Source organism: Oncorhynchus clarkii, chromosome 10 (genome assembly GCF_045791955.1).
Source record: "Oncorhynchus clarkii lewisi isolate Uvic-CL-2024 chromosome 10, UVic_Ocla_1.0, whole genome shotgun sequence".
Lineage (NCBI taxonomy): Eukaryota > Metazoa > Chordata > Actinopteri > Salmoniformes > Salmonidae > Oncorhynchus > Oncorhynchus clarkii.
In genome coordinates this window covers 46420377-46563367 of record NC_092156.1, presented here as the reverse complement: position 1 = coordinate 46563367, position 142991 = coordinate 46420377, and the positions used below count along the sequence as shown (strand labels likewise).

General features: G+C 44.4%; 3 protein-coding genes across 10 annotated transcripts; 1 reads left to right on the top strand and 2 right to left on the bottom strand.

Moving 5' to 3' along the window:
• Positions 1–49245: 49245 nt before the first annotated feature.
• On the bottom strand, positions 49246–68233 carry LOC139418636 (CXXC-type zinc finger protein 5-like). 6 transcript variants are annotated; one of them, XM_071168244.1, is made up of 4 exons: positions 68160–68226; positions 67976–68044; positions 58341–59368; positions 49246–50963 (listed from the first exon to the last, which is right to left on the bottom strand). In XM_071168244.1, exons 3-4 carry the CDS (start codon positions 59145–59147, stop codon positions 50919–50921), a joined length of 852 nt encoding a protein of 283 aa, XP_071024345.1. In that variant the 5' UTR covers positions 59148–59368; positions 67976–68044; positions 68160–68226; the 3' UTR covers positions 49246–50918. The 6 variants fall into 6 exon arrangements, with proteins under 6 accessions (XP_071024345.1, XP_071024350.1, XP_071024347.1 ...); XM_071168249.1 differs by having other exon boundaries at positions 49246–50960; XM_071168246.1 differs by having other exon boundaries at positions 67972–68044; positions 68160–68206.
• A 4307-nt stretch (positions 68234–72540) lies between these two features.
• On the bottom strand, positions 72541–76615 carry LOC139418635 (ubiquitin-conjugating enzyme E2 D2). The gene is made up of 7 exons (XM_071168243.1): positions 76337–76615; positions 75108–75171; positions 74782–74813; positions 74611–74688; positions 74311–74416; positions 74021–74114; positions 72541–73931 (listed from the first exon to the last, which is right to left on the bottom strand). Exons 1-7 carry the CDS (start codon positions 76358–76360, stop codon positions 73886–73888), a joined length of 444 nt encoding a protein of 147 aa, XP_071024344.1. The 5' UTR covers positions 76361–76615; the 3' UTR covers positions 72541–73885.
• A 2284-nt stretch (positions 76616–78899) lies between these two features.
• LOC139418633 (protein phosphatase 3 catalytic subunit alpha-like) lies at positions 78900–135702 on the top strand. 3 transcript variants are annotated; one of them, XM_071168242.1, is made up of 15 exons: positions 78900–79122; positions 108120–108320; positions 119336–119460; positions 120884–120995; positions 121904–122049; positions 122263–122402; positions 126305–126382; positions 126549–126643; positions 128438–128563; positions 128978–129061; positions 131188–131272; positions 131416–131513; positions 132108–132158; positions 132629–132659; positions 133778–133914. In XM_071168242.1, the coding sequence occupies exons 1-15, from the start codon at positions 79068–79070 to the stop codon at positions 133803–133805; spliced, it is 1455 nt and encodes a 484-aa protein (XP_071024343.1). In that variant the 5' UTR covers positions 78900–79067; the 3' UTR covers positions 133806–133914. The 3 variants fall into 3 exon arrangements, with proteins under 3 accessions (XP_071024343.1, XP_071024341.1, XP_071024342.1); XM_071168240.1 differs by lacking the exon at positions 132629–132659 and having other exon boundaries at positions 133778–135702; XM_071168241.1 differs by lacking the exons at positions 132108–132158; positions 132629–132659 and having other exon boundaries at positions 133778–135702.
• The last annotated feature ends 7289 nt before the right edge of the window (positions 135703–142991 follow it).

Here is a 142991-nt window from a genome sequence, read left to right as displayed (position 1 = left end):
AAAGTCATACAGACAGAGTGGAGGTAGTTCTATTGTTTGGGAGGACGAGGAGGAGTGGTGTTGATTTTGACGAGGTGGCAGCAGGAGGGCCCTGTGATGTCACGGAGGGTTTTATTGCAACGCAGTCGGGGGGGGTGAGACGCTTTGGAAGTCGACACATCAGCATTGTGGAGGATTTTCACATATCCCACCACACACGCACAGACACACGCTCGCACACCAAAACACACTCGTGCTTACACGGACACTCGCACTGAAACGCACACGAGCACTCGTACTGACACACAGCTGTGTGTGCAGACACACACACACACAGAGAGAAACACAGTGATACATGAGACTGTGAGACAGCGCCTCGCTAGAGCTCTCTCCCTGTGAGCCCAACAATGGCTACGACTGTTCTCTGACGCACAGAGACGTCGCTGAGCAGTTTCCAGGCGAGTGCTGGAGGCCCTTGGTAACCCCCGCCCCACACACACAAACTACTCCCCCTCCAAAGAGCCTGGCCACCGGCACCATTGGGGCCCTCTGATGAGAGATAAAAAGGGGCCGTTGTTGTTGCGGAGCAGGGGAGATGGACGCCTCTGTTTTTCTCCTTCTCTCTGCCTCTATCTCCCGACGCCCACGGAAGGGGAAGTAAGGAAATAAAGCCAAGCAGAGCTGAGGAAGAAAAGCACTGCGTTATGAGGCGTTCCACTGGCCCCCCACCACTTCTCTCTCCCTCCACCAGCCCCATCCCCAGCCCCCCAGCCTGGAGGAGTGGAGCAGAGAGAGAGAGAGGAGAGGGAGAGGGGGAGGAGGGGGGGGGGGGCCAAGGCCATGTGATACGGAGAGCATGCGGGCACGGCTTCACCCCCAGGCAGAGCGAGCGGGGGCCTGCTGTGTCTCTCCTGCATGATTAATCTGGCTGAGGGGCAGGAGGACTGCCACAGCCCTGCCTGTGTGGTTAACTCCCTGCTCACCACGTCCTCACCATGTCCTCACATGCTCACGCTAGCACACACTCCGAGATGTACACCTAAACACACAAACACACTGGCTTGCACACACCTCTGTGGAGGACTGTAAAATACGGTCGATGGGAGACAGTGGATTCACCTGCATAGAGAGCTCAGATTCAGCCGTCTCCGAGGTCCTAACATACTGTAGCTGTACTTTGCTTTAGCCAGCCTCCCAAAGTCACAAACAGAGCAATATACTGTACATCCACTGTTCTTTCTACCTACGGACGGTTCCAGGCATGGCTACAGACATGAATAAAGAAGCTTTGAATTATTTATTTTTTAAGCCAACCTGTGGGAATGTCCACTGGACATGCGATGGTTTCATGACATGATGAGGGACCATGTGATTAGCCCCCAGGTCTGTGACCGTCGTCTCATGTGACCACCCTTAGTCATGTGACCATCATCTCCTTTGTGTTTAAAAAAAATATATATATATATATTTATAAGCGTCTACTTCACCCGAGGCAGACGGATAGATTTGTCATACTCCTCCTTGTCTCAGACAAGGGGCACCAGTTATGTCGTGGTCAAATCACAAATCACCATGACGGATACTCAGCACCTTCGGCGTCGCCACGTTACTCAGATATTCGCACCAACTTGACGTGACACACAGACGCAATACAAAAATTAACGTATCCTTACAAACGGTGTTTTATATTTGGCCACTGGTCCGTTCTGGCGCTGTCCGGGCCTTGTGGTTAGGTGTTTTCAGGTTGGTGTAGAGGCCTAGCACAGCACGAGGCCAGTGACCAGGCAGCCATGCAGCCAGGCAGGCATAGGGTTAACCTCCTGCAGTACGCTCCGCATTGACTGGAAAGGAATGAAGTGTCAAGCGTGTTCTCACCGCAGCGAGACGGTCGAAACCCTGCTCCCCCCCCCCCCCTCCAGCCGTCCCTCCACCCTCCTCCTCCTCCTCACCCCCCGCCCGCCTGCCCCCAGCAACCTCCCACAGCCGTGACCAAATTATTTTCTAGCCTCCCGAGATTCGCCTCGCCAGACAAAAATCTGCAGCGCAGCCCTGATTCAGTGCACAAACACGCAACCTCCCCTCGTCTCTCAACGCCTCTCTGCCGCCACTTTGAAGAAAATAGGCCTCTTTTTTTTTTTTTTTACAGGGCCTCCACTAGGATGGCTCTGTCTGTTTACACTCGACAGATTTAAATGCTCCCAAAAACAGCACCCACAAAATAACTCTGTCTCCTCTCTCGCTAGGGTCCACTCTCTCTCCCCTCTTTCTCACTCCATGTTTTTGTGGCTGTTTTAGGGTACCATGATTTTAGAATGCCGTGTCCAAAAAGTTGTTAATGACACAGTTAGTGCCTCGATCTAAAAAGTGCCAGAGTGTAAAGGGCGAATGAGAGTACGAGAGCGAGAAAGGGAAACCAAGACAGAGTGAGGATGGACACCCGGTGATTGAGGGGAGAAGAGAGCAGGGGGGGGGGGGGGAGTATACAGAGAGAGGTGGAGAAAGAAAATAAGCCTCTCCAGTGAGTAGGACACACAGCCCTGCCAAACTGCTTTCAAAAAAAAAAAGCCCTCTGTTTTATTTATAGTGCGGTGTATCCATGGCAACCGGAGAGGTCAGGCAAGCTGGGTCTGCGCTTCACCCTGCTCTGGGGATTAGGATTTCACAGAGGTTCTCAGATGTGCGGAAGGTGGGCAAGAGCGGCTCGCTGCTCGCCGACGCAGGCAGCCCCGCTGCCTAGTGGGAAAGCTGGGCCCTCCGAGGGAAGAGAGGGGGAACAGCCAAGAGCCCAGGGAATTCTCTGGGAATAGCGATTTGGTGGTGTGTGTGTGGAGGGGGTAGACTCATTCGCATGGAGAGAGGTGTGGAGCCAGATTTAATGAGCTAGGCCCTGTTCCACAGGGCTCGCTGGGCTTTGTTTTTCACTCTCATTTTCACCCAAATACAAGGACAACAAAAGGTCACACAAGGTCAGAGAAAGCCTTGTATCCGTCAAACTCACCTTATGAATTATTTACACACACATTCATTTACCCCTGGAAAGGTATCAGTCTTGGCTCTCTACACAAAACATAGATACACATACAGCAGCAGTTAAAGGGGAGATGAAACAGTTCTGAAACAGGGTGGGAAAGTATTCGAACTCATTGTGACCCAATATAAGATTGAACAGTAAAAGACCAAAGTGATATAGTGAAATTGTGATTCTCAGCAGAGTCATCCTGGGAGGGTCATTATCCACCCTGAGAGACCAACTGTGTTGGAGAGATGGTGCACTGTCGTCACTGCACGTCCAACTGGAAGAAGGAGAGCTCTGTGAGGCAGGGAGGGACATTTTTGTGGCCTTGTTATTTTCATCCCGAGGACTGCGTGAGAGCGCCCTTCCAAATCCTGGCGTGGGAGCCAGTTGGAGGAGACCAGCGTGAGGGAGAGGGGGTAAGAGAGAGAGAGGGAACGAGAGAGACACGGAGAGAGGGGAGTGGGGCGGGGGTTGGTTTGCCCTCCAAGAACTGCACCATGTGAGTATTAGTGTACAGACCAACAGATTCCTCTCTGGGGCATGGGACGCAGTCAGCGTTGCTAGGAGACAGGCATTCGGGCTATTGATGCCGTGCGTGGAGGTTGATGGTCTAATATGGAACTGGGATGGGACTCACTCTACCACTAAACCCTGTCTAGGAGTCAATGTGACAGGAAAACAAGCAGCACAAGAGATGGGTGGCATCCCAATGCTGGAGTGTGTAATGTCTCGCCCTATCTCTAGGGGTCACCATCAACACCTGCGTCACATGGCTGGTTCAGCCAACATGGCCTCTGTGAGCTGTGACCACTCCAATAACTGTGGTTGCCAGGAAACCGTAGATGTTGCAATCACATGATGGCTGTTGTTGCCTGGGAGGGGGGTCGGTATGGCATTCTGGGAGAAGGCCACAGTTCACGGAGGAAGGAGGGGGGGGGGGGGGGGTTAGAGAAGGGGGGGTGTCCATGTTTCTAGGAAATGAGCTCTGCCGGTGATGGCTGCGTGTTAGGTTGTTAGAGTGAGTGAGAGCGAGTGAAGCTAGCCAATCAAGTTCATTGAGCATGCCGGTCCAGAGCATGGAGATCAGGTCAGGGTTGTGCTCATTTTAATCCTCACCGACACTAGCTCAGATGACAGTGAGATTGAGGGGAAGACAGAGGGAAGTGAAGTATGTGAGGAACTCGGTAAGACCAAGGTCTGTGCAGCTCTGGCCTTTTCCCAGACGAGGGAGGGAGCAGGTCGCGCCAGTGCAGACCATTCCAGCCTCTTTATGGAAGGGGACACAGCAGGAACACATTAAACTGTGCCCTTGGAACAAAGACCACACGTAGCCAGACCACTCACACACACACACACACACACACACACCACACACACACCACACACACAGTCCATTAGCCATTCAGAATTCACACTGAGTAACACTGATACATACACAAACTCAGAGATTCTCCTAAATTAGTCTTTCAGTTTACACATATGATAATGAGAAGTAACTGTCAAATTTCAGTTACCCAATTTAGAAAAGACGGGTTGTGATAATCCCAGGTAGAAAAATTGTAATACGGTTATTACCCAGCAGCTCTGAGTTGTTTCTGGTGTTTGCTGTAGGATGGAAAGTTAGGCAATTATCAACTGTCTTGTTATGATGACCAATCTGGCAATTTGGAAATGTTAGGTGTCTGAAGGTATTGAGTGTGTTTGATAATGCAGAGTTATCTGTCTGGGAGTGTTGGGGTGTCTGTCTGGGAGTGTTGGGGTGTCTGTGTGGTAGTGTTGGGGTGTCTGTCTGGGAGTGTTGGGGTGTCTGTCTGGTAGTGTTGGGATGTCTGTCTGGGAGTGTTGGGGCGTCTGTCTGGGAGTGTTGGGGTGTCTGTCTGGTAGTGTTGGGGTGTCTGTCTGGTAGTGTTGGGGTGTCTGTGTGGTAGTGTTGGGATGTCTGTGTGGTAGTGTTGGGGTGTCTGTCAGGTAGTGTTGGGGTGTCTGTCTGGGAGTGTTGGGGTGTCTGTGTGGTAGTGTTGGGGTGTCTGTCTGGGAGTGTTGGGGTGTCTGTCTTGTAGTGTTGGGGTGTCTGTGTGGTAGTGTTCGGGTGTCTGTGTGGTAGTGTTGGGGTGTCTGTGTGGTAGTGTTGGGATGTCTGTCTGGGAGTGTTGGGGTGTCTGTCTTGTAGTGTTGGGGTGTCTGTGTGGTAGTGTTGGGGTGTCTGTCTTGTAGTGTTGGGTTGTCTGTCTTGTAGTGTTGGGGTGTCTGTGTGGTAGTGTTGGGGTGTCTGTGTGGTAGTGTTGGTACGTCTGTCTGGGAGTAGTGGGGTGTCTGTCTGGTAGTGTTGGGGTGTCTGTGTGGGAGTGTTGGGGTGTCTGTCTGGGAGTGTTGGGGTGTCTGTCTGGGCATGTTGGCGTGTCTGTCTGGACGTGTTGGGGTGTCTCTCTGGGAGTGTTGGGGTGTCTGTGTGGTAGTGTTGGGACGTCTGTCTGGGAGTAGTGGGGTGTCTGTCTGGTAGTGTTGGGTGTCTGTGTGGGAGTGTTGGGGTGTCTGTCTGGGCGTGTTGGCGTGTCTGTCTGGGCGTGTTGGGGTGTCTCTCTGGGCGTGTTGGGGTGTCTGTCTGGGCGTGTTGGGGTGTCTGTCTGGGAGTGTTGGGGTGTCTGTCTGGGAGTGTTGGGGTGTCTGTCTGGGCGTGTTGGGATGTCTGTCTGGGAGTGTTGGGATGTCTGTCTGGGAGTGTTGGGGTGTCTGTCTTTGCAAGTTGGGGTGTCTGTCTGGGAGTGTTGGGGTGTCTGTCTGGGAGTGTTGGTGTCTGTCTGGGAGTGTTGGGGTGTCTGTCTGGGAGTGTTGGGGTGTCTGTCTGGGAGTGTTGGGGTGTCTGTCTGGGAGTGTTGGGGTGTCTGTCTGGGAGTGTTGGGGTGTCTGTCTGGGCGTGTTGGGGTGTCTGTCTGGGAGTGTTGGGGTGTCTGTCAGGTAGTGTTGGGGTGTCTGTCTGGTAGTGTTGGGGTGTCTGTCTGGGAGTGTTGGGTGTCTTCTGAGTGTTCAGTTATTTGTCTTTTGGGTTGTTGATCTAGTAATGTTGGGGTATATGTTGGGTTTGGGGTATATATCGGTTGGTGGGGTATCAGTCTGGTATAGTGTTGAGTTGTGTGTCTGGTATAGTATTGAGTTGTGGGTCTGGTATAGTGTTTAGTTGTGTGTCTGGTAAAGTATTGAGTTGTGTGTCTGGTATAGTATTTGGTTGTGTGTCTGGTATAGTATTGAGTCGTGTGTCTGGTATAGTATTGAGTTGTGTGTCTGGTATAGTGTTGAGTTGTGTGTCTAGTATAGTGTTGAGTTGTGTGTCTGGTATAGTATTGAGCTGTGTGTCTGGTATAGTGTTGAGTTGTGTGTCTGGTATAGTATTTGGTTGTGTGTCTGGTATAGTATGTGGTTGTGTGTCTGGTATAGTATTTGGTTCTGTGTCTTGTGTAGTATTGAGTTTTGTGCCTGGTATAGTGTTGAGTTGTGTGTCTGGTATGGTATTGAGCTGTGTGTCTGGTATAGTATTGAGCTGTGTGTCTGGTATAGTGTTGAGCAGTGTGTCTGGTATAGTGTTGAGCAGTGTGTCTGGTATAGTGTTGAGCTGTGTGTCTGGTATAGTGTTGAGCTGTGTGTCTGGTATAGTGCTGAGCTGTGTGTCTGGTATAGTATTGAGTTGTGTGTCTGGTATAGTATTGAGTTGTGTGTCTGGTATAGTGTGGAGCTGTGTGTCTGTCTGGTATAGTGTTGAGCTGTGGCGGGCGGTGCCGTTTAAGATTTGGGAGGACGATTTTTGTTTTTCATGAGCATGGCTTATTTATTTTTCAGCATGTTGGATGACGGTCATTCATATCCCATTCACCCAGTTCAATGTAACATCGATAGGTTTAGGCTACTACATGATACTCTAATTTTCGCTGTAACCATCATGAGGTTGCTAAAGTCTAGCCTATGAATGAAAGTTTACAACGTCGGTGCACACAGGTCGAGAGAATAATTTGAGGTGACAGACAGTAACACACATTCAATACCGCCTTGCACACTGTTTCCTTAATCTAGGTTTTCTGTGGTGTAATCATTTGTCCAAAAGTTGCAAAAGATAGTTTCTTTTAGACAAATTCAGGTATGTTTATCCCAGTTTAGTTCCGTTTGCTTCTATTTACGAAACGTTTTTCAACCGAATCGGCGGAATGAATACACCCCTGGTCACGCGTAAACAAAGTTCACTTTCATAGCAGCCACGTGGTATTCCTTCTCGCCTCTATAAGTTCTCCCCCTCTCACCTTTTCTTCTCGTTTGTGGAGTTCAGTGCACATCACATCAGCTGTATGTGACCAGGCGAAATAACCTTTCCAAGGTAACATAGCATCCCTCTGTTTGATCAGGGTGTTTGAGTAGGCTAAACTAGCTAACAGCATTCACTAATTAAGTGAAACTGAAAGTGATTTTTTTTCTTGAAAGCTCTCTCTCTCTCTCTCTCTCTCTCTCTCTCTATATATATATATATAAATATATATATATACATACATACATACATACATACATACATACAGTGGTTTTGGGAAGTATTCAGACCCCTTGACGTTTTCCAAATATTGTTAAGTTACAGCCTTATTCTAAAATGGATTCAGTTGTTTTTTTCTCCCCTCATCAATCTACACACAATACCCTATAATGACAAAACATAAACAGGTTTTCAGATATTTTTGAAAATGGATTAAACATAAAAAACTGATATCACATTTACATACCTATTAAGACCCTTTACTCAGTACTTTGTTAAACCACCTTTGGCAGCAATTGCAGTCTTGAGTCTTGGGTATGAAGGTGAACTTGAGCGCTCAGGAGCAGGTTTTCATCAAGGATCTCTCTGTACTTTGCTCCGTTTAGCTTTCCCTTGATCCTGACGAGTCTCCCAGTCCCTGCCGCTGAAAAACATTCCCACAGCATGATGATGCTGCCACCACCATGCTTCACCGTAGAGATGGTGCCAGGTTTCCTCCAGACTTGACGCTTGGCATTCAGGCCAAAGAGTTCATTCTTGGTTTCATCAGACCAGGGAATCTTGTTTCTCATTGTCTGATAGTCCTTTAGGTGCCTTTTGGCAAACTCCAAGCGGGCTGTCATGTGCCTTTTACTGAGGAGTGGCTTCAATCTGGCCACAACTACTCACCACATTTTATTATCTGCAGTGCTAGCTAGCTGTAGCTTCTGCTTTCAGTACTAGATTCATTTTCTGATCCTTTGATTAGGTGGGCAACATGTCAGTTCATGCTGCAAGAGCTCTGATAGGTTGGAAGACGTCCTCCGGAAGTTGTCATAATTACTGTGTAAGTCTATGGAAGGGAGTGAGAACCATGAGCCTCCTAGGTTTTGTATTGAATTCAATGTACTCAGAGGATGACAGAACTTAATTGTCCTCCTGCTACACCATGGTGCTACCCTACAGAGTGCTGTTGAAGCTACTGTAGACCTTCATTCAAAAACAGTCTGTTTAAATAAATTATTTGGTCACATTAATATATTTAGTATAGTTTTATCTTAAAATGAAAACTTTAAAATATATATATATATTTTAAATCAAATTCACTGAGGAGTATGAATTTCTTAAACATTTAAATTGTAAAAAATGTAACATTTTATTTTTATAAAATTTACTGAGGTGGATGGTCTACCCCTTCCTCCTCCGAGGAGCCTCCACTGGTATAGTGTTAAGCTGTGTCCAGTCTAAAAAGCCGGAGCAGATAGGAGGTTTGGGGCTCCGGTTATCAGGAGTGACAGACACAAACGCCTCAGTGTGTTCCTCGGTAATTGGATCTGCACCATCCTGGTGCCCCCAAGACCCTAACCCTCCTGCTCTTGCTCCTTCTCCTCCTCCTGCTCTTCCTCCCACTCCTGCTCCTCCTTCTCCTGCTCTTTTTCCTCCTGCTCCTTCTTCTGCTGCTCCTCCTTCTCCTGCTCTTTCTCCTCCTGCTCCTTCTCCTGCTCCTCCTCCTGCTCCTCCTCCTTCTCCTCCTGCTCCTTCTTCTGCTTCTGCTCCTTCTCCTCGTCCTCATTTTCCTCCTCCTCCCTACACACAGCCCCTTCACCCCGCCACACCACGCCAATCCCACACACATTAGATTTGATTGTTTTCGCATTAGACGTTCCATATTCCCACCCTCTAGCTAATGCAATGCACCAGAGTTGTCCTTAATTATTTTCATCCACATCATCACGACAAGTTGGACATTTATTTGTGTTGGCTTTACGAGTTCTTTATTAGGTTACACTTTACCAGAATCTCTTTAGTTCAGAAAGTATATTCATAGTTAGGTCCTCATTATTCTACTAACCCTAACCCAGATTACAACAAACTGGCTCAATTGCCAACCTAGTGACTCCCCAATGTTTTCTTTTGTAGTTTTCATTTTCTTGAAACAAAAACAAAACTTCTAGCCAGAATCGAGTGTTAAAGCACAACCCGGAGGTTATCAACCAAACAGTTGGGAAACGCTAACCAGTGGTGTAAATTAAAAATACTTTAAAGTACTACTTAATTAAGTAGTTTTTTGGTGTATCTGTACTTTACTATTAACATTTTTGACAGTTTTTACTTCCACTACATTCCTAAAGAAAATGATGTACTTTTTACTTTTTACCTTACATTTTCCCTGACACCCAGAAGTACTCGTTAGATTTTGAATGCTTAGCAGGACAGGGAAATGGTCTAATTCCCACATTTATCGAGAGAACATCCCAGGTCATCCCTACTGCCTCTGATCTAAACACATGCTTCGTTTGTAAATTATGTCCGAGAGTGGGAGCATGCTACTGGCTAATTTTTTTTTTTTTACTTGAAAATGTGGCCGTCTGCTTTGCCTAATATAAGGAATTTGAAAGGATTTGTGCTTTTACTTATGATACTTAAGTACATTTGAGCAATTACATTTACTTTTGATACTTAAGTATAAAACCAAATACTTTTAGACTTTTACTTCAGTAGTTTTTTAACTCGGTGACATTCACTTTCACTTGAGTCATTTCTATTAAGGTATCTTTACTTTTACTCAAGTATGTCAATTGGGTACCATTTCCACCACTGACACTAACCACAACTTTCAACCAAAATCCTTATCATCTCCCACAGTGGTGTGTTACAGTAAAACAGGGACTAATGCATACTGGACCAATGCTGCCTCCAGGATACAGTATGTCTGTCTAATGCACCCCAATGCAGCACCAGAGCAATTTGGGCATAATTTGGGTAAGTCACAGAAGAAAGGTGTCTTTTGTTAACTGTACTAAGATGGGACACCTTTATTTCGTAAACTCCTACTGTTACCCTGTTTTGATACATTCATTCCTTACCTGTTCCCTCTACCTGTATTCATAATACTGTTCAGCATGCACTCTATGGGGATCAGACATTTTGCTTGGATGTTTCTCTAATTTGGTTTAGACAAGTGTCGTAATTCCGATTTTGGAAGACATATCTTGTGTGCGGCTACAAATGATTACAAATGAAAGTCAAATGATTTTGTGTTTGGTCTTAATTTTACTGTGTGACACTGTATGGCCACACATCCAGCTGCTTCACTTGTAAACTCGAGGCAGAGAGATTAGTCCTCTCAAAATGGCTGACATTTTCCGCGAGAGCGTGGCTTGAGAACGCAGTGTCCCATTTCTCTGCCGCAGCTTGGGTCCTGCTCCTCTCAGTTTTCTCTCTCTACATCTCTCTCTTGTTCATATTGTCTAACGAATCTGTTTGACGTCGTTTCTCTTTTCCCCACCCAACACAATGAGCAGAGCTCACACCAGAGTCCAAAAGTCCAGAAGAAGCGCAGGGTGAGTGGGCGCCAGGCAGGCAGCTCTGCTCTGTGGGTCCAGAGAGACAGGCTCCAGCCAGCACTGTGAGAGAGAGGCTGAACTTGGTTCTGCTCCGGTTCTGGTGCTGGCTCACCGGCAGGCCCCCGCGGCTCGGGCCCCGCTCCAGGACGGGCGGCAGCAGAGCGGACAAAGGAGCTCAGTCTCTACAGGGGGTGTTGGGAGGGTGGGGGGGTGGGGAGGTGGTGGTGGGGGGGGGGGGGGTGGTCTTATCCTCTCGGCTCAAACACACGCCACCAGCTGCTGCCCCCTTCCTGTGCTTTCATTAAAACAGACTCCCTCCTGCTCCACTGCGTAATCCAGACGGTTTACAGAATGTGGATGAGGTAAATATCTCTCTTTCTCTCTGTGTCCCCCATCTATTTCCTCATTCTTCTCTCCCGCTATAAATCTCACTTTGTACCTGGGTCTATCACTGGCTCTCCTCCCTCACTCTGTTTCAATGTTTCTTTCCTCCTCCAGTCCACTCCCCCAAATTCCTCTCTTTCTCCTTCTCTCTCAGTGCAGGGGCCAGAGCAGAGAGAGGTGGGAGTAGCCAGCTGTACATGCTTCTTCCTCTGCATCATTACCGTACAATGAAATATCTGTGTGTGTGTGTTTTGCTGTGGCTGCACTGCGGTGGTGAGAACGGCAGTCCGTTCTGTTCCATTGTGTGTGTCCATGGATCCTGTCAGAGCCTCAGTGTTTCCAGTGCTCAGCCCAAAGCCAAGCTGAAGCCAGGCACTGGCAGAGGGAGCGCCTGCAATGTAGGGCGCCCGGCAAGCTGGACGCAGGCAGAATATCAACGCTGCCTGCATGGCAGCCACTCCTCCTCCCAGCAGCCCACCTGCCGACTTGCGCGCTCCAAGAGGAGGGGGAGGATAGGGTGGGGGACAGGCTGAAGGAAATTGGCAGGTAGTTTCCAGACCCACTTCCCCGCGTCGCGCCCAATTAATCAGAGCTGCATCCATGCTGGATGGACCCCTACCTCCAGGAGGGGGGTGGGGCGGGAGCCTGGGGTGTAAGAGAGTGCGGAGTGGAGAGTATGTTTGAGAGAGAGAGAGAGAGAGAGAGAGAGAGAGAGAGAGAGAGAGAGAGAGAGAGAGAGAGAGAGAGAGAGAGAGAGAGAGAGAGAGAGAGAGAGAGAGAGAGAGAGAGAGAGAGAGAGAGAGAGAGAGAGAGAGAGAGAGAGAGAGAGAGAGAGAGAGAGAGATATGTCAGTGCTGGGTTGATTCCAGACTCACAGTCAGAACTACAATCATGTGCGCCCTTCTCTGGCCCGCTGCTCTCGTCCTCTTCCAGAGTGCCCTCTGTGTTCCAGGATGGATCAGCCTGGCTCTCTTTCTCTCTCTGCTGGGCCTCTCTCTCCAGGCACAGGATCAGTTTTCAGCACCACCTGCGTAGCTGAGCGCCTCTATGTTTACTCCCCGTAGCTCCTAGCACACCTGGACTCAGGCTACCCCACCCCGTTTGATCTCTCCTCTCTGCTTTTACTTCCCTCCTGTTGTCCCCTGAGTGGCTGGATGTTGCTTCTCCTGTTTCACCAAGTTCTCGTTCTTCATTTTCATTTTCCTGACCAATAACGTGTCACCTGTGAGTGTATTTGAGTTGATGGTTGGGGTGGGGGGGCAATACATTCAAATGTGTGTGTTTGTGTGTTGCAGGTGTGTTACGGGTGTGTGTGGCATCCATGTGTGTGTGGATCTGGCATGCATGTGTGTATGAGCACAGTATGTATATGTGAGCAGTGTGTGTGGCACACAGTGCTGCGTGGAGGCCGGTTGAGTCACGGCGTGGTGCGGTGCAGAGCGAAGAGGGGAGACAGCTGCCCTGACAGATGCCGGGAGGCAGAACCCCACTGGGGAGCAGGGGGAGGGAGCTGGCACTCTCTCACCCCAACGGAAACACCACAGGCTGCAGAGGAAGTGGGCAGGGGGACAAACCAGGGGACCCAGAGAGAGAGAGAGAGAGCATGTATGTTGAGGAGATCTGCTTGTGTGCTTGTTCATTTGAAAGAGTAAATCCATATCACTGGTATATTAATTATGAACTCCATTATTAATGGTAAAGCTAGTATGTGACATAATTACTCATATCTTTTGCAGAAGTACAAAGCATAGTAGCAGTGGTACTAATACAGTATTCATAGCGGTAGAGGTAGTGGTAGTGGTAGAGGTTGTGGTATAGGTAATGGTAGAGGTACTGGTAGAAATATAAGTAGTCGTAGAGTTACAGTAGTGGTAGAGGTACTGGTAGAAATATAAGTAGTCGTAGAGTTACAGTAGTGGTAGAGGTCTTGGTAGAGGTGGTGGTAGTGATAAAGGTAGTGGTAGAGGTACTGGTAGAAATATAAGTAGTGGTAGAGGTTGTGGTAGAGGTAGTGGTAGAGGTACAGTAGTGGTAGAGGTACAGTAGTGGTAGAGGTACAGTAGTGGTAGTGGTAGAGGTGTAGGTACAGGTAGTGGTACAGGTAGAGGTAGAGGTAGTGATAGTGGTATAGGTGTCGGTAGAGGTAGAGGTGTAGGTAGAGGTACGGTAGAGGTGCAGTAGTGGTAGTGGTATAGGTGTAGGTAGAGGTACAGGTAGAGGTAGTGGTAGTGTTAGAAGTAGTGGTACAGGTAGAGGTAGTGGTGGAGGTAGTGATAGTATTAGAAGTAGAGGTAAAGGTAGTGGTAGAGGTAGTGGTAGAGGAAGGGATAGTGTTAGAAGTAGTGGTAGAGGTACAGTAGTGGTAGAGGTAGTGAAATAGGTAGTGACAATGATAGAGGTACTGGTAATGATAAAGGTAGAGGTAGTGATAGAGATAGTGGTAGAAATAGTGGTAGTGGTAGAGGTAGTGGTAGAGGTAGTGGTAGAAGTAGTGGTAGAGGTACAGTAGTGGTAGTGGTAGAGGTACAGGTAGTGAAATAGGTAGTGACAATGATAGAGGTAGTGGTAATGATAGAGGTAGAAGTAGTGGAAGAGGTAGTGATAGATATAGTGGTAGAAATAGTGGTATAGGTACAGTAGTGGTAGAGGTAGACATAGTGGTAGAGATAGTGGTAGTGGTAGAGATAGTGGTAGTGGTAGAGGTAGAGGTAGTGAAATAGGTAGTGACAATGATAGAGGTAGTGGTAATGATAGAGGTAGAAGTAGTGGAAGAGGTAGTGATAGATATAGTGGTAGAGGTACAGTAGTGGTAGAGGTAGACATAGTGGTAGAGGTAGTGACAATGATAGAGGTAGTGGTAATGATAGAGGTAGAAGTAGTGGAAGAGGTAGTGATAGATATAGTGGTAGAAATAGTGGTAGAGGTACAGTAGAGGTAGTGGTAGAGGTAGACATAGAGGTAGTGGTAGAGATAGTGGTAGAGGTACAGTAGTGGTAGAGGTACAGGTAGAAATAGAAGTAGTGGTAGAGGTAGACATAGTGGTAGAGGTAGACATAGTGGTAGAGGTAGACATAGTGGTAGAGGTAGACATAGAGGTAGTGGTAGAGGTAGTAGTAGAGGTAGTGGTAGAGGTAGTAGTAGAGGTAGTGGTAGAGGTACAGGTAGAAATAGAAGTAGTGGTAGAGGTACAGTAGAGGTAGAGGTGTAGGTATAGGTAGAGGTAGTGATAGTGTTAGAAGTAGTGGTAGAGGTAGTGATATAGGTAGTGGTAGAGGTATTGATAAATGTAGAGGTAGTGATAGTGTTAGAAGTAGTGGTAGAGGTAGAGGAAGGGATAGTGTTAGAAGTAGTGGTAGAGGTACAGTAGTGGTAAAAGTAGTGGTAGTGGTAAAGGTAGTGATCGAGGTAGAGGTAGAGGTAGTAATAGAGGTAGTGATAGATGCAGTGGTCGTGGTAACTGTTAGAGGTAGTGGTAGTGGTAGAGGTACAGTAGTGGTAGAGGTACAGTAATGGTAGAGGTACAGTAGAGGTACAGTAGTGATAGAGGTAGAGGTACAGTAGTGATAGAGGTAGAGGTACAGTAGTGATAGAGGTAGAGGTACAGTAGTGATAGAGGTAGAGGTACAGTAGTGATAGAGGTACAGTAGTGGTAGAGGTACAGTAGTGTTAGAGGTAGAGGTTGTGGTAGTGATCGAGGTAGAGGTTGTGGTAGTGATCGAGGTAGAGGTTGTGGTAGTGATCGGGGTAGAGGTTGTGGTAGTGATCGAGGTAGAGGTAGTGTTAGAGGTAGTGATAAAGGTAGAGGTAGTGGTAGTGATAGAGGTCGAGGTAGTGGTAGAGGTATTGATAGAGGTAGTGGTAGAGGTAGTGTGTGGTGATAGAGGTATAGGTGACGGTAGAGGTATAGTAGTGATGGAAGTAGTGGTAGAGGTAGTGATAGTGTTCGAAGTGGTGGTAGAGGTACAGCAGTGGTTGAGGTTGGGATAGTGGTGGAGGTAGAGGTAGTGGTACTGTAGTGGTAGAGGTAGTGGTACAGTAGAGGTAGTGATAGAGGTAGAGGTTTTGATAGTGATAGAGGTAGAAGTAGTGGTGGTGATAGAGGTAGTGGTAGAGGTAGTGAACATAGTCTTAAAAGAGTCGTCCACCCCCAAATCTAATTTTGTCAGCCGTCTGTACACTGAGTGCACGAAACATTAGGAATACCTTCGTAATCTTGATTTACACCCCCTTTAACCCTCAGAACAGCCTCAATTCGTTGGGGCATGGACTCTACAAGGTGTCCAAAGCATTCCAAAGGGATGCTGGCCCATGTTGACTCCAATGCTTTCCACACTTGTGTCAAGTTGACTGGATGTCCTTTGGGTGGTGGGTCATTCTTGATACATACAGGAAACTGTTGAGCGTGAAAACCCCAGCAATGTTGCAGTTCTTGATACACTCAAACTGGTGTGCCTGGCACCTACTACCATACCCTGTTCAAAGGCACTTAAATATTTTATCTTGCCCATTCACGCTCTGAATGGCACACATACACAATCCATGTCTCAAGGCTTAGAAATCTTTCTTCAACCTGTCTCCTCCCCTTCATCTACACTGATTGAAGTGGATTTAACAAGTGACATCAATAAGGGATCATAGCTTTCACCTGGATTCACCGGGTCAATCTATGTCGTGGAAATAGCAGTTGTTCCTAACATTTTGTACACTCAAAAAGTGGCGTAGTCATTTTCCACGCCATCTGTTGTGTCGATCCTGTTACATGCAATAGAATCACTCTTTGGGTTTCAATCGCAAACGATTGGGAAAGATTGGGCACCATGAAATTCCAGCCCCGAGTCTCCTAAGTCGACATCCATCTCAAAGTTACACATGACTGGTTCGTCCCTTTCATTGATGCGACTTCATAATTTGACCTCTGCATTAGAAGCCCGAAACTACTGATTAAGGTGAACAACACATCATCGTGCTCAGGGAAGTGCAAGTGATTTTTAACCCCCCCCCCCCCCCTTTCCTATTCAATTGGGATCGAGACCTGAAGAAAACCCGTATACAGCGGGATCAACGGGACAGCTGCTGGGGAACGTGGACTGAGTCGACTTCGCACTTTAAAGATATGGAGATGTCAACAGTATGTATTTTTTTATATATATATATATATATATATATATATATATATATATATATATATATATATATATATATATATATATATATATATACATGAATGGTTTAAGCGTGTGTACGTTACGATCCTTTGTTTACATTGTGTATACTAATATCTGTAGATGTAATATACACCCCAGGGGGAAAAAAAACACGACAAAACGTTATATTAGTAATGCAGATTTGATCTTTATTGAAGGAGCCAGGTTGAAATGTGATGATGGCGACCAGAAAGGTTTAAAAGAAAGGCTCGACTGATGGGCAAATGATTTAGAAAACAACATGCTAAGAATCTTTCTTTTGTCATTCTTTCCACAGAGCATGTTCACCAACGGACACGATGAGAGTACAACTCATCATGGTAACGTCAAGCTAACGTCTGTATGTACGAGTGTAGTGGGAGTTACAAGGTGTGTCCCTGTTGATTGCGTGTGAGCTCTGCCGCACAGACCAAAATGTGCAGTTAGTTCCTGGATTCTGTGAATTGAGTGTCTGTTTTTGGATGTAGGGTACAATATCGTTCCCTGGGGTACACAAATATTAAAATACACATAATAATACCTTCAGAGGTACACACAATGATCTCACGTGGTACTGTTCAGTAACTTTTAGGGTACATGGTTGGATAAAGTATAATGGTACATTTTTTTTTGTACACAATATTTTCAATGTAAAAAGGTACAACAATCACACTCTCAGAAAAATGGGTACAGTGTGAAGGTACATTTCTGTTTCCCAGGGTAAAAATGTAGCCTCAATACCTACATATAATGTATAATTTTTGCCACTTAAAAGGAACTACTGGCTTTGTCTCTTGGATGGTTCCCTATAAAGGTAAAATTGTACCATAATAATTATCATTATAATATTTCCCACCATGCTCTACTGCAGGTAGATAAAAATAAATGTTGTTTTGCATGTACAGTGATTGATTGATTAATGTTATGATGAAAGATGATTAACATGACTATTTTTTTACTAAATCAATCAGTGTTTTCTAACCCTGGCAATCATTATGAATGCAATATAACGGTGACAAACAGTGCCTCCAAAACTATTACGTAAAGCTGTCCCAACAGCAGAGCTTTCTTTCCAGCACAATGGAGTGAATCCTTACCTACACCTGGCTATCAGCAGAGCCTTGTCTGGCAGCCAAACAGTTCATTCAGCCTCATGTACTGCCTTTTTTTAAAACATAGCTGATATGGCTGACTTGCTTAAACAAATGTGGTTTCCACTGACTGCTTTTTTTGTGTAAGTCGATAAGAACCACAGTCTCCTTCAATAATACCCAACGCCGAAATGAGGTTTGAACCATACACAAACATTATTGCATTTATGTTCAGTAAATTCACAATGTTTATACTTATATCATTAACACTTAGCTCTATAAGTATAAGCAAGTGCAAGCAAACGAGCTGCGACCAGGTAGGCCTATTCAATATTGAGGCCTTAACTCTTCTTGAGAGAGAGCGAGAGAGAGAGAGATTTGTCTGGATGACAACTGGGAACGCTGAAATCATCAAGTTTGAATCATGACGTCAGTGATGTTCATGTCGGAGCTCTAGAAGGATGCCCAAGTTCTGTTCAAAACGTATTTTCCCAGTCGGAGCTCGTTTTATTCTGAGTTCCCAGTTGTCTTGAACTCACTGAAGTCTGAGATTTGCCAGTTCTGAGTTTCCAGTTGTTTTGAACGAGGCAGAAGTCATGCTGGATTGACAGCATGGTCATTGTATTCAACCTTTTCTGACCCATGGTGTTGTGTGTGAATGTTTGTCCTTTTAAGCTTGGAAAAGAGACCCTTTCAGACAGATTTTTTAAATCCTCAAACCCAGACTTGGACCAAACCCCCTCCCCACCAAATAGCAGGCAGGGGAACCAAAAAACTGCAACGCTTGCAGTTAGCCACTGACTCCTTCCAAACCACTCATTCTTGAATTTGTGATATCTGACTTGTTGTGTAATGTTTATGTCCAGTGGCCGATGACCACCGGTACGTTTTATCTATAATTTCTCTTCATATGACAAGGATTGAAAAGGATATGCCAGTAGATTGACGTGATTCATGATGATGACTGCTTGTCTAGCTTGTTAGCTGAGATTTTGAAAGTATGATGTTCACATGATCAGTCCAATCAAAGCTACAGTAGATATAACATGATTTGACTTCATTTTATCTGTGGCCAATGACCTTAAGCCTTCTTGGATGGGCACTTCTAATGTAAATGTATGGCAGCACCCAAGGGGGCTTGAACTGCCTAGCTCTCCCAGTAGATTCTGCAGTGACGTAGTGTCCCCATGAGTGACAGAACACTGGGCCAATCACAGCGCTACAGAGAAGATGACCAACTCCTGCGCTCTGTATTTTCTGCTGGCTTGCCCCTCCACCACAGAAAGCACTGAGCTAGGAGGAAACACCTGCATTTTGAAGCTACCTTACTTAAGAAAGCAAGAAAGAGACCATGTTTGTATGTGGCTTTATACACTCAATAAATTTGTTTTGAAATTGTTTGCGACGCAAATTAATGCCAAAATAACATGCAAAAAATGAAAATGTATTTAAAAAGAATAGAAATGTAAAAAGTATAGAAATGTATTTAAAGAGGATGGGTCACCACTGTATGTAATGTATTGTTATCATAACATATGCCTAGGAACTCACTTGGTGACGGCCACAGGACTGAAAATTAATGAATTCAACAGCCACGTCTCTCTGTCACTAACAAATACAGTCATAGGTGGCAACGCTACAATACAATTCACTAGGAGATTATAGTGGGGGTGTGGCTTCCAGTTAGTTATTTTTGACCACCCGTGAGTGGAAGTGTTGTACCAGTTTGTGGTCTATGGTAGAGGTACATTTTTTGTCACCTACATATGGCTTTGTCACTGTGATGGCTCCCTATAAAGGCAAATCCTACCTTTTCTAAAAGTACACTTTTGTACCTGTGGACTACAAACGATGACCTTACAGAGTACCACCCCTGTGACAAGCAGTTATATCCCTTTCCGAACAACTCTGTATTTCTTAGAGTGTGTGTGTGTGTAAGGCTACAGCCCTGGTTTACATGCAGTGCGCAGGCGGCTGATACAGCTGCAGGGCCTGCACAGTGGGAAGTGTTGCCATGGTGAGGCAGGCTGTCAGGGCCAGAGAGACTGTCCTCCCTGGTCCACTGTATGGTCACTGCAGCTGTCCCTGCAACGTGTGTCATCAATGTGTGATTGTCACTAAGTGCACCCGGCCTCTGTGTTTTTTGTAAACATAAATGCATTCAATAGTCTCTCTCTACCTGATGTCATGTGCATCCACTCTTCTGACTGGCTCTTAGATTACCAAATGATCTGTCCTTTAACACTTATAAAGGGTAAAGTGTTTACTGTTTGTTTCTGGACTGTTAGTCATTCCTTAACCTATCGTTATGAATCAGTAATAAATGATGACTGTCGCTGTGCTTGAAGAATGCAGCCATGGCAAATGAGGTTGTATCATGGTTAGGTTGCATCATGGTTATCCTTAACCCTAACCCTAGCTTCTTGTCCATACCCCAGAATGTCCACCCTTGATATGAAGATCAAACCATGTGATCCAATGAATGCTGAATAATCTAAAGATGACGAGATCTCTCTCACCTTGTTCACTGTGGTTTCCTCCCCATAGTAGACCATCAAATGTCATGCCCTCTATGCCCATCAGCCCTGTGGTTCTAGTCCAGCTGTCCTGAGGGGTCTGCCACTGGTCTTCAACCCTCCATACTACCAGTCGAGCTCCTGTGACCAGCGGCTTCAGGGGACTGTAGGTGGACCTTGACCCTGCTGCCCCAGGCTTCCTATCCCAGCGGCGGGAGGGGAGCTGGGCCTCTCTGCTCTCAGCAGGGATAGATGAGTGGGGGTGTTTCTGATGTCCTTTACTTTGCCTGTCACAAAAGGCCCCTGGCCGTCCAATCACAGAGGGAGGATATCTGGCAGAGAGCAAGCAGCGTGTGTTTGGGGAAGCTCCTGCCTCATCCCACTGAAAAAGAAGCATTGACGTCCACGGACAACATGTCCACGGAGACAGTGTCCATGGAGACAACACCCATAGCGGCTGTGTCCAAGTACAAAGTCTCTATTATGGTTATCTATGTGTGACAGGTTGTGGATGGAAGGAGCTTATGGGATATGTGTGTGTTTACTGGAGGAAGGGGGGGGGGGGGGGGGGGGGGCACACCATTGTCACAACTTCCGCCGAAGTTGGCTCCCCTGCCTGTCGGGCGGTGCTCGGCGGTCGTCGTCGCCGTCCTACTAGCCGCTACCGATCCCTTTTTCGTTTGTCTGTTGGTTTTGTCTTATTAGTTTCACCTGTGTGTATTTTGGTTTAATTAGCTTCCCTATATGTAGTAGTTTGACCCGCCCTTGTTTTGTGCGGGATTGTCTTAATGTTACGTGTGTGCATGTTAGGTAGTGGGGGATTGTCTTAATGTTACGTGTGTGCATGTTAGGTAGTGGTGGATTGCCTTAATGTTACGTGTGTGCATGTTAGGTAGTGGTGGATTGTCTTAATGTTACGTGTGTGCATGTTAGGTAGTGGTGGATTATCTTTTCTTTACTTGACACCCTGTGGTTTTTGGGTGGTCTTGTGTCCTGCGCCCTGTATTGTGTTGGGCTTATTATTTTGGTGTGCAAGAGTAAAGCACTTTACTCAGTTACTCTCTCTCTCTGCATCTGATTCCTGCACCCACCTAGTCCCACGTGACAACCATAGACTACGTTGGCTATGACATCATCAGGAAGCATGTCATATTTGTCATTACATAGATTATGACATCATCACGGAGCACATCATATTTGTCATTACATAGACTATGACATCTTCATGGAGCACATCATATTTGTCATTACATAGATTATGACATCACGGAGCACATCATATTTGTCATTACATAGACTATGACATCTTCATGGAGCACATCATATTTGTCATTACATACACTATGACATCATCAGGGAGCACATCATATTTGTCATTACATAGACTATGACATCATCAGGGAGCACATCATATTTCTAAGTGAGGACAACCCTACATTCCAGTGACAACAATCTTCACCTATTCAGTCCTCTGCTACCTAACATCAATTGCAACACAACCTCCATTCAGAAAGCCATGGCTTTGATGAATTCATTGTTTCACACTTATTTGCTGCAGACACCCTCAAGATATGGAGTATACTTTCTTTGTTTATATTGTGTTGGTGTGTTGAAACTCTTGGATTGTGCGTTGAGCTGCAGAGAGGCCCGTTTCCTGCACTAATGAACTGATCCACACCTGAGAAACAGCACCTGAAACTCACTCTGACTGGCGCTGCCTCCCTTCTCTCTCTCACCCTCTCTTTTTCTCTCCCTCTCTGTTCGCTCATTGCCTTTGGACTCTCAGCCTACCTCCATCCTGTATTTTTCTCTTCCTACTTCCTCTCACTCCCCCCTCGCTCGATCTCACTTTCCCCCAGTCCCCACTCTCTCCACCTCTACCTCTCTCTCTGTCCCTCACTGTGTCCTCCCTCGCTCTCCCTCCAGTCCCCCTCTATGGGCCTTATGCCTGACACTTTTGTCCCCCCCCCCCCCGACATGCTCCACTTCATTTTACGAGCAGCACACGGCACCTCACCGTGAAAAAAATAAGAAAAACTCCACAAAATAGAGGCAGGCTAGGAGGGGGTGCGTGTGTGTGTGTGTGTGTGTGTGTGTGTGTGTGTGTGTGTGTGTGTGTGTGTGTGTGTGTGTGTGTGTGTGTGTGTGCTTGCGTGTAGGGGAGAGAAGGAAAAAAGTGAGGGTTTTCCAGGGAGAGGGAGAAGAGGTAAATTAGAGGGAGAGAGTGAGGAAGAGAGGGAAGAGGAGAGAGAATGAACAAGAGGGAGAGACTTTACGCATTTAGTCTGAGTTTGTTAATAATTCATATGTCACAGGTTTGCAAGATTGCCTGCCGCTTTCTCCCTCCCTCTCTCCCTCCCTCCCTCCCACTGTCTTTATCTCCCCTCCCTCTCTCCCTCCCTCCCTCCCTCTCTCCCTTCCTCCCTCCCACTGTCTTTATCTCCCCTCCCTCTCTCCCTCCCTCCCTCCCTCTCTCCCTTCCTCCCTCCCACTGTCTATCTCCCCTCCCTCCTTCTCTCCATCTTTCTCTCCTTCCCTCTACAGAATATATAGCCAGCCTAACTCCCAGGTGTATAGGAGAGGCGAGCAGAAGCATGGAGGTAAAACACACTGGGGAGAGACCAGAGGGACAACAAGCTCTACCTTTTCTCACATCCAAGATGGCCGCCCTGACTCTACAGCCCATACTAGACGAAGACGAACAGAGAGTGGGCAGTGTTATAGACAGCCTCAATAGTACATGGCCCATAGTGAAACACACGCAGATTTCATTACACAGGACAAAGGAAAAGGGACTATCCATACACACTGGATTGACTGTTTTGTCCAACAAACTAAAAAACAAACATGCCTCACATGATTAGAGTGAGAAATTAAATGAACAGTTGGTTGAATGTTATGGTCATGTGTCCCACACTTGACCAACTCCAACCCTGCTCTCGTCTGTGACCTGTCATCTCTCTGTTGCATATTAACATCACTGAAATACAAATGTTTATGTACACACACACACACACGCACGCACAGACGGTAGTCTCAGAATATTTAATCACATTTTGCAACTAAGTTTCCCTATATGTGTGATAACTGACACGTTTGCAGTATAATTGTGTTATACCTTTCTCTATCTCTCTCTCTCCCTCTCCATCTCTCTCTTTCTCTCTCTCTCTCCATCTCTCTCTTTCTGTCTCTCTCTCTCTCCATCTGTCTCTCTCTCTCTCCATCTGTCTCTCTCTCTCTCCATCTCTCTCTCTCTCCATCTCTCTCTCTCTCTCTCTCTCTCTCTCTCTCTCCATCTCTCTTGTCTCTCTCTCTCCATCTCTCTCTTTCTGTCTCTCGCCGCAGTGCCCGTCACTATGCCAGCAGACTGGCGCTTCAGGGCGCTGGACTGCACGGGCGGCAGGTGACACGGATTTCAATAAAAGGGATTATAGATGTGGGGACTGTGGAGAGGAACACACACACACACACACACACACACACACAGGCTTCCTCGGTAATGTACACACACGGATACATGTGTATACTGTAGATACATGCTCATATGAATGATCACACCATTTGTCATTTATGCATACTGTGCATTCACATACCGCACAAACGATGGCGTTCTAGGGAGAGAAACTCTGAAGAATCCTTGGAGACAATTAGATATTGTGCCCATAATGACGCTTCACCAAAACACAGGAGGTTGGTGGCACCTTAATTGGGGAGGACGGGCTCGTGGTAATGGCTGGGGCGGCAAATGTGGAATGGTATCAAATACGTCAAAGACACGTGTTTGATGCTATTCCATTTCACTCCGTTCCAGCCATTATTATGAGCCGTCCTCCCCTCACCAGCCTCCGCTGCATCAAAAATATCAGCAACTGCATCCCATTGCCAATAAATCAAACTTCAACTAAGAATCCTTCTCACCATGTTCCGCTCTTGGACCTCGGATCATGAGGCCGGTAGTCTACCTTGACGAAAAAGCCTCACCTGATCGAGTATGTTGGCAAAGTTCACAATAGAATCTGCCGTCAATGGGAGTATTAACAGTGTGCAGGTAACGTCTGTTCATTTATGTAATGGTACAGACAGTCATTCCCCTTCACTCTGTCCTAAGGGCAGTGTGTCTGGGCAGAGTGGTCAGGGTAGCAGGGTCTCAGTGGGTGGACGGCGGGAGAGAGCCGGACGGAGGGGCATGGCGTGACCTGCCACAGCCTCCGAGGACAGCCAGCCCTTCGCTGACATAATGAGGCCGGTAAACAAGCATCTGTCATCCCCACCTACAAGGAGAGGAGAGGAGGAGAACACTCACCCAGACACAGCTCCCTATACCGCTCTTTATTACCCGCTGTTGTCTTCTTCCTCTCCTTCTCCCTCTCTCTCTCTCTCTGTCTAAATTCCCTTTCTCCATCTCTCCAACCCTTTCTGTCAACTGAGCCATTGCCATGGTCCACCGCCCACTGATATCAAATCAACACGTCGGCAACTGGTCAAACTGGGAGATATTATTGGAGACGCGTCCTCTGGAAACAATGACAGCATCTGACACAGGACTGAGTTGAGTGAGTGGCATGTCACATAGAGCTCTTTTGATCGTTTTCAAACGGAATCTATGAAGCAAAAAGCTCCAAACGTATTCTTTGTCCTTTACCTCTCTGTCCAGAATGACTGTGGAGGAATAGAAAAACAGAGAGGGGTTAGAGGAGGGGACCGAGTGGGAGAGGGAGAGAGTGAAAGCTGGGGGAGAAAAGCTTGGGGCAATCTCAAGGGACTCGTGTCTTCTGCAGAAGGAAGGCGTGTTGACGAAACACAGCAGCGCCCAGCTTGAGGTCACCTCCCTGTGGCATCTCTGTCAGAGCCAATCCCCCCCCAGCCCCCCACTGCCTTTACACATGCACACACACTGGGCAATACACACACCGCACACACACACCACGCAATACACACACCACACACACACACACACACAGGGCAATACACACACCACACACACACACAGGGCAAAGACAGACAGGGGCTACCTCATTCCAGAATCCCCATTCCACTGCCATTCCACTTGCCTTGGTGTAGTGGGCCTGGATACAGAGAGAGTATAAGGGAGACCCAGGGACTAAAAACCTCATTTGCAAAGAGGCTGATTGATTCTCACATATCAGTACAGTCATTTCCATGTCATTTGGGGGAGAAAAAAAGGCTGAACCTCAGATCTAAAAAAAATAATAAAACCTGCCAGAATATTTTTTTTGTACCGCTACTGAGCAGGTAAGGAAAATAACACAAGGCAGAGACTGATCACGTCTTCTAAACACTGAGGACGAATTCCCAGCACAGCATACACTGCACGCTGCAGAGGACAGCTAGAAGTCAAGCCCATTCCTGTTTATGTCCCTCCTGATGCTAGAACACTGTCCCCAAAGTGACTAAAGGCCATCCTAGCAAGGGGACAAGTGAGGCAGAGAGAGGAGAGAGGGTCAGTGAGGGGGAGAACAGAGAGAGAGCGAGAGAGAGAGAGAAAGAGGGAGACATGCTGCAGAGAGAGGGGGGAGGGAGACATGCTGTAGAGAGGGAGAGTGGGGAGGCACATTGGCAGCCAGCCAGAACAGCCATGGGGCACCAGCGTTAGGCCGCAGTTGCAGCCACCACCGCAAAGATCAGCCCACGTAAGGGGCTTTTTTCCCCTTCTCCACCACGGCTGTGTGAGTCGCACAGAAACCAGGGGATTGGCAGAGATGAGATCAGGTTTTCCCGTTGGACAGTAGCCCGGGAGAGTGAGGCAGGCCGAGTGAGAGAAGGACAGAAAAAAAGAGAGAGAGGCAGAGAAAGCAGGGGAGGGATTGAAACTGTGAGAGAGAGAGAGAGAGAGAGAGAGAGAGAGAGAGAGAGAGAGAGAGAAAGAGAAAGAGAAAGAGAGCAAGCGAGGGGGAGAATTGCGTCTCGGCAGGGCATAATTGGCAGTCTTTGTCGAAAGGGGCCCTTGATTTAATAGGCCCGGCTGGTGACTGAACCACTGGAGTGCGGAAATGTGCTGGTGCCTGGAGCCCTCCGGCCGGCCACCCCTCCCCCTCGGTCTCCGAGGACAACTGACTCACAGCCTGACTGCCTGACTGCCTGCCCCGAGCCACACCGCATACCTCACACCGTACAGCCCAGCACACTATACTGCACACTCTCACACAGAGAGCACACTAAACTGCACACACACGTATATCCACACACACTCTCACATAGCGAACTGTGCTACACATCACACACACTGCACATCACCCTGCAGAGTGTGAATTATACCTCTATTGAGTGAAAGGTTTTTATGGGCCTACAAATGAATACGTCACTTAAAGGTAAAAATGTATTACATTTTAATGTGGCATGAACACAGTCAGTCACAATGTTTTCATCTGATTGTCAAACGAATCACTTCCAAGTGTGGCTACCTGCGCACATTTGTCCACTCCAAAAAGAACTCCAGCATCCAAACAGCCATTGGATGAATCTGTATCAAACACCTTCAGGGTGTTAGGCCTAGACAGTGGTGTGTGTTTACAGATGCCAAAGGAAGCCATGCTTCCCCAAACATTTTAGTCATAAAAACAGAAGCAAAACAATGACATCCTTTTTCTTTCTTTTGTCTCTCCATGTTTCATCATTTTCCTTCAATCCTCAAGTAGCTGAATCTATCTTACCGGAGAAAGCATTTGAGGGAGCTACACATTGTCTACACACACTGAGATTTGCACTGTTTCGCTCGCTCGGATGCTTTCGGCAGTGACATTGATGCGTCTTGCGCGTGCATCTAGGTCAAATTATCGATATTTAGAGACCCCCCCCCCCCTCCAAAAGTTGTATTTTTGTTGCCTTTAGGAGAGCTTATGTCTCTTATGTCCCCCCCCCCCCCCACGGCCCTCCAGTAATTCATGCTCTACCGCCTGGGACACACAACACAGCACATTATACTACACTTAACACAGAGAGCACACTTACACACGCTCACACACAGTCACACCACATACCTCACACTGCCTCACAAAGTACACCACTGTGTTACACACACAAACCTCCAAGACATCTTAACACACAGACATACAACACTCTTGTATCCCAATCAACACTGTAATACAAACAGCACTACAGCACTATATGTCTGGGCATAGCATGTCCAGTGTGTCTCACACACTGCTATATCTGGTGTGTTTCCGTATAGAGCTTTAGTAATGAGGGCTGTGGTGGTCCTCAGACCTGGGTAAAACAAAATATATGCAGCCGTTTAAAAATAAATCTTAATATCAAATAATTTCTGGAATACAATTAAGTACCTTACTGTGATTGTTTTCAATTTAAATGGTCAAAATGGAAGAAAAAAAAGCTTATTAGAAAATAGCAATTTCACAAGCAAGAATTTTGCTAGGACTGTCTAGGACTGGTCTGAGCGGGAGGGGATAACTAGCTGTTATAGGCAGAGAGGTTTGGAACTCTCTCTTATTGGTCTAATAAATTATTTACCAGGCAGGCAAAACTACATCCCACCAAAACAGGCAACAATTTCAGGGGGTCTTTTCAAACAACTCTAACACTTAAAGGGCATTATCATTTTCACAATTTCAAAGTATTATTCCAACCTCATAGTGTGGAAATATATTTCAAATACAAGAAATCATGTTTTTGAGTGCCCTGGGCCTTTACCACACTGCCCAGACAAAACTCTGAGCCAGGAGTAAAATCAACTCATTCAAGTTTATCTCAGCTGGTAATCACGATGTTTGAGGTACCACAGAGCAAAGACAGTGATGACGCTCATTGACATTGTTGCAAACGATGGGGAATACCCCATCGCAATTAGGCATCGCCAGCTGTGAGCTCTATAGCACGCTTCAGACAAACACGTGAATGTAACTGTACATCAAATGTTGCAGTGGTAAAACGTTTGATATAACTTTCGCCTGACACGGTCACTTTGCCTATTCTTAATTATTGCCTAATATGTTGGCATGCACAACCTTTTTTTTTTCAAATAAATTCTGAAGGTTGTTAAAAACGGAACTTTGACAATATTACCTATATCAACACACTTGGTAACTCGTTTAACAACTAAATCGCTTTGGCACAGTAGGCATCAAGTCACTTGCTGATAATGTTGCATACATGGTTCGAAAGATCTATAATTTTCATTGAACACAATCAAAGTTAGCATAATTCAATCCTTCAATTGTCGAATTTATAGGTAAACCCAATATAGGCATCGTTTTAAATAATCTGATGTTGCGCTCCAACGGGTAACTTGAAATAAATGTATTAGCCTAGACGTTCTAAGTATTTCAGCATGTAACGTGAAATAGGCCTCGTGACAATAATTATCAAAAGCGCATGAGATAGCCGACTGGGCACAGATGTTAGTTCAACGTCTAGTTTTGATTTACATTTGGTTGAATTGTCAACTGACATGAATTCAACGTGAAATCAACCATAAAAATCACCACGCCATTGGATTTAGGTTAAAAGCTGGTTGAAAAAAACATGAAATTCCCTTACATTGATTTCGTTTTGCAAATCCAATCAGTTTTCTAAATTAATTCAATTTCATCACATTGATTTATTTTGTTGAAATTGACGTGGAAACAAGCCTACTGTTACACGTAGGACTATGTTATTTATGGATTGATTAAATCAAAACAGAAATATTAAGACATTCTTTTAACCACTCCAAAACAATTGCATGTGGCCCAGGAGCAACCACTGACACACTGCATTGTTCTATTATCAAGACACCTGCTGGTAACTCTTAACTGGTTAGGAGAGCTCACTAGGTCTCCTAAATATCTGTCAACTAGGTGGGAGTCTTATGACTAAAGAGGCTTCATGTATAGCTTTTTATTTTTACCCATAAGAGTAGGAGTAAAATGTCTACCCTAAGCTACGACCAATTTCCCACTCTGAGACTCTTTGTGGATATGGGCCCAGGTCTGTTTGGTATTTGAGGAAATGTATTTTGAAATAAGGATTGGCTATAGGAGTAGTTCATCCGGGACATATTATTTGAAAATACACAGAAAATAAGTAATTAAATAACAAATAATCAAATACACATGTATTTGAAACCCAGGTCTGGTGGGCTTACTCAGGTACAGGGGGGGGATGGTGAGTCAGAGGAGTTGTGTGTGTGAGGGAGAGAGAGGGAATGGTGAGTCAGAGGAGTTGTGTGTGTGAGGGAGAGAGAGGGAATGGTGAGTCAGAGGAGTTGTGTGTGTGAGGGAGAGAGAGGGAATGGTGAGTCAGAGGAGTTGTGTGTGTGAGGGAGAGAGAGGGAATGGTGAGTCAGAGGAGTTGTGTGTGTGAGGGAGAGAGAGAGAGGGAATGGTGAGTCAGAGGAGTTGTGTGTGTGAGGGAGAGAGAGAGAGGGAATGGTGAGTCAGAGGAGTTGTGTGTGTGAGGGTGAGAGAGGGAATGGTGAGTCAGAGGAGTTGTGTGTGTGAGGGAGAGAGAGAGAGGGAATGGTGAGTCAGAGGAGTTGTGTGTGTGAGGGAGAGAGAGGGAATGGTGAGTCAGAGGAGTTGTGTGTGTGAGGGAGAGAGAGGGAATGGTGAGTCAGAGGAGTTGTGTGTGTGAGGGAGAGAGAGGGAATGGTGAGTCAGAGGAGTTGTGTGTGTGAGGGAGAGAGAGAGAGAATGGTGAGTCAGAGGAGTTGTGTGTGTGAGGGAGAGAGAGGGAATGCGGTGCCGGGTACTGATGGGAGGGTAGTGGTGTAGAGTGGGGGTGGTGGGGGGCGGGGGGCGGGGTGATGGGTTGGTGGCGGCCGTGATTAGTGCGGGCTGAGCTGCGCTCTTATTGATTGGCATAGCGGAGACACTGGGCTGCCTTCCACCACACTCTAATGAGAAGCCCTGACCTCCTCCAGTCAGCAAGGTCGCCAAAGCCTACTGTAATTGCGCTCGCTCTAATGGCGTCAGTCACGCACGCACTCCAGCCCCGGTAATGACAATTACCATAATGTCACTGGGCTGCACGGGGGCCTTTCAATCACACGACACTTTGGGAGAGGGGACGTTTGTCAGATGCCGCGCGGGAGATGAGGAATGACGTTGCGTCATTTTGGTCTGTTTATGTCTCTGGGACTGGGACTCGAGCTGTCACTGGCTAGCCGGCGGTACAGGACAGGACAGGACAGGTATGGTTATATACAGTGCATTCGGAAAGTATTCAGACCCCTTGACTTTTTCCACATTTTGTTATGTTACAGCCTTATTCTAAAATTTAATAAATACATGTATTTCCTCATCAATCTAAACACAATATCCCATAATGACAAAGCAAAAACAGGTCTTTAGAAACTGTTGCTAAATTATAATTAAAAAACAAAACAGAACTACCTTATTTACATAACTATTCTGACCCTTTGCTTGAGACTCAAAATTGAGCTCAGGTGCATCCTGTTTCCATCAATGTTTCTACAACTTGATTGGAGTCCACCTGTGGTGAATTCAATTGATTGGACATGATTTGGAAAGGCACACACCTGTCTATATAAGGCTCCACAGTTGACAGGGCTTGTCAGAGCAAAAATCAACTCATGAGGTCGAAGGAATTGTCCGTAGACCTCCGAGACTAGGATTGTGGCGAAGCACAGATTTGGGGAAGGGTACCAAAACATTTCTGTAGCACTGAAGGTCCCCAAGAACACAGTGGCCTCCATCATTCTTAAAAATGGTAGAAGTTTGGAATCACCAAGACTCTACCTAGAGCTGGCCGCCCTGCCAAACTGAGCAATCGCGGGAGAAGGGCCTTGGTCAGGGAGTTTACCAAGAACCTGATGGTCTCTCTGACAGAGCTCCAGAGTTCCTCTGTGGAGATGGGAGAACCTTCCAGAAGAACAACCATCTCTGCAGCACCCCACCAATCAGGCCTTAATGGTAGAGTGGCCAGACGGAAGCCACTCCTCATTAAAAGGCACATGACAGCCTGCACCTATAAACTCTCAGACCATGAGAAACAAGATTCACTGGTCTGATGAATCCAAGATTGAACTCTTTGGCCTGAATGCCAAGCGTCACGTCTGGAGGACACCTGGCACCATCCCTGCGGTGAAGCATGGTGATGTCAGTGTCATGCTGTTGGGATGTATTACAGTGGCAGGGGCTGGGACACTAGTCAGGATTGAGGGAAAGATGAACGGAGCAAACTACAGAGAGATCCTTAATGAAAACCTGCTCCAGAGCTCTCAGGTTTACCTTCCAACCTAGACAATGACTCTAAACACACAGGAGTGGCTTTGAGACTAGTCTCTGAATGTCCTTGAGTGGCCCAGCCAGAGCCCAGACTTGAACCCGATCGAACATCTCTGGAGAGACCTGGAAATAGCTGTGCAGCGACACTCCCCATCCAATCTGAAAGAGTTTGAGAGGATCTGGAGAGAAGAATGGGAGAAACTCCCTAAATACAGGTGTGCCAAGCTTGTAGCGTCATACCGAAGAAGACTCAAGGCTGTAATCCCTGCCAAAGGTGCTTCAACAAGGTATTCAGTAAAGGGTCTGAATACTTATGTAAATGTGATATTTAAGTTTTTCATTTTTAAGACATTTGCAAAGCTTTCTTAAACTCAGTTTTTGCTTTGTCATTATGGGATATTGTATGTAGATTGATGAGGCTGATGAGGCTGATGAGGCTGTAACATAACAAAATGTGGAAAAAGGGAAGGGGTTTGAATACTTTCCGAATGCACTGTAAAATTAACCCATGCCTGCTCAACTCACCAAGTGGCTCTCCGTAATTGCAGCCCATCCCTCTGCAATCAAAAGCTTTTGAACCCGGGGGAGGGGCACACTTGCGAACATTATCCATTCGAAATGCCGATCAGCCAATTAAAATCGTTGATTTACTTGCAAATGATATGAACACTACATTGTAGATGGTCCCATCAGATAACCTGGCACAGGTTAGTCCTATGTTAACCTCGCCAGATGACAGTCATTATTTCCTGTAACAAAATTCCGTAACAGCCTATTAAATACTTTATATCCACCAACCAATGGGGTTTCTTCAAATGAGTCAACTTGGCCACCAGAGGGTGTATTTTAAAACCTCCAAATTCCAGCTTGACTTTTGTTCCACACGCGGACTGGAACATCCGTTTCACACATCCATGTGCCTTTACGAAGAAATATAAAGGAGGTCCTTAAATGACGTCCTTAAATGGTATATGGCCAATATACCACGGCTAAGGGCCTGTCCTTACGCACGACGCGTTCATGAAAAAGTGTTCGGTCATGTCCACCAATAGAAACCTTTGGAATGATCTGATGCAGAACTTGATAACAGATATAATCACTGCCACTTGGTAAGGTCTTGGTAGGACTAATGTGTCCCAGCCTATCTGAAGGGACCAGCCATATTGTAACTATCAACAGGCAAATTCTTGGACCGACTCTCTTCTCTGTATACATCAATGAGGTCGCTCTTGCTGCTGGTGAGTCTCTGATCCACCTCTACGCAGACGACACCATTCTGTATACTTCTGGCCCTTCTTTGGCCACTGTGTTAACAACCCTCCAGGCAAGCTTCAATGCCATACAACTCTCCTTCCGTGGCCTCCAATTGCTCTTAAATACAAATAAAACTAAATGCATGCTCTTCAACCAATCGCTACCTGCACCTGCCCGCCTGTCCAACATCACTACTCTGGACGGCTCTGACTTAGAATACGTGGACAACTACAAATACTTAGGTGTCTGGTTAGACTGTAAACTCTCCTTCCAGACCCATATCAAACATCTCCAATCCAAAGTTAAATCTAGAATTGGCTTCCTATTTCGCAACAAAGCATCCTTCACTCATGCTGCCAAACATACCCATGTAAAACTGACCATCCTACCAATCCTCGACTTTGGCGATGTCATTTACAAAATAGCCTCCAATACCCTACTCAACAAATTGGATGCAGTCTATCACAGTGCAATCCGTTTTGTCACCAAAGCCCCATATTCTACCCACCATTGCGACCTGTACGCTCTCGTTGGCTGGCCCTCGCTTCATACTCGTCGCCAAACCCACTGGCTCCATGTCATCTACAAGACCCTGCTAGGTAAAGTCCCCCCTTATCTCAGCTCGCTGGTCACCATAGCATCTCCCACCTGTAGCACACGCTCCAGCAGGTATATCTCTCTAGTCACCCCCAAAACCAATTCTTTCTTTGGCCGCCTCTCCTTCCAGTTCTCTTCTGCCAATGACTGGAACGAACTACAAAAATCTCTGAAACTGGAAACACTAATCTCCCTCACTAGCTTTAAGCACCAACTGTCAGAGCAGCTCACAGATTACTACACCTGTACATAGCCCACCTGTAATTTAGCCCAAACAACTACCTCTTTCCCTACTGTATTTAATTTATTTATTTATTTTGCTCCTTTGCACCCCATTATTTTTATTTCTACTTTGCACATTCTTCCACTGCAAATCTACCATTCCAGTGTTTTACTTGCTATATTGTATTTACTTTGCCACCATGGCCTTTTTTTGCCTTTACCTCCCTTATCTCACCTCATTTGCTCACATCGTATATAGACTTGTTTATACTGTATTATTGACTGTATGTTTGTTTTACTCCATGTGTAACTCTGTGTTGTTGTATGTGTCGAACTGCTTTGCTTTATCTTGGCCAGGTCGCAATTGTAAATGAGATCTTGTTCTCAACTTGCCTACCTGGTTAAATAAAGGTGAAATAAATAAATAAAAAGTAAATCAACGATTTGAATTGGCCGATGCGCAATTTTGAAACGGTTGAAAGTGAAGCGTTTTTCTAGCGTTTGCAAGTGTGGCCGTGCCACCCTGACAAGTCCTGACAACCCCGCCGCTCCCTAACGCTTCGTTACCTAACCTGCCAGCACGCTACCATGCCCTCAGTCATCGAACCCAGAACTTCTAATCTGGCATTTCCAAACATCTCTAGAAATCAGGAACAATCCAAACACCCTATGTGAAGCCTCTGGCCACTTTATCTTCCAAAAATATCATATAAATGAACCTAAAACGGGGGGGGGGGGGGGGGGGGGGGGGGGGGGGGGGGGGGGGTTGGCAAACCCTAATCTAGCCCCACCTACAGGTGAAGGTGGTGAGTGCCAAAACATCCAGATCTCTATCATTATAGCAGGCAATGACCAGCAAATGAGTAGATCTATACCTGTCATGTTGTAGAAGTGTGATTAATGGTTCCTTCCTGCTTGAGTATTTCTGTTTTTTGTTGTTGTTGCTAAGAGTGACGTGTGAGGAAGTATCAAGGGATGACAATAAACCCTCACCGTCATTCGCAACACGATCATGTCAACACGGCGACCTTTGTGTTGTTGCTGCGTTCACGTTTTATTCGCCGCAGGTGCGGGATACGCACGGCTCAACGCGGTGCTTACTGGCAGGTTTCTTCCCGACAACGCAGCAACAATAAGAAATCACACGAGATGAGCAAGCGAACACAAAGTAAATGGCTCGGTGGAATAGAATAAACATCTTAATACGAGTATAATGCAGGAAGGCACAATTTATGGTCCAATATTTACACTTGTTTTCGGGGAAGAGGGGGATAAACTGAGCAGTATAGTAAGAGTCTGGTCGCAGCAGTGTGTGATGTGTGTGTGTAGCATGAATGTATAAGTGTGCGTCTGTGTGTGTGTGTGTGTGTGTGTGTGTGTGTGTGTGTGTGTGGGTGTATTTGCATGAGTGAGTGCATGTGTTGCTAATGTGTGGAGAATCCGAGCAGGTGTTCAGTCCAGTTCAAGTGTTCAGCAGTCTGATGGCTTGTAGATAGAAACGGTCTCTGAGCCTGTTGGTATTAGACCTCATGTTTCAATACCATCTGCCCGACGGTAAGGGAGAGAACAGCTCGTGGCTTGAGTGTGTGGGATCCTTAATGATGCTGCAGGCCTTCCTCAGGCACTGTTTCGAGTAGATGTCCTGGATGGGTAGGAGCACGGTCCCAGTAATGACCTGGGCAGTCTGCACCATCCGCTGGAGGGCCTTGTGGTCATGGACGGAGCAATTCCCGTACCAGGCTGTGATGCAACCGACCAGGATGGTTTCGATGGTGCAGCGGTAATATTTGGCGAGGAACCCGGGGCGGCATTCCAAATTTCTTCAGCCGACTTAAAGAAGTAGAGACGCTGCTGTGCCCTCTTGACAACAGTGGTGGTGTTGTTGGTCCTCTGTGACATAGAGTACCAGTCAAAAGTTTGGACACACCTACTCATTGAAGGGTTTTTCTTTATTTTCCCTATGTTCTACATTGTAGAATAATAGTGAAGACATCAAAACTATGAAATAACACATATGGAATCATGTAGTAACCAAAAAAGTGTTAAACAAATCCAAAAATATTTTATATTTGAGATTCTTCAAAATCGCCACCCTTTGCCTTGATGAGAGCTTTGCACAGTCTTGGTATCCTCTCAACCAGCTTCACAAGTCCCTCTTTTCTTTCTTTGTCGCCAGCGTAGCCTTCGGTCATCTCGGCCAGGAGCAACAGGTAAGCCCGCTGTGGAACGGAACAAAAGAGCGAAGGTAGTATTCCTGACCCGGGAGGCTGAGAGACAAGTGTGTAGCTTCCAATTCATGATCCGGAAGTAGGAAATTATTACACGAACATTCTGAACAAACGAAGAAATAATTAACGCAAAAATAGCCATTAAAATAAGCAAAGTCGAGCAGGAACCGGCAAGGCTCGTGCCCTCTTCAGTGCCGCCATCTTATCGTCTGTGTGCGTGCGTTTGCCTGCTTGTTGGGGTGTATTGCAGCAGAGACAGCTGTGTGCTTTCCTGATGAGGGGCTAGGTTTATGGTGTTTGGCGGAAAGAGTGGGCGCTCAGCGTCCCAGATTTACTACTGCGTCTCTAATTTCAGCAGGGCGACGTATTTAAGAGCCCGGGTCGTTAAGAGAAAAGAGAGGAGGGGGAAAAAAAGAGTAAAAAAAGAGGGCCGGGGGTTGGAGGTAGCTAAATCAGTGAGAACACAAAGAGGCAGGCGCCTGAGAGGTATTGACCCCCAAATTGATCTTCACAAGCTGCGTGCTCATATTGACCAGATAGGGGAGAGACCTGGGGAGGCAGGCAGCACACTGCGTCCAACCACCCCCCGAGATACAGAGAGAGAGAAACACTGAGAGAAAAACAACCGTATACGCTGTTGCCTAGTCTGACCTTGCGGACCGTCGCTGTCCTACAAGCGTTCTCTCAGTATGTGTGTGTCCTACAAATAGCTGGCAGGAGGGCTCGGCTCATTCGCCGGTGTCCGAGGGCATATCCCATCATGCACTAGTGAGAGGCTCCCTGCCCTGTCGGCCCTTGCTATCCGGGGACCGTGGGACGTCCAACTCTGACGTCACCCCGTTGATGTTGACATTTAAAATGGTTACGGTAAGGGTTAAGGTTAGGATGAGATAAAGGTTATGGTTATGGTTAGGGTAAGGGTAATGGTAAGGGTTAAGGTTAGGATGAGATAAAGGTTATGGTATTGGTTAGGGTAAGGGTAATGGTAAGGGTTAAGGTTAGGATGAGATAAAGGTTATGGTATTGATTAGGGTAAGGGTAAGGGTAATTAATGGTAAGGGTTAAGGTTAGGATGAGATAAAGGTTATGGTTATGGTTAGGGTAAGGGTAATTAATGGTAAGGGTTAAGGTTAGGATGAGATAAAGGTTATGGTTATGGTTAGGCTAATGGTAGGGGTTAAGGTTAGGATGAGATAAAGGTTATGGTATTGGTTAGGGTAATCGTAGGGGTTAAGGTTAGGATGAGATAAAGGTTATGGTATTGGTTAGGGTAATGGTAAGGGTTAAGGTTAGGATGAGATAAAGGTTATGGTTATGGTAAGGGTAAGGGTAATGGTAAGGGTTAAGGTTAGGATGAGATAAAGGTTATGGTATTGGTTAGGGTAAGGGTAAGGGTTAAGGTTAGGATGAGATAAAGGTTATGGTTATGGTTAGGGTAAGGGTAAGGGTAATGGTAGGGGTTAAGGTTAGGATGAGATAAAGGTTATGGTATTGGTTAGGGTAATGGTAAGGGTTAAGGTTAGGATGAGATAAAGGTTATGGTATTGGTAAGGGTAAGAGTAATGGTAAGGGTTAAGGTTAGGATGAGATAAAGGTTATGGTTAGGGTAAGGGTAAGGGTAATGGTAAGGGTTAAGGTTAGGATGAGATAAAGGTTATGGTTATGGTTAGGGTAAGGGTAAGGGTTAAGCTTAGGGTTAGCGTTTAGGGTAAAGACATCCCAAGGGTTAGTGCTGGATAGCACTAACCCTGCCCTGTCTTCTCTACGAGACTACATACAGTTTTGCTGCTGACAACTAACACTGCAGCAATGCTCTCAACACAGGACTGTGTGCCGCCTCAACCGTTTGTCGAAACAAAACAAATTACTGGCGTCTTATGGCTGGCCATACAAGGTCTGAGACTGAATTTGCCAAAGGCAATCATATCAACAACAACAAAAACTCCTCCTTCCCCCTCTCTGCTTGGCATGGAAGTTAGGGAGCGTGGCGAGGGGAACACTACACTTCCTGTCTGTCCACTCAGCCTGAACCCAGGTCCACTGGTGCAAGTGACGGGAGACCTGGCAAACACGCAAAGGCCAGATGGTCCCAGACCCCTCACACTGTCAAGGTGGGCCAGCTCAAGTCCAGGGTAGGGGACCTCTCTCTCTCTCTCTCTCTCTCTCTCTCTCTCTCTCTCTCTCTCTCTCTCTCTCTCTCATTAAACCCCCTGGATAATATGAGTCCCTTATCGGTCTCTTCCACGGAGTAACTAACAAAGACATATAAAAAGTTACAATCCAAAGACTTCATGATCCATCTCGGTGCACAAATATCACTGTGTGTATGGCCCTGTAACAGGTTTTTAGTTCAGAGATCCTTCAGCAAACCTTGACAACAGGTGCAGCAGCAGCCATGCTCCCCGGGGGCTGTGCAGGATCTACTGCTGATAATTGGCGAGCAGGGCGTTACGTGGAACTGCAGCAGAGAGTCATAGCGGTGGTGGTGGTGGTGTGTGTGTCGGGGGAGGGGTGTTCTCTGAAGACAATGGAGACGTAAGAACGAGGAAACAGCTCTGAGCTCCAAGCACAGGAAAGTCGGGAGAGGAGGGGGGTCATTAAACTGGAAACCAGGAACCACATGGGAGGTAGAATTTTAAATGATTCCCCCCCGTAGCAAGACCAGCCCAGCAGTACGTACAACTAAACCTCTATTTTTCTCACTGCCTCTCTCTTGCTCTCTCACTCTTTCTACCCCTCTATCTCTCTTTCCCTCTCCCTCACTCCCTCTCTCCCTCTCGGAGATGCAATTAATTTGGATAGAGCCTGCCAAGAGTGCAGAGATAGAGGGATGCGGGGTGCACCCTCACACACGCAGGAGGGAGTATGGTCTCACAGTCACAGACACAGAACCAGACTCTTCGTCTCCTCCGAGTCCGCGACATCACAAACGCCTCTCTTCCTCCCCCTCTCTCTCTTCCTCCCCCCTCTCTCACCCCCTCTCTCTTCCTCCCCCTCTCTCTCATTCCAGGCCTTGCAACTCCCCTAGTCTCCCAGTGTCTGAGAAGCAGAGCAGAGCAGGCTCAATACAACAGATCTACACACAGTCCTGGGAGAGACGGCTCTCTGCACAGTAAACACGCGCACGCACACACACACACACACACACACAAACACAGAAACGTACATCAACACCGTTACATCAATACCACTAAGCTATATCAGGGGACAAAACAGTTCTACCAAAAAATATCAAAGTATAATAGGAAACATATATAGGTTAGTGTAGAGCATCTGAGCAAGGCTCGTCAAACTCTCACTGTGTGTATATTAGCAGACACTGTCAACTGGGGGACCTGATATAGACAGGTGTGTGCCTTTCTAAATCTTGTCCAATCAATTGAATTTACCACAGGTGGACTCAAGTTGTAGAAACATCTCAAGGATGATCAATGGAAACAGGATGCACCTGAGCTCCATTTTGAATCTCATAGCAAAGGGTCTGAATACTTATGTAAATAAGGTATTTCTGTTTTTGATTTTTTTTTTAATACATTTGCAATAATTTTGCAATAAGTTTTCGCCCTGTCAAAAAGAGAAGGGGTCTGAATACTTTCCAAATGCACTGTACAGTATCTTGGCAGAGCACCCTGTTGGTGAGTCATCCATGTTCCTCCATGTTGTTCTCCCCTAGGCCATAATGTGCATGGGACTGAACTGGATTGCAGGTGGGGAAAGCTGAGGGCTGCCTGGCGGCTGGTGAGGGATTGGTTGTGGTGGATGGTGAGGGACAGTGGTTCCCAACCTTTGTCAGTCACTGTACCACCAACTGAATTTTGCTCTGCCCGGAGTACCCCCGAAGTCCCCCCTTTTGCCGGTAAGCCTATGGTCTCATGAGTCCTCTCAAGTACCCCCTTGTGGATTGGCCAAGTACCCCGAAGGATTCCAGTACCCATGGTTGGGAACCACTGGTGTGGAAGATGTGTCATGGTACACAAAGCACGTGCCATGCAAAATGCAGGAGGCAATGTAGCTCAGGGCCAGGGAAGCCATCGATACCAGGGAAATTGATCGTAATCAAGCGAGCTGCAGAGAGTGAGCAGAGCACGGTCATCAACTCTCCTTCCTCTCCATCCCCAACCAGTCTCCCCATATGTACGTTTCTCTTGATTTTAAAGGAAATGTAAACCAGGGAGAAACCTTGTGATGTGGAAAGGGGTGCATCGGTGTGTTTACATGTATATTAGCTTGTATTTGTGTGTGTCTGTTTTAATTTCTTATTCAGACAAATGAACATCATTATGCTTGAATGACTGTTGCCGATGTATGCTGTTGTCAATATTAAAATACAGATATTTGTGCCGGGTATCTTTCTGTGTCATATTTTGAAGAGAGTAGACTTTACCTTTCAACATTTTGTATTTTTACATTTCTGAAATTCCCCAACAGAATCCTCCATCTATACTGTACCTGTCGGTTGTTACTGGACGTAACAAATTACACAGGAACAGAAAGGGAGGTGAAGGTCCATGTTTTTTTTACATTTCTAATTTGAAGATGCTGGCCCAATTACAGCATAACGCCTAGCCTTGCGGTTACCATGGCTGCACGATGCATGCATCTGTCCCACGGGATGCACCATGGAGGAACGAGCATCTTATCAGCCATCACCCTGGTAATAACACTCCCCCGTGTCTCAGCCGCCTGCATCAGGCCTTAACGAGAACCCTGGGCGAAATCTCTCTCCCTTTCGAGCTACAGCCATTGATTTGGGCTTAATCTGTTTCTGTGTGTGCGTGTGCGTGTGCGTGTGCGTGTGTGTGTGTTTGGCTCGTGCGCCAGACGAGCTTAGATTTGCACGTGTTTTAGTGGGTGGGTAAATCTTAAATCATCTCTCTCTCTCTCTTTCTCTCTACACTCTCTCTCTCTCTCTACTCTCTCTCTCGCTCTCTCTCTCTCTCTCTCTCTCTCTCTGTTTTAACAGGTGTGCATGTACCTGATACTTAATTCCTTTCCTGCAAACCTACACTGTTATTTATGTTGAAGAAGTAAACCATCCACATGATGCCCTATTTAGAATGCAGCATTGTTTGTCTGCTTAGGGTGTTGCTGCTTACCAATTTTGACTATATCTATTTCAAAAAAAGACATTTGACATCAATACTGAAAAGTCTCCTGCCATCATGAGGTATTAACGGTGAACTATTATGTTATCATTGTGTATGCAAGTGATCCTCAAATAACAACCACAAGATAAATTGGTCTGGATGTAAATAAACACCAACCTATTGAAGAACTAAGAAGTCCCAAGTGGCCAGCTTGAGCATTAAATCAATGTTTCCAATGTGGTCTGTGGCCGTATCTACAAAGCGTCCAGGAAAGGTTCTAGGAATCCTGTTAAAACCGGTTTTAAGACTAAAATAACTCCCAGCTCAGAGTAGGTTTTAGGATATTAGCACACTGCTCAGACAAACTGAGCCAGGAGAAAAATCAACTCCGAAAAGTTGATCTCGGTTGGTAATCACGACAGCTTGAGGTACTGCAAACGGAAGATAGTGGCGATAGACGTTCATTGACATTGTTGCAAGTGATGGGGAATAACCAGTCACGATGAGGCATCGCCATCTGTGGACACTATACCACCCAATCACGGTGAATGTAACTGTACATCAAATGTGGCAATGGTAAAACGTTTGATCTAACTTTCGCCTGACACGGTCACTTTGCCAATTCTTAATTATTGCCTAACATGTTGGCATGCACAACCTTTTTGATATAACCAGTGTGTGCCCAGTGGGATGGTTGATGTTAAAAGCAGATTTGTAATAATATTACTGTTATATTAACACACTTGTCACTCCTGTTCAACAACTCTGAATTGCTTTGGCACAGTGGGCATCAAGTCACTTTGCATAAAACGTTTGAAGGGTCTATCACAATCGAAGTCAACACAGGCCCTGGATACAGTACCTTCAATTGCCCAATTTATAGACCCAATTCAGACATATATTTTTTGAACAACATGATATTGCACTCCAAAAGGGATAACTTGAAATAACATGTAGGCCTATAATGAAATATATATATATTTTTTTTAAAGTGATTTATTTATTAGCAAAGTGGTTTCAGTATTTAGGCATATCATGTGAATAAAGGCCTTGTGAAATAATTGTAAAAAGTGCAATAGATACTGTTGCATCCCACTGAGCCCCAAAAAAACGGATTGTTTCCACGTCATTTCAACCCCCCCCCCCCCCCCCCCCCCATGTGATGACATTGAATCAACGTGGAAAATTGGTTGGATTTGCAAAAAGTCATCAACGTGAGGGCAATTCGTCTTTTTTTCCCCACCCTACTTCTAACCCACATACAATGACGTATGGGACATTTATTGTTGTTGATTTCAAGTTAAATTCACATTTGTTGACATCTCAACCCGAATGAATGTAAATCAAAACTAGACGTTTAACTGATGTCTGTACCCAGTGGGATGTAGGTGTAGATTATTTATGGGTTGATCATTTTGAAATATAAAAACTTTATTTCAACAACTCCAGAAGCGATTGCCGGTCTACGGCGCAGGAGGCACTGAATCGCTGCATTTTCCCCATTATCTGCTGCGATTGCTGTTACCTGCTGGTAACTCGTAACAGGTTAGGACAGCTCACGAGGTCCCCTAAATACCTGTCGACTGAGTGGGACTCTTATGACTAAAGAGGCTTCATGTATAGCTTTTTTATTTTTACCCATAAGAGTAGGAGTAAAATGTCTATTATATTCTCAGCACCAACGTTCTACTCTAAGATGTTTGGTAACATATGTCCGAAACGGGTTCCTTCCTTGTAAACGACAAATCACCGCTGACATGACATAACAGACTTAAGTAACGTAGTGATTGGCTTTTGGATGATTCATATATTCATCAGGTAGGCTGCCTTTTGTCTCATCTATATTTCCATCTATGGTGGATGTCTATCGACGCCCAGGTTTGGTCCCTCCCCATTACGTTGGTCCTTGTTCCATATCAAAGTTCTACAACCGGAACAAGTAGTTAAGATATTGTTGTGTATGTCCTTGTAAACAGTGAATTATTAATCTCTGTGACTGATATGGCAGAGTGGTGTTTTTGTTTTAAATCCCTGGCCTGTCAATGTCCTCTTGTTACATAAGTCAGGCTTGTCAATATGATCTTTGCTAACTAACAGGATACAGGAATAGCCTGAGTGTGTCACTGAGGCATTATGCCTTAGTGCCATTCTATCTCACTGCAGCAGCTCCCTCACAGCTCACACACAAACACAGGACAGGAGGTCCCCTGGGTAGTGGGGAGGGAGGTGTGTATGACGTCACCACCAGAGATGAGGCATAACCCCCCCCCCAAGCTTTCAGACATACACACAGTGTGTATAATTGGGTACGTTCAGCCGCTGGAAGCTCGTCATCACAACAGATACATTCTGAGGCTGGAGTTTGACGCCTCTTGTCCTCATAGCAGACACCGTTATGCACACGAAGAATAAGGGAGAGCGGTGTTGCTGGCCAATAGCACGGACCGCAAAGCCACTGCAGAAACAAAGGTACAAGAGAGATGAGGAAACCTTCATCACTGTTAAATTGATGTGCGTCAATCATCAAGACGTAGCTGAGTTCCCACCGCCTGCATCACCTAACCGAAGCCAGACGGAGGTCCGTTCAAAGTCGGTCCCGGTAAAGCATAATATCTCACATACTGAGCAGTCACAGCGAAATTAGGCTTTCCCTTCGCCACTGTCGACCATTGGCGGAGTATTAGCCAAGTTTGACGTTCATGCACAGTAGCTCTCAAACCAGCCAGGTATATTCACGGAGGTAAGTCATTTCATCACACCGAATAGTCATTTTCAATTCCTAAATATCTGTTTATTCTGGAAGCCTACATCTTCCTCTTTCTTTTAAGACATTTCCTTTACTCACAAAAATGGAATTGCGTCATCTCCGACTATCTTCCCCTTGCGAGGCAGGAGGCGAGCGGAGCGGAGAGAGAAGGGAAGGGGTCTGCCTGTGCAGGGGCATTTGGATGGGGGAAGGGCACGTCTGCCGGTCAAGAGGGGGAGCAGATCAGTGCAGCTCAGTGTCTGCGAGGCGGTGATAAGATTCCAGGGTTCTTACACTGTGACAGGCCCTGCTCACCCACCCTAGTACCACCCCTCTGTAGAGAAACACCTGCACCACCACCACTACCACCACCTAACCCTCAACTACAACTATACTGTACCACCTCACCAACCTCAATCAAGGGGGGGGGGGGTCCGATTAATATCTGACCATTAGTGGTTTGTGTTTGTACCAGGGTTGGGGTCAATTCCATTTTGGAATTCCAGTCAATTCGGAAAGTAAACCAAATTCCAATTCCACATTTTTTTTCATTGGAGAATTGGATTTAGAATTTCAGTGTACTTCCTGAATGGACCAGAATTCAAATGGGATTTAACCCAACCCTGGGTCATACCACGATTTAAACCCATAAAGTAGTGTTTTTCTCAGCAGCAGGCATCACATAGGAGTATAAGAATTAAACAGTGAGTCCACTCCACCTCAGATCCTCCTACACACAGGCACGCAATCATTTTTTGCTCTCTCGTTCTGCTGCCTTTCTTTATCTCCCCCCCCCCCCCTTCCCCTCCACCCCCCTCAATGATGACAGGTTGGGCAGTGAGCAGTGCTGTGCGGAGCGGTGCGGGCGGCGAGGAGCAGAGGAGGCGAGGAGGACGCCGCGACGCACATTAATAATGCAGGGCCTCAGCCACCCCCCCCCCCCCCCCCCCCCCCCCTCCCCCCAGAGCCCCAGAGCCACGGCGATGGCACCAGCCCAGCGCTGGCACCAGGGGGGGGGGGGGGAGCTGGGAATACACACTCTCCAACCCTCGCAACGCCAATCTGCTCACCAGCTCACGCACACACACGTGCACGAACGCTCACACGCGCACTAGCTAGCCCACCACTCTGGGCCGCCGCCGTGGATACTCACTCATTAGAAAAACTGACCATTATAACCACCGTAGAAACCTGTATCTACGTCCTTAATGCTAACTCTAGCCAGGGTTTGCAGTGATCTGATATTTTTAATTAATTCTCAGGAATTGGAAATTCACCTTCATGCCCTCTGCCCCCATGCAGCCTACTAAGATATGCTCTGCAAAGCTCCGTGATCAGCATCGCAATCAAAGCCTCATTTTACCTGTCATATTCATTACCTCCAATCCAATGTAATAACATCAGCTGTGGCCTTGCAGCCTAGGTTGGGGTTCATGAAGAGCTTGCGACTGGATAAATGAACCGACTTTCGCAAAAGAGTCAAAACCCACTGTTTTACAACATGGCAATCCCTAGTTTTCCGGACGTTCTCCCTGTCGGATGCAAAGCGAGGCTCAACGTGCTCCTTTAAGTCAAACGTAAGTAAGAGTATTGTTGGTATGCCCAGAGATGTACTGAATGGATCTGTTGACTCGCTTTAAATACAGCTGCTTCATGAAGAACAAAGTCATGTTTTAGTATGTTCCTGTTTCCCCTTGCTGCTTCCCCGTCTATAGGTGACGCCACACCTGTGTCACAGCAGCATGCGTGAAGTCACTAGAGTGAAGCTGACTCCTGCCATCCAAAAAAAAGCCTCCCTTTTGCACTTCAACAGCCTTCTCCTTCGTGGCTTTGAGAACAAAGCTCTCCATCAGCGTTATTGAGTAAATATTAATTATTCATAGCTTTCTAATTGTGTTTTTTTTTTACCTGTAAATGTCATGCGGCAGCAGGGGAGCAGGAGAGAAGGACAGCTGAGAGGCGTGGAGGAGCTGGTGGCTCCATAGATTTGGAGGGACATTCCAGACAGAATCTTCTCCTCTATTCTTCATTTAGATTTTGGTTCTACTTTAACATTACAATACTGTATGGATCCACCCGTTGCATGGGCCACACAGTCTACGTACAGTGCCTTCAGAGGGTATTCACACCCCTTGACATTTCCCACATTTTGTTGTGTTACAAAGTGGGATTCAAATGTATTTAATTGTCAATTTGTGTCAACAATTTACACAAAATACTCTGTAATATGAAAGTGGAAGAAAAATTCTAACATTTGTAAAAAAAAAAAAAAAAAAAACATCTGAAAAATAAAATGGTAATATACAGTGGGGCAAAAAAGTATTTAGTCAGCCACCAATTGTGCAAGTTCTCCCACTTAAAAAGATGAGAGGTCTGTAATTTTCATCATAGGTACACTTCAACTATGACAGACAAAATGAGAAAAAAAAATCCAGAAAATTACATTGTAGGATTTTTAATGAATTTATTTGCAAATTATGGTGGAAAATAAGACCTGTAACTTCTTCTTTAAGAGGATCCTCTGTCCTCCTCTATCCTCCTCTGTCCTCCTCTGTCCTCCTCTATCCTCCTCTGTCCTCCTCTATCCTCCTCTGTCCTCCTCTGTCCTCCTCTGTCCTCCTCTATCCTCCTCTGTCCTCCTCTGTCCTCCTCTGTCCTCCTCTGTCCTCCTCTATCCTCCTCTGTCCTCCTCTGTCCTCCTCTGTCCTCCTCTATCCTCCTCTGTCCTCCTCTGTCCTCCTCTGCCCTCCTCTGTCCTCCTCTATCCTCCTCTGTCCTCCTCTATCCTCCTCTGTCCTCCTCTGTCCTCCTCTATCCTCCTCTGTCCTCCACCTCTGTCATTGCCAACAAAGGGTATATAACAAAGTATTGAGATAAACTTTTGTTATTGACCAAATACTTATTTTCCACCATAATTTGCAAATAAATTCATAAAAAATCCTACAATGTAATTTTCTGGATTTGTTTCCTTCTCATTTTGTCTGTCATAGTTGAAGTGTAACTATGATGAAAATTACAGGCCTCTCTCATCTTTTTAAGTGGGAGAAATTGCACAATTGGTGGCTGACTAAATACTTTTTTGCCCCACTGTATCTTGATTACATAAGTATTCAACCCACTGAGTCAATACGTTAGAATCACCTTTGGCAGCGATTATAGCTGTGAGTATTTCTGGTTAAGTTTCTAAGAGTTTTGCACACCTGGATAGTACAATATTTGCACATTATTCTTCAAAGAATTCTTCAACCTCTGTCAAGTTCTGTTGATCATTGCTTGACAGCCATTTTCAAATCTTGTCATAGATTTTCAAGCTGATAACCAGGCCACTCAGAAACATTCAATATCGTCTTGATAAGAAACTCCAGTGTATATTTGGCCTTGTGTTTTAGGTTATTGTCCTGCTGAAAGGTGAATTTGTCTCCCAGTGTCTGTCGAAAGGCAGACTGAACCAGCCTTTCCGCTAGGATTCTGCCTGTGTTTAGCTGTTTCCATTTTATTTATTTTTGCTGATGAGAAGCATACCCATAACATGATGCAGCCACCACCATGCTTGAAAATATGAAGAGTGGTACTCATTGATGTGTTGTGTTGGATTTGCTGCAAACATAATGATTTGTATTCAGGACACATTTTTTGCAGTTTGACTTTAGTGCCTTGTTGCAAACAGGACACATTCTTTTGAATATTTTTAGTCTGTCGAGGCTTCCTTCTTTTCATTCTATCATTTAGGTTAGTATTGTGGAGTAACTACAATGTTGTTGATCCATCCTCAGTTTTCCCCTACAGTATATATACAAAAGTATGTGGACACCCTTTCAAATGAGTGGATTCTACTATTTCAGCCACACCAGTTGCAGACAAGTACACTGCTCAAAAAAATACAGGGAACACTTAAACAACACAATGTATCTCCAAGTCAATCACACTTCTGTGAAATCAAACTGTCCACTTAGGAAGCAACACTGATTGACAATAAATTTCACATGCTGTTGTGCAAATGGAATAGACAACAGGTGGAAATTATAGGCAATTAGCAAGACACCCCCAATACCAGGAGACAGGCCAGTACATCAGGAGACGTGGAGGAGGCCGAAGGAGGGCAACAACCCAGCAACAGGACCGCTACCTCCGCCTTTGTGCAAGGAGGAGCACTGCCAGAGCCCTGCAACATGACGTCCAGCAGGCCACAAATGTGCATGTGTCTGCTCAAACGGTCAGAAACAGACTCCATGAGGGTGGTATGAGGGCCCAACGTCCACAGGTGGGGGTTGTGCTTACAGCCCAACACTGTGCAGGACGTTTGGCATTTGCCAGAGAACACCAAGATTGGCAAATTCGCCACTGGCGCCCTGTGCTCTTCACAGATGAAAGCAGGTTCACACTGAGCACATGTGACAGAGTCTGGAGACGCCGTGCAGAACGTTCTGCTGCCTGCAACATCCTCCAGCATGACCGGTTTGGCGGTGGGTCAGTCATGGTGTGGGGTGGCATTTCTTTGGGGGTCCGCACAGCCCTCCATGTGCACGCCAGAGGTAGCCTGACTGCCATTAGGTACCGAGATGAGATCCTCAGACCCCTTGTGAGACTATATGCTGGTGCGGTTGGCCCTGGGTTCCTCCTAATGCAAGACAATGCTAGACCTCATGTGGCTGGAGTGTGTCAGCAGTTCCTGCAAGAGGAAAGCATTGATGCTATGGACTGGCCCGTCCGTTCCCCAGACCTGAATCCAATTGAGCACATCTGGGACATCATGTCTCGCTCCATCCACCAACGTCACGTTGCACCACAGACTGTCCAGGAGTTGGCGGATGCTTTAGTCCAGGTCTGGGAGGAGATCCCTCAGGAGACCATCCGCCACCTCATCAGGAGCATGCCCAGGCGTTGTAGGGAGGTCATACAGGCACGTGGAGACAACACACACTACTGAGCCTCATTTTGACTTGTTTTAAGGACATTACATCAAAGCTGGATCAGCCTGTAGTGTGGTTTTCCACTTTAATTTTGAGTGTGACTCCAAATCCAGACCTCCATGGGTTGATAAATTTGATTTCCATTGATAATTTGTGTGATTTTGTTGTCAGCACATTCAACTATGTAAAGAAAAAAGTATTTAATAAGAATATTTAATTAATTCAGATCTAGGATGTGTTATTTTAGTGTTCCCTTTATTTCTTTGAACAGTGTATATAAATTGAAAACACAGCCATGTAATCTCCATAGGAAAACATTGGCAGTAGAATGGCCTTACTGAAGAGCTCAGTGACTTTCAACGTAGCACTGTCATAGGATGCCACCTTTTCAACAAGTCCATTTGTCAAATTTCTGCCCTGCTAGAGGTGCCCCGGTCAACTGTAAGTGCTGTTATTGTGATGTTGAAATGTCTAGGAGCAACAACAGCTCAGCCGTGAAGTGGTAGGTCATATACTGTATCATAGCCATTGAACTCTGTAACTGTTTTAAAGTCAGCATTGGCCTCATGGTTAAATCCCTGAGAGGTTTCCTTTCTCTCCGGCAACTGAGTTAGGAAGGACACCTGTATCTTTGTAGTTACTGGGTGCATTGATAGACCATCCAAAATGTAATTAATAACTTCACCATGTTCAAAGGCATATTCAATGTCTGCTCTTACTCATCTACCAACAGGTGCCCTTCTTTGCGAGGCATTAGAAAACCTCCCTGGTCTTTGTGGTTGAATCTGTGTTTGAAATTCACTGCTTGACTGAGGGACCTTACAGATAATTGTATGTGTGGGGTACAGAGATGAGGTAGTCATTCCAAAATCATGTTAAACACTATTATTGTAGTTCATGCAGCTTATTATGTGACTTGTTAAGCACATTTTTTATCCTGAATTTATTTAGGCTTGACATAACAAAGGGGTTGAATACTTATTGACTCAAGATACTTCAGCTTTTCATTTTTAATTAATTGGTAACATTTCAAAAACACAATTCCACTTTGACATTATGGGTGACACAAAAATCTAAATTTAATCCATTTTAATTGCAACAAAATGTGGAAAAAGTCAAGGGGTGTGAATACCTTCTGAAGGCACTATAGATCATTTAGGTACAAAGCTTGCCTGAGGAGGACTAATGTGTGTTTTTATATTTTTTTGAGCTGTTCAACCCTTTTTAGGGCATCCTGGGAAACACTGACCAAAAACATGGTTCCTACCCTGTCACACTATCGTTGTTGTCTGTATTGACTATCTTTGAATGAATGAAACCAAGGACTCATGGTGAAACTCACCATTTCCTGATTCTGCTTTAATGAGTTGTATTTCCCACCCCATCCATTTTTTATTATGATATCCAATGATATGAAAAGGGAACAAATGTTTAATATTACTGGACATTTTCATACTTCAGAATTTTCTAAATTCCGTCATTGTTTTAGAAAAAAAACATGCAAAGACAAGTAAACAAACATCAGAACTGTAAATTTTGACACAAATACATGCATTCGTTTTTATTCACAAAACCAGTCCAATTTTCTAAATGAATACAAACATCGCTGTTGTTTTAAAAGATGTAGCTACCAGCAACATAATCCAAAAAAAAAAACAAAGAAAAAAAAACAAAGAAATCTTTTTTCAGTGCGTTCAAATGGGTAGACCCAGAGCTAAGCTATTCCAAATGGAAGTGCTGTCTCCTAGTGCTGTCACCCTCTGTGCTATTCCAAATGGAAGTGCTGTCTCCTAGTGCTGTCGCCCTCTGCGTTGGGATCCTCATGACACACACTAGTTTGGGCCACAGGAACGTAAAGGCTGCCAGTTTCACAAAATAAAAAGCTTGGAAATACAGGCGTGGAAAACACGGTTGGTTGGATGGTTGGTTTGTTGGTTGGTTGGTTTGTTGGTTGGTTGGTTTGTTGGTTGGGGAGATTCCAGTTCTCTGGACTTCTGCCCGATGGGATAACAGTTGCTATTTCATTTCGATAAGTATTTTTACATTTTGAAATATCTCCTTGTTCTTTTACAAGACAACCAGCGATCCGTTTTCAAAAACAATATTCGTAAAACAAAAAACAAATCATCAAATAGACAAGGCTTTAAGTTTAAGAACAATGGAGCTAAAATTACAATAGTGCCTGCCGTTAGCCACTAGTTTGAAAATATAGCCGTAAATGTACATTCTCTACACAAGTACTGTATCTTTCCACACGTGAACAACATTAACACCAAACACACAAATGAGTTGATTGTCCACACTCAGTCCGTCATTTCTGTTTGGCAACGAACAGTTCCATGTCTGAGAGACAGAAAAAACCTGCTGGAAAAAGGACAAAAGGTACCAAAATGGAAACATAGAAAAGGGAATGAAAGTTGCCATAGATATTTTTCTTTATGTTCAATTTTTGGTTCAAGGAATAAGCAGGTGCATCCATTACTCAATTGATTATTTTTTTGTATCATTTCTGTTGAGTTCTTTTGTATATTTTTGTTGTTTGTTTGCTTGTCAGCCAGTGTCCCTGCCGAGACAATCCAAGCGAGAGTTGGCATTGCACTTGATCGCAGAGCTTTGGGTTTGGGTAGGTAAGGGGGTAAGGGGGTAAGGGTGGAGGAGGGTCAGAGTCTTACTGGAACCATCGGAATGCTGCTCCTGTAGGAAGCATCACCTTCTTAGAGAAACGAAAAAACAGAGAGAGCAGAGGGAAGGAGAGGGTTAGTAGATACAGGCTGAAGAAAACACATCCCGAGACCCATTGTAAACTGCAACATCTGCAGTTTTTTGTTCTCTCTCTCTCTTTCGCTCTCTCTTTCTCTCTGTGGACGTTTTTCTCCCCCAGACTAATGATTGAATAGATTCAGACAACAACATGCTCATCAAATCTCCACATCAAACACATTTACAGACACCATAACCCTCCATATCTGCCGACTCCTGTCTTCTGCTCTCTCTCTCTCTCTCTCTCTCTCTGTCTCTCTCTCTCTCTCTCTCTGTCTGTCTGTCTGTCTCTCTCTCTCTCTCTCCCTCTCTCTCTCTCTCTGTCTCTCTGTCTCTCTCTCTCTCTGCGTGTCTCTCTCTGTCTCTGTCTATCTCTGTGTCTCTCTCTGTCTCTCTGTCTCTCTCTGTGTCTGTCCCCCTCCCCTCCCCCCAAGGCTCTATCAGTGAAATCACTGCGTCCCACACAGACATATCCCCAGCCCTCCCCTCCTCCTTCACCTCTCTCTGGCCTTCTGGCCCACACCCCACCCTCCTCCCTCATCAGCCATGGGCAATGGCCTTGGCTCCACGCGAAACTCGATATGGCACATTCATTATTTAGTCACCACGCAGTCACAGACCTCTCCCACCACACCACACCACACCACTCTCACGGGTGACACTGCTCTCTCTGTTCCTCCCTCACTCCTCTCTGTGTGGGATCTCCAGCTCTGACTGCATTGCACTAGTCAGGGCAGGCACCAATGCAATGCAGCTGCAGGGGTTCAGTGGTCGCCTGCCAGTCAGAAGACAGAGGACCACTGGGGCTCAGGCTCAGTCCCCAGAGCTGCAGCACGGCTAGCGTTCTGAAAAGCACAACTCTACTGCGGCACAGAATCTCACGTTAGCTAGGACTGCCCGGGGCCAGTCAGGAGTAGCGCCACAAACACTTACGCACCCACGCACACTCATTCCCTCACCAGGGCTTGACTTGGACTGAAATAGGTGCCGGTTCTCCATTTGGGTACTGTTGTTCATATTTAGGTGTAGGAGCTCCACAGTACTGTTGAGCGAATGTTCTATAAGAGGAACAGGAGCTGAAGCAGTAGAACATTGAGGCTCCAGCAAGCTCCTGCCCGAGTCAAGCACAGTCCCTCACACACACTCACGCCTACCTCCACTCACGCATATGAACATGCAGACACACACCTCCACACACACAGGCACAAATCACAACCGCACAAAAAGCACACGATTCAGACACAATCTAAACGACGTACACACCATTAAGATAGTAAGAAGGTTGCAATTTGCTCGCCTGTCAATCATACACACAGACAGCACGCAAATGATTTGCACGTCAACACACGCACAGAGAAATACTGAAAATGTAATATATTTACAGCCAGGGCAAATGTTGGACACTAGAAAAGCAAGGAGGTCAAGGTGGTGCAAGGTCCATAAGCACCTCACTAATGACCTTTCACCTATGACACTCAGGCACATAGATGCTAACCTCAAGCCCTTTTTCACTGGGAACCAACACATTTAAAAAGGAAAAAAGGAAAAAAAACTCTGAGCCAACACCTGTGACCTCCACTCTGCATAAACACGGTTGTTTGTCATGTCTGGCCTAGGGGGAGGGGACTCCCAAGGTCACAATCCATTCCAGGGGTCCATTTCAATGTCCAGCATCTTAATCTCTGTTTATTGATTTAACTATGAATATGCTACTGCTACTTTCCTCAATGGACGCTGCATATAGCCTATGCTTTCCCCTACCCAGGGGCCTTCTAGCCTTCCTTTAGCACACATACTGAGAGAATTGGTTAGCAGAACAGGTCATACTCTGAAATGGCTCCAGTATCTAATTTGTTATCTTATTTGTCCTGGCACAGTTTGACTGTGGTGGGGACAGCTGATCCAGGACCTGCCCATAGGGGAGCGTTCTTTTTAGAGCAGAGCATTAGGCTAAAGACTCCCATCAATCACTTCCCACTGGACAGCCCCAGGTCCACTTGTCACAAGAGCCCTTTCACCCTGAGCCTTGATGCTGAGAGACCTCGGACAGTTTTAGACCGTGATGTCATCTCTCCCCTCTCGTAGGTAGGCTATGGGAGTCAATAACCCCACTGCTGTATGTGGGTTGAGCTGTCTGCAAGTACATCTGTCTGTCTGTACCTGTCTATCCTACTCCTAGCAGTTTCTGTGTCTGGCTGGCAACTTGCCTACTGATCTGTGCATCTCAATGTCAGGCTGCATGCCTGTGTGTCTCTGTGTCAGTCTGCATGCCTGTGTGTCTCTGCGTCAGTCTGCATGCCTGTGTGTCTCTTTGTCAGTCTGCATGCCTGTGTGCCTCTGCGTCAGTCTGCATGCCTGTGTGTCTCTGCATCAGTCTGCATGCCTGTGTGTCTCTGCATCAGTCTGCATGCCTGTGTGTCTCTGCGTCAGTCTGCATGCCTGTGTGTCTCTGCGTCAGTCTGCTCTCCCAGTCTGCCGTTCGGTTTCTGAGAGGGTCACAACACTAAGTGAAAACTCTCTGGCTCCAGTGTCCGCATGCCTCAAACTGGCCATATCGCCAGACATCTAATGCCTGTAGTGGGTCGGCTTGATCTGTCATCAGGGATACGATACTTGAAACGCACCAACACAGACACACAGTTATTGGTAAACACACAGCCATGGCAGAATGTTCATCAAACAGTGATGTATAAACTTCAAACAAACAAACATTCACAAAAAACAAAACAATCCTCCCAGGCCCCAAGTGACCCTGACAAACAAATCCAAACAACAGACCATAGTACAGAAACACACTAGCATTACAAAATAAATACACAATATAAACACAGATTGTGACCTAAAATTCTATACCTTTCTCACCTAGACAGCAAATAGCAACAGTGAGACTGAGCCAGTCAACAGTGAGACTGAGCCAGTCAACAGTGAGACTGAGCCAGTTAACAGTGAGACTGAGCCAGTCAACAGTGAGACTGAGCCAGTTAACAGTGAGACTGGTCCAGTCAACAGTGAGACTGAGCCAGTCAACAGTGAGACTGAGCCAGTCAACAGTGAGACTGAGCCAGTCAACAGTGAGACTGCAGCCAGTCAACAGTGAGACTGCAGCCAGTCAACAGTGAGACTGAGCCAGTCAACAGTGAGACTGCAGCCAGTCAACAGTGAGACTGCAGCCAGTCAACAGTGAGACTGCAGCCAGTCAACAGTGAAACTGTAGCCAGTCAACAGTGAGACTGCAGCCAGTCAACAGTGAGACTGCAGCATGCTGCAGAAAGGGACTAGTTCTCCTGGGCTCTGTTTATTTCTGTTCAAATGTAGCGTTCCCCAAATAAATCCAGACATCTCCAGCCAGCGAGGTGTGAGGTGGCAAGGGCCTCGTCACGCTACCTCCCCCTAACTCTGTTTTTACAGCCATCTTTAGTCTGCCATGAGGTTTCGACGGGAAACCTTCAACACCCCCAAAACATGGAGCCGTCGACCTCTCTTTCTATTCTCACATACACAGACCACATCAGACTGTATAAACTTCAACTAATGTCCACTCACGTGCATCAAAAACAAACAACTAACACACACAGACCAACAATTAAAACCTTTCATAAAAATCTGTTGCAAATTTGTAATAAAGGAATTATAAATATGCTATCAAAAGCAGTGATAGTCGCTGAGGTCTCTGAGAAAATGTATACAAAACACAAAAACAACCTGTTTTTCCCCAGATTTCGGGCGTCTGAAGAGGTCAAAACAAACCAAGCATTAAAATACTTATTAAACCATGACACATCCTTACGACCAAATACACACACACACACACACACACACACACACACACACACACACACACACACACACACACACACACACACACACACACACCACACACACACACACACACACACACACACACACAGAGAGAGAGAGAGGGAAACACACACACACACACACAGAGCGAGAGAGAGAGAAACACACACACACTACAAGCACTATGGCTAACAGTCTATGCCACCTCGCTAAGTGATCCCCATCCATTAGCCTCCCTGTTAGACAGCCGGCTGTGTGTATGTGAGATGTGACACTCTGGGGCTGTTTCCACTACACTCCAGCTGAAGCAAACAGCAGACGACTGTCTGTGGCGTGCTGCTTCCGAGCCGGACCAGATGACCATGGCCCTCCATTTTGTCCCGGGTGCTGCTGCCCTGGTGTCACTGAACATGTCCTATCCTCAGTGACCAAGAGTAATGAGTGGGTTGGGCAATATTTTTCGAACCGTTCCATAATTCCCCAGTTAACAGAACATAAAACAGAGTAAACTAGATAATATTATCTGTACTGTCCACAGTGTGGTGATACTTAACAGGGGAACATAGGTTGATAGTACAAGCAGTGTAATCTACTGTAAAGACTGAACGAACCCCCTCCATTGACAACATGAACGGCAGTCCTCTCAGGCAAGCCCTAATAAATTATAAACTCGCCCATCTGGAAGATAAAAGTAGGATACTGGGGGACAAATATCAGATGTGTTATTGTACAAAATATGTTTTGTGCCATCGTTCTCACCTTTGACCTTCCACACTACGATGGCACAACTCGGTCTGACCTACTGACTGAGCGAGTCGACTCTCTGGCCTACTGGCCTGTGGACCAACGCAGGCACTAACACAGAACAAGTTCTAGCCAGCATTGGCCTGCTAAGGGCCCGTTCAGATTAGGCACACCATTTTTTTTTTTTTAAGATAGAAGAACTAACCCAATCTGAAGGAGAGGTCAACAGTTCATTCGATGCTAAGCTATTCCAAATGGAAATGCTAAACAGGTGTACATAGCTGCCCCGTTAACATCACATCAAGTGCCCTGCTAAGGATGTCCTGCTGATGCGCTGCATGTGGAAAGCACGACAACAAGCAATCTGATTTTATTAGCAGCATAAAATCCTACAACTATCGGACATAAATCCATGGGAAACAGAGATTTGTTTGCTGCGATTCTCTCTTGTGGTTCCGGGGCGAAACAAACGCAGACGTCGACCTCATAGTGAAGGCTGCAGTCATGCATATTCAATCACCTGCTGTTGATCTGATGCCGTGAACAACTGGTGGACTTTTCTGCCATGTGACCACTGATGGCATACTACCAATCAATAACACACAGGAAATTTTATTACTATCACACATCCACAAGCATCTGATTACTTAAGAGAACCGTTTCAGAGTAAGGTTAGGGCTGTGCACAGTGCAACCATTTGACGTGACATCTGAAGTGGAATCCTGTCTTGATTACAAAAGCGATGATGGGGGGGACACATGCGGGTCAAGCCCTGATTAATCTGAGTTGTTGCATGTGTGCTCGGGGGCACAATGACCAGATTACACCAGATGATACCCCACTGTCTCGTGAACGTGAGTATTGTAGTGTATCTGTAGCAACAGGGAGATACTGTATTCAGGATCACAGCACTCTGCAACAGACATGGGTAGAGAGCCCACTTGTTATGGTCAGGACAGGATTGTGTACTAGCATAGCACATGTACAGAGTCCGCGTAAGATATTGCCGGCGTCGCTATTGGCGGAACAGAGGCCGACAGAGAAGAAAATGTTGATACCCAGGCAGCAGAACCTAAAGACACCACCATTGTCTTTCCATCTAAGAAAGGAACCATACACTTTTGAATGTGATGCTCACCTCTTTTGTACAATTAACAGGGGTCAATTGCTTTACCCCTCTTAACGGCGATTCAATATTGCGTAATGTCATCGTGACAATTGAGGTAATACACCAAAATATTGTCAGGGACGTTATGTCATTTGTCATCGCATGTTTATCAGAGCTTTTGGAGCAGTACTGACATCATGAATGTAATTGTCAAAGGTGCCCTAAAAACACGATCGGATATCCCACAGGAACTTCTCTGAGGTCACAAAAGGGCGACACTGATTCGAGTTTGGGCCCAGTGCCACTGAGGTGACCCAGATGAGAAGTTTGCAGGCAATTTAGCCAAAACAGGCGTGCCACAGGAGAGAGAGAGATCGGTCGAGTGGGGGGCGCCTGTGCCACGCTGACACCTGGTGCTCCAGATGACAACCCCATGGCCAGATGGACCATGTCACACACACATATGCTCTGCCACACATACTACCCATCCAAAACATGTACACACAAACACATCCACAATGTCACGCACTGCAACACACACGGTCTCGTGTCAAACATCTACAGAAACTCTTACAATCCTAAAAAAGCCCAGCTCTCTCTCGTTCTATCTCCTCATTCCTCCTTACACACAAACCCGCGGGGCCACACTGATTTAGTAACATATCACACAAAACATCACGCGCACACACACACACACACACACACACGCACACGCACACACACACACACATTTGTGTTAACAGAACATGCATTGACCCCCCCCCCCCCCCCAGTCGAGAAATGCACAATCTACCTGTTTTGTGAGGGCATAAAATAAGAGCTGTGTATGGTGGGTGTGGAGAGGGGTTTGCTCAGTGCGTGTGGAGGACAGATTAAAGAGACCCCATGGGGCATGTCTACCCCCCCACACACACACACACTCCCCCTCATCACCACCTGTTATTCTCCTGCTCTGCTCAAAGCCTCACCCCATCAAAAAGACGCTCCACACCCTTCAGAGCAGTGTCACGCTCTATACATACACACATAAAGTTGAGTTGTAAGTGTGTATGGTTAAGGTAAACTCCCAACACTCTTTCCACACCTACACTCTTTTGGCTCCCGGTAGAACCCTTTTTGGTTCCACGTAGAACCCTTTTGGGTTCCATATAGAACCCTCTGTGGAAAGGGTCCTACATGGAACCTAAAAAGGGTTCCACCTGGAACCAAAAGAGTTCTACCTGGAACTAAAAAATGGTTCTTCAAAGGGCTGCTATGGGGACAGCCAAAGAACCCTTTTAGGTTCTTGATTGCATCTTTTTTGTAAACTGTATTTTATTTAACTAGGCAAGTCAGTTAAGAACAAATTCTTATTTACAATGACGGCCTACACCGACCAAACCCAGACAACGCTGGGCCAATTGTGCGCCGCCCTATGAGACTCCCAATCACAGCCGGATGTGATATAGTATGGATTTGTGTCTGTAGGGGCACCTCTAGCACTGAAATGCAGTGCCTTAGACTGCTGTGACACTCGGGAGCCCATCCTGCCTGACCCTTCCTTCTATGACACTCTATGACCCTCTATGACCCTTCTATGACCCTCTATGACCCTTCTATGACCCTCTATGACCCTTCTATGACACTCTATGACCCTCTATGACACTCTATGTCATCTCTATCCCCCCACTGAGCTCTTACCTCCAGAGCGGCAGACGGTTTCTTTTTCAGCTCCTCACATTTGCGGAACTTGCAGATCTGGTGGCCCGTTTTGCGGTTCCGGCAGCTGCTGCACGTCTCGCAGTTAATCCGCCGGCGGCAGGGCGGGCACATGCCGCAGCGTTTCCGCTTCTTTTTGCCGGAGTTGATGGCCGAGGCCAGCTCGCTCTGCGCCGGGTACTCGGCCAGGCCGGCCATGTGCAGCGCGCTGTCGGCCAAGAACACTCCTGCCGGTGTCATGATGAACAGCCCCGGGTTGAACGGGAAGCCGCCTCCAACACCGTACGGGAAGTCCGCAACACCGCCAACAGAGTCCACAGCAGACGCACCCTCCAAGTCGCTTGCCCCTGAGCCTGAATCGCTACCCCCCATCCCCATCCCCATCCCCCCCGGCAGCAGCATGTGCTCCATCCCAGCCCTCTTTAGCAGCTCCGCCGCCTGGGCAAAGTGCAGCAGGCCGTTCTGTCCCTCCAAGACCTGCTCCAGGGTCCGGTCCAGCTTGGCTGCCGCCAGCGCTGAGACGGTGGGCTGGGGCTGTGGGGGCGGCTGGGGCTTGGCCGGGTGGCTCTTGGCCTCTCCGTTGTGGTGTGCGTGTCCATTAGTGTTGGTGGGGCAGGCGGCTGTGTACTGGGAGAGGGTGCGGGACCTCTTAAGGCTCTTACTCAGGGGCTCACTGATGATGCCACTGCGGTTCCTGCGCTCGACGACAGGGACATCCTCCGTGCAGCTGTTCCGCTCCAGGGCCTCGGCTGTCCGGTCTCGGCTTCCCTCCGACCGTCCGCTAGACATGGTCCAGTGCGTGGAGGGCTGGGGGGGGGCGGGAGGGGGGACAGGGGGCGAGCAGAGGAGGGGGAGCCGATAGGTTCTCACAGTCTGCTCTGAGCCCAGGTGAGGTGGCACCTCCCCGCTGTGGACGAATCGGCCAGCCAATCACAGGCAGGCCCTAGAGCCCTGGCTCTCGCTCTAAACCTCAGCCCTCATCCGCATCCTTTCACTGGCAACCTACAAAACTGACACAGGGAGAGAGGAGAGCGAGAAGGGTCCTTCAATAACAGGCTCAGTGTTGGACCTAGACAGCATCTTAGTAAACAACCGACTCCATTGATATAAATGGGACAGCAACTCTGCCATGCCTTAATGTTACCTGTTTATTAGATTGAACACGGCTGATGGAGAGAGAAAAGAAAACTGCAAAAACGAGACAGCTCACTCAGAGAGTATGTATCTAAACAGCTCACTCAGAGAGTATGTATCTAAACAGCTCACTCAGAGAGTATGTATCTAAACAGCTCATGAACACAGTGTAATAGCCCGGGAAGATGTGTCCACTTACACAACTAAACGTTCATCACCCCCCCCCCCCCCCACAATAGAACATTCAGAACACAGCAAACATGAATTATACTAAACGACAGCGACAGAAGAGAGCAGACAGCGCTATGTTTTCTCCTCCAATTTCACCAATTTATGAGCTAATTCCCACCCTTTAGGTTTAGGTTGAATGCAGCCATAGTATTTCCCAGGAGAAAACCATGAAGAGCTGGCCTGTGGAGACTCACTCTTTCCATCAAAGGGATTTGTAACAATAATTCCCACACACTACATGCAGACACAATTGAAATCCATTTTCACATGAATTAAGACTTCAGACCATGAACAATCCCCACGTTGCCATCCCGCTCTCCTACTCCCAGAAACGTTGACTTAGTGTTAGTGGTGGTACCGCTGCTGGTGAGGGTCAAACTTCATGTTTTTGAAGGATCTCCTGGCATGTGACAATGTTAAACATTTGTTTATGTGTTTAATTGGAGAGTTTAATTCCAAAATGCAATATATCCAGTATTAGAAATACGGGGATATAAACTGTTATTGTTTAAAGAACTTCTGAAAGAGGTTGGTGTGTTTTGATCTAATGACGGCACGGGGGTGGTTCAAATGTGCTTGTTTGTAATCCATCACCTGATGGATTCATTTCAGAGAGGCAAATAATCATGTTCTGTTGCCAAATGCTATATATCCGCCACACTCTCAGAGAAATATTGCCAGGTTTTACACAGTAGAATGTACCAAATAACTACATGTTTAATAAAGAACTGTACAAATTATACATTTGTGACAAACTCCCCCCCCCCCCCCCCCCCCCCCCCCCAGTTTTACAAAAAAGTATCAATAAAGTAATATGACATCTGTATGTAAAATATATACATTTTGTTATTTAGCAGACTTAGGTCTTGTTCAGAGTGAGATGCAGTTTGTCCATTCATCTTAAGATCGCTAGGTGAGACAACCACATACCACAGTCAAATATACAGGATACGGACGATCCATTCCAACTCAACAATGGATGTATAGCGTTTTGCATCAAACTCCATTTTAATACTAAAATCCATGAATTAAAAATATGAGAACAGTAATATTTTACAAACACATAAAGGTACCCATAAAAAAAAATCATTTCTGATTGAAAAAAACGTGTGTGCATATTGTTTTGGAACAAAACTCTTCAATTGACTAGAGCAAGGATGTTGACATAGTTTGCATATCTTGTGTATATAGGCATTCATCAAATCTTTGTATATGAATAGTCACTTTAATAAATCTACCTACATGTACGTACATACAGTTGAAGTCGGAAGTTTACATACACTTAGGTTGGAGTCATTAAAACTCGTTATTCAACCACTCCACACATTTGTTGTTAACAAACTATAGTTTTGGCAAGCCGGTTAGGACATCTACTTTGTGCATGACACAAGTAATTTTTCCAACAATTGTTTACAGACAGATTATTTCATTTATAATTCACTGTATCACAATTCCAGTGGGTCAGAAATGTACATATACTAAGTTGACTGTGCCTTTAAACAGCTTGGAAAATTCCAGAAAATTATGTAATGGCTTTAGAAGCTTCTGATAGGCTAATTGACATAATCTGAATCAATTGGAGATGTACCTGTGGATGTATTTCAAAGCCTACCTTCAAACTCAGTGCCTCTTTGCTTGACATCATGGGAAAATCAAAAGAAATAAGCCAAGACCTCAGAAAACAAAATTGCTGACCTCCACAAGTCTGGTTCATCCTTGGGAGCAATTTCCAAACGCCTGAAGGTACCACGTTCATCTGTACAAACAATAGTACGCAAGAATAAACACCATGGGACCACGCAGCCGTCATACCGCTCAGGAAGGACACGCGTTCTGTCTCCTCAAATCAAATCAAATTGTATTTGTCACATACACATGGTTAGCAGATGTTAATGCGAGTGTAGCAAAATGCTTGTGCTTCTAGTTCCGACAATGCAGTAATAACCAACGAGTAATCGAACCTAATAATTCCACAACTACTACCTTATACACACAAGTGTAAAGGGATGAAGAATATGTACATAAAGATATATGAATGAGTGATGGTACAGAACGGTATAGGCAAGATGCAGTAGATGGTATAGAGTACAGTATATACATATGAGATGAGTAATGTAGGGTATGTAAACATAAAGTGGCATAGTTTAAAGTGGCTAGTGACACATGTATTACATAAAGATGGCAAGATGCAGTAGATGATAAAGAGTACAGTATATACATATACATATACATATGAGATTAGTAATGGAGGGTATGTAAACATTATATTAAGTGGCATTGTTTAAAGTAGCTAGTGATACATTTTTACATCAATTTCCATCAATTTCCATGATTAAAGTGGCTGGAGTTGAGTCAGTATGTTGGCAGCAGCCACTCAATGTTAGTGGTGGCTGTTTAACAATCTGATGGCCTTGAGATAGAAGCTGTTTTTCAGTCTCTCGGTCCCTGCTTTGATGCACCTGTACTGACCTCGCCTTCTGGATGATAGCTGGGTGAACAGGCAGTGGCCCGGGTGCTTTGCTGCAGGTGGGACTGGTGCACTTCACAAAATAGATGGCATCATGAGGGAGGAAGATTATGTGGATATATTGAAGCAACATCTCAAGACATCAGTCAGGAAGTTAAAGCTTGGTCACAAATGGGTCTTCCATATGGACAATGACCCCAAGCATACTTCCAAAGTTGTGGCAAAATGGCTTAAGGACAACAAAGTAAAGGTATTGGAGTGGCCATCACAAAGCACTGACCTAAATCCCATAGAGAATTTGTGGGCAGAACTGAAAAAGCGTGTGCAAGAAAGGAGGCCTACAAACCTGACTCAGTTATACCAGCTCTGTCAGGAGGAATGGGCCATAATTCATACAACTTATTGTGGGAAGCTTGTGGAAGGCTACCTGAAACGTTTGACCCAAGTTAAACAATTTAAAGGCAATGCTTCCAAATACTAATTGAGCGTATGTACACTTCTGACCCACTGAGAATGTGATGAAAGAAATAAAAGCTGAAATAAATAATTATCTCTACTATTATGCTGACATTTCACATTCTTAAAATAAAGTGGTGATCCTAACTGACCTAAGACAGGGAATTTTTACTCAGATTAAATGTCAGGAATTATGAAAAACTGAGTTTAAATGTATTTGGCTAAGGTGTATGTAAACTTCTGACTTCAACTGTATTACCTCAATTACCTTGACTAACCAGTGCCCCCACACATTGACTCTGTACAGTTACCCATTGTATATAGCCTCGCTATTGTTATTTTACTGCTGCTCTTTAATTATTTATTACTTTCATTTCTTACTTTTAAAATGTAATTTAGTTAAAACTGCATTGTTAGTTAAGGGCTTGTCAGTAAGCATTTCACTGTAAGGTTACACCTGTTGCAGTCAAATAAAATTTTATTTTGAATTAACACACAAAAAGCTATTTAGAAAAATAAACAAACACAGGTTGTGTTACAAACACTGTAAGTTTGTTGGTTGTCATACTTCATGACATCATCAACCCTCAAATAACATATACAAAAGATAAAGTGCTAACGTTGTAATCTGAACTCATCATTATGCCTTGTGGATGCCCTACTTTCGGTCCAATTAGCTGTGTTCACATATAAGGGTGGTATCGCCTACGATAAACAATAATGTTGTGTTCAAAAAAGAATGGAGGATGTGCACAGATAGTGGAGGACAGTGTCATGGCATGGGTCAAGTTGGTTGTCTCTTTTAACCCTCCTGCTGTGTTCAAGGTCGAATTGGACCCATTTACAAGTTATCTCTGAAAAATGTAGTTCATTTAAACTGATTGTCATCAGGTTCCATGACTTTGTCCACTCAGGGCATCTGAACACACAAGATACATTTGGATGATTTTCATTACATTTTGGGTGTTTTATTTAACTTTTGTACACCTGTGGTGTTCCCGGTCAAAAATGACCCGTCATTAGGAATGAATGGGTGAGACTACAATTAGTGTATAAAATTGAGTTCAGGCACATGCCCATTCATCAGATGGACACACTTCCTCTCCCAGACCCCCACATACATGTGTGTTTGAGCGAGCAAACACACACACACACACACACCTCACTCCCCTTCTTGGCTTCCATGGCAACCCCCCACGAGAACCTTTCCCCAATATAATTTTTCCCCCATGGGAACCACACCTGTTGGCATTCTCACAAACAATCGCAACATTGTTTCAATAATATATAGAACTTTTCTCGCAGTTCTGGTATACAAAGCTTTTTTTGAGGCCTTGCTCACAATTAATTCTGTGGCAGCACAATGACCAAACGATATACTGTATGTGAGGCTCTTGATAATATCTTTGATCATGACACTGGTGAGGAGGAGAGAGTCCTTGTTAAACTTTGACACAAAGTAGTCTGTGATAAATAGCACAATTTGTTTCATCTGAGTATTTGTTGAAGTCATAATAATCCATACATTATGCTTTATTTACTCAAAAACGAGTTGTATGAGCTCAGGTCAATGAGGCCTACCGGCCATCAATAGCAAATAGAAGTTCAAAACGAGTAATGTTCACAAGTTGATAAAAAGATCTAAAAGATTAGGCGATAATATATGTATTATTATGGATTTATAATCAGCTATAATGGGGGCGGTCATTTTGAACCGGGAACACAGAATTAATTAACATGAAACGAACACAACAGGAGGGTTAAAATGCTGCTTGACAGTCTCTCTTGGGGAACATCTTATTATTCTCTATGAGACCATTTAATTTGCACAATCTAAGAATTGAAAAACAACCAATTTGCTGGTTGGGTATTTTTTCCCAATTCATTCATAAAGTAAAATGGACTAAAATGGATTTGACTCCCAACACTTTATCCAGAGTGTGTACAGCTGAAAGATCCTAATGGCCAACCTCCTATGAAGAGACACACTACCCCACTGACCTGTCCCCACTCACAAACAAGCACCTCCCTGAGAAAAACGGAGGAAATGGCCGGGCCAGTCCTTATAAGGGAAACAAAGGGAAGGGGAGGGAGAGAGGATGGGGTCTGCGCAGTGTGTGGAAATTGGAAGGCCAAAATTAGTGGGAGGTAAAGCTTCAAAGGCAGGAGCGCAGCCCCCGCATTCTCACCAGCTCAGGGGTCCGTGGCGCCAGCGGACTGGAGCCAGCAACTCAGCTCCTCTCCCTGCTCTCCTGCTCTGAGTCTGACCAGGGCTCTGCTCTCTCTCGCTGCTGCTACAGGGCCGCCCGCCTGCTCCACTAACGTCTATGCCTGTGTGTGTGTGTGTGTGTGTGTGTGTGTGTGTGTGTGTGTGTGTGTGTGTGTGTGTGTGTGTGTGTGTGTGTGTGTGTGTGTGTGTGTGTGTGTGTGTGTGTGTGTGTGTGTGTGTGTGTGTGTGTGTGTCTCTCTCTCTCTTTCTCCTGTCCTTGCCTCACTCCGTCTATGCTGAGAGTGTCTCTCTGTCTGACCCACATCCTTCGCACTCTTTCCATCTCCATCAAACGTGAACACGTCATTCACAGTCCATCTTTCCCAAGCATCTCAGTGCCTCTTCTCACTCTACCATCCGTCTTCCAATGTCAAGGCCATGCCTTTCTAATAGTCTCTGTCCCACCTCCATATCATTCACAGTGACTCCTTGCCCCTTGACCACATTCCTTCTTGTTTTCACCCGTTCTCCTAATATCACTCTCACTTTGCTCCTCCGCCATGTCATTCACACACTCCCCCTGTGCAGGGGCGGCAAGTAGCCTAGTGGTTAGAGCGTTGGGCCAGTAAGCGGAAGGTTGCTGGATCGAATCCCTGAGCTGAGAGGCAGTTAACCCACTGTTCCCCGGGCACAGAATACGTGGATGTCGATTAAGAAATGTGGGTTAAATGTGGGAAAACACATTTCAGTTGGACAAATGATATCTCTTCCAGACCCTAGACTGATCATCTCTTCTCCGTCACTCAACAGTCCCCCAGTTTCTGTGACCAAAGTATTCTCTCTGAATAGAATTATCCCAAATGCTGATACTGTTGAGATGATGGTGATTAGAAAAGCAAGGGTGAATGCACAATGAGGAACAGGTTGGTGAAAAAAAAATGAAAAAAAAACGTATATTACTGGGGGAAAATGTATCTTCCTCAATGACGTCATTACCCATCATGCCAAAGGTAGCCTTAGGTTATAACTTCTACCACAGCTTCTTCCTCCTGCTCAACTTCTCCTAACAGCATCACAAATAGGACTGCCATAATAAAACATAAAAATACTTTCCAACTATACTTTGACTGAAGCACCCACTCTCCCTGCTCATATAGGTCTACACTGATTACGTCGGGGGGGGGGGGGGGGGGGGGGGCTGCTAGAGACATAGCTCGTGCTTCATCCCTGGAGGTCAGCGCGCAGCGGTAATTGGGCCCTCTCTGCTGAATAAACCATCCCAAGGAGTCTTTCCATACAGGCTCCCCAAGGCCAACGAGAAAGGGAGCTGTCTGGAATATACAAACAAAATGGACTAACCCACGAACGGAACTGAACAATCTTAGAAATCTGCAAGTGGAAAAAGTCATACTTAAGTTTGTATGATATAGGCCTAATGAATCATTTCGATTTTTAGAACATATAATGAATATTCCTCAAAGTATTTTGCTGTATTCATAAAATCCTCATTAGGCCGATGAAAAAATAACCACAGCCTATAAAAAGAACGGGTCTAGTAGGCAAACAAATAAACAGATAGGCCTAAACTATTTTGGGTATTCAAATTGGGATAGATAATACTGTCAATATGGCAAAATAGGGCATTTATTGCAATAGTTTTCGGTCCATATTTGCTGCCAGTCTAAAAAATAACATGTAGGCCTATTAAGAAATAAATATGAATTTTTGGCATCAATCATAACACCAAAACATCTAACAACAAGCCATGCCAACTCTATGTAGTGGGACGCTGCAAGGTAGCTCAGCTAGAGGCTACTTCTTGGTTCAGGTAATGCAGAACCAAAGACAACACTTCCCTTCCCTTCAAACGCACGATCACGCAGACACGCACATCTATCTTTCTAGTCCTCTCCCTCAGTCTCAACCCCCCCCCCCCCCTGGTGTGTGTGCTCTCTGGCGCACACACTAGCACGCACACACACACTGTCAGGCACATTTGTGCACGAGACCCAAGGAAGTTTATAAAGAACAGAATTAAATATCCAACCTGCTGCGTCTCTGTTTTTATTTTCCTTCCCATTCCTGAGTTAAAATAAACAAAAGTATATCCGTGCGATGGTGTGTTAAATCGTTACTAACTATTTGTGTAAAATCGTGACTAATTATTTGCATAAACATGCAGCATAAGAGCGCCACTACCGGTGGCGGATTGCGGCAGTACCAGGGGGGTCGTGGTAAATCCAGGCTTGCAGCCGCGATACAGCACAGAGACATCGAGCGCAAGAGACTGGCTGATCGGTCGCATGCGGAACAATGAAGAACAAACACGTTCGCTCTACAATAAAATCACTCAGAGAACACCTGGCATACTGTTCTTCGGATGACTCGGCTATAGGCTAAATCGAAAACAAATCCCCCAAAATCTTGCTCGTTTTTCAGCCATTAGCCTATGCATTTTCACAAAAGCATTTGTTGATGATTCAAGGGAACACTGCAGAAAATAAAAGTTCCGTTTAAATGTATCTCTAGGTAAAGAGATGCCTCATCACCACCTGACATTAAAAAGATTACAACCAGAAACGTCATCAAGACCCAACGCAAACTGCCATAATTTCAATGGAAAATATTTCTGGAGAGCGTAGAGTTTCTTGGAGCGCATGTCATTATCAGATGATTCACACTTTCATTATTCACCCCAAAAATCTTTGAATGAAAGAACAGCTCTCCACAATTCTACAAACCTCTAGAGCATTGCCAAATGATTGATGAAAAATGTACAAATGAGGATAGAATGTGACAGCAGAATGACGATTATGGCCATTCAAAAATACCAAACCAATAACCGAGACCCGCGGATCCTAATTGTATCTAACATTAAAGCAGCACAAAAAAAATACCTTTTGTCTGGACTCAATGATCTGAAACCCCGGTCTCTGCGGTGCCAGCGTATGGTCTGCACCAGCACGTTTGAGAAGAACCATTCTCCCATTCTCCCAGTTAACTTGATCGTTAGGAAGATGACATCCCCAACTTTCAGCAGACTTCAACAAAGTATGATCCCCCCTCCCTCCTATGTATCTGCATATTTGCAAACACTCTCTCTTTTTTGTTCGCACCTACCAAAGCGGTTCCGAGTGTAGGGGAGGGCTCCCACTGTCCAAGCCGTCCGTCTCCAAGCTTACCGTAGAGCTTGATGTAAAAAAAATAAAGGGAAAAAACCTTACACTAAACCAATTAAATTAACATAGTCCTCGCCTGTATAGAACAAGCGGGAAATATAATAAGAAATGATTGTAAAACGTACTTTCTCGGAAGCTGAGCGTGTGGGATCTCCAACCTTTTCGATTCTCGCAATCCCACCTACATCCCCGCTCGCCGAGAAGAACATGCAAACACATTTCATCGATTTTTGGAGCTTCTCGGAAAAACCGAACTGGACTTTCGGCAGCATGGCGACAGAAAATAATATACCTTTTATACTTTTTAAAATATAGCGATGTATTACTCTTCTCGAGGCTTTCAGGTGCTCGACTTTGAATATTCAAGGGGCGTGTAATGAAGAACATGTTTGTTATTAAAGCTTGACGTGTTTATGACTTTGAGATGCATTTTACTGGTTGTTGTGGCTCCCATCAGTGCTGGCTGTAGGCACATTATGATTTGTTTCTCTCTGTATGAGCGCAAGTGGATATTTCGTCATACCTCTTTAAGACTTAACTTTCCTTTAACACATTCATGTTTACAGATAACTTTCACAGTGCAATCCGTCAATATGGAAACATATCCGATGGTTAATATTGCACGGACAAAATCTAATATTTTTCTATTTTTGGATTTTCAGTGATGGACATCCACATGTGTGTGAACCTAGCCTGTTAATGCGAAGTGTCAAGGTCTAGGCTATTACCTTATTTTTAAAATCGCCTAATCCTACCAAAGTATGGTAAGATGTGCTATTGCAATTCCCCTTTCCAGTAGCAATGAGTCTGATTTGCAAAACAACATCATTGTCTTGATGGTAGAACTTCATTATTATAAATTGACATCATGTTGTCCTTCATTGACATTTTAATGTTCTAATTTAGGATGATAACACGTTCGTGTGGCATGTCACTGGTGGTTTCTGATGGTAACCATGTTTATTTTACGCAGCGGCTGACGGTGCGTAATTAGGTAATTAGACGATGGGTTGTTTTTCACACTCGAAGCGGTGTGTGCGCGCAGGAGTGGCCACACGGCGCTCAGTCGCTACTCGCTATGTTATCGCCCATGACCGGTGCGCTCGGCTCCTCTTCTCGCTCAAACCAAGAGTCCACTCCACCTCTTTCGAATGTCCTGTCTACTGGCAGGCGGCCAACCGAAGTGTGTGGAAATGACACCGCCAGGGCGGCAGAGATTTTCCTTCATTTCTCTCCTTCCCAATTGCAGACGGGCTGACATTGGCTAGAAAGTGGAGCAGCTCGTCAGGGACAATCAATGCGAATCGATCGAGCCGTGCGGTTGAGGTTGCGAGCTGGAAAATAACGCGGCAGCTTGAGAGAGGGAGAGAGAGGGAGGGGTGTTCAACACTGGCAGTAGTCAGCCAACCTCCCGCACACAAAAACACCCTCTCACTTGGACACACACATATACACACACAGTGTAAACCTTAATCTGTCACCAAACGCAGCCTTGCGGTCACTATTACGCAGAGCAATTTCATGCGTAATGAGTAATGCATTAATGTGTAATTGTGTTCACATCCTCAAAAATAAAAAAAATTATGTATGTAGTAAACACTAATTGTAATTGACATGTCCATGACACGACCTATTAAAATTACCAACTTTATCATCAATGTTTAAGCCTCGCATAATCTGAAAAAAAAAGGGCACATTTGGGCACTTAAGAGCTATCCATTGAAGCACCAAACATGCACTTAATTACTGGGTTTGAAACCAAAGTTGAATTGTTATTATGCTCAATTCACACCTCACGTTCTGTGGAGGAATCACTAATGTGACAGGTAAGCATGGATGGCCACCTGTGAATCGCTTGGTTTGGGTCTCTTGTGATTACTTATCTCCTTGTTTGTTTAACTCATCATGCCATTTGTTGTAATTTAGCCAAGCCAAACGTTTATATTCTCTCCATGTCAGTAGAATATAGGCTATAGTTTGGTGTTGCTAGACTACCTGTAGGGCCAAAATGTACCATTAATCTATTAAATTAATAGTGTTGTTCCGCCATTTGGTTTATTATCATTCGAGAATTATTATTCGCATGTTTACCTGTAGGCTTCTGTGTTTACTGAGAGTGGCCGTGGGATATCAAGGTAAGTGCACAATGGTCGCATCTATTCCCCCAAAACGCATTGCCGTGCATAAATTGGACACGCATTTCTCCGTAAGTGTCTAGCATGGCTCTGGCAATATGCCGGGTCTCACCCTATCTCATATTAAGAAGACGACAATCCCCTCGTCATCCCTTGCGCCTTTGGAAATCACTTTCATGCCGACCATCAGCCATACCAACTCTAAGCTCCGAGGCATGTGCATAGTGGAGTAGGGTGTGCACGAAATTTGAGGAACGGCGCGTATGCACTGCAAGGGGTCAATATTTACCACGTTACCAAAATATGGGTTATAACACTTATAACTGAACTCTTGTAATTGGTCACATGGGACTATTCATTTCAAATTGATTAAAAGCACGCAGACATGAGTCCCTCACTTAGATTTGACATAGTGCAGAGGAGCGCCTGTGCATCCTTGTTATTTTATAACTGACCACATTTTTCCTGTCCGCTCTAGGCTTGTCTACATTCCTGATCTGGACCCTCAGAAGTCAATCTCTCTCACACACTCACGCACGTGCACACACACACACACATAGGTTAGGCATCATAGTTTCCGAAATTGTATTTTTTTTCCACTGGTATGGGGTGTGTCAGAGAGAGTGTTACATCGAGAGCGCAATGGGTGAGAGAGTGGCCATGGGTAGGAGGCAGCAGCAAGCTGTGACACAGGAGACGTTCTTGTGGGCGCGCTGAGCCCTGGGGCTGCAGCCACACTCAGCTCTTTGTTGTTTTCTCTCTGTGCTAAGCGAGGCAGAGTACTTTCCTGAGCTGGCCGGGGGATTAGTGTTACACGGCCTCTTTCTCCAGCTGCACACATGACCAGCGCCACAGGAGAGACTCTAAAGGAAGCCTAGAAGAGGAGTGAGGGGTGAGAGGAAGGGAGAGAGAGAGAGATGAACATCCGGTTTCTCAGACACTGAGTACTGTTGCAAGACACGCACATTCTCCAAACATCACAGTGCAGCTCCCCTTTCTCACTCCCACACACCCTTATGAGAAGACAGTACCTCACCTCCCTGTGCAGCTGTCTTCCCCACCTTACACTTCCTGTTTTAGTCCAGAGGCTCATCCCATTCATCTGGCTGGCCTCCCTCCACTCATCAGTCCCCTCAGTATTGCCAAATTCAAGGACACACAAAATGTGGAAGGGTATTGGGCCCTGGCTCAAGCCCCTGTAGTGAATGAAAGAACCATAGTTTTGTTGGTGATATGGGTTCTCTGTGTGGGTAAATGTCCTCACCACAAGGTATATGACTCAAATATGCAGTAGAGTAGACTATAGTAGACTTTACCTGCGCCTCATCGCTCCAAGCTGCAGTGGGCTGCTGGCAGTCAACACTGGCGCGATTTCAAGGATTTGTTGTTCAGACCGCAAGCAATCACATGTTCATTCTCTGCACTCAGAATGTGATAGTCCGCAAACTACCCTTGGGATCCACGGAAAATGGACAGTCATTATATAGATTTAACATATGTTTGCGGTATCTAATGGCATTTAACTAAGACATCTCATCCACCTCTTAATTGCCTACAGCCACTGTAAATGCCACAGTGGCTAGCTGATTGTGGCCCTCAAATGAATGGCACAAGCCGTTAAGCCTACATTATGAAAAATCGAACTAACATTAGAGCCAAACCCAATGATAGACCGCCATCTAGTGGGAGAATAAAAAATCTAATTTGTGGCCTGGAAATAAAGACACCTTTATTTGTATATAAGGTCTAACCCCTCCTAAAAACATACAATAATTGAGGATCATGGTAAGACAGCTGAATTGGTGTAAGTATATTATGCAACTCTTGGCCCACCTTTGTCCTTAAAATTCAGGACAGTGTTGTACAGTAGTCTCACAAATCAGACAGTTGTGTGTGAAATATTCCATACAACTTTTGGAGCAGCGTAGCACAAATACATAAGACTGGAATTTGGGTCTAGTGTAGTTGCAGGTTCTGTAACTTTGCTTAAATAATTCATTGAATGGGCTGGCAGTAATAAGAACAGCCAGGTCCTAAGTCTTAATGTAAAGTTTGCTGTAAAAGGGACCTGAGCGAGACAACATGGTGGTATGAATCAGTTGGAATAATAGGAAGGCTACATGTTTCACAGTTGTATAAAAAAAGGTTCATTACGTAGGTTTCATTGTTGCTATCAAAACATCTGCAAAAGTCTCCCACATCAATAGGACACATGCAAGACTCGCCTAGCTAAATAAAAAGGTTAAAAAATATATATATTAAAACAAACCGTACAAGACATTCCTCTTTTCAAATTGACAAAGCCTTCAGATAAAATTGTAAAAGCACATATTTGAGCAAGGATATTAAATAAAACAGTGAAACCCACAACTTTAATAATCATGTTTATTACACAGTTTAATTAAGACAAGCTCCATGAGCTCCTGGGTAATTAAATATACAGAAGTTTGTCGGTCTGGAACTCAAGTCCTTGAGTCCAGGGTTCTGAGATCCAGCCAATGAGTCATTGGAGCTAAGTCAACAATGGCTGCTCAAATATACAAAGTGAGAAGACAGAATAATGAGTTCATGTATTTTTTTTTTAATGAAAATAACTGAAAATACACCCCAATCAGATTGTTTCCTTCAACTTAGCCCACTTGAGGGTACAGTTCAACTCTCATCATATTCATCTAATCTAGTGCTACTGTTGCTTAAAACATTTTAGAGCTTGTCTTGTGAAGTTGCCTTCAAACATGATTTAATACTCATGTCAAATCTTTGTCCTTTCAGGCTAGATCAAATGGACGATCAAGCTGCATTAATACCATTTCAGTCACAAACTACTTGTACCACCCAACTTATGTGCCTAACATTGGCCGTTTCCAAATCAGACTTACACCAAAAAAGACAGATTTTCCACCATTGAGAGAAAAATTGTATAATGAAGGCTCTCAAAGGTCGATCTAAAAGGGCACACATTTTTTTTTTTTTTAGCAAAAACAACAAGGAGTATATCATTTGACTAAGTTGAGGGAAAACAGTCATTTGGAAGTTATATTCAGATACTTCCATCAATAGATCGCCGTCTCATTATTCTATTGTCCCACTTCATACAGTGCGGATGGGTCCACGGGTACTTAACTATCATCTTAATGACAGTGATTAATATTGTGGTGGGGCTGAGGCGGGATCCTGGGCATACCGTAGCCAAACAGAAAAAGTCCCCTAGTGGTTTCCAGAACCATAGTGACAGATTGAAAGTAATTTCTTATCATAGCCAAAAACACTCTCCAAGTCCCATCTCTCCCCACCCTTACCATCATCTCACAGGATAGCTGGAAGCACAGAGGGAAAAAAAAGAAGAAAAAAGTTTTTAAAAAAAATAAAAATCCCTCAATCTTGGGAAAGCAAACCTTGGGTTCATAAAAAAATGATAAGGAACGCTTCTTGGAATCAAATAAGAGTGGTCCTACATGGGTGCCGGTGGACATAGTGACAGAAACAGACAGTGGGGTATACAATATGCAATCTGAAATATGTACAACACCGCAGCTGGACAGGTTTTGAAGGGGGTGAGGCAGGAGAATGGAGGTCAAGTGCGTAGGGAGAGGGAGGGTGTGGCTCAAAGAAATCACTCCAATGGAAACCAACAAGACTTTTTCCCTCTTTTTCGTTCAAAGCTCCCCAAGCCTTCGAATATAAAAAGGCAGATTATCTGCTGTTATGCCTTGCGACTACATTGCATATTTCTGTGTCCATTCCCGGGCTATTCTGTTGTATCTGGAATGACAGCAGGATACAAATCACTTTCCTTGTAGCACACAGGCTATACAAAAATGTGTTGAATGTTGAAAATGTGTAAGGCCTACTTTTCCCTGTCGGTCTTGTAGATGCGGGCGATCTCAGGAACTAGTGGGTCGTCTGGGTTTGGGTCACAGAGAAGTGAGCAGATGGACAGGAGGACTGTAGGACAACCAACAACAAGAGTCACCACAGTTCTGACAATCAACGTAAATCTCGGACCTCTTCCTGAGCATAATTCGGGACATACTTACCAGAATCTGTTGTGAAAACTCCAACCATACTGGTTCAAGCCAACTGGAACAAATGATCTAGACCCACATACAAACATAAACCAAGAGCACCATTTTGGACTTACCTTTGGAGATGGTGAGTGCTGGCGACCACTGCGATCTCAGGATGTCCAAGCAGATGCTGCCATTGCTGTTGATGTTTGGGTGGTAGATTCTTGTGGTGAATGCAACCTATAGAGAGGACATGCTTTTTTTCCCTGTATCTTGCAAATGTATTACATTTACACCATCTCCTTTACCGCAATGACGAGATGTCGCATGCACTGAAAACAAACAGTCATGCATGACGGAATTTTACGATCAATGTAGATCTAGCTCATAGCTACATTAAAAGTCTGCCCACAAGTTCCAGGATAGGTCCTTACCTTTGGTGGTTTGAAGGGATAGTCAGTGGGGAAGTGAATGGTCAAAAAGAACACGCCGCCCTGATACGGACTGTCATTCTGCAGAAAGGAAAAGTTATGGTTACTATATGTCCCAGAATAAAGGCTGTGAACCCCTAAACTTTAAAGAGCAGAACAGGGGGGTATACTTACAGGTCCCATTATTGTAGCTTGCCAGTGAAACACTAGGTAAGAGAGGAGAAAACTGTTTAAATACACTATGAGCACCATTACAAGTAAATAGTGTTTCAATTAGATTTCCGTGCCAATATACAAATGACAACTGGTGTCATTGATGAATACCAGCATCAATCTTTATTGGCTCCCATCTATAGGCTACATTTCATCAACGGTATTCTTGGGAGTCAAATACTGTTTTCTGTGATTAAGATATGAACCATCATGAATATTGATTGAAATAGGTGGTGAAAGTCGTTTGCGGGTGGTGGTGTTGTGTGATAGAGGTTGAGGTGACTTACTGTCATCTCCCACTGGTCCTGCGGAGCACTGTGCTGGAGGGTCACGAGCCAAATCATTTAACTCCTAGGAGAAAAAAAATACAAAATAAACAGAGTTCTGATTTCTTCAAAAAAGTATAATACTTCCATGAACAATGCCTGTATTGTATGAGTACTTCAGTCAAACTGCATACAATGTCTCCAATGCTGAATGTGGGCTGGTATGTAGTAGGCTAGGCTCAGATTTGTTGCCAGAAGATAAAGACCTATCAAAATGTAACTCATTTCAAGGACTACAAATAACATTGTGGTCAGACCTGTCTTGTACGGGTTAGCGGGATTCATGTTTACTACTGAGCATCGTTTCCGCCACAACTGAAAGTAAGTCAGTTAAATGTCCTCAATGAAACAGAAATAGTACTGGATTTAGAATAGCATGGACGGATAAATATTTTCCTTTCAAAGTCTAACATTCTGTCAACTTCAATCGTTTTCATTAATCATTGATCAGCCAGTGTCAGATGAAAGCAACAGACCAACTTCATTTTGATACTGAAGACAATGCTGGTAAAACAATTTTATAGCTAGTTACAGTAGCTAACTGGTTTGTTCAAGTCAAGTTTCTGAAGTAACTACTGGCATTAGACAGGTCAGGACCATGGTAGTTATGCCAAACGTGAATTTTGTTGGGGTGTAAACGATACCAGCAGCTGATGTTCATTTGTTTACTACAAGGAAGTAACGTTAGTAGGTAGTACTAGCTAGTAAGGAATTTCCCGAAAAACGTTAGCTAGCTAGTTACACTTGGCAAGCTATGATTAAAGCTAGTTAGCTATTTAGCCAAACTAACTAGTTACCACCGCCAGTATGCTAACTACCTAATTAACTAACTATAGTAAGCTAATGGTAGCTTGCTAATCAATTTAGCTAACTAGCTAGTAGCCAATAACTCGTAGTTAACGTTAGTTACCTTGTTAGCTAGCATAGCGCACTGTTATCGATGTCATCTGCCGCTAAACTGTGCTAGCTAACTGCCTAGTAGCCAGCTAGCTAACGCTAGTTTCCAAAAGCAAATTAATCTGATCACAAGTTAGCCACCTGACCAGGCGGCAGGTGAGGAAAGCGGTCTAAATGTGGGCTAGCAAGCCGTTTTGCTTTAGTAGCCTAGCTCGTAATTGTGCCAAAAATCGAAGGCCAAAAGGGGGCTAGCTATTAGCTAGCACGGAAGCAAGATAACGTTACTTCCTTACCTTATGAATTCTTTTCAGGGCCATTGTTGTGTTCGTGCCGCTGTCAATGTACTGGTCGGTTTACTTCTGCGAAACAACGATTATTGCCTCTCCACCCAGATTTTACCCCCCGGAGTTTAAAATGAGTTTTTAAATGGTTGTCTTTACAGTACAATGCGGCGACTGACTATCGGAGTAGCCTAGCGAAACTGAAATACAGTGCGCTTCACCCGGCTCCTCCTAGCAGCTGTGGGAAGTGGGCACCGCATCACTTCTCGGTAGACTGTGACGCAATCGTCTGCTTGCGACACGCTACATCCGCTGGAAACAGTGGGACAGGTTAGAGCTATGCAACTGACATCATTTCTGAGTCTTTAGGCTACACAAATCCACTGGTTCCTCCCATATGACTCCATGATTGTATTAATTTGTGCTATATTTTCTAATGATTAGCTAGATGTATAAATAGGATAGCCCACTTGTATCCGTAATTAGGCCTACCCGTGTCATGGTCAACTTTATATGCATATGTAATAACTGTGGAACCATATGTGCAAGGGATGGACCTGCAACCTTATAGCTGTCAAAAAGAAAAAGCACTACAGAGATTGTTTCACTGTTTTCAGAGTTTTATTTTGTTCGTGTACTATGCAACTGGTTAGAGTTAGAGTTACATCATAGAACATTTAGCCAAGCACATACATTTCTACAGTCATCACAAAGTCCTCGCCCGTCATGCCTACAAAATTCAGATGAAGAGAAGACCCACCAATCCGCGACTTCTATTGTAGCCATAGGCCTACATGGGAATGAGCCGTGGTGGGAAAAGTACCCAATAGTCATACTTGAGTAATAGTAAAGATACCTTAATAGGAAATTACTCAAGTAAAAGTTAGTCACCCAGTAAAATACTACCTTTGTAAAAGTATTTGGTTTGAAATATACTCAACTATCAAAAGTTAAAGTATAAATAATTTCAAATTCCTTATCTTTAACAAACCACAGCACAATTTTCCTGTTTTTTTTTAAACAAATGTACTGATAGGCACGGGCACACTCGAAACCTAAGACCTCATTTACAAACGAAGCATTTGTGTATAGTGAGTCCACCAGATCAGAAGCATTAGGGGAGATGACCAGGTTCGTTCTATTGATAAGTGCATGAATTTGGGAATTTTCCTGCCCTGCTAAGCATTCAAAATGTAACGGCTACATTTGGGTGTCAGGGAAAATGTATGCAGTAAAAAGAGAATTATTCTCTTTAGGAATGTAGCGAAGTAAAAGTAAAAGTTGTGGAAAAATATATAAATAGTTAAGTACAGACCCCCCCCCCCCCCCCCAAACAAAAAAAAACGACTTAAGTAGTACTTTAAAGTAGTAGTGCTTTTTAAGTACTTTCTACGTAAGTACTTTACACCACTGGGAATGAGTAAGGCATCCAAGCCAAGTTGCAAATTCTAGAAATTACTAGAACAAAAATAAAATATCATGGCCAATATGGCCACATTATAGGCTGCACTGTATGTCTACCACCTGTCTATAATGTAATTTGTAAATGCTATTGTAAAGCGTATCCCCAATATACAAGTAGGTCTCTATAGGCTGCTAAAAAGATAGTTGAGATAAATAAAAAATAGTCTTCCTAGTGCTTGTGACACCACAGCACAGTGTGTTGTTGAGGTGGCAAAACAAGTTGTCTGTCTTTTGTAACTTACATTTTAGAATCCGCAGTGAATCGAGCCTACGGGAAGATGCCCTACCTGCGCCCAAACATTCAGCACTACGGACAGCGCTGCGATGAGCGCGGTCTGACAGGTCGCTGGTTTCAGAACCACGGACACTGAACAGCGCCGCGCTCTGGCAGTTCATATAATGAGGATATTCATTCAAAGCACCTGTTATGGGCCTGTGGCTGCAGGAAAACCTGCTGTTAAGATTTCCACTTTCCTCTAACAGGCCTACTGATCCAAGATTGTTTGGCATCCAGACACATTTGGTCTGAGAGGTTTGCGCAACCACATGCCATGGTTATGTGAACACTTCCAGGAAATGTTCTGTGTTGATTGGTTAGGTATTCAATGTGTTCTTGTCACACACACACATTTTGGGCTTGTCATCTCCTCTATGGATGCCACTTGTTCTCCCATAGGTCTCTCTGAATATTTGAAAATGTTGGAGAAATAACATCTCACACACAAAAAAATCAATGGCACAATGTTTTACCCCAGGAACCTTCACTGATACAACCACACTAAATACAGTAGGCGACAGACCTATGCGTCTCAGGGCACATCCCCACCCCTTTCAGCAAGTGCATAGAATACAAAAACATGGCGCGTGCGTGTTTTTGGGAATCCCCGGCTTTGCCTCCACCTGATGGCAGCATCAGGCAGCCCCGTGAAACATTTGCGTAGGAGTTCCCCTCAACGCCATGTCGGGGTGGTGCAGCGCGCAGTGAGGATCTCCTGAGCAGAGCTCTCTCTCTCCCACTCTGTCTCTCTGCCACCCCTTCCTAATTCGTTCCCTCCATCCTCCGCCACACGACAGCTTAGCACAGCACCCTCCTCAGCAGCATCCACCCTAACTGGGTAGCAGTAGTCATCCCCAGCGCAGGCAGTGATACACTGAGGGACGTATCCAAGTGATGCCACTGCACCAACCAAATCTCGCAACCGCGAAAACACACCGAGAATAAACAGTCACTTCCGCAAGGAGGACTAAAAACGAGTTTGCCTCAAGAGCGCAACTGCCCATGAAGATGTCTAACGTTGACATGGTCTTAAACGCCACGGATCGGGTAGTAAAAAGTGAGTGCATTTTCTTTGTTTTTTAAAATTATTTTATAGGCTATTAAGAGCTATACGCTATTAATTGTGTGCCGTTTAAGATTTCGTTTAGGGTTGGGTATTGCGTCATGTGGATGTCTGATGTGCTATATAAATAATTGTATTTTGCTCGGGACCTGTGATGTTGATAAACAGTGAAAGGCAGTGACTGTATTTATAGCTATAGCCTACAGACTCTGTGTGTGTCAGGGGGGGGGGGGGATACTCTTCCTAATCGTGTCACGGCAATATGTTTTGCACTGTCCCAATGTGATTGTATTTAGTCATGGACAGGCAGAAGAAGATACTAAATGAGGCCGTGTTGCGGTGGAGGTCTTTGCGGTTGAGGCAGTGATGCAGCATGATTTCGCTGGCACTGTGATAGAGGGCGCTTGGTGAATACGTGGATCTACGTACTCTATGGGGGGATGGGGAGGGTTGCAATCTATATTGGAATTGTATGTGGCAGTTTTCACTGTCGATGAGTAAAACATATAGGTTATCTTTGCTTGGATCTTGAGTTTGAAAGTACGCACTCGTTTCGATTAGGCCTATAATTCACGTTTCTTTGGCACGTGTGCCATAACGTCTATGCTGCTATGATGTAGGCTATTAGTATGCATATCATAGAAAATATAACATAATGTAGACCTGTAGCCTTTTCTTTCAATAGCCCTATTTTCTCTGCAATATCATTTTCTGGCGTCAAAAGTGCTGTCGTCTGCAATGATGTATAGGAGCTATGCTACAAGTAAAATAGTGTCGACTGAGCTTCAATAATAAGTCACTGTCTTTCCCGTCTCGTTCATGTTAAATGGCTTTTTATTATAAATGTGCCATCCCGTGGGATATATGACAGTTTTAGTCATTTTACGGTGGTGCGTCAGGGCTCCTCCTTGGGGTTGCCGCTTTCCAATATTGGAATAGTTTATTTCTGACGCATTTTATTTACAAATCGAGTCTCAATTGCACACTCAACCTCATGGCACTTGTCTGCAATTTAATCTAATGTAAACCCGAGTTCGGTGCTGCAGCTATCCAGGCCCGGACAGCAGCATTGTGATATATTGAATATGCATTGTTTAGAATAAAAATACTATAGCACTTGATTGAAAATAGGGCTATACATCTACTCTTAGGTTTATCGTAATGTAAGGGTGGGAACCTTATGTGGTCCGTGTTTCATAGGGGACTCTAATCTCTTGCAGAACATGTGAAAAGTATAAATTCAAGACGATCACTGCCTGCTAGACCCACCAAGCCCCTGACAACTGTCACATACAGGTCGCGTGCCCCTGCTCAGAAGTTGCATGCATCAACCAATGTCTGGGTGTCACGTCATCGACTGTTATGCCAGGCACCAGATTGCTATAACATGTGGTTAGTTTATAAATAAAATAACTATCCAGGCATTGTAAAATCTGGCATATGCTAATCTGTTGTGGAAGATTCTGTTTGTAAACCAAAATAATCTGTTTGGATTTAATGGGATGGTAGGATAAGGAACAGCACTAGTTCCCGTGTTTTGCTTGTCTTCACTGGTTATTTGGACAAATCCCGATTTCCAAGGTGTCACAGGCTGACTACACTGCTCACGTCGCAAAATAAATGTAGAAAGCGTCTGTGTTGCCAATGTCTAAAATACAAGTCAATTCTATTTGTGGCACCAACGAGTGTCTGTGTTGCCATGGTCTAAAATAGAAGTCAGTTCTATTTGTGGCACCAACGAGTGTCTGTGTTTCCAAGGTCTAAAATAGAAGTCAGTTCTATTTGTGATGCAGATCGGGCTGCAAGTCCTGCCTCTCCCACCTCCTCATTGGTTTATAGAAGCAGGTACCCACGTGCCATCTCCTCATTGGTTATACCCACGTGGGTGACTGAAAGACGAATGAGGTCAGTGGCGGTATTGCACCTAATTTATGAAAGTTGCCAATCGCAATATAAAGTCAAGAGAAGAAAAAGCCTGGAAGGAAGAGAGATGACTAGACATGATTCAGTTGACCGTTTTATGTGTGGATTAATAGGCGGGTGGAGAGGACCTTGTGCATTTCAGGTAAAATAACTCAATGTTTATATCCCAGGACAAATCAACAACAGCAAGCTAGCTCAATGGGACAAATTAGCTAGCAAGTGCAAGCTAACTAGCTAAATTGCCATAAATGTTTAATGCTTTTTGACCTGTCCCCAAATTAATATAATTGGTTCAGAGTTTGTTTTGATATTTTAACCTGCATGTCGGGATCACGTTTGTTGTGGGGGACAAAATACATTTATGCACGATGGAGCACGTGCGCAGCCGGTTTGGGTTCCGTGTTAGCATCTTTCAAATTTGGGGTGGCGGGGTGGCAGGGTGGCCTAGTGGTTAGAGCGTTGGACTAGTAACCGGGAGGTTGCAAGTTCCAACCCCCGAGCTGACACAAGGTACAAATCTGTCGTTCTGCACCTGAACAGGCTGTCATTGTATTTTTTGAAAATAAGAATTTGTTCTTAACTGACTTGCCTATTTAAATAAAGGTAAAAAAATAAAATTGGGAAGGGAAGGTGGTGCATAACTTGAGAAGGTGGAGCTCCTCATTCTAACATTTCTTTATCTCTTCTCTTAATATGTATGGGTCAAGAACTTCTTTTTTTAAAGGGGTGTATCAGTATGTTTTACATTGGTTATCTTGTTATGAGTCCCACCCTTCAGCTCCATTCAACCCCTCCCATCTCTCTCTCAATCCCATCCATTTTGGATTTATATTTGCCATATATTTTACAACTGTGCTGTGATGATTGACAAAAGTACTGAACCTTTCTATTCTCATAGCTTCTACAGATTGTAAATTAAAAATAATATATATTATTGATTGACTGACTATGGCTTTTCAAACCATCCAGTATTGCTATCTGCAGTGTTAGTTCTAGAAAAATGTTGCAATTCTTCAGCCATTCCTGGACCTGTGACCAAAAACGAGCTACATATGGACAACACCAAAATAAATGATCTAATGACTCTGCCTTCTCACAGCAAAATCTTCAGAGCTGGGAAGAATGTATCCCCCATATACAGTGCCTTGCGAAAGTATTCGGCCCCCTTGAACTTTGCGACCTTTTGCCACATTTCAGGCTTCAAACATAAAGATATAAAACTGATTTTTTTTGTGAAGAATCAACAACAAGTGGGACACAATCATGAAGTGGAACGACATTTATTGGATATTTCAAACTTTTTTAACAAATCAAAAACTGAAAAATTGGGCGTGCAAAATTATTCAGCCCCCTTAAGTTAATACTTTGTAGCGCCACCTTTTGCTGCGATTACAGCTGTAATAAGTCGCTTGGGGTATGTCTCTATCAGTTTTGCACATCGAGAGACTGACATTTTTTCCCATTCCTCCTTGCAAAACAGCTCGAGCTCAGTGAGGTTGGATGGAGAGCATTTGTGAACAGCAGTTTTCAGTTCTTTCCACAGATTCTCGATTGGATTCAGGTCTGGACTTTGACTTGGCCATTCTAACACCTGGATATGTTTATTTTTGAACCATTCCATTGTAGATTTTGCTTTATGTTTTGGATCATTGTCTTGTTGGAAGACAAATCTCCGTCCCAGTCTCAGGTCTTTTGCAGACTCCATCAGGTTTTCTTCCAGAATGGTCCTGTATTTGGCTCCATCCATCTTCCCATCAATTTTAACCATCTTCCCTGTCCCTGCTGAAGAAAAGCAGGCCCAAACAATGATGCTGCCACCACCATGTTTGACAGTGGGGATGGTGTGTTCAGCTGTGTTGCTTTTATGCCAAACATAACGTTTTGCATTGTTGCCAAAAAGTTCAATTTTGGTTTCATCTGACCAGAGCACCTTCTTTCACATGTTTGGTGTGTCTCCCAGGTGGCTTGTGGCAAACTTTAAACAACACTTTTTATGGATATCTTTAAGAAATGGCTTTCTTCTTGCCACTCTTCCATAAAGGCCAGATTTTTGCAATATACGACTGATTGTTGTCCTATGGACAGAGTCCCCCACCTCAGCTGTAGATCTCTGCAGTTCATCCAGAGTGATCATGGGCCTCTTGGCTGCATCTCTGATCAGTCTTCTCCTTGTATGAGCTGAAAGTTTAGAGGGACGGCCAGGTCTTGGTAGATTTGCAGTGGTCTGATACTCCTTCCATTTCAATAGTATCGCTTGCACAGTGCTCCTTGGGATGTTGAAAGCTTGGGAAATATTTTTGTATCCAAATCCGGCTTTAAACTTCTTCACAACAGTATCTCGGACCTGCCTGGTGTGTTCCTTGTTCTTCATGATGCTCTCTGCGCTTTTAACGGACCTCCGAGACTATCACAGTGCAGGTGCATTTATACGGAGACTTGATTACACACAGGTGGATTGTATTTATCATCATTAGTCATTTAGGTCAACATTGGATCATTCAGAGATCCTCACTGAACTTCTGGAGAGAGTTTGCTGCACTGAAAGTAAAGGGGCTGAATAATTTTGCACGCCCAATTTTTCAGTTTTTGATTTGTTAAAAAAGTTTGAAATATCCAATAAATGTCGTTCCACTTCATGATTATGTCCCACTTGTTGTTGATTCTTTACAAAAAAATACAGTTTTATATCTTTATGTTTGAAGCCTGAAGTGTGGCAAAAGGTCGCAAAGTTCAAGGGGGCCGAATACTTTCGCAAGGCACTGTATATAACATTCTATTGGTTGCAAGAATTCTGTATAGTAATTTAAATAGAAAAATGTAAAGTTTTGAATCCGGCGTTGTTTTACGTATCAATTCATAAACCACGTGCCATGGAATGGATACATCAAAATCTCTTCCCAAATATTTTGTAATTTAAATGGCACAGCTGTCCGTTTTTTGGTCCTTAAATGAAATTGGTATATGTGTTTATTTATCACACTTTCTTTAACCATTTATGTTCTTTAATACAGGGCTGACATACAAGTTCCTTACTTTTTCCTCCTTCTACTTGCCTCTTCCATTTTTGTGGTAATGCTGCAATTAGTTGGTTGTAATTTTGGGTAGAGCAGATATTTCCATATGTCTGTGTTAGCTGCATGTGTGACATAACTACACCAGTCCTATTTATGATATCATTCACAAAAATTATACCTTTTTTTAAATACTTTTTAAAAATCAATTAGTATATGTGAGTTTAACCACAATATTTGTTGTATTATTTGTTCTGTCTTTTCAGGTGGATTAAACTCAAATTTCAACCAACTTTCTAAGGCTTGTTTAAAAAAGAACGATATTTTGGAGATTATTTCCTTTTCAAACAACCGAAACTGAGCAGGTGTAATCTGAATAAAGGGGAAAAAAGCCATTCTTGAACATAGGATGAGACATTCCTACCAAATTACTAGAGAACCAGTTTGGATTTAAGCATAACTTTTGTATGACTGAAGCCTTTAGTGAGAGGTCTAATGCTTTAATATTTAATCATTTCTGCTCTACGAATTCATATTCGTTATATAAATAGACCATTTTAATTTTGTCTGGTTTGCCATTCCAAATAAAATGGAATATTCTTTGTTCATATAATTTAAATAGCAGATCACTAGGTGTAGGCAAAACCATAAGCAAATAGGTAAACTGTGATATGACTAAAGAGTTAATAATGCTTTAATATTTAATAATTTATGCCCTACGAATTCATATTCGTTATATAAATAGACCATTTTAATTTTGTCTGGTTTGCCATTCCAAATAAAATGGAATATTTTTTGTTGATATAATTTAAATAGCAGATCACTAGGTGTAGGCAAAATCATAAGCAAATAGGTAAACTGTGATATGACTAAAGAGTTAATCAGGGTGATTTTTCCTCAAATAGACAGGTATTTTCCTTTCCATGGTAGCAAGATCTTATCTATTTTGCTAACTTTCTATGAACATTTATTGGAGTGAGATCATTTCTTTCTTTTGGGATTTGTATACCGAGTATGTCCACATCTCCGTCAGACCATTTAATTGGTAACCTACACAGTAATGTAAAATGTGAATTTTTTAGTGATCCAATACGTAATATCATAATTTGGTTTTAATCCAGAGACGATAGCAAAAGTATCTAGATCCTCTAAAAGGCAGTGGAGAGATTCTAATTGTGGTTTTAAAAGAAAACGTGAATCAGCGTACAATGACACCTTAGTTTTTAAGCCACGGATTTCTAATCCCTTAATATTATTGTTTGATCTAATTTTAACAGCTAACATTTCGATGGCAATAATAAATAGATATGCCGATAGTGGACCACCTTGTTTTACTCCTCTAGATAGTTTAAAACTTTGAGATGTAGTCCATTATTTACACCTAGGGTTACTATACATAACTTTAACCCATTTTATAAGAGATTCCCCAAAATGTATATATATTAATTTATATAAAATTTATATATAAACTCCAGTCGTATTTTTCAAAAGCCTTTTCAAAATCAGCTATGAAAACCAGGCCTGTTGTCCCATATATTTCATAGTATTCTATTGTTTCCAGTATTTGTCTTATATTATCTCCAATGTATCGTCCATGTAAAAAAACCTGTCTGATTAGGATGAATAATATCTGACAATACTTTAATTCTATGCGCCAAGCATTTTTCTAGGATTTTTGCATCACAACACTGAAGTGTAAGTGGTCTCCAATTTTTTAAATGGACTGGCTCTTATATATACACACGCACACACCACTTGGGTCCTGTTTCAGTAATAATGTTATCAGAACTTCTTGTTGCATGTCTGATAATCTACCATTTACAGTGGGGCAAAAAAGTATTTAGTCAGCCATCAATTGTGCAAGTTCTCCCACTTAAAAAGATGACAGAGGCCTGTAATTTTCATCATAGGTACACTTCAACAATGACAGACAAAATGAGAGGAAAAAATCCAGAAAATCACATTTTAGGATTTTTAATGAATTTATTTGCAAATTATGGTGGAAAATAAGTCAATAACAAAAGTTTATCTCAATACTTTATTATATACCCTTTGTTGGCAATGACAGAGGTCAAACGTTTTCTGTAAGTCTTCACAAGGTTTTCACACACTGTTGCTGGTATTTTGGCCCATTCCTCCATGCAAATCTCCTCTAGAGCAGTGATGTTTTGGGGCTGTTGCTGGGCAACATGGACTTTCAACTCCCTCCAAAGATTTTCTATGGGGTTGAGATCTGGAGACTGGCTAGGCCACTCCAGGACCTTGAAATGCTCCTTACGAAGCCACTCCTTCGTTGCCCGGGCAGTGTGTTTGGGATCATTGTCATGCTGAAAGACCCAGCCACGTTTCATCTTCAATGCCCTTGCTGATGGTAGGCTTTGTTACTTTTGTCCCAGCTCTCTGCAGGTCATTCACTAGGTCCCCCCATGTGGTTCTGGGATTTTTACTCACCGTTGTGATCATTTTGACCCCACGGGGTGAGATCTTGCGTGGAGCCCCAGATCGAGGGAGATTATCAGTGGTCTTGTATGTCTTCCATTTCCTAATAATTGCTCCCACAGTTGATTTCTTCAAACCAAGCTGCTTACCTATTGCAGATTCAGTCTTCCCAGCCTGGTGCAGGTTTTCTGGTGTCCTTTGACAGCTCTTTGGTCTTGGACATAGTGGAGTTTGGAGTGTGACTGAGGTTGTGGACAGGTGTCTTTTATACTGATAACAAGTTCAAAGAGGTGCCATTAATACAGGTAACGAGTGGAGGACAGAGGAGCCTCTTAAAGAAGACGTTACAGGTTTGTGAGAGCCAGAAATCTTGCTTGTTTGTAGGTGACCAAATACTTATTTTCCACCATAATTTGCAAATAAATTCATTAAAAATCCTACAATGTGATTTTCAGGATTTTGTTTCTCATTTTGCCTGTCATAGTTGAAGTGTAACCTATGATGAAAATGACAGGCCTCTCTCATCTATTTAAGTGGGAGAACTTGCACAATTGGCGGCTGACTAAATAATTTTTTGCCCCACTATATATAGGAGTGGTTAAAACATGCTAATAATGGTCCTCTGAGTATATCAAAAAAAGTTACTTCCACTGGTATGCCATCCAGCCCTGGAGTTCCCAGCCTTAAAGGCTTTAGTTGCATCAAGAAGTTCCTCTGTAATTTGGCCTTCACATGAGTCTTTCTGTACAGATGTTAATTTTACATTATTAGAAGAAACAAATCCATACAATTAGTTTCAGTTAGTGGAGATGGAGACTGAAACAAAAACATTCTTAAAGTACTTTACTTCCCCTTTCTAAATATCAGTCGGTGAATCATGCGTGACTCCATTTGTAACAAGTTAACACAATTTGGTAGCATTTCTATATTGAAGATTGAAAATAATTTGGTGCATTTTTCCCCATAGTCCATCTAGTTGGCTTTATTTGTATAATATATTACACTGGGTCTTTCTTGAATAAGTTCTTCCATTTCTTAGTTTTTCTTCAAACGTATTCTGTGCCTCTATGGTACAGCTTAAGTTCTTGACCCAGAACTTAAGCAGCTGACCAATTACATGAGACTTTAGTTCTGGGTTAACCGAGAGTACATATAAACCAGAGGCTGGTGGGAGGAGCTATGGGAGGACAGGCTCATTGTAATGGCTGTAATGGATTAAATAGAACTGTGTCAAACATATTGAAACCACGTTTGAGTCAGTTCCATAAATTACATTCCAGCCATTACAATGAGCCTGTCCTCCTATAGCTTCTCCCACCAGCCTCCTCTGATATAAATTGATAGGCCTATACAACATGGGAATATTTTCCAGTCTTGAATTTCGCCTCGGTTTGCTCTCCTCATGCAGGATTGGTAGGCGAAGGGTTGCAATTTGTTTCAGAATGAGTGGGCTCTTCAAATTGTCCCAGTGCGCCTACAGTACTACGATGGGCAGGGCAACATGATTTGATGATGCTATGGTGGGACCATCCCCACATCCAATAGGTCAAAGCTACAAAAACACAGATGTAGCCTATAATATGTCATACAGGCTCAGGCATATACATTAATATTGCCTACAGGTACTTGGGAAAAAATGGCATATATCGTGACACAAGGTGAGACCCAGATGGTTGGAGTCTTAATGTTTATTAATCCAAAAGGAGTAGGCAAGAGAATGGTCGTGGACAGGTAAAAGGTCAAAACCAGATCAGAGTCCAGGTGGTACAGAGTGGCAGACAGGCTTGTGGTCAAGGCAGGCACCGAGTCCAGAAACAGGCAAGGGTCAAAACCGGGAAGACTAAAAAAAGGAGAATAGCAAAAAGCAGGAGAATGGGAAAACTGCTGGTTGACTTGGAACATACAAGATTAACTGGCCCAGAGAGACAGGAAACAGTGATAAATACACTGGGGAAAACAAGCAACACCTGGAGGGGGTGGAGACAATCACAAGGACAGGTGAAACAGATCAGGGTGTGACAGTAGCCCCCCACCCAGGACACCACCTGGCATCCTACCTGGGTGCATACCTGGCTGACTGGGATATTGGTGGTCAAAATCGTTGATGAGGGCCGGGTCCAGGATGTCTTTAGCAGGGACCCAGCACCATTCCTCCGGGCCATACTCCTCCCAGTTAACCAGGTACTGGAAAACCCCTGCTCTGGGATCGAACCCTCAGGAGGCGTCTCACCGTATATGCTGTCTGTCCATTGATGATGACTGGGGGGGGGCATGGAAACAGAAGACAAAGGACTGAGACACGGGCTTAATCCTTGACACATTGAATGTAGGGTGAATATGGAGGGTACGAGGTAACACAAGACGGACAGCAGTGGAACTCAGGACTCTGGAGATGGGAAAAGGACCAATGAACTGGGAAAACAGCTTGCGGGACTCTACCCTAGGCAGATCCCGAGTGGAAAGCCATACCTTCTGCTCAATGCGGTAGTGGGGGCTGGGGTCCGGCGACGGTCCTCTTGTCGACGATACCTGGAGTTGGTCTTGAGAATAGCCACCCTGGCTCTTCTCCAGGTACGTCGACAGCGGCGGACAAACATCTGGGCTGAGGGTATGCTGACCTCCTACTCTTGTTCCGGGAAGAGTAGAGGCTGACTCCCGTTTCGAGGGCTGGCCGACAACCCAAATAAGGGTGCAGAATGCCTTCCAGAACGGAGACAAGAACACCGATCGAAGACCATGTCTAACAAGAGACCATGGATCCGGAAAACATGCTGCACCATAAGCTGGGCCGTCTCCTTGGCAGAAGGTAGTTTGGGGAGAGGGATGAAATGGGCAGTCTTGGAGAACTGAGTGACTACCGTCAGAATGACAGTGTTGCTGTCAGATGGAGGGAGCCCAGTGACAAAGTCCAGAGATATGAGACCAGGGACGATGAGGGACCGGTAGTGGCTGAAGGAGGCCAAAAGGAGCTTGCCGTGAAGTCTTGTTCTGAGCACACACTGTGCATGCGGCAATGAAGGAAGAGACGTCAGGAACCATTGTGGGCCACCAGAAACGTTGTCGGAGGAAGGCTAGTGTACGACGGGACCCTGGATGACATGTCAGCCTGGAGGAATGAGCCCATTCCAGGACCAGACTGGGTTAGGGACAAACAGCCGGTTAGCCAGACCCCCTTCAGGTCCAGGCTGGGAGCGTTGCACCTCGCGAACCAGGTTCTCAATAGCCCAATCCACAGTGGCAGCAAGGCATGAGGTAGAGAGAATAGTTTCCGAGGTTAAGGGTGTTAACTGTATAGGCAGGAGAAAGCATCAGGCTTCACATTTTTTTGACCCTGGGTGGTAGGAAACGGTGAAGTTGAATCTGGTAAACAAGAGGGTCCACCGGGCCTGCCTGGGGTTGAGGCACTTGGCTGTACGGAGATATTCCAAGTTTTTATGGTCGGTCCAGACCAAGAATAGCTGTTCTGTTCCTTCCAGCCAGCGCCTCCACTCTTCCAACTCCATCTTGACCGCCAGGATTTCTCGGTTGCCTACGTCGTAGTTCCTCTCTGCAGGATTGAGACGATGGGACAGGAAGGCACAGGGATGAAGCTTTGGTCCTGGGCAGATCGCTGGGACAAGATGGCCCCCTCTCCAACATCTGAAGCATCAGCTTCCACCACAAATTGACGAGAGGGATGAGGATGGGTGCTGTTGTGAACCGATGCTTCAGGTTCACAAAGGCTTTGTTGACAGCTGCAGAGCATTTGAACGGTACCTTGGGAGAGGAGAGTGCCGAGAGGAGGGCCACCAGGGTGCTGTAATCCTGAATGAAGCGGCGGTAGAAGTTAGCAAAACCAAGAAACCGTTGCAACTGCACCCTGGACGTTTGTTGAGGCCAATCCACCACTGCTTTCACCTATCCAGGATCCAACTGAACATCGCCCTCAGCAATGGCATATCCCAGAAAGGTGATAGTAGAGCGATGGAACTCACTTCTTGGCTTTCACAAACAATTGGTTCTCCATGAGGTGCTGAAGGACCTGTCTGACATGAAGTACATGTTCTTGGGCAGTGGTAAAAAAAAAACAGGATGTCGTCAAGGTAAACAAACAAAGCGGTTTAGCATGTCCCGGACCACATCGTTTACCAAAGCCTGGAAAACAGCAGGGGCGTTGGTAAGTCTACATGGCATGACCTGGTACTCATAATGTCCACTGGCTGGGTTGAAGGCTGTCTTCCACTCATCCCCCTCACGTATCCGAACCAAGGTTAGGCATTCCAAAGATCCAACTTGGAAAACATGGTGGCCCCCTGGAGAGGTTCAAATGCATAGAAGAGGTGGGGGGTAACAATTTTTTAACAGTAATGTCGTTAAGTCCCCAGTAGTCAATGCAAGGACCAGGGTCTTGTCCTCCTCCACAAAGGACTCTGCGCCAGCAGGAGATGCGGAAGGATGGTCCCAGTGGCCAAAGACTCCTCTATGTACTCCTCTATAGCATTGGTCTCTGGTCCGGACAGAGAATACAACCAACCCCGGGGGGGTGTATTGCCTGGGAGAAGATCAATGGCACAATCATAAGGATGGTGTGGGGGAAGGGAAGTAGCACATGCCTTACTGAACACTTCCAGGAGGTCATGGTATTCAGTGGGAATACCAGAGACATCCACAGTCTTGCCAACATCCCGAGGAAGACGGCTTGGGGAAGGCTGTGCTGCTTGAAGACAGTGGGAATGGCAAAATGGGCTCCAACACAGGATGGAGCTTGTGGTCCAGTCAATTACAGGATTGTGCTTTTGGAGCCAGCAAAATCTCAAAACAACCGGAACATGGGGAGATGTGAGGAGGAACCGTGGTTTCACTGTTGTTACCAGAAACCCGTAATTGAACGGGCACAGTACTATGAGTGACTTCCCCTATAGAGCGTCTGTCCAGTACCCTAGCATCCATGGGAACAGAGAGAGGCTGAGTGGGAATACCAAGCTCCGAAGCTATCGTGGCATCTATAAGGCATTCATCAGCCCCAGAGTCAATGAGCACTCAGACTTAGACTGGTCTCCCCACAGCCTAAGCGCAAAAAAGGGTGTGCGGGTGATGGGAATAGGGAACTCCCAATCTGACACACCATAGTACTGGTACCCACTAGAGACAAGGGTTTCCTAATAGGGCAGGGAGCTATAAAATGTCCTGCCCCTCCACAGTACAGACAACAGTTACTATTCATCCTCCCTGAGCGTTACCTCAACTGATAACCTAGCTCTTCCCAACTGCATAGGCGCAGGAGTATCCAACTCACCTGTCATAGATTCACCAGAGGGCTCGGATGGCTTCGAATCATCTCGGAAAAGCTGCCTTCGGAAACTTCCGGATTCCCTCGAGGTGAACGAATATGCCCGAGACCAGAACTCCTACTCCTGCGTTCCCTTAGGCGTCCATCGATTTTAATGGTAAGGGCGATAAGGGAGTCGAGGGCCACCGGCAATTCCTGAGCAGTATCGAAAAGGGACTTTGGATTCCAGGCACTCTTGGGGGCCAACTTGTGAAAATCAACCGCGTAGTCTGCCACACTACGGGAGTTGACGTAAGTCAAGCAGTTTACTGGCCGCCTTTCTCCAGGATACCGGAGACTCAAATACCTTTCTCACCTCTGCCATAAATTCCTCCAGATGACCACAAATGGCAGATTGTTGCTCCTAAACTGCCGTAGCCCAGGAGAGCGCCCTTCCTGACATTAGCGTAATAATATATCTTTGAGCGGTCTGAAGGAAACGAAGATGGCTGTAGCTCAAAAATAAGCGAGCACTGAGCAAGAAAACCCCAGCAGGTACCAGGATTCACCGAATATCCCTCCGGAGGTGGTAAGCGGGGTTCTCGGGGAGCCGGGATAGGCTGTACAAACGCACCACAGATAGGGGAAAAAATTACTGGGTGATTGGTTTTTTTCCAGAGGTGGCAGGCAGCCTCTGAGCTAACTCCCTGATTTGCTCCAGAATAGCCTTGAACCCATGGTTGTGGCGTTCCCTCAAGGAACTGAGCCCTTCCAAAAGGCCCTCTAACAACTCGTGTCTTCCAATGGTGGCTCCCTGCAGGGAGACAACGTGGAGGAGCTGATCCAAGTCTGCTGGGTCGGTCATGGCCAGTTCGTACTATCATGACAAGGCGAGACCCAGATGCAGACACAGGAGGCAGATGGTTGGAGTCTTAATGTTTATTAATCCAAAAGGAGTAGGACAGAGAATGGTCGTGGACAGGCAAAAAGTCAAAACCAGATCAGAGTCCAGGAGGTACAGAGTGGCAGACAGGCTCATGGTCAAGGCAGGCAGACTGGTCAGGCAGGCAGGTACAGAGTCCAGAAACAGGCAAGGGTCAAAACCAGGAAGACTAGAAAAAGGAGAATAGCAAAAAGCAGGTGAACGGGAAAACCACTGGCTGACTTGGCACATACAAGACAAACTGGCACAGAGACAGGAAACACAGGGATAAATACACTGGGGAAAACAAGCGACACCTGGAGGGGGTGGAGACAATAGTGAGGACAGGTGAAACTGATCAGGGTGTTACACATATATGACTGGTATTGGATATATCAACTTTTGGGGTGAATATTATGCATAGGCTGTCTTCTTGTAATGTATTCCTGCATACTATCTAACTTCTTGTTAGTACAATAAGTAACCAGTTCCATTGAAGACATCATCATTTATTTGTCATATGTTTAATCTTTTTGGGGCTATTGCCAATAGGGGAATTTAATAATAATCGCTTTAGAAGCAGAACATATTTAAGTTGTAATGAGTTAGCAAAAGAATGTGCTGCATGATAGTAAGTCAGCAAGCATTGCAAGGATGGATCCCTTCGTACTCAATTCCATTCTGAGAGGGTATAGCTACATCGTTTTGGAAAGGGACTGTTTTGAACAGGTGACAATACAGAGATAGCAGACAGCTGTGTGTTTTCTGTACTGCATCTCAACGAGTGAGTGTTTTTGCAGAGAGGACAAAGGGTTGACAGTGGAATGGGTTCACTCAAAGTTGACTGTAGTTGTTAATACAGGAACATCCGTCTTCTGTGGGTCAGTTGCATCGTAAGGGAGGAGGGATATGCTGGATGAACCACTGTAACTGTGTATTAAATGTGAAGGGATTTCAGGAGGACCACACCCATATCAATGCCTGTGCCATCCCTTATCTTCATGCTGCTCACAAAAACATCTCTTTTGAGGTGGCTGAAGATTGAGGAATTGTGGTACTACTTGGTGCTTGTTTAGAGATCCTAATACCCCACACAGCTGCAACTGCGGCAAATACAGTACCAGTCAAAAGTTTGGCCACACCTACTCATTTTATATTTTAGATTCTTCAAAGTAGCCACCCTTTGCCTTGATGACCGCTTTGTACACTCTTGGCATTCTCTCAACCAGATTCATGAGGTAGTCACCTGGAATGCATTTCATTTAACAGGTATGCCCTGTTCAATAGTGGAATTTCTTTCCTTCTTAATGCGTTTGAGCCAATCAGTTGTGTTGTGACAAGGTAGGGGTGGTAAAAGACCAAGTCCATATTATGGCAAGAACAGGTGAAATAAGCAAAGAGAAACGACAGTTCATCATTCATTTTCCTGATTGACTGAAGGTCAGTGTGTGGTGTGGGGGCGCTTTGCTGGTAAAACTGTCAGTTATTTATTTAGAATTCAAGTCACACTTAACCAGCGTGGCTACCACAGCATTCTGCAGCGATACGCTATCCCATCTGGATTGTGCTTAGTGGGACTATCATTTGTTTTTCAACAGGACAATGACCCAACACACACCTCCAGACTGTGTAAGGGCTATTTGACCAAGAAGGAGAGTGATGGAGTGCTGCATCAGATGACCTGGCATCCACAATCGTCCGACCTCAACCCAATTGAGATGGTTTGGGATGAGTTGGACCGCAGAGTGAAGGAAAAGCATCCAACAAGTGCTCAGCATATATGGGAACTCCTTGAAGCCTGTTGGAAAAGAATTCCAGGTGATGCTGGTTGAAAGAATGCCAAGAGTGTGCAAAGCTGTCATCAAGGCAAATGGTGGCTACTTTGAAGAATCTAAAGTATCACATTTATTTTGATTTGTTTAACACATTTTTGGTTACTACATGATTCCATATGTGTTATTTCATAGTTTTGATGTCTTCACTATTATTTTACAATGTAGAAAATATTACAAATAAAGCTTACTTCGTTGTTTTATTTTTATTATTTTCACTGCATCAGGGATAGCGTGCAGGGTGCTCTTTTCACACTAGAGTAGAGTACAGTATAATTGACTGTATTGTACTTTACTGTATTTTATACTGTACTGAACTCTACTGAACTATACTCTACTGTACTCTATTGTACTTTATATACTGTATACTGTGCTGTACTGTGATGTCCAAACTTGTGAAACAGATTTATATGATTGGTAAAGATTTGGTTCACTCCGCACCAACCAAATCTTGATTTGATCTGGTCTTGTTTGGGTGCGGAGCTCATTAGAATAATAGCCAGTGTGTAAAAACAATATTCAAACACTTATTGTAGTACAATAAACAAAACAGATTTTTTTTCAAGTCAAGATGTCATAGCTGACACCCCATTCTTTCTACCGACATCTTGGAATCTTAATTCGGAGTAGATATTTAACAGTTTTTGAAAAACACAGTCGCATAAAAATCGGAGGGAAATTTGATTGTCATTCTGTTACCAAACCTTACATCTGCAGGTTCTTCTAGTAAATGTGTTGTTTTAAAATGTTCAGGGGGAAATGGTTCAAAGTAGTCCTTGTGCATAGAGTTGTATGGTTCGTTTAACTTTGCAACCAATGGTTTTTGTTTGGCATAGTGAAAAATTAAAAAAGGTGAGTCTGCGTCATTCAGTTAACATGGAATTGCCCTGAAGCAAAGCTTAGCACATAGCTAAACATACTGGCCTATAAATGACTCACCTGTGTGTTCAAGCGTTTGTTTTCCTGTTTGATTTTACTCAGCGTTTATTTTTACGATGTCACACTTACTCTTATGTTCTCTTACAGTTATATATCAGGTGGTAAGATGTTAACCTCTGATGTTGTCACATCATTTCCCTCTGGTACTCAGTGATGGATACTATCATATGTCCATTTCCTACATCCTCCCACCTAACAGGACAGCGTCACAATGGCATGTGCTACATTCACAGTGGCATGAGTACTGTTTTATTGGTTCAAGGAGAGCCCTCTATTTACAAGTAGGGTCTCGGGAGTGTGTATTGACCTCACTCTTCAGCACTGTGATACATGATTGGTCCACACAGGAAATGTAACAGAGAGGGAAGAGGGTTCATTGAAAAAGCTGCCCTAGGTGCTGTTCTTCTCTGTCACACAGCTGGACTACTGTACCTTCTCTGTGTTGGAGGGTGGGTGGCCACCAGGGATCATGGGGATTTTAGTCTTTGTATAGAGGAATGAGGATATTAGTGATGCCTATGAGTCGGGTTGTTGTGACCAGGACATGAACTGGCTATTGGAGGAGAGGAGACTGTGTCTGCCACTTGGCCTGGTCCCATGTCAGGGCATCTCTGGAGAGTGTGAACAAGCAAGCTAGGCTCTTAGAGTGATTCTAGGACATTATAGGTGTTAGTTCAGGTGGGGCTCGGTAAATCACTGTGGATCGAATGCCTTTTGTCTGAGAGAGGGAACCCTCACAATACCCAATTTATTTTCAGAACAAAACGGAGACAATCATGGAAAGGGCTGACCTATCAGTAGAGGCACTTCTGGATTTAGACAGCCAGTCAGTAAGCACACAGGGGGAAATCTCTCTTCTGAAATATGATTATGACACACGCAGTCTCTCAGTTTTTCTCTCCCAAAGCTTAGGCTGGATAGAGATCTTCCTAAAAAATGGTGACCATCCTTTAGACATCCATATTTACAATAAACATTCAGCCGTTTCTGATCCGTTTCTCTACACCCACAATTAGATTTCTGACATTCACTGTGAAAATGCACAGCTAGTTGTTGTGTTCACGTATAAGGGTCTGTGGGAGAAGAGACCTTTCACCATTCTGCTATGCCTATGCTTGTCCTGTTCTCATAAGCGTTTGTGTGTTTTATTACTATGATGGATGCTATATAAGAGGGTGTGTGTGCGTTTTGTTTGTTTTTGAGAATATCAGTGACATGGTTGGCTCATTGGCCAGACAGCGTAGAGCCCACCCCCTGAGATGTGTGGATGTGGTGGATCTTGATGGTGTAATACCCTGCGCCCAGCTCGCCCCCTCTGAAGGCTATCTGCATGCATGATACTCACAAGCTTTATATAGCAGTGTGGGTGAATTATTTAAGGATTGGTTTGCAGCAGTGTTTTACTGCACACAGGCCTCTTACATAATGAAACTTCCCTGAGGTCTAGCGATGAGAGGGGGTAGAGGTGGGAGATGGAGTCAGGGAGAGTAGTGTAGTGGAGAGGACAAATCTAAAGGATAGAGTAAGGGGGGGGGGGGGGGTGGAGGAGAGAGACACTTGCACATGATTGGACACACGCATGAGAGCTCTTACAGTAGCAACAGTCATCAACAAGTTTATTTTATTTTATCCATCAGATATTGACTGAATTATGGCACATAAAACATTTTACTGGCACGGACAAATAATGAATGGAGTTCAGGGATTTAGGTGTTCAATTCCTGTCAAATGTAACTTTTGTTCTAAGAATATACGTATAAGGTATTTGTTGTAATTTTCCAATATTTTGTGTAAAAATAAAGAAAATTATATGTTCTTAATTTGCATAAATATACAATGTGTATTTGCATATACTGTATGAATTCATTAATGTAAAGGGTTAACGTAAACACCCCAAGAATCGGGTAGGTGCCCTGTACACGTGACGTGTTCCCATTTTGAACCATTTACTATCAATTTTTTTGTAATTGTATTTTTCACCCCTTTTTTCTCCCCAATTTCGTGATATTCAATTGGTAGTTACAGTCTTGTCCCATCGCTGCAACTGCCTTACGGACTCGGGAGAGGCGAAGGTCGAGAGTCAACACGACCCCGCCAAGCCGCACTGCTTCTTGGCACACTGCTCGCTTAACCCGGAAGCCAGCCACACCGACCGAAGTCAGCGTGCATGTGCCCGGCAGCAAATAAAATGCACTGTAGGCCTACCAATGGACAATCGGATGGCTCAGACTACCGTGTCTGCAGTAACGTAGCAGGCGTAAAAGAAAGCTGCACGATTGAGACTGAGATTTCAAGACTTTTAAAACCATGACTAAGAAGAGACTGTTAACGAATTACAGCAAAGAGCTGCCATAAAATGTGCGCTCTACCTACTTCCACTCATGCTACAAACAGCAGTGAAGTTGCACTGAATGAGTAGGAAAGTGTATGGATAGGTTTACCTTGTTATTATTGGGTATTTTTTAATATTGTGGAATACTTCACTTTGTCTAGGCTCAGGCTAAGACCCAGATGCAGACACAGGAGGTGGATAATATGAGTCTCAGAGTTTATTACAGTACAAAGGGAAGGCAATCGGTAGGTCAAGGCAGGCAAAGAGTCATAATCCAAATAAGAGTCAGGCAGGTACAGGACGGCAGGCAGGGCCAGGACAGGCAGAAAGACCAGAACTGGGAAGACTAGGAAAAGCAAAAACTAAAGCAGAGGAAACACGGGATCACGCTGGTAGGACTTGGCGGGACAAGACAGAAGACGCAGCTATTAATACACAAGGTAATGGAGACAATCACAAGACAAGTGAAACAGATCAGGGTGTGACATTCTCTGGTCATGTGAGTAACAACATGAATTTGTGCATGAGGCAGAAATTACGGTGCGACTCGAGTTTCGCCATCAGATTGAAGACGGTGTCCCTTTTTGGTCAGTGTCAGTGGAGGAAAGGAAGAGCAGAGGGACGTTGAGAGGCAGACCCTCAGTCTGCTCCCCTCGAAGAGTGCAATTGGGGCCTGCAATTCGGCGGCGTTCCTGCATGTGGCTGTTCCTGCATCTCCGGTAACCCCTCTTTTTTTACTTCTATTGGTAACTTTTTAAGCTAGGACAGGCAGGAGGCGATGGTGCTCCAGTACAGTAGGTGGCGTTAATGAACAATAATGTTGGATGCCAGTCCCTGATAAACCCACAGACGCAGGGGCGACAACGGTACTTGGCTAGCTGTACACCAGTACTGTTTTTTTAGCTAGGTGTGCTAGGGGCTTTATTTTCCTGCAGTCCTGTTAATGATGGCGATGGCAATTGTTTGGCAGGTGGAGGCGAAGGACACTGTGTTCTAGCTTCACCAGCCAGTCCGATACACACCAGGCGGGAGGCGTGGCGACACCGGGTAATGGCTAGATAACTGGCATGCTAGCTTGCACACAGTGTCCCTAACTAGCAAGTTAACTAGCACACAATGTCTCCCCATCCTCCCACCTGCTGTGCTACCGGTAGGCGGTGGCGACACCGGCAGACCGTGTCCTTTACCCCCACAGTTTTCCCACAGTTCTATTAACGATGGTGAGGGCGGGTGTCCCGCTAGGTAGCAAGGAGGACTCCGGCAGGTGGGATCGAAAAAACCCATGCAGGAACCAATGGGATGCTCGGGGGAGGGTTCATGAAGGAACCAATGGGATGCATGCAGGAACACCCCAAATTGCAGGCTGCAGTTGCACAATATTGCTGCCCTCTCCCTCCACTGAGACTGACCATCAGACGCAGACTCCATCAGCCCAGTAAGATAAAAACATTTTTTAAACTATTTATTTATTAATTATAAACATTTCTTCTCACTCAGCTGTGCCCGACAAGTAATACAACAACTAGTGTGATCATTTAGCCTACCTCAAATATTGAAATATATACAGTATCAGTCAAAAGTTGACACACCTACTCATTCAAGGGTTTTTCTTTTGTTTTTATTATTTTCTACACAACTATGAAATAACACATATGGAATCATGTAGTAACCAAAAAAGTGTTAAACAAATCAAAATATATTAAACATTTGAGATTCTTCAAAGTAGCCACCCTTTGCCTGGATGAAAGCTTTGCACACTATTGGCATTCTCTCAACCAGCTTCACCTGGAGTGCTTTTCCAACAGTCTTGAAGGAGTTCCCACATATGCTGAGCACTTGTTGGCTGCTTTTCCTTCACTGCGGTCCAACTCATCCCAAAGCATCTTAATTGGATTGAAGTTGGGTGATTGTGGAGGCCAGGTCATCTGATGCAGCATTCCATCACTCCATTTCTTAGTCAAATAGCCCTTACACAGCCTGGAGGTGTGTTGGGTCATTATCCTTTTGATAAACAAACGATAGTCCCACCAAGCGCAAACCAAATGGGAAGGCAAATCGCTGCAGAATGCTGTGGTAGCCATGCTGATTAAGTGTGCCTTGAATTCTAAATAAATCACAGACAGTGTCATCGGCAAAGCAGCATCACACCTCCTCCATGCTTCACGGTGGGAACCACACATGCAGAGATAATCCACTCCCCTACTCTGTGTCTCACAAAGACACAGAGGTTGGAACCAAAAATCTCAAATTTGGACTCATCAGACCAAAGGACAGATTTCCACCAGTCTAATGTCCATTGCTCGTGTTTCTTGGCCCAAGCAAGTCTCTTCTTATTGGTGTCCTTTAGTAGGTGTTTCTTTGCAGCAATTCAACCATGAAGGCCTCATTCACTCAGTCTCCTCTGAACAGTTGATGTTGAGATGTGTCTGTTACTTGAACTCTGTGAAGCATTTATTTGGGCTGCAATTTCTGAGGCTGGTAAATTGAATAACTCATCCCCTGCAGCAGAGGTAACTCTGGGTATTCAATTCCTGTGGTGGTCCTCATGAGAGACACTTTCATCATAGCGCTTGATGATTTTTGCAACTCCACTTGAAGAAACTTTCAAAGTTCTTAACATTTTCCTGATTGACTGACCTTCATGTCTTAAAGTAATGATGGACTGTCATTTCTCTTTGCTTTTTTGAGCTGTTCTTGCCATAATATGTACTTGGTCTTTTACCAAATAGGGATATCTTCTGTATACCAACCCTACCTTGTCATAACAACTAATTGGCTGAAACGCACTAAGGAAAGAAATTCCACAAATTAACAAGGCACACCTGTTAATTGAAATGCATTCCAGGTGTCTAACTGATGAAGCTGGTTGAGAGAATGTCAAGAGTGTGCAAAGCTGTCATCAAGGCAAAGCATGTCTACTTTGAACAATCTCAAATATATTTTTTGTTTAGTACATTTATTTAACCATTATTTTACCAGGTAAATTGACTGAGAACACTTTCTCAATTACAGCAACAACCTGGGGAATAGTTACAGGGGAGAGGAGGGTGGATGAATGAGCCAATTGTAAACTGGGGATGATTAGGTGACCGTGATGGTATGAGGGCCAGCTTGGGAATTTAGCCAGGACACCAGGGTTAACACCCCTACTCTTACGATAAGTGCCATGGGATCTTTAAGGACCTCAAAGAGTCAGGACACCCGTTTAACATCCCATCCGAAAGACAGCACCCTACACAGGGCAATGTCCCCAACCACTGCCCGGGGGTATTGGGACATTTTCTTTAGACCAGAGGAAAGGCTGCCTCCTACTGGCCGTCCAACACCACTTCCAGCAGCAGTTGGTCTCCCATTGAGGGACCGACCAGGACCAACCCTGTTTAGGGTTGTTCAGAAGCAAGCCAGCAGTGGGATTCCATATGTTATTTCATAGTTTTGATATCTTCGCTATTATTCTACAATGTAGAAAATAGTCAAAATAAAGAAAAACCTTGGAATGAGTAGGTGTGTCCAAACTTTTGACTGGTACTGTATTTTGAAATTACTACCTCATTACTACAGTACTGTTTTTAATAGATTCATTTTGCATATACTTATATTTTTTAAATCATGTAAAAAAATATATAATAATAATCTGAACAGTAGATATCGCTTGCATTTTGAAAGTCATCTTGACTCAGAAAAGGTTGGTGTCCATTGATCGAGAGCTAGGCCTACCTGTGTCATGTAAAAAATCTCCCTAGCATGAAATAGTTCCCAGTCGTTCTGCTCGTTCGATGTTCTGGTTGTGACGTCATGATATAAAACGTCTCCCAGCGTGAATATGTTCCCAGTTCAATAATTGGACGCGCAGCTCTTTATATGGGATGGCTGAGCTCGTGCCGATGTTTCTCTCACACCCTCCTTCACCTAGAAACATTGTTCTGTGTGCACGCGCAATTTGCTTCACACGTCTGCCAATTAATGGCGGCCAGGAGTATTGACTCTGACTAATCAGAAGCTTGTTGAGACGTGAGGTCGGCATATAAATACCCGGACTCGCGCGTCGAAGTGCGGAGGGTTGATGTGAAAGTTTTTTTGTGATTGTAAAACGTTTGGACATATATATGAATAAAATGTTTGTTAGCAATACAAGCCATTATTAAGACCATTTTACAGCTAATTATGCTAGTTAGCTAGCAAGGGCGAGGGGGTGTGAGAAAAACATCTGCACGAGCTCAGCCATCCACACAAACGCGCGTGCAATTTATTTTCCCGCTGTGAAAATGTTTACAACATGACGTCACAATCAGAACAATCGGGAATTATTTCACACCGGGAAGATTTTAACTGGACAACCTGCCCTCACCTGCGCTGTCTAGATTGCTGCAATAATTACTGTTAGTTCATTCTGTTGCAATATTCAACAAGTGTGTCAATAGCAGGATACCCTCGGATTAAAAATCAACAAGCTTGGCTCCAGATTACACCTATCTATACATACTTCTCATTGTTTGTAAAATCATACATAATATCACTATAATCCAAGTGTTCCTCTTGGGAGGTTGCTTTCATTTCAGCGCATCTAATTTGGAAACATTTCAACTGTATTATATATTTTTTTGCACAAAAAATGAACACCCAAAATAATCTTTCTTTCTTGTGATGCAGGTGTCAAGACAATACGTTACACCCCCGACAAAGTGTTAAACAATGCATTTAATTGAGCCCATTTCAGCCATTACCAGGATGTGTTTGGCAGGTCATGGTAAACATTTCCATGGTCGCAATGTTTATTAAAAAAAAATGACAGGCACAAGCAAGAGTATGAAAGAGTCTCAGGAGTGAAATGAAAGCAATCAATCCAGCGAAATGTAAGTGACAAGTGAACCCCACAAACACAATAACTAGATGGCTGAAATGTGCTACTTAAAGTATACAGTTTGGAGGGGGAGACATATTATGGCCAGTGGACATAGACTAACCCTACATGGTTTAGTAGGGGACAGAACACTAAAGGTACGCCTAGAACATAGCACCTAGAAGATGGGTCATAGAACCAACTCCTAGAGCCATTATGGGGTGGTGACAAAAAGAGACATGAACCGATGAATGAGTTCTGCCATTTTGTGAATGTCCAAATGTATGCTCTACGCATAACTGAAGAGCAATGTGCAGCTCTAATTTCAATTTAGTTTACCTGTTGTGGTTTTGGGACATCATCAGTACTGTAGACTGGTCAAACAAACACTGCCTAGTGTCTACCCTGGCTGCTCTGTTCAGATCCCCGCTAACATGGCTTCCTCCTTGGCTCCTTCTCTTCCCAGTCTTTAGCATATTGGGTTTTCATGCATGGGCTGATCTGTGGGCCGCAAGCTGCCATACGGCCTGGCAGACTCCGTGCAAACAGTCAGAATGCACTTTAGGGCTCTGCACATTTGGGGTTTTGCACAGGAAAGAAACAGGGTCAACGTAGGTCCAATCAGTGAACACACTCATTTAGACATTTCAAACATTCGCATCACAGGCTATTGAGCGCTATGATAACAAACCCTTCAGTTATCCCAACAGCTACACAATCTCAATTAAATGGAGTACAGAGTACAGTGATAATCCCAACAATAATAACGAGACGAATGTCAACATTGGTATTGAATGGACTCTTTAAAGGTCAAGAGTTATTCACAGTGCACACAGGAACCAAACACAACATCTTGTCACCCAAATGATTAGGCAACATTGTTTGCCATGTTATTTACAATATCTCCACGTGTCTCTAGTCTTGTCTATTTAATAAAAGAAAAGCTCGCTGGCAACACTGCATATGGCTTAGGCGGGAATCTGCACTTAGGTAGTAAATTCTACTCTTTAGTTATGTGCAATGTCCATTACAAAGTTAGGATGACATAAACCACAAGCCCTAGTCCTGGAGCAACTTTCCTCCCTGCCGCATATCCCTGTGTGGTAATGAAGACGGTCACAGGCCCAGATAGAGGGGGGACAGCAGGTTTGGTAGAAGCAGGGCTGAGACAAGTGACAGGTGCCGCTAGCTAACACAAGCCTGGGCCAGAGACGTGACAGACAGACAGACAGACAGACAGACAGACAGACAGACAGACAGACAGGTTCACATAGATCCAGACGGACAGTAGCTACACACCTAGAGGATGAGTATTGTGCTGTACGTGTGGACAGATTGACAGGATGCCAGGGCTGGATGGAGAGTATTCACTGTTGCCGTCTCTCTCTCTGCAGCATCCAGCCTGGCAATGTTTCATGACAGGTTGATATACAGTAGAGTGGCTGTAAAAAAAAAAAAAGAAAGGACCTAGGCAACAAGGCATACATGAAGGTACGGTACATGTGTCTGGTGGTAATTACTGTAGGCTGTGCAATGACGATAAGTCCATGGAATAGCAGAATGGGTGAGAAGCTATATTTGTATTGTTAGTCTCCTGTTTATTGAAACCCTTACTCAATTATCAAGCTCCCTGCCCTTTCTGCATTGTCTTGGGGAAATTGTGCTTCATAAAAGGAGAGAACGAGGGAATACTGTATGCGTCTCTGATCCTCCCATGCAAATCGCAGTATTTCGCGCTGACACTGGCTGTACTTCAAAAGTTAGCTGCTGTTGCATGGCAACGTACACCACAGTTCAACTTAGCTTGGGCGCCCAGTCGAAGTGAGCTGTCTCCCATCTCAACCCCCCCACCTCCCCCTCTTTCTTTCTCTCGTGTGTTTTCACCATACCTGGTGTTCTCTCCCTCAAAATCCTCCCTCCTTTTTTCGGTTTCTTTCTCTTGCTCCCCTCTACTCTCTCATCTCTCTCCCTCTCGCCCTCTTTCTCCCCCCCCTCTCTAATGTCCACCAGTAATCTCCCTGACTTCTCAGTCTTTTAGCGTCGGAGAGTATCAGAAGCACAGTACTGTCTGTTGTGTAAAAACGCACACTGAAGGAAATGACGCACACTCTCAAACGCATACAGACATGTCTACAAACATACAGGGCATGCAGTATCTCTAGTCTCTTTATTAGGTACAGTACCTACCACTGCAGTTCTACCATTAGGGCTCTTTTTGAGTGTATTATAGTGGCTGTTCAGTGACGCCTGTAGGTTAGACTGAGATATAAACACACCAGACAGGCCACTGAGATTGTGACACTGTTCTTTTGATCACACAGCTCTGCCTCATCTCGCTCCTGCTAGCTGTGAGAACACAATCTGGTTCATAGCATTGAGGAGTGAACATTATTTGCTCTGATTACCACCATTAAATCTTTTGTCTTGCCCATTCACACACATACAATCCATGTCTCTGTTGTCTCAAGGCTTAAAAATCCTTCTTTAGCCCGTCTCCTCCCCTTCATCTACACTGACTGAAGTGGATTTGACAAGTGACATCAATAAGGGATTATAACTTTGACCTGGTCAGTCTAGGTCATCGAGTGTTTTGTACACTGTGTATATTTGGAAACACAATACAGTCAGGTATACACACCTACCGTGTATGTAAGCACAGAGACAAACACGTTAACATGCACCGTTCAGGCAAATAACACAAGCCCAAAACGTACGCACATGGACATATACTAACATGGACTTTCACACATAGACACACGCACAGATAAAACACAAACACACTGTTGAATGGGATTAATTTACCCCAGTGAAAATCTCATGCCAGGCCTGGGCTCATTATCCCAGCAGCAGGAACATGAGATTTCTCTCTTTTCCCCCTCTAGTCAAGCATCCATTATTTAACAGCATGTTGATCACGTTGGGCCTCAGCTCGGAGAGCTCTCTGCCCTCTCTCTTCTATTCCCCCAGCGCTCAGCTCAGCAGCTCCCCATCGCCACATGCACTGAGCAACACAAATCTCTAGCCGACAAACTTGGCCATATTGCTGTATTACTCTGTGGGTGTGCGTGTGTGCATGTTTGCACATCTCAGACAACCATATTGCAGGGGCTGGAGCACCACTCTGCTTTAGGTCATTGTATCAGCTGGTTTTTATTATTACTTTTCAGTCAGCAACAGGTTTAGAGCTGAGACACTGGTGAGGGAATCACTATCCAATCAAATACTTTTTGTAGGTTTGTACAGTAGTGTTATTGGCTGATGGAAACAATCAAGACCCCCAGGCCTATATAGTTGGGAGTTCACAGGTGCATTGTCCTATGGGTCAAAGGACCTGCCTGATGTGTGGTGTTTTCATTCTAACTGGTCTGTGATGTAAGAGCACAATGGTGTTGGATTTAGTATCCAATCTGAATCAAACATAATTGTCTACGACCGATTGATTGGAATGCAAACCTGCTTTCATAGTAAGGCCACAGGTCCACCAGTAAGAAAGGCTGCTGCGGGCCTCCCGGGTGGCGCAGTGGTCTAGGGCACTGCATCGCAGCTCTAGCTGTGCCACCAGAGACTCTGGGTTCGCAGCCAACCGCGACCGGGAGGTCCGTGGGGCGACGCACAATTGGCCTAGCGTCGTTAGGGAGGGTTTGGCCGGTAGGGATATCCTTGTCTCATCGCACACCAGCGACTCCTGTGGCGGGCCGGGCGCAGTGCGCGCTAACAAAGGTAGCCAGGTGCACGGTGTTTCCTCCGACACATTGGTGCGGCTGGCTTCCGGGTTGGAGGCGCGCTGTGTTAAGAAGCAGTGCGGCTTGGTTGGGTTGTGTTTCGACCTTCGTCTCTCCCGAACCCGTACGGGAGTTGTAGCGAGACAAGAGACAAGATAGTAATTACTAACAAATGAAAAGGGGGTAAAATGTATTTTAAAAATAAAGCGTGGCAACATGACCTTTTTATACAGTATTATGCAACACGCAAAGCCAACACCAAAGTCTTTCGACCACTGACACAGATTAGCTTCAGTGCAAAAACAATCCCTTTGTTGCTCCCAAAGCAATGGATGGGATGTTTTTAGAGGATGTCTGGCAGACAGGTGCGGTCTTATTCATGGGTTTAGATTTGTATTAACGACCCAGTGAAGTTGTTCCTTCAGGCTAAAGTTTTGTTTCCTGTCGTATTACAGTATTATTGGCTTTCTCATTAGAAATGACGGCACCCTCTGGTTGGAACACAACACAATCTGTTCCCTCTTTATAGGGATCGGAGAGACATATAGTAATTACTCAGATAGAGGGCTTTATCTGCCATCACTATGTTGAGCAAACTTTTGTTAAGATGTTTATACATACTGGATTGTTGACTCTCACTAAAAAAAGAGGTTGTGTTATCTGGGGAAAAAATCACGTGGATATTTTTATTCCACACATCCGATTTGTACATTTACAGCGATTCATAAATGATAATATACTGTGGAAGCATCCATAATTAAAGTAGGCCACATTTTGGAAGGATTTGTTGAAAGAACTTTTCCCCTCTGCCATTTCTGCATAAAGAAAAAAAAGTTAGACTTTCTTTTAGGTGTCTTGAAGGGCGGGGTTAGCTTTATGCATATAAGCACCATAATTGAACGGGCTCAGCAGGTTTAACCAACGTATTGGAGGATAGAGTATCTGTTTTAGGCATTAGTTGTAACATGAATTGTAGAAGCCGGTACAATGAAGACATCTAACTAGCCTGCGGCAATCCCTTGTTGTGTCCTTACGGTGGTACGCAAACGTTCAGCACCAGCACGAACGAAAACAAGAGGCTGGTCGCTGATTCAGTTAAATCCCGCCGTTAAACAGCGCCAGGCAGCTCATAAGGAAATGTTTCAACGCACCTGTGTTGGGCTCTGTCTGCAGGTCTGCTGATAGACACTCTGTGACGCTTTTATTGCCATACTGCTCTCAGACTATTTGGAATCCGGCATCTGAGGATGTCTAACGGTTTCTCCCTGTGAGCTGGCTGTACAACTGAGGCTCTGTGTTCAACTGATATACCGTGTGAGGGTCTCTAAGGGGAGTGGTCTTTGTTCCCTGTCTCATGATGGTTTGATTTGATGGGTCTGTTTCCTCTTCACATTGGCTCCCATCTGCCCCGCCCCCTATATCTGGGGCCCTCAGCGTTTGGATTGGATTGTACTGTACTACATGAAGTCATGTTCCCTGGTACAATACATCCCGCAGAGGGAACTAATGTGATAGGAAGGACAAGCTAGCTAATGTAGAATAATCCTCTGCACCATCAGTCTGGACCAGAGTTAAAGTAGCTTGCAAACATTATCACATAAAGTAAGATTATTATTCTTTTTTTTAAACAAAACATTATGCGATTAGAATTCTCTGGGATCTTTTCCCCGTGCTTAACTTTAAGTCTGAAGTATTTGTGTCCTAGCCTCAGAGCAGGTGATCACGGACTGTCTTGACGTCCCATTGGGGTGTGTTGTCTCACCTCACTGTGTTGTCTCCACAGCCGTGCCCTTCCCCCTGAGTCATCGCCTCACGTTGAAGGAGGTCTTTGACAGTGAGGGGAAGCCCAGGGTGGACCTACTCAAAGCCCACCTCACCAAGGAGGGCCGCGTGGAGGAGGCCGTGGCACTGCGCATCGTCAACGAGGGCGCCGCCATCTTGCGCCAGGAGAAAACCATGCTGGACATAGAAGCACCAGTCACAGGTGAGGAATAGAGATCACTTTTACCTTTTTGACTTTGGCGAAACAAACGTTGACTAACGTTCATATCACGGTCCAACAGGGTGGGAGGAAGACAGACCTGTCTGTGGAAGAATAGATATGATTTCTTCTGGTTACTTGGTCCAGTGGCGAGTGAGAACAAGTATTATGAGTGACTAGGTTGCTGTGAGAGTGGGTCTGTGGGTCTAAAGTGCTTCAGACTGAGGGACTCTTTTATAAGCAGGTTAACGTGAGAGTGAGTCTGAGCTCTGGATTAAACCTGCACTGTAGAGAACTTGGTATTTTGGGAGAATGTACTTTCGTTTGATGTATAAATGTATGTGTGTGAAGGTGTCTTACTGTACTATGTCTATAAGCAAATATTTGTGGGCAAGTAGAGTGTCTGAAAGTGAAACAGGAAGACAAGCATAGCGAGACTGGGAGTGAGTGTGCAAATGAATGACCTGAAATACAAAAATAAACTACAAAGCAGAGAGTGCAGAAACTGGAGTTGAAATGAAGATGAAAAGTAGAGACGGCAAAGCAGGACTCTCTATATGCAGAGTCCCATATCGGGTAGCTGTCACTTTCAAGTGTTACAGGCATGTAAGAATAATATATTTCTCAAGCACCTCAAGCGCTCTGTATCTCTCTTTATCTTTTTTTTCAAGTATCAGAGCATCAATGTTGAGTGTTGTTTGAAGATTCCTCTGACAGGCGGCACTTATACACGATGAGGACCAGAGTATACTGAGGCTTGTTCAACCAATCATAGAAGTACAGAGGTTTGTCACCTCACCTGCATTTAAAGGGTTTGACTCCAAAACGCAATAAACCAATTGAAACTCAATAAAACGTATAGCTTATGTCCAGCTGAAACTGGTTCCGGCTGCTCATCTCACTTACGCCTGCTGCTGAAGAGAGAGAGAGAGCAAGAGAGAATGTGTGTGAAAGGAGCCTTGGTCTAGGCTACTGTTGATTGTGAAGATGGAGTCCTTTTTTGTTGAAGTTAACAAAAGTTAGAGGGGAAAGAGTATAGTGAAAAGATGGGGAATGTTTCTGTATTGTAGTGGATGAGAAGAACAAATGGACTGTGCAACTCACTATTGAGGTTGGAAGCAATTTTCTACTTATTATCAATTGTTTAGTCATTTTTATTTATTCATTATTTTACCAGGTAAGTTGACTGAGAACACGTTCTCATTTGCAGCAACAACCTGGGGAATAGTTACAGGGGAGAGGAGGGGGATGAATGAGCCAATTGTAAACTGGGGATTATTAGGTGACTGTGGTGGTTTGAGGGCCAGATTGGGAATTTAGACAGGACACCAGGGTTAACACCCCTACTCTTACAATAAGTGCCATGGGATCTTTAAGGACCTCAAAGAGTCAGGACACCCGTTTAACATCCCATCCGAAAGACAGCACCCTACACAGGGAAGTGTCCCCAATCACTGCCCTGGGGCATTGGGATATTTTTTTTTAGACCAGAGGAAAGAGTGCCTTCTACAGGCTGTTCAACACCACTTCCATCAGCATGTGGTCTCCCATCCAGGGACTGACCAGGACCAACCCTGCTTAGCTTCAGAAGCAAGCTAGCAGTGGGATGCAGGGTGGTATGCTGCTGGCAAATTATTATCTTTGTAATTATTATTGTAGGCCTATTTAATCATCTTAACCAGTTCTTGAAATAGCCTGTGCAAAAAGTGTTTTGTTTGATTTTGTTGAGACATTTTTGTTGGCTAAATTAAGTTCCAAAGGCAGTGCGCACCGGCACACAAATCATTTTTTTATCATTTGTTTTTGTTTTTAAGGACATGTAACTGTGGATCATTTGGCCAATATCGCTTGTCAATTGATGGCGCTGGCAGGGCCCAATTGTAGTTTTACAGTTGTTGTTTTTCTCTTTTTCTACTCTCGGATCTGAACGGGTCGCTCGGATGCGAACCAGACCCAAACGGTCTGTTTTCCACGGTCCTTGTCAGAACGGGGCTGACTCGCCTGGGGTCCATTTGGAACGTGTCTCTGTTTTTTGAAAATGTATCTATGCATATGGGAGATCCATTTCCATCTTTTTAGACCCGTGAAGACCTCTAACTGGTCTCTCTCTCTCTCTCTCTCTCTCTCTGTCTCTCTCTCTCTCTCTATATCTCTCTCTCTCTCTCTCTCTCTGTGTCTGTCTCTGTCTCAAACCTGGCCCATTATCTGCTCGCATGGAGCAGTGCCCATTTCGGATCTCTCAATTTGACGTATCTTCCCAGGTCCCTCAACATGGATGCAGATATACGTTCCGAGGGGGTCCTATCTCTACAGAGTGGAGACCGCACCCCTCGGGTGGTTGCCCAGATATGGGACCAGTTCAGCACGGGCGACGTAGATCTTTACGCATCGCGTGCAAAAGTGCATTGTCATCTGTTCTTCTCAATGAAGGATCTGGGCGCTCTGTTGGGAATGGAGGCTTTGGCGTATCAGTGGCCTCTGACCCTGCTCTATACGTTTCTTCCGGTGGACCTCATTCGTGGAGAGGGTCCGTCAGGAGGGTCTGTTGTTGATTCTGGTCGCTTCCCGTTGGCCCAGACAACCCTGGTTCCCGGAGATCATCCGCTTGTTGGGCGGGGGACCCGTGGAGGGATATATTGTCCCCGGCGCACGGGAGAGTTTGGCACCCACAACCGCAGATATGGGATCTGTGTCCGTTGTGCGCTTTACACATGTACACTACATGACCAAAAGTATGTGGACACCTGCTCGTCGAACATCTCATTCCAAAATCATGGGCATTAAAATGGAGTTAGTTCTCCCTTTGCTGCTATATCAGCCTCCACACTTTTGGGAAGGCTTTCCACTAGATTTTGGAACATTGCTGCAGGAGGGACTTGTTTCCATTCAGCCATTAGAGCTTTAGTAAGGTCGGGCACTGATGTTGAGCGATTAGGCCTGGCTCACAGTCACCGTTCCAATTGATCCCAAAGGTGTTCGATTGGGTTGAGGTCAGGACTCTGTGCAGGCCAGTCAAGTTCTTCGACAACGATCTTGACAAATAATTTCTGTATGGACCTCAGTTTGTGCACGGTGTATTGTCATGCTAAAAGAGGAAAGGGCCTTCCCCAACCTGTTGCCACAACGTTGGAAGCACAGAATCGTCTAGAATGTCATTGTATGCTGTAGCGTTAAGATTTCCCTTCACTGGAACTAAGGGGCCTAGCCGAACCATGAAAAACAGCCCCAGACCATTAATCCTCATCCACCAAACTTTACAGTATGCACTATGCATTCGGACAGGTAGTGTTCTCCTGGCATCCACCAAACCCAGATTCATCTGTCGGACTGCCAGGTGGTGACCCGTGATTCATCACTCCAGAGAACGCGTTTCTACTGATCCAGAATCCAATGACGGAGAGCTTTACACCACTCCAGCCGACGCTTGGCAGTGCACATGGTGATCTTAGGCTTGTGTGCCGTGCGGCTGCTCGGCCATGGAAACCCATTTCATAAAGCTCCCGACGAACAGTTCTTGTGCTGACATTGCTTCCAGAGGCAGTTTGAAACTCAGTAGTGAGTTTTACAACCGAGAACAGACAATTTTTAGGCTCTACGCGCTTGAGCACTCAGCGGTCCCGTTCTGTGAGCTTGTGTTGCCTACCACTATGCGGCTGAACCATTGTTGCTCCTAGACGTTTCCACTTCACAATAACAGCACTTAGAGTTGACCGGGGTAGCTCTAGCAGGGCAGAAATTTGACGAACTGACTTGTTGGAAATGTGGCATCTTATATCTGTGCCACGTTGAAAGTCACTGAGCTCTTCAGTAAGGCCATTCTACTGCCAGTGTTTGTCTATGGAGATTGCATGGCTGTATACACCTGTCAGCAACGGGTGTGACTGAAATAGCCAAATCCACTCATTTGAAGGGGTGTCTACATACTTTTGTATATATAGTGTATACGGATAGGACCAAGGATATCTGCATTGTGAGCAGCGTTTGTATTTTTTTTTGCTAATCCAGCTCGGAGTAGGGCCCTTTCTAAGCCGCATCTCTCTCATTGCATTGTGGAGGCTATGTCCCTGGCATATGACACCAAAGGATAATGGTTGCCTAGCGATATGCATACTCACTCCACTCGGGGTGTGACAGCTCCTTGGGCATTGTTCAAGAGCATGACGAGTGGGGATACCTGTGCTGCAGTAAATTGGGGTTTCCCACATACCTTTTGTGGGGTTTTATCACTTGGATGTAACTGCTCCTAGTGTGGCTCCTAGGGTTCTTATGGCTGGCTCCGGGAGTGGGTGTTAGGCAGCGTGCAGGTTGTGCATTTATCCGGGTTATCACAGTTCCCCATGTAATTCAGCCTTGGGCTGCCTGTGGGAGCGGCAGCGTGTAAAGTGTGCATTATCCGGGTTACCATAGTTTCCTTTGGATGTGCGCCTTGAGCTGCCGTGGCAGTGCGCGCGTACACAAGTTACTGCAGGTTTCCTGTGGGCTTGAGCCTCCAGCTGCCGTGGTTCATCGACTCCGGTCGGTCGATGCTATGCAGAGCACGTGTTGCGCTTCACCGAGTCACGACAGGTGTTCTGTTTTTTTGGGGACTCGCGATTCCTTGTACGAGTTCTGGCTTTTCAGGCTCACAAGGGAAGTATTGTTCTTGGAACCGTGGGGTCTGTGCACTTAGGCTGTGGTGGCAGCGTGTCAGTACACATAGCCAAGTTGCAGCAGGTTCTTGTTCCCTATATGGGGCTCTGACAGTTCAGTCCTCATCAGGCTCTGACAGTTCAGGCTTCTCCGGTAAGTATTAGGGAAAAGGATGGCTTCCGTAACCCCTTTTTGGAGTCGGTGAAACGTGTGTGTGCTTGGGCTGCCACGGGCCTCCTAGTTTGGTATCATCTGAGCCGGCTTGGGGCGTGATTGTATGTCCCTTAGTATGTTATTCCGAGTGACCGATTGAAAGGGAACATACGGTTATGAATATAACTACTGTTCCCTGAAGGAGGGAACAAGGTATAACGTATTTTGGTCCAACATATTTGGGATCACTGAATTGAGGAATACTGGCAGCCCCAGTATTATAGCCAGGAAGGCGGGGCTTCCGAGGGCGGGCTTAGCATCCATTGGTCCGTAGGGCGTGATTTCAGTTTTCTTCAGGTGAATATGATTGCTCGTTGATTTTGAGGTATGTTATACCTCGTTCCCTCCTTCAGGGAACAATAGTTATATTCATAAGTGTTCATTCTCTTGTACAGTGACTCCACTCAGCCCACTGCGATGGTAGAGCGGAACAGCCCGACAGTCCAGACAAATCCACACTACTGAGCATGAACACATCCCAGCGAAAGCTGCTTGGCTGCTGGAGCACCCAGGTGGCTCAAATGGACTAAGATACCCTTTCAAAACACTAGGCACCTTTTTGGATATTGTAAACATGAGAAGCAATTGCGAGAGACGGAGAGTGTTTACATGAGTGTGCATGCGTGTGTTTGTTGTAGATAGACATGTGAAATAGCTTTCTGGTAGTACTGGAGAACAATAATACAAGTAATAGTATTTACCATTACGTCTAATTCCATAGCAAGTATACCTATTTACCATTACATCTAATCACAAAACATGTAGACCTATTTACCATTACGTCTAATCCAGTGGAAACTGCTGAGGGGAGGACGGCTCAAAGTAATGGCTGGAATGGAGTCAATGGAATGGTATCAACCACATGGAAACCATATGCTTGATACTATTCCATGAACTCTGTTCCAGCAATTATTATGAGCCGTCCTCCCCTCAGGATCCTCCACTGGTCTAATGCCATAGCAGGTAGACCTATTTACCATTACGTCTAATCCCATAGCAAGTATACCTATTTACCATTACGTCTAATCCCATAGCAAGTATACCTATTTACCATTACATCTAATCACATAGCAGGTACACCTATTTACCATTACATCTAATCACATAGCAGGTATACCTATTTACCATTATGTCTAATCACATAGCAGGTAGACCTATTTACCATTACATCTAATCACAAAACATGTAGACCTATTTACCATTACGTCTAATCCCATAGCAAGTAGACCTATTTACCATTACATCTAATCACATAGCAGGTATACCTATTTACCATTACATCTAATCACATAGCAGGTATACTTATTTACCATTACATCTAATCACATAGCAGGTATACCTATTTACCATTACATCTAATCCCATAGCAGGTATACCTATTTACCATTACATCTAATCACATAGCAGGTATACCTATTTACCATTACATCTAATCCCATAGCAAGTAGACCTATTTACCATTACATCTAATCCCATAGCAAGTAGACCTATTTACCATTACGTCTAATCACATAGCAAGTAGACCTATTTACCATTACATCTAATCACATAGCAGGTATACCTATTTACCATTACATCTAATCCCATAGCAGGTATACCTATTTACCATTACATCTAATCCCATAGCAGGTATACCTATTTACCATTACATCTAATCCCATAGCAAGTAGACCTATTTACTACGTCTAATCACATAGCAGGTATACCTATTTACCATTACATCTAATCCCATAGCAAGTAGACCTATTTACCATTACGTTTAATCACATAGCAGGTATACCTATTTACCATTACATCTAATCACATAGCAGGTATACCTATTTACCATTACATCTAATCCCATAGCAAGTAGACCTATTTACCATTACATCTAATCCCATAGCAAGTAGACCTATTTACTACGTCTAATCACATAGCAAGTAGACCTATTTACCATTACATCTAATCCCATAGCAAGTAGACCTATTTACTACGTCTAATCACATAGCAAGTAGACCTATTTACCATTACATCTAATCCCATAGCAAGTAGACCTATTTACCATTACGTTTAATCACATAGCAGGTATACCTATTTACCATTACATCTAATCATATAGCAGGTATACCTATTTACCATTACATCTAATCATATAGCAGGTATACCTATTTACCATTACATCTAATCCCATAGCAAGTAGACCTATTTACCATTACGTCTAATCACATAGCAAGTAGACCTATTTACCATTACGTCTAATCACATAGCAGGTATACCTATTTACCATTACATCTAATCATATAGCAGGTATACCTATTTACCATTACATCTAATCATATAGCAGGTATACCTATTTACCATTACATCTAATCCCATAGCAAGTAGACCTATTTACCATTACGTCTAATCACATAGCAAGTAGACCTATTTACCATTACGTCTAATCACATAGCAGGTAGACCTATCTACCATAAGCATTCTCAAAGCTACTTGTTTATTTGATACGGACATGACATTAATAATAGACCACTTTCACGCATACTTTATTCGTCTTCATTTTGGCTTATCTTACCAAGTCATTATGAACAGATACGGTTATACTAACTCACAACACGCGCACCCAAACAACCAGCACACAAAGTCGCTTACTGTACAAACACTCCCATATGCACGAGTCTCACACGCGCACGCATACACAAACCTGTAAACACAACAGCACAGCAAAAGCACACTCACTCATAGGACATTGCTGGTTCATTCACATACACATCTTTTTCGGAATTTAGTCTTGCCTCTGTCATTAAGAACAGCATTCATATGGGATGCTAGATGCAGACTAACTTACATAATAATTCCTCAGGGAGAGAGAGAGAGAGAGAGAGAGAGAGACGAGGTTCTCTTCTGTACACATCAGCCTGTTCTACTCTCCCCCATGTCTGGATCCCTTGTCATACTACGGCCATGGAGGGAGAGGAAGGCTGGAGTAAGGCAGTAGAGGACACAGGAAGTCACCGTTTACCATACTACATCAGCAGCTAGTGTTCACTTGGACTGGGCTGTAATGTGAGTCCCGACCCATTTGCTTTGTCAGATAACTGCCTATTTATCCCGTGTTTATACAGGTGATTACATTGAGATTAGAAATCTATTTGTACGCTGGTGCCTGCCTGTCCTTGTTCGTGTGCTATAATTTAGTTAGAAATAGGCACACTGTGTGTCACCGACATTAGGGGTCATAGGTTCTTCTAATTCTAGTTTCATTTCATTTGGTATTAGTATCCATTTTCATTTCATTCCTGCTCTGAAAAAGGCATTGGTTGCCATTGTGCAGCATGTGTTACCAAGATATACTAGGAGTTGGGAACATGATAAATAGACATAGCCCAATGTACAGATGGCTCCTCCCCTGGCACTGAGTGATTGATTGGTGGACGGACTGACAAAATGGTTGATTGGTTGGTGGGAGATGGTAAATGGAGACGGGATACCTTAGTTACAGTACAATGGGGTAGTCCTTCGACCCTCTGGTGAACAAGCGCCACAAACATGAGGGTCACATGCTTCATTTGTTGAGCATGAAATATGGATGATGATGTGGGTATCAGTGCAACAACATTCTTAAGAATAGAGTTGCAAAGTGTGGATCTCTATGTAAGACGACTGTATTTTTGCTGTTACTAGCACTGTTTTAGAGTGTCTGTGCTTAGTCTTACGTTTTGTGTGTGTGTGTGTATTTATGCATTCATGTACTACTACTGTATGTGCAGTGTGCATATGCTATTTGTGCGTGTGCGGGCAAGCATGTGTGCGTGTGTTGATTGCTTTACTCACACAAGCAGAGGCTCCCACTCGCGTTGCTCTGAGCTTTGAGTGGACAAAAGGCCACAGTGGAGCTGAGAGAGGGAGACCGAGGCAGACGGAAGGAGGAGAGGGAGGGTGAGTGGGAGCGAGAGAGTGGTGATGAAAGAGAGGAGATGTGGAAAGATGACGAAATGAGATGCAGGTTTAGTCTGTAAAGCCACAGTGTTGAGCATCCAGGGTCCAGTTGTTATTGTCTCCAGGGGATTGGAGCCAGCCAGCCAGAGTCCCAGAGTCCCAGCCTCCCAGGCTCCCTCCCCCAGGCCCAGGGTCCCTGAGCCACACCCACCTCCTACTGGGGGTAGAAAGAGAGAGGCCTCTGGGGGCAAACACCCAGGCAGCATCGCCATGCCAACACCACGCGAGGGCGAGTTGATATATAGAAACTTCCATTTATTTCATTATTTATTCTCATAAAAATCATATCGCCATGGCAACAGGAGTTTGCAACTTCTCTCATCTCTTTTACACTCTCTGAGAAAATCACTGAACCGAGAAACAGCATAAATCTTCTACTGTCTAATTTACACAGGAAAAGCATGCATCACACAGGCACTCTCTTTTTCTCAGTACCACACACGCAGACTTACAAGACTGCAGACACACACACTTTATCATAAAATTGAAGTCGGAAGTTTACATACACCTTAACCAAATACATTTAAACTCAGCTTTTCACAATTCCTGACATTTAACCCTAGTAAACATTCCCTGTCTTAGGTCAGTTAGGATCACCACTTTATTTTAAGAATGTGAAATGTCAGAATAATATTTCTTTCATCTTTTATTTCTTTCATCACATTCCCAGTGGGTCAGAAGTTTACATACACTCAATTAGTATTTGGTAGCATTGTCTTTAAATTGTTTAACTTGGGTCAAACGTTTCAGGTAGCCTTCCACAAGCTCCCACAATAAGTTGGGTGATTTTTGGCCCATTCCTCCTGACAGAGCTGGTGTACATGAGTTAGGTTTGTAGGCCTCCTTGCTCGCACATGCTTTTTCAGTTCTGCCCACAAATTTTCTATGGGACTGAGGTCAAGGTTTTGTGATGGCCACTCCAATACCTTGACTTTGTTTTCCTTAAGCCATTTTGCCACAACTTTGGAAGTATGCTTGGGGTCATTGTCCATTTGGAAGACCCATTTGCGACCAAGCTTTAACTTCCTGACTGATGTCTTGAGATGTTGTTTCAATATATATATCCACATAATCTTCCTCCCTCATGATGGCATCTATTTTGTGTAGTAGACCAGTCCCTCCTGCAGCAAAGCACCCCCACAACATGATGCTGACACCCCTGTGCTTCACGGTTGGAATGGTGTTCTTCGTCTTGCAAGCATCCCCCTTTTTCCTCCAAACAGAACGATGGTCATTATGGCCAAACAGTTCCATTTTTGTTTCATCAGACCAGAGGACATTTCTCCAGAAAGTACAACCTTTGTCCCTGTGTGCAGTTGCGAACTGTAGTCTGGCTTTTTTATGGCAGTTTTGGGGCAGTGGCTTCTTCCTTGTTGATCGGCCTTTCAGGTTGTGTCGATATAGGACTCGTTTTACTGTGGATATAGATACTTTTGTACCTGTTTCCTCCAGCATCTTCACAGGGTCCATTGCTGTTGTTCTGGGATTGATTTGCACTTTTCGCACCAAAGTATGTTCATCTCTAGGAGACAGAACATGTCTCCTTCCTGAGCGGTGTGACCGCTGCGTGGTCCCATGGTGTTTAACTTGCGTATTGTTTGTACAGACGAACGTGGTACCTTCAGGCGTTTGGAAATTGCTCCCAAGGATGAACCAGACTTGTAGAGGTCTACAATTTATTTTCTGGGGTCTTGGATGATTTCTTTTGATTTTCCCATGATGTCAAGCAAAGAGACACTGAGTTTGAAGGTAGGCCTTGAAATACATCCACAGGTACATCTCCAATTGACTCAGATTATGTCAATTAGCCTATCAGAAGCTTCTAAAGCCATGACATCATTTTCTGGAATTTTCCAAGCTGTTTCAAGGCACAGTCAACTTAGTGTATGTGAACTTCTGACCCGCTGGAATTATGATACAGTGAATTATAAATAAAATAATCTGTCTGTAAACAATTGTTGGAAAAATTACTTGTGTCATGCACAAAGTAGATGTCCTAACCGACTTGCCAAACTATAGTTTGTTAACAAGAAATGTGTGGAGTGGTTGAAAAACAAGTTTTAATGACTCCAACCTAAGTGTATGTTAACTTCCGACTTCAACTGTATATAAAATGCCCGCTGTGTACTGTATGTAATGCTAACAGATCCAGTAATAATGTGCTGATCTTTTCTCATGCTGTGGGATTTGATGTTTTGCAGTGTGTGGGGACATCCATGGGCAGTTCTTTGACCTTATGAAGCTGTTTGAGGTGGGTGGCTCGCCGGCCACGACGCGTTACCTCTTCCTGGGAGACTATGTGGACCGGGGATACTTCAGTATCGAGGTAAGAGACCTTTAGACTGGGAGGCATTCCTGCCGTTTCCACATGGAATGAGAGACAAATGGCGTCTCTGTCCTGCTGCCTCGCTCCCTGTGCCACTCCGTGTGCTGTGCTATGTCCCTGCGCTGCTATGTTGGAAGAGCTATAGTGCACTGAAGCACCGCAAAAACACCACGTGGCCAGCTTCCCCCGGAATCTTCCGTGAGGAGGAAGGAGGAATCATCCAATCACATGCAATCGATGCTGACAAGTTGCATTTGCATAAAGGAAGGCTCTCCCGCTGGCCTGAGGGGTTGATTATCCGCAAACAGACTGGCTCCACCAATTCTCATGATTATCATACTATCTTTATCAGCTGTCACCAAATCAATGGCTGGGGGTCCTCATCTGATATATACTGAACAAAAATATAAACCTAACATGTAAAGTGTTGGTCCCATGTTTCATGAGCTGAAATAAAAGATCCAAGAAATGTTCCATACGCACAGAAAACGGATTTCTCTAAAATGTTTGTTTACATCGCTGTTAGTGAGCATTTCTCCTTTGCCAAGATAATCCATTCACCTGAAAGGTGTGGCATATCAAGAAGCTGATTAAACAGCATGGCCATTACACAGGTGCACCTTGTACTGGGGACAATAAAAGGCCACTCAAAAATGTGCAGTTTTGTCACACAATGCCACAGATGTCTCAAGTTTTGAGGGAGCATGCAATTGGCATGTTGACTACAGGAATGTCCGCCAGAGCTTTTGGCAGGGAATTGAATGTTCATTAATCTATCATAAGCCGCCTCCAACGTCGTTTTAGAGAATTTGGCTGGACGCTGAACTGGCCTCACAACCCACAGATCATGTGTAACCACACCAGACCTCCACATCCGGCTTCTTCAATTAGGGGATTGTCTGATACCAGCCAAACAGACTGTCAATAAATCTGAGGAGTATTTCTTTCTGTAATAAAGCTTTTGTGGGGAAAAACGACTTCTGATTGACTAGGCCTGGCTCCCCAGTGGGTTGGGTTGGCTCCAAGTGGGTGGGCCTATGCTCTCCCAGGCCCACCCATAGCTGCGCCCCTGCCTAGTCATGTGAAATCAATAGATTAGGGCCTAATGAATTTTATTTCAATTGACTGATTTACTTATATAAACTGTAACTCAGTAAAATCATTGAAATTGTTGCTTGTTGCGTTTCAAATATTTCAAATAAAGGTCCATTTTCAGGCCTATTCTGGTTTGAGCTCGAGGCAGTCATTGATCGTGACACGGTCTGATTTTATATCCAATGTTATATAACGCCGACGTTGTTATCGTCAAGCTGCAGCCTGATGCAGGCCTTTTTTTTTAGGTCCTGAACAGTGCATCATATCATTCAGTTTTTGTGTGTGTATGTAAACTGATCTAATAACCCTTTATCTACTCTCTTGACAGTGTGTTTTGTACCTTTGGTCGCTGAAAATCCTCTACCCAAAGACGCTATATTTACTGCGAGGAAACCATGAATGTAGACATTTGACAGAATACTTCACCTTCAAACAAGAATGTGAGTACTCTCCAGAGATGTTCTATTTCTGTGTCATCTCGTGCATTGTTCCTTGAGAGGCTATGAAAGGATTCTTGAAAATGAAAGCGTGATACATTAGCGAAAAGTAGTGGATGGATGGTTCGAGCCGAGGTATCCCACGAGGAGAAGCAGTACTACAAGTACTACAAGTACAGGTAGACCTGGAACCTATTTCCGCATCTTCTCCGGTGGCACATCACCATGGTTACCAATGCTGTGAAAGGTTGGGGATTAGGAGTTAATGAAAAAAGACTGCCATGGCATACAGACACACACAAACAAAGATGAAATCGGGTGAGCCTGGGGAGAAGTGTGAGAAGGTGTTGTGATGAATATCCGAGATCCCTTAGCTGGGAAGGAATATGACAGATGGTAGAGGTGTTCTCTGGGTCTTAGGTGATTTACCCAATAAATTACTGGGAGTTTATAATGAAGTGTGCGACTCTTAATTTTATTTTTTATAGTTCTCTGGGTCTCTTAACATCCATGGAGAAGTGCATGACGGGAGTCATCTTGTTCTTCTCTGCTCAGTCGGATTACACAATACAGTATATCCTCTTGAGAGAGGATGGTTGGATGTTATTACGAAAATACATCCAAAAATGTATGCACTCCCTACTGTAAGTTGCTCTGGCTAAGAGTGACTAAAATGTAAATGATTTTGACTGTGAGATATTGTGTTTGTTCTTACTTGGACTATCTATTCCAGGCTGAAATCTCTCTTAAGCGTGAATCATGCATTAATGTCAACGGACAGCTTATGTAACAGTCAAAGCTATTAGCTCGTATCTCACGTCAGGATTCCACCTTGATGGATGACTTGTGTGGTCCCTGAGGTCCCTGTTTGTATCATTGCACTGATCCAGTTGTGTCTCTGTGGTGGACAGGTAAAATCAAGTACTCGGAGCAGGTGTATGACTCATGCATGGACGCTTTTGACTGCCTTCCCCTGGCTGCCCTCATGAACCAGCAGTTTCTGTGTGTCCATGGAGGACTCTCACCAGAAATACACAACTTAGATGACATAAAGAAGGTATTGAACTACCACCATGGCACTGACAAGCCATGCATAGGAAAATCAAATCAACTGTGTTTCACGTCTTCGCATACTTCAGTACAGCACTCGTGCATTTTGTGTGAGTGCATGCGTGAGTACCCGTGTACGTGCGAGAGAGTGTTGTTTTTGTGTTTTGAATATTTGCGTATTTGCTCGTGTTTGAATTCAGTACGTTTCTCTCTGCTGTAGATAGACCGGTTCAAGGAGCCTCCAGCGTTTGGGCCCATGTGTGACCTACTGTGGTCTGACCCTCTGGAGGACTTTGGCAACGAGAAAACCCAGGAGTACTTCAGCCACAACACAGTCCGAGGCTGCTCCTACTTCTACAGGTCAGCTCTCTCTCGCTCCACCTCAACACTTACTTTCTTTCATAACTAGTCCTCGTGTTTTTGAGTCGTCAATTGTCCCACTCTGGATCTGTCGACCAAACAATTACCTCCAAACCAAACGGCACGAATCCAAATCTCTATTTGTACACACACAGGGAAATGCAGCGCGCACACAGCCCCGATGTGCATCTGTGTTGCCGTGGTTCTGTATCCTGTCAGCCATAGTGTGTGCCGTTTATATGTCATGTCGGTGTGAGATACAGCCGCTGCACTGACCTACATTCTGGGTGCCGAGGGTATTTGGGCAGAAAGCCTTGGATGTATATGGGGCTGCATTCGGTAGGCTCTAGGAAGGTGCTCAGAGCCCGGCCGTTATTCGTGTATTTTCTTTCCTGCCCAAATCTTTGAACACTTTAATATTTCACACGCCAATGACAACTTAGATGGGGCGTGGCTGTAGGGAGGGGTAGAGGGGATGGTGGTGGTAGGATAGGGTGGATGGAGATTTTGGTGCAATACATGGCTGTGGTAGGTGAACACATCCTCATAAGAGGCTTTTTTTTACACACATAAACAAGTGCACACCTCAGGTCATTGGTCTGTCAGTTTGAGAGGGGGCATATGGGATCCCTGGTGATTAGTAGGTGTTATTGGTGGATCTCAGCTGGCTTATGTCCATGTTGTAAAGGCTTTGTGTCCTTTTGTGGACTGTATCATTCTGAATGACCACAGCAATACATTGAAGGGAACTATCAGACAGCCACATAACACTGTATGTTGTCCCACCCGGCATCCTTGTTGTTAGGTGGTGGACTGTGCTTTTTTTTGATATGATGAGGTGAAAGACCTACGGTCTGGTTTGTCGGTGAGGAGTTACAATAGTGTCTTCAGGGGAACAGTTCAGCAGTGCTTCTCATCCGTCACTCTGTAGCCCGACGGCTTCAGCACCTGATGGTTTCAGCACTACAGTGGTCCAGAGAAACGCCTCAGGAGCCAAATCTTACACAGACACGAGAGACCGCCTTCTCTGACCAACTGAGCCATGGACTTTAAAAAACTGCAGCACATTTGGGTACAAATGCACAATCAATATGCAGGCTTGAGTCATCAGTATGTGCATAAAAAATTGTTCATAACCATGGTGAAAGTAATCTCCTGTTATTTTCAGATTTTTAAAAATCATTTACCACAGCAATTTGCAGGTTCTATTCATGCTGATTGTAGTCTCTTTTTATGTTCATGATCTCAATGTATATAGTGAAAGTAGCATAGGGAAGCCCTGTCATAATTAGTCCGGGAGCTAGCTAGCAACCAGGGGCAGATTAAGAAATCATAGGCCCCGGGGCTTTGTTTTTTAATTTTTATAACCTTTCCACCCTAACCGGCCCACCATCATGTTCTGTAAACAAAACCTTGCGCCAAGATGCAATTGGATGCGTGGTAAATTTACTGTTGAAGAGAAGGAAAAAAAAAAAACGTTATAATGAAACCATTTTTTATTTATTTATTTAACTAGGCAAGTCAGTTAAGAACAAATTCTTATTTTCAATGACGGCCTACTAATAGTGGGTTACCTGCCTGTTCAGGGGCAGAACGACATATTTTTCACCTTGTCAGCTCAGGGATTCGATCTTGCTACCTTTCAGTTACTGGCCCAACACTGGCCCAATACCCAACCCACTAGGCTCCCTGCCATGACACAGATAGGTTACAGTTGAGCAGAGGCATATTTAGGATTCCCCCCCCCTCCAAAAAAATCTGCCTTTTATAAACGCATTTCATGCAGTTCTAAGTAATGTACATGACAGAAGACACTAGCGGAATCTTTTCTAATACCACACAAATGATCGAAATGACTGGCTACACCGACACTGACAGACTGAGATCAATCTGGTCTTGAATTTAATAAACAATAGCCCAGGCCAATGAAGCGACACACAGAATGTACAATATTAGGAGGCAATGTATACTGTATATATAGTATATATTGGCTACTAAATCAAAATTCCAGTTGTATGTTGACTCCCAAGTGGCGTAGCGGTCTAAGGCACTGCATCTCAGTGCAAGAGACCTCACTACAGACCCTGGTTCAAATCCAGGCTGTATCATTGGGAGTCCAATAGTGCGGCGCACAATTGGCCCAGTGTCGTCTGGGTTTGGCCATCATTGTAAGTAATGTGTTCTTAACGGACTTGCCTGGTTCAATAAATAAAATGTTTTAAAAAACCTAATGAAGAAGATGTGCTCGTTGTGGCAATAGCCTATCTCAAGATGAGCTACTTTGAACAACAGCGTTGCTGTTAGCTACAACAAAAAGTTATATTGGTTCGACAGATTAGTCTTCTCTTTTTAGCAGTAGGCATTTGCTTTCCAAACTGTACGTTTTTCCTGATTTTGTATTTTGAAATCTGCAAAAGGTCAACCGGTTTTCGCTTTGTCATTATGGGGTATTGTGTGTAGATTGATGATGGAAAAATGCATTTGATACATTTTAGAATGAGGCTGTAACGTAACAAAATGTGGAAAAGGCCAAGGGGTCTGAATACTTTCTGATGGCACTGTATATAATACATACTGTATATCGTTCCTTAATCAGCCCCTACGTTAATCTTGCCCTGCTAACGTCAACCACTGCTGTTTTCAAAATTGGCACCTTTGGTCCTTTCAACCCCTGTGAATATGAAGAAACACATCGGATGCTCCGTTTTTCTGTCTGCAACCAGAGGCATGAAGCGTTGGTGTGAGAGGGTGGGGGAAAAACAATGCCGTCTTGGGGACATTGATTGGAATACATTTGACCTTACGCCGACACACACTATTATTTATTAACCGTATACACATCCTGGCTTCTTGACGTCTGTTAAGCTTATAGATTGAGAGGTCAAATTGGAGCTTTGGGAACTGGAATGGAATCGAGCTGAATCTGTATCAGCATCTCTGTCTGTCTGGATCAGCAGGATGGAGTGAGATACAGAGGGGGGGATATATTAGATGCTGCTAGTGGGATATATTAGATGCTGCTAGTGGGGTATCAACTCCACTTGCAGCTGCTGTTGTGAGGTTAAAGGAGAGGAATGTAGAGGAGATGAGAGGGGGCGTAGACAAGTACACGGGGATCTCCTACTCCAAACCAGGCGGTTGAAATGCACCGTGGGTGAGGCGGAGTCGAGCGTGGAATAAAAGAAGGGCCAGTATCAACTCAACACTGCCGTCTATCCCACAACCCCCCTGGGGCTCTGCAATGAGCTGTTGCTATGACAACTCACTCCTCCAGACCAAACTGGAGCGAGTGATAGGAAGAGGGAGAGCTACAAGGAAAGGAGTGATCTGTGAAGAGAGAGAGAGAGGCGGAGAACCAATGCTGTCAAGCAGGCCATCTCGTCAACAGTATGCCTAAAGGATGGGGAAAATGTCCTAATCCTCACACTTCCTGTCGGGTAGAAGTGACAGCCAGTTAGCCGTCAAATGAGAGCTGACATGATGGTTTGTTGTGTTCTTTAAGGCCCAGTGAGTGGCATTAAGTTGCTTTGGGCGACCTGTGAGCCATGTGTCGGGCTGGGATGGGCTGTTACGTCTTGCATCATGCTGAGCAGTGATCTGATAACAGCACACTGACGACTGCTGGTGCTCTGCTCTGTTTTGTTTTCGGACAATGTCAATGTTCTACTCTGTGGCTGGACCAGGGGTGTCATGCTCGGTCATGCTCCGTTTCGTGAATGTAACATGCAGAAAATAATGTTTGTATTCAGTTGAATGTAATGTGTATGCTCTGTTACACAATACCTCTGCTTTGGGCACGTTGTTCGATTCCATAGGTCAGGCTGTGTTGCCCTGTGATATGTGTCAAACAGTGTGAATGTGTATATGACATCCCTAAACCCTCTCTCCTTTCTGCCTTGCAGTTATCCAGCTGTATGTGAGTTCCTACAGAACAATAACTTATTATCAGTCATCCGAGCACATGAAGCACAAGATGCTGGGTATGTACCGACACACACTTCTCTCTCTCTCTCCCCCTCTCTCTCACACACACTTCTCTCCCTCTCTCTCTCACACACACACTTTTCAGTAGCTTTTACACAATTGATGATTCATCCAGATGATCAACCTGAAAACACCTCCCACTCTCTCTGTGGTGCCCTATAGCTACCGGATGTACCGGAAGAGCCAAACCACCGGCTTCCCCTCCCTAATCACCATCTTCTCAGCGCCAAACTACCTTGATGTTTACAACAACAAAGGTCAGTCTATCTGCTCCATGTATTTGTGGTGCTACTTTATGAATCTATGTGAACCAGTAAATATTTGTAGTGAATGTATGCTGGAGCAAGTGTTCGCTGGTGGGTGGTGTTCAATGTGTGGCTTGTGGAGATGGATCGTGGGACATGGGGAGAGCGTAGGAGGGACTGTCGGTATGACTGACTATCTCCATGTGGCTTTATCTCTCCTGATGGAACTGTAACGGCATTTCTGGGGCTCAAGAGGGGCACCTAGTGGTTGATCATCTCATCTCTCTATGGGTCTCTGCCTGTCTCTGTTTCTTCCTGTGCCTCTGTTTCTGTCTCTCTACCGCTGTCTCTGTGTCTCTCTGCCTCTGTCTCTCTGCCTCTGTTTCCCTCTTCCTCTGCCTCTCTCTGTCTGTCTCTCTGTGTCTCTCTGCCTCTGTTTCCCTCTTCCTCTGCCTCTCTCTGTCTGTGTCTCTCTGTGTCTCTCTGCCTCGGTTTCCCTCTCACTCTGTCTCTTCCTCTGCCTCTGTCTATCTGTGTCTCTTTGCATCTGTTTCCCTCTCACTCTGCATCTGTATGTCTCTGTCTCTTTGTGTCTGTCTCTGTCTGTCCCTGCGTTTCTGTGTCCGTCTCTCTCACACGCAAACACATATCAAGATGTGCACCCCCACAAGACTAACAATGTTTCTCCACGGCTTTTCTGGGACTCAAGAGGGGCACCTAGTGGTTGATCTGATCTCTCTCTATGGGTCTCTGCCTGTCTCTGTTTCTTCCTGTTTCTCTCTCACTCTGTCTGCCCTTGTCTCACTACCTCTCCCGCTGCCTCTGTGTCCCTGCCTCTGTCTGTCTCTGTGTTTCTGTGTCTCCCTGCCTCTGTTTCCCTCTCACTCTTCTCTTCCTCTGCCTCTGCCTCTGCCTGTCTCTGTATGTCTCTGTGTTTCTGTGCCTCTCTGCCCCTGTTTCCCTCTCACTCTCTCTTCCTCTGCCTCTGTTTCTCTCTGCCTCTGTCTGCCTCTGTCTGTCCCTGAGTTTCTGTGTCCGTCTCTCTCTCACTCACACGCAAACACATATCAGGATGTGCAACCCCACAAGACTAAGAATGTTGCTCCAGCCTAGTATCTCCTTGCCACTATGAAGAGCCAGTGTGTTATACGAGCTCTACTCTTGGTTTCATTTTTTGATTATTAGATGTCTTTCCTTGTGGTGGTGTTTTATACAGTCATTCAAAGAAAGTGTGTTTTTAGATGTCGTGGATTGTGTTACAACTTTTAGTAAAAAAAAGGCTCCTTCCTAAAGCATATTTGTCAAGAGACAAAACTCCTATATCAAGCGTATACTGTATATAGTGGAAGTAGCATAGGGAAGCATTGTCATAATTATCCTTGCTTAGCATCAGCCGCTGCTGCTGGTTTCAAATACATGCGACAACAACAAAACATTAAAAAAATCAATCTCTGTGAATATATCCCTGGTAGAAGAAGTACATCCGATGCTTTGTGTTCTGTCTGCAACGGAAGGCATGAAACGCTGGTGTGAGAGGGGTGGAAAAAACCATGGCGTCTTGGGAATTGACAGGATTTCGAACGCGTTTCCATGCAACGCTGCGTTGGGGGGGCTCAACATGGAGAATGTGACTTTGAACCGTGAGCCCGGAAGACATACAGAGCTTTAGCAATGTATCACTCAACACACCGATGGTCATTTTTACTGTGTTGTTTCTGCACATCTATGTTTTGTGTAGCAATGTGTGTTTCCATGCTGAAATGTTTTATTTTACCGGGACCCTCTCAAGTTGTTCCCCCTCCACAGCTGCAGTCCTGAAGTATGAGAACAACGTGATGAACATCCGGCAGTTCAACTGCTCCCCTCATCCCTACTGGCTGCCCAACTTCATGGACGTGTTCACCTGGTCCCTGCCCTTTGTGGGGGAGAAAGGTGCCACTACCACCCTTTCCTTATTCATTAGTAACGCATTTATCAGTGTAATGACTAATGAGTACAGTGGTGTTTTAATACTGGTTCATCACACTGAGCTAAGTTAGGGGTTCCCAAACCTTTTCTGCACACAACCCCAAATTGACACACTAAAAAAAAATATGCAGGGGATCACTTTTGGAAAATTTATATTTATTTTCCTGACCCCAAGTCTGGTGTTACAAAATCATCTTATTTTGATAGTATAGACTATGTTTGTATAGACTAACATTCAGCGTGACATATGCAGGCTCTTAGACTGCTACGATATGCAATGACTGTGTCCTTCCTATACTTACCCTCTTACTACATTTAATCATAAACAAATATGTGTGGCAGCACCCTCATCTGAGAACCTTTGACCCTTGTCAACAGTCACAGAGATGCTGGTGAATGTGTTGAGCATCTGCTCTGACGACGAGCTCATGAATGACGGAGACGACCAAGAGATCCTTGATGGTGAGTCACTCATATACTGTACTGTTAAGAGTCCAATGTAGCCATTTAAAAAAAAATATATATCAATATCAAATAATTTCTGGGTATCAATTAAGTACCTTACTGGTCAAAAAGAAACAAAAATGGCTTCTTAGCAAAGAGCAATTTCTCAAGCAATAATTTTGCTAGGACTGTCTGTGAGTGGTCTGAGTGGGGAGGGGAGAACTGAGAACTAGCTGTTATTGGCAGAGAGGTTTGGAACTCTTTCTTATTGGTCTATTAAGGAATTTAATTGAATTCAGGTGGTCTTTTCATACGGCTCTTACACTTAAAGAGCATTGTCATAATTTTCACAGTTATATTATCCAACCTCAGAGTGTGGAAATATATACACTACTGTTCAAAAGTTTGGGGTCACTTAGAAATGTCCTTGTTTTTGAAAGAAAAGCTATTTTTGTGTCCATTAAAATATCATATTGATCAGAAATACAGTGTAGACATTGTTAATGTTGTAAATGACTATTGTAGCTGTAAACGGCTGATTTTTGTTTTTTAATAGAATATCTACATAGGCGTGCAGAGGCCCATTATCAACAACCATCACAGCTGAAAACTGTTGTTCTGATTAAAGAATCAATCAAACTGGCCTTCTTTAGACTAGTTGAGTATCTGGAGCATCAGCATTTGTAGGTTCGATTACAGGCTCAAAATGGCCAGAAACAAATACCTTTCTTCTGAAACTAGTCAGTCTATTCTTGTTCTGGGAAATTAATGCTATTAAATGTGAGATTTCGTACAACACTGTGTACTACTCCCTTCACAGAACAGCTCAAACTGTCTCTAACCATAATAGAAAGAGGAGTGGGAGACCCCAGTGCACAACTGAGCAAGAGGACAAGTACATTAGAGTGTCTAGATTGAGAAACAAATGTCTCACAAGTCCTCAACTGGGAGCTTCATTAAATAGTACCCGCAAAACACCAGTCTCAACGTCAACCGTGAAGAGGCAACTCCGGGATGCTGGCCTTCTAAGCAGAGTTGCAAAGAAAAAGCCACATCTCAGACTGGATAATAAAAAGAAAAGATTAAGATGGGCAAAATAACACAGACACTGGACAGAGGAACTCTGTCTAGAAGGCCAGCATCCCAGAGTCGCCTCTTCACTGTTGACATTGATACTTGTGTTTGCGGGTACTATTTAATGAAGCTGCCAGTTGAGGACTTGTGAGGCGTCTGTTTCTCAAACTAGACACTCTAATGTACTTGTCCTCTTGCTCAGTTGTGCACCGGGGCCTCCCAATCTTCTTTCTATTCTGGTTAGAGACAGTTTGCGCTGTTCTGTGAAGGGAGTAGTACACAGCGTTGTACGAGATCTTCAGTTTCTTGGCAATTTCTCACATGGAATAGCCTTCATTTCTCAGAACAACAATAGACTGACGAGTTCAGAAGAAAGGTCTTTGTTTCTAGCTATTTTGAGCCTGTAATCGAACCCACAAATGCTGATGCTCCAGATACGCAACTAGTCTAAAGGCCAGTTTTATTGCTTCTTTAATCAACACAACAGTTGTCAGCTGTGCTAACATAATTGCAAAAGGGTTTTCTAATGATCAATTAACCTTTTAAAATGATAAACTTGGATTAGCTGACACAACATGCCGTTGAAACACAGGAGTGATGGTTTCTGATAATGGGCCTCTGCACGCTTATGTATTCCATTTAAAATCAGCCATTTCCAGCTACAATAGCCATTTCCAACATTAACAATGTCTACACTGTATTTCTGATCAATTTGACGCTATTTTAACGGACCAAAAATAAGTGCTTTTCTTTCAAAAATAAGAACATTTTTAAGTGATCCCAAACCTTTGAACGATAGAGTATATAATAGACAGGACAAATCAAGTTTTTGACTGCACTAGGCCTTTAAGAATCCATTCGTGCTGTAGTGTATCACATTCCCCTCCCTGGCATAGATCCTGCTAAACAATTTAAAAACAATGTATGTGTACAGTATATTAAATGTCCTCTGGGTATTTGTTTGTTATGAGGGGCTCTTTGAATTACCTTTAAAGAATATCAATGGATCACTTCAATGTGGCCCATCGACTCACTCCTGAGATCTGAAAATGAGTGTTCTCTCTTTCTAGCCAACGCAGCTGCAGCTCGGAAGGAGGTCATCAGGAACAAGATCCGCGCCATCGGGAAAATGGCCACGATGTTCAAAGTGCTTCGGTGAGAATGTTCTTCACCTCACTTCACATGAGCTGTTACACATCTCTAATGCGGAATATAGAGTTATTATAATTGAGTGTATACAGTAGAAGCCGACATGAGTGATCTTTGTGGATGCCCTCTGACCTGTGTGTGTCCTGCAGGGAGGAGAGTGAGAACGTGTTGACGCTGAAGGGCCTGACGCCTACTGGCATGCTGCCCAGTGGGGTGCTCTCTGGGGGAAAACAGACCCTGCAGAGTGGTGAGGACCAGGCCCAAGCCAGGCCATGTTTTTTTCTATCCTCCCTCCCTCCGCCCCGCCTGCCCTCTCCTCGTCTCCCACCCTGTCTATCCGTTCCTCTTTCTATCACTGTGACTCTTACTCTCTTTCTGTCACAGTCTCCGTCGCTCTCCATCTCTCCCTGGGTCTTTGTCTTCGTATCCGTCCTCTGGTCCCTTTGTTTCTGACCCAGGTTTGCGCAGCCACCCGTAACTCTGGAGGACTGCAGATTCTGCCCGCTTTAGCTATAGCTCGACACTAGAGAGAGAGAGAGACAGTCATCTCACCTGCATTCACTCCCTTCGAGTTGCTATTTGAAAAGCTGGGTGAGGTGTCTGTGGGCCTCCAGAGTCACTCTAGCCCAGCCCTGGGGTGTTCCCCAGTCCTTTGGTCACTCAGTCTGTTGTGTTCTACAGAGACTGGAGTGGGCTGCTGATCCAGCCTCCCTGGCTGTGTTGCTGGGTTACATGTGTGTCTCGCTGGTCTCTGGCCAGCTGCCTACCTACCGCCGGGGGGCTGCATTCTGCATGGCTTTGTCAGAAGTAACTCGCTCCCCTCCTTTCCCCCTCCCCCCAGCCACCACCGAGGCCATCGAAGCCATCGACACAGACACTGAGGACGGAGAAGGTAAAGCTGCGTCCCCCACCCCACCCGTTTCAGCAGGACATGCATTGGGTCGACTACCCATCGGTGACAATAGCAGTTCATATTCAGCCTGCATCGAACATCTCAGACGGACAGTTGGTTTAGAGTGGGTAGCACGGAACTTTGCAGTACCTTGATTACAAGATATCTCAACTATATCAGTTATGATATAAGGGCCAGGATATATAACAATAATTACATAGTGTGCTTAATGAAAAACAAAGCTTTTTCACAAGTTTGATACTTTACGTAAAAATACAAATGCACATATATTAACAAATATACCGGTACATATAAACACATGGATTTGTATGGAAGTAATTTAAGCCATGCAAAGTGAGGTGCTACCAAGAGATGCATGATGGTTTCGGGTGCCTTTTTATGCTCAGGCATGATTCCTTCTTTTTATTTTGGGGGATTTGGCTTATCTTCCGCCCCCATCTGGTTGAAAGATGCATCGCATGCAGGGAGAACAGGACACAGGTGAGCCCTAAAGGTGAAATACAGTATGCATCATGATGTCAACTGAATGATATCATGAGCGTGATGCTATCTGTGTGAACCATAGAGTCTCTGGACACTTAGTACCCATTTGACAGCTGCAGTTAAACAACTGCCTGCATCACGGCAGAGTTGTGATAAACTATCAGGACTACGTATGTAGCAGTGGAGGCTGCTGAGGGGAGGATGGCTCATAATAATGTCTAGAATGGCGTCAATGGAGTGGTATCAACCACATGGAAACCAAAGTCTTTGGTGTGATTGATACCATTCCATTGACTCCATTCCGGACATTATTATGGGCCGTCCTCCCCTCACCAGCCTCCACTAGTATGTAGTATGACATGCTTATGCCATGTAGCTGGTACTGTAATGTCACGTTGGCTTCATGATGCATAATAATAACAACAGTAAAAGAAGGGTGCCCTTCAGGTAAAGGAGGGTGCTATAGTGATAAACAAGGGTCCCATTTTAGTAAAGGAGGGTGCTAGTGTAGAAAACAAGGGTCCCATTTTAGTAAAGGAGGCTGCCATTCTAATAAACTAATGTGCTATTCTAGTAAACGAGGATGCCATTTGAGTAAAGGAGGGTGCTGGGTGCTATTGTAGTAAACAAGGGTGTCATTCTAGTACAGGACACGAGGGTGGTATTATAGCCATGGTTGTTTCTCTGAGTGGCTGGGTGAGTCGAATGACTCATTATCCCAGATGTTTCTCTTAGAAGAGCCTGTGAACATCCCAAGGGTTCTGATATCACTCTGTCCACAATTAAATCTTATTCAAATCATCTTTGTCTTACTCAAAGCTGTGTTCAGATGTTCTCTCTAGACGCGTGTCAAATGATCTTTGAAATCACAATGCTAGCTTGTACTGCTATGTGACATGAGAACGCTATGTTTAAGGGACTGAACTATTGTAATGTTCTATTATGTTGAGGCCCAGTGTGGTACTTCCCAATAATATTTGTACCATATGAGCGTACACAAAGAGGTTTTTCAAAGGATTTAAAATCCAGGTTTATTATTTATGAATGCTGTCATGAGACCGTGATTCTGATCCCTTGTGTCCCCCTTCTCTCCTCCCACCTGTCCCTCCCCTCAGCCATCCGTGGGTTCTCTCCCCAGCATAAGATCGCCAGCTTCGAAGAAGCTAAGGGGCTAGACCGTATCAACGAGCGCATGCCACCCCGCAGAGTCGGGGTCAACCACGTGGGACAGTCCATGGGCAAGATGAACATGTCCGAGGCCAACGGCACGGAAGATAATGACAATGACAATGACAACAGCAACGTCCAGTGATGCTGAGGCCCGCCCCAGAGCTCATGCTACTGCTGCGCTGTGCGACAAGACATCGCCAAATCGTGATATCAGACCTCCGAATAAAGATACAACAAAACACAGACACAACACATCTGCATCTACCGCTGCTGCTCCTACATCCAATTAGAGAAACTAATCAAATGTTAAGTCTCTTGTACAAATGGGTAAGGTGGTATATTTTTTGACGCCAGGTCACCACATGGGGGGAACTGAGCTCAGAAGGGGAGGTTTTCCCACTCTTTGGTCTGTGGATTGGGAGGGGGTAGTAGGGTCAGAGATTAGGGAAGGGACATGGAGGAGGCGAGCGGGGCGGGATGGAACTAGTTGGGATGAGGTCAAGGGGGTGTGGTCCTGTGGGTGTGTCTGCTGGTCCCTTTCTCAGTCCAATCACAGACCGAGTATGCAGGGTTTAGAGTCCCGAACTCTCTCCCATGTCCGCTACATCCTCAAAGGGTCTGATACGAGACCCATGCCACACACACATTTTACTATTTATGATTAAGTTTCACTCGTGAAATCATCTCATACAGAAATAATCTCGCTACTCAACATGTTTTGCTACTAGTAGTAATAAAAACAAATCCAAAAAGAGAAAATGTTATTTGTAAGAAAGGGCATTTGAGAAGAAAAAATATGTACATTTTAATACTTGCAATGCAATCTTACCCGGAGAACTTTTATTTCTTGATTTATTTTGTGGTAAGACGCCATGAGCCTGCAGAGGGTAGGGGTGGAACGTGGGCTTGACTGTGGCCTGTCCACCAACCAAAGCCACAGTCTGTCATGTTTAGGGGCTGCAGTTCCAGCTACCTTCCACCTACCTTCTACCTGATTGTTTTTCACTTGCCTGTAACTAAAGAGAGAGAATGCACACGGTATGTCAAATCTGCTGTCGCAGTAAAAAAAAAAAAAATCTTATATCTATATATATAATTAATTATAAAGATGGACAATAACAAAGACAATGATTTTTAACAGCATCTACGTTATGGAACGCATCAATGCATGCATTTAAGTTCCTTATTGATATGTACAATTTTTATTGTGATGTGTTTCAATAGAGTAGACTTGAATTATTTCCCTCTTCAAAGATATTTTGTTTTTTTTACATATCATGTTTCGTTCTTGCTTCCTTTGATTAGTTTTTTGTACATTTTGTCATCAATATTATTTGTAATTTTATTACGGTTTTGTATTTTTATATTGTTTCGCTCTACAGACACAGATGCTCTCTTTAAGGTGTGAAGCCTTGTGTTTTTTTTCTGTTCTGTTGGTGTACAGAAGTTATTCAATCCTTTGAATGGACTTATTACTCCGTGATAAGCAACATTCAGGCTACCAAAGCATGCTCGCATGGTTTGTTCAAATGTAAACAAATTGGACATAATGAAAATCCTGTGTCTCACTTTCTTTTAAAAGGAAAAAATATATATTCTCATTAGTTCTTGATGATATTCCTATGATTCTAACGATTTAAGCTTACAGTTTTTCCCCACCCTTCCACTGTTTTCTGATCCTTGATTGGTCTAGACATGGTTTATTTCGAAGAAGGAATTTCATGGATTTTAACTTGTGACAATTTTTCTTGTAATTTCCTCTGGAACTAATTTTTGGCATTTGAATTCCTAAATGATACACATATGGTAAGCATGCCCTATGGGACAAATCACATTTTTTACTCTTGAATAAAATATGCATGAATCAGTAGTGTGGCTTCCAGTTTCTTATCGATAGATAGGAAATGTGTGCAACGTGATGTAAATAGGATGCCTTTTCACAATTTAAGCCACACCTAAACAGTATGCTCTGCGGGACGAAGTGGGTGTGTCTGCTGCGCATATGTAAAATGGGCAGCTTCACTGTTTTCAAAGGGAGCTGCTTTTCACAGCCAACTTGGATCCCATACAGTGGGCGAATGTGCTTTTCTCTCCAGGTTCCATGTGGGCATTCGGTCTGCTTCCCGTCATTCTTCCACAGGAAACTCTGGGAACAGCATCACACAGGCCATGGCAACCACTCCCACCTCACACTGAACCCAATGTAGGGGGCAAGTCTATGGATCAAGATGGTAACATCCCGCTACCAGGACCTTAACCATACTCATTAACACATACACCCAGACTCAGGCCACAAGTTGAGCCAGCTGCCTTACAGACAGACATACTACTCAGAGAGTCTCCATTCTCTCTCCTACACAGTGGCTCCTCTTGCCCCTGGGTGACCTCACACCCTCATTCATTTTACACACACACACACACACACACACACACACACACACACACACACACACACACACACACACACACACACACACACACACACACACACACACACACACACACACACACACACACACAGTGGGAACGTAAGACACTCCAGTCAGAGGAAACGTTGTAGATTTGGACATTGATCTGCTTCTATATCCCGTCACTCTACCTTGTGTTTCTCCTCATTCCAGCCGGTAGGTTCAAATCAAAAAGGCAGCGTAGCCAGATTACAGGTACTGTTGACATTTATTAAATTGTACCGAAACTTCCAGTTGTCATCACAACTCTCCTCACAGTACATGTCAAACGTTTGGACAACTACTCATTCAAGGGTTTTTCTTTATTTATTTTTACTATTTTCTACATTGTAGAACTATGAAATACCACATGTAGTAACCAAAATCATGTAGTAACCAAAAGTGTTAAACAAATCAAAATACATTTTCTATGTGAGATTCTTCAAATAGCCACCATTTGCCTTGATGACAGCTTTGCACACTCTTGGCATTCTCTCAACCAGCTTCATGAGGTAGTCACCTGGAATGCATTTCAATTAACAGGTGTGCCTTGTTAAAAGTTCATTTGTGGAATTTATTTACTTAATGACTTTGAGACAATTAGTTGTGTTGTTACAATGGTATACAGAAGAGAGCCCTATTTGGTATAAAATACCAAGTCCATATTACAGCAAGAACAGCTCAAATAAGCAAAGAGAAATGACAGTTCATTATTTTAAGACATGAAGGTCAGTCAATATGGAAAATTAAGAACTTTGACAGTTTCTTCAAGTGCAGTCGCAAAACCCATCAAGCGCTATGATGAAACTGGCTCTCAGGAGGACCGCCACAGGAAAGGAAGACCCAGAGTTACCTCTGCTGCAAAGGATAATTTAAGTAGAGTTAACTACACCTCAGATTGGAGCCCAAATAAATGCTTCAGAGTTCAAGTAACAGACACAACTCACATCTTTTCCCACCAGAGATGTGTTTCCAACAAATTGACTTGTAATTTTAAATGTATTTATTTATTTTATTATAAATGTATTTTATTCATAATACAAAAATCAACTTACATTGCTACATCAAACATGTCTAACAAACCAAACACAGGTATTAACAATGCTCAAACATACAAAAAATATAAATACAAATAAAATACAAAAATGAAACAATTTAAGTGCAATTATTTTCACTCTGAAAATATCTTATTATAATGATTCATGAAGATGTTATTCTTTTTGTTATTCACTAGGGTTAGTGTTTTAATAAGATAATTCAATTCAATATAGAATTTTTGAATTTTTGTTTGTGTATAAAGTATTTGGCAACAAGAATAAAAAAAAATAACAATCATTTCAGTGGTTTTGTTATCATTGCAATAGTAACATATAATATATTTTATGTTAAAATTATAGGTAGTGTTCATAATGGTAAATAAGTACTGTGCAAGGTTTTCCCAAAATTCTGACACAAATTTACATTCAAAGAACAAGTGAGACAGAATCTCACTTTCTTTTATACAGAAAACGCAGATATCATCAATAGCCACAAATTTGGAAATCATAGAATTACATGGATATATCTTATGCAAAATGTTGAAGTGCACTTCCTTAACTTTGTTTGGTATACAGTATTTGTAAGGCCTTAACCATGCATTTTTCCAGACAATGTCAGGAATAAGCATGTTCCAGAAAAACTTTCCTCTCGGTGTAAGTTGGTTTTGTGAATGAAGAATTTGTCTTATATATTTATTACAACAAGATTTCTCAAGTAAGCCCACGCCTTCCAATCTGAGTTCTGGATAAACTTTGTGATCATTCCCAAAATTAAGATGACTTTTCAAATTAACTTGTAGATAAAAGGCTGTGCGTGATGACGTAAAATTCCCATGTACCGAATAAAAAATACAAGTTAAGGGTTTCCATAGCATTTTTAACTATACTTGTGGTTTTCTCACAAAAAGAGTTTGCATTATATAGCCAGTTTGCCCACTCTGGTATTGGCATATGCATTATAGCCAACAGACAGATAATGCTGTTGTCTAGAGTGTACATAAAGCCTACATCAGGGGTTCACAAACCTTTTTAAGCCCGCTACTCCATTTTGATATCTGAAAACTGTCACGACCCCAACCATGTGAAACAAATGTTATAATTAACGGCAAATGAACAATTTTTTTTCTTTGGGGCTATGGCAGTCAATTGAAAAAAATTCTAACAGTATTTCCCATGGTCTTCTCAACTCACCATCACATACTTTTAATGTGGGGCTATGACAGTCAATTGCATATTAGTCTGACTTACACCATGGCATTGTTGAATACTTGTTTCTGATTGGCTTTAAGGGCATTCTAGAGCACACATTGTTTCCCTGTAACACACGTGGATGGTAGAATTCAATGGCTACAGTTCATCCTCACATGTTCTGTGTTTGAGCTGCTTTTGAAAGCGAAAGTCGAGTTGTAAACATTTATAGGCATTGTTGAATTCGATATTCACCATGGCAAGCTAGGACTGATGGTTTGTTTGATTAGCTAAACTAGCAAGTCTGTTTGGTTACCACAGCAACTACTGTAGCTAGGCCTATCCAGTAAACTTGCTAGCTACTTCAGTGGATGTTGAACACATTTCTACTGGCAAATGAACACCAATTTGTTCAATTACAGCCATGGTATAATAGGGATAATCAACTCGGGACTCTATGCGTTCTCTGGAAAATTATGCAACTCTATGGAAGCTCAGTTCCACTCAGCTAGCACATAGTGGAACACACCTTCCGCGTCGTTCATTATTTCCATAGAATGCATAGCCCCTCGTTGATTATCCCTTACTCATCTCTCCACCACTAATGAGATGGGTGTGCTTGATGCATGTCGCTTCAGAGCTTCTCAAAGTCATGGGGCATGGTGACAGTGCGCACCTCATCTCTGCTGTGACAGCCAACCTGGATTGAGATTTGGTTTTAATGCAGATGAGAACACTGAATCCAGCTTCATACCGATATGAGCTGACGAAGGGTACCATGAGTTTTTTTTTTTACCCCCTTTTTCTCCCCAATTTTGTGGTTTCCAATTGTTAGTAGTTACTGTCTTATCTCATCGCTACAACTCCCGTATGGGCTCGGAAGAGACGAAGGTCGAGAGCCATGCGTCCACCGAAACAACCCAACCACACTGCTTCTTAACACAGTGCGCATCCAACCCGGAAGCCAGCCGCACCAATGTGTCGGAGGAAACACCTTACACCTAGGGACCTGGTCAGCGTGCACTGCGCCCGGCCCGCCACAGGAGTCGCTAGTGCGCGATGAGACAAGAATATCCCTACCGGCCAAACCCTCCCTAACCCGGATGACACTAGGCCTATTGTGCGTCGCCCCATGGACCTCCCGGTCGCGGCTGCTGGCTGCGACAGAGCCTGGGCTCGAACCCACAGTCTCTGGTGTACCATGAGTTTTATAGTGCTTTCAATACAACTGGGAACTCTGGACGTCAGTGATCTTCAGGTCAGAAAATTGGAACTCTAGAAAGAGAAGAGGCCCGAGTTCCAAAGCTGGAATTCCGAGTTGGATGACCGTTCAAAACTATTTTTCCCTTCGGAGCTCATTTTTTCCAAGTTCCCAGTTGACTTGAACGCTTAACTGCGGAAGACACATTTCAGTTTAATTCATTCAGTTGTACAACTGACTAGATTTTTCCACTGAAGTCGGAAGTTGGAGATTTCCGAGTTCCCAGTTGTTTTGAATGGAGCATTAATGCTCAGAGGGAGACGGTTCCGTGTCTGCTGGGTATTCCCTGTTAGGAAACAAAACTCCCCCTTAGTGAACCATGAATGCATTAATTCAGATGACAGCTCGATTTCATAGAACATGCTCTGATCCCATATCGCCACATTGTTTTGTGAACAGGCGCAGTGAGTGTGGTTTGATGTAGTTTACAATAGAAGTTACCTGCTGCAGTATACCTCCTAGTTCTGTGCTCAGCTCTGTTGACACCAGATGTTCTCGGTGTATCATACAATGCATCCATGTGGCAGAGGGAGACATACTCATAACTAGGGTGCAGAGGCCCTCCGTCCCGCCATAGATGAAGCCCCATCTGTGCAAAAGCCCACCATTTGATCCCATGGAAACTGTTTTCGTGAATATAGCCATGCAGCACACTGAACATCCCCTGTGCCGTTTCATGCTTGGGAATCGTGAGACAGAACAATATGTCCTCGTGAATAGCATCCCCCGACATGTATGGCGAACAAAAGTAAATGCATGTGCATCTAGGCCCTCTAGAAGTAAGTTTCCCCTTGATTGCTAGAAGCATCAATTCTTCGTTTAACAGGTTATCTGACAAAGGTATTGATGTGAGTTTCTGTGCCTCTGCCTCCCCACATCAATTGCGGCCGGTAACATCAGTCTCTGCAACAGTTTATGGTTTCAGAGCGTAGCAGGCCTAGCCATTCACCGAGAGAATGATTCAAGTAAAACAGTCAAGGGCTGATATTTATTGGAAAGGAGCATCAAGCTCATCACCTTGCGCTTTCACCACCCTGTGAAGTTCATCATCATTTATTTAATCTGTAGCCTATCAAGATTCATGCTTTCCCGTGATGTCATGATGTCATATTTATGCACAGACTTTGATCTACAACAAGTAAATTTGATGGAAACACAACTCTGATGGTAAAATGTGCCAGGGTTTCCCTTAGCCGGGAATTGCGGCATTTGGCCGATAAAAAAATGAAAAGCCAATGAATACAATTGTAGTTGGCCAAATTATCGAGGAGAGGCTGTTTATCATAGCCTACACTGAATTTGTGCTTCAGCACCATTCTCTCATGCCTTGAGGGCAAGTGAGCCTGCTGCTGAGGAGCAAGGCCACTGTCCCTGCCCTAGGCCACTGTTGATTGTACTACTGCTACTGTGCAACTCCCTATTCAGGTAGGAAGCAGTTTTGGAACTTATTTATAATCAGTTGTTTTATCATTATTGTATATCATTGTTATTATTGTAAGCCTATTTATTAATAACAAATCAAAAAAAGAAATATATACACGCAAAACCTGTTTTGTGTAACCCTTTCCTGCGTTCAAATGACTAGTGGCCTCATGGGTGGAATGTTATTAATATTGTTCATAATTTTTTAATTAATAGATTTGAAAGGCGCCGAAAAAGATGCAGTTTTACGATCCCGTAACCAGTTGTGCTATTGTGTATGTTTTTTTTGTGTTATTTGTAAATTATTTTGTACATAATGCTTCTGCCACTGTGTCTTATGACCAAAAATAGCTTCTAGACATCAGGACAGCGATTACTCACCCCGTACTGGAGGAAAACTTTTTCTTCAACGAGTCGGACAGGAAGGATTTACTTCAGATGCCCGACAAGGCCCTCATCCCCGTCATTCGCAGGAGAAAGAGACGGAGGTATCGTAAACAAAGATCCGGGTGCCTTGTTAGGATCCGTTGCCGAGAGGATAATTGGTCCTATTAAAATAAATAAAATAGAATAAAATAGACTACGATCATGTATATCCTACCAACGGGACATTAAAAAATGTCATATCTTTTGTTTCACCGAGTCGTGGCTGAACGACGACATGAATAACATACAGATGCCGGGTTTTAAGCTTTTTCGGCAGGATAGAACAGGGGTGGCGGTCTATGTATATTTGTAAACAACAGCTGATGTACGAAATCTAAGGAAGTCACAAGGTTTTGCTCGCCTGAGGTAGAGTATCTCATGATAAGCTGTAGACCACACTATTTACCAAGAGAGTTTATTTGTATTTTTCGTAGCTGTCTACAGACCACCACAAACTGATGCTGGCACAAAGACCGCACTCAATGAGCTGTATACGGCCATAAGTAAACAGGAAAACGCTCATCTAGAGGCAGCACTCCTATTGGCCGGGACCTTTAATGCAGGAACACTCCAATCCGTTTTATCTCATTTCTACCAGCATGTTAAATGTGCAACCAGAGGGGCAAAAAAAACTCTAGACCACCTTTACTCCACACACAGACATGCGTACAAAGCTCTCCTCTCCTTGTCAAATCTGACCATAATTCTATCCTCCTGATTCCTGCTTACAAACTAAAAACTAAAGCAGGAAGCACCAGTGACTCGGTCAATAAGAAAGAGGTCAGATACAGCAGATGCTAAGCTACAGGACTGTTTTGCTAGCATAGACTGGAATATTTTCCGGGATTCTTCCGATGGCATTGAGCAGTACACCGGCTACAGTCACTGGCTACATCAATATGTGCATTGAGGACGTCGTCCCCACAGTGACCGTACGTACCCCAACCAGAAGCCATGGATTATAGGCCACATCTGCACAGAGCTAAAGGGTAGAGCTGCCGCTTTCAAGGAGCGGGACTCTAACCCGGAAGCTTATAAGAAATCCCGCTATGAACCATCAAACAGGCAAAGCGTCAATACAGGACTAAGATTGAATCGTACTACATCGGCTCAGAAACTCGTAGGATGTGGCAGGGCTTGCAAACTATTACAGACTACAAAGGGAAGCACAGCCGTGAGTTGCCCAGTGACACGAGCCTACCAGACGAGCTAAATTACTTCTATGTTCGCTTCGAGGCAAATAACACTGAAGCATGCATGAGAGCATCAGCTTTTCTTGACGACTGTGTGATTAAGACCTTTAAACAGGTCAACATTCACAAGGCCGCAGGGCCAGATGGATTACCAGGAAGTGTACTCCGAGCATGCGCTCACCAAC

Bases quoted from the DNA above. Each gene is read 5' to 3' on its own strand.
- LOC139418636 (XM_071168248.1), bottom strand. From the start codon at position 59,147: ATGTCTAGCGGACGGTCGGAGGGAAGCCGAGACCGGACAGCCGAGGCC. The intron at 50,964-58,340 runs GTAAGAGCTCAG...CGTTTCTCTAAG, and splicing joins AACCGTCTGCCGCTCTGGAG to AAGGTGATGCTTCCTACAGG.
- LOC139418635 (XM_071168243.1), bottom strand. From the start codon at position 76,360: ATGGCCCTGAAAAGAATTCATAAG. The intron at 74,814-75,107 runs GTAAGTCACCTC...TCTCTTACCTAG, and splicing joins AGGACCAGTGGGAGATGACA to TGTTTCACTGGCAAGCTACA. The intron at 74,689-74,781 runs GTAAGTATACCC...TCCTTTCTGCAG, and splicing joins AAGCTACAATAATGGGACCT to AATGACAGTCCGTATCAGGG.
- LOC139418633 (XM_071168240.1), top strand. From the start codon at position 79,068: ATGAAGATGTCTAACGTTGACATGGTCTTAAACGCCACGGATCGGGTA. The intron at 108,321-119,335 runs GTGAGGAATAGA...GATGTTTTGCAG, and splicing joins CATAGAAGCACCAGTCACAG to TGTGTGGGGACATCCATGGG. The intron at 131,273-131,415 runs GTGAGAATGTTC...TGTGTCCTGCAG, and splicing joins ACGATGTTCAAAGTGCTTCG to GGAGGAGAGTGAGAACGTGT.